The 144,179-nt window shown below is 42.9% G+C and overlaps 5 protein-coding genes and 1 pseudogene across 12 annotated transcripts in view; 3 read left to right on the forward strand and 3 right to left on the reverse strand.

Annotated features, from left to right (window-relative positions):
* Positions 1 to 1,162: 1,162 nt before the first annotated feature.
* LOC106604626 (protein transport protein Sec24B) lies at positions 1,163 to 36,720 on the reverse strand. 2 transcript variants are annotated; one of them, XM_014199448.3, is made up of 24 exons: positions 36,233 to 36,720; positions 34,850 to 35,512; positions 34,543 to 34,707; positions 25,071 to 25,184; positions 22,994 to 23,077; positions 22,648 to 22,775; positions 21,907 to 22,091; positions 21,524 to 21,626; positions 20,814 to 20,940; positions 20,599 to 20,708; positions 20,359 to 20,471; positions 15,223 to 15,341; positions 14,852 to 14,907; positions 14,431 to 14,637; positions 11,790 to 11,913; positions 11,494 to 11,652; positions 11,093 to 11,266; positions 10,749 to 10,859; positions 10,491 to 10,666; positions 7,899 to 8,036; positions 3,512 to 3,616; positions 3,119 to 3,211; positions 2,548 to 2,651; positions 1,163 to 2,072 (listed from the first exon to the last, which is right to left on the reverse strand). In XM_014199448.3, the coding sequence occupies exons 1-24, from the start codon at positions 36,324 to 36,326 to the stop codon at positions 1,958 to 1,960; spliced, it is 3,567 nt and encodes a 1,188-aa protein (XP_014054923.2). In that variant the 5' UTR covers positions 36,327 to 36,720; the 3' UTR covers positions 1,163 to 1,957. The 2 variants fall into 2 exon arrangements, with proteins under 2 accessions (XP_014054923.2, XP_014054924.2); XM_014199449.3 differs by lacking the exon at positions 25,071 to 25,184 and having other exon boundaries at positions 36,233 to 36,719.
* A 1,864-nt stretch (positions 36,721 to 38,584) lies between these two features.
* LOC106604603 (thiosulfate sulfurtransferase/rhodanese-like domain-containing protein 2) lies at positions 38,585 to 41,365 on the reverse strand (annotated as a pseudogene). Its single transcript, XR_014392251.1, has 8 exons — positions 41,052 to 41,365; positions 40,838 to 40,946; positions 40,610 to 40,730; positions 39,893 to 39,998; positions 39,656 to 39,771; positions 39,383 to 39,541; positions 39,130 to 39,268; positions 38,585 to 38,953 (listed from the first exon to the last, which is right to left on the reverse strand). The product of XR_014392251.1 is annotated as a thiosulfate sulfurtransferase/rhodanese-like domain-containing protein 2 (transcript).
* A 527-nt stretch (positions 41,366 to 41,892) lies between these two features.
* Positions 41,893 to 56,598, forward strand: nbp1a (Nuclear cap-binding protein subunit 1-A). Of its 3 annotated transcripts, XR_001328705.3 has the most exons (23): positions 41,894 to 42,089; positions 43,381 to 43,469; positions 43,605 to 43,705; positions 43,811 to 43,967; positions 44,087 to 44,194; positions 47,038 to 47,159; positions 47,399 to 47,468; positions 47,727 to 47,942; positions 48,063 to 48,160; positions 48,291 to 48,354; positions 48,442 to 48,552; positions 48,800 to 48,927; positions 49,029 to 49,103; positions 49,242 to 49,345; positions 49,650 to 49,772; positions 49,864 to 49,966; positions 50,157 to 50,250; positions 54,365 to 54,468; positions 54,644 to 54,761; positions 55,180 to 55,323; positions 55,513 to 55,626; positions 55,717 to 55,916; positions 56,535 to 56,598. XR_001328705.3 is itself a non-coding variant. In XM_014199423.3 (22 exons), exons 1-22 carry the CDS (start codon positions 42,056 to 42,058, stop codon positions 55,828 to 55,830), a joined length of 2,388 nt encoding a protein of 795 aa, XP_014054898.1. In that variant the 5' UTR covers positions 41,893 to 42,055; the 3' UTR covers positions 55,831 to 56,598. The 3 variants fall into 3 exon arrangements, 2 of the variants coding, with proteins under 2 accessions (XP_014054898.1, NP_001158814.1); XM_014199423.3 differs by having other exon boundaries at positions 41,893 to 42,089; positions 55,183 to 55,323; positions 55,717 to 56,598; NM_001165342.1 differs by having other exon boundaries at positions 41,913 to 42,089; positions 55,717 to 56,598.
* Positions 56,599 to 56,783: 185 nt separating this feature from the next.
* LOC106604627 (solute carrier family 49 member A3) lies at positions 56,784 to 66,632 on the reverse strand. 3 transcript variants are annotated; one of them, XR_001328707.3, is made up of 10 exons: positions 66,267 to 66,617; positions 60,947 to 61,105; positions 60,126 to 60,342; positions 59,582 to 59,658; positions 59,330 to 59,467; positions 58,987 to 59,103; positions 58,663 to 58,815; positions 58,340 to 58,497; positions 58,126 to 58,234; positions 56,784 to 57,552 (listed from the first exon to the last, which is right to left on the reverse strand). XR_001328707.3 is itself a non-coding variant. In XM_045718049.2 (10 exons), the coding sequence occupies exons 2-10, from the start codon at positions 61,058 to 61,060 to the stop codon at positions 57,326 to 57,328; spliced, it is 1,314 nt and encodes a 437-aa protein (XP_045574005.1). In that variant the 5' UTR covers positions 61,061 to 61,105; positions 66,530 to 66,632; the 3' UTR covers positions 56,784 to 57,325. The 3 variants fall into 3 exon arrangements, 2 of the variants coding, with proteins under 2 accessions (XP_045574005.1, XP_045574004.1); XM_045718049.2 differs by having other exon boundaries at positions 58,126 to 58,238; positions 66,530 to 66,632; XM_045718048.2 differs by having other exon boundaries at positions 58,126 to 58,238; positions 66,267 to 66,616.
* LOC106604628 (polycomb group RING finger protein 3) lies at positions 64,370 to 112,869 on the forward strand. 2 transcript variants are annotated; one of them, XM_014199454.3, is made up of 10 exons: positions 64,370 to 64,455; positions 87,925 to 88,028; positions 89,838 to 89,955; positions 90,467 to 90,563; positions 96,067 to 96,122; positions 96,477 to 96,584; positions 101,589 to 101,677; positions 104,173 to 104,310; positions 106,281 to 106,361; positions 107,687 to 112,869. In XM_014199454.3, exons 2-10 carry the CDS (start codon positions 88,014 to 88,016, stop codon positions 107,732 to 107,734), a joined length of 750 nt encoding a protein of 249 aa, XP_014054929.1. In that variant the 5' UTR covers positions 64,370 to 64,455; positions 87,925 to 88,013; the 3' UTR covers positions 107,735 to 112,869. The 2 variants fall into 2 exon arrangements, with proteins under 2 accessions (XP_014054929.1, XP_014054928.1); XM_014199453.3 differs by lacking the exon at positions 64,370 to 64,455 and adding an exon at positions 68,741 to 68,862.
* A 30,521-nt stretch (positions 112,870 to 143,390) lies between these two features.
* LOC106604796 (uncharacterized) overlaps positions 143,391 to 144,179 on the forward strand; it is a 4,758-nt gene continuing 3,969 nt past the window's right edge. The window contains exons 1-2 of the mRNA XM_014199840.3: positions 143,391 to 143,432; positions 143,676 to 143,743. Of these exons, the coding sequence (XP_014055315.3) occupies positions 143,695 to 143,743 (49 nt within the window). The 5' untranslated portion in view covers positions 143,391 to 143,432; positions 143,676 to 143,694. The remainder of the gene's footprint in view (positions 143,433 to 143,675; positions 143,744 to 144,179) is intronic.

Below are 144,179 nucleotides of genomic sequence, written 5' to 3' on the forward strand. Positions count from 1 at the left end.
CACTGTTATGGCTTGCTAATCCAGACTGTATCAAATGTTGTATCTAACCCAAAAATAGAAAGAAAGAGTACATGAAAATCTCTGAGTAGTCTACAACATATTCCCTACTTGACATAGTCCTTCTTGGCGGACATTTAAAGCATGATTGGATGGAATATTTGAGGTTCAAAGCAATTTCCCTTGTAAATAACAAGTTCACCATGTGGGAACCACAGATGTTTGCAAATGGAGCAGGGAGTCAGGACAGTTCATTTATTATCCATATATCTACAGAGTATTTTTAAATGAGTACATCTGAGGTATGCCCCCTTTTCAAGTTAGTCAACCTAATCTTAGGAAATGTGTTTACTAGAGGAGATATGGTGAGTAAAATGGCGGAATGTCTTCCAAAACATTGGTCTAATTTCAGAGAACAGAAAGTGATGTTAATGATGTTAATACAGTTTCCTTTTCAGGGATGAAGCTAAATGATTCCTCGAGTTTTATACTATTGACATTGAGACATGTTAGCAAGTTCCCAGCTATACTAAGTGCTTTTGTAAGTATACAGTGCAGATAGATACCAATGATTATAGTCATTAGTGGTTCATTGAGTATGTAAAATGTCTTGTATTCCTATCCTTTTTATTTAGGAAACAGTCTTTTCCTTTATAAAACAACTTCGATATGCCTTTCAGTTCTCTGTGATAGGAATCTTAAAGAAATCAGTAGAAAACGTAGATGTGTTTAGCCAAGATGAAAAGAAACGCAATGTTCCTGCCAATCACTTGACCATAGTCGTGTCCACTCGACCAAAGCAAAACCGTTTTGGTCACATGATACAACTATTAATATTCTCCACACACACCATGAATTAAATATATTTTAGCAGATGAACATCCTTTAGTCCAACGTTTCCCAAACTCGGTCCCGGGGACCCCAATTGGTACACATTTTGGTTTTTGCCCTAAAACTACAGCGGATTCAAATGATCAAAGCTTGATGTTTAGTTGATTATTTGAATCAGCTGTGTAGTGCTAGGGAAAAAAAGTAAACGTGCACCCCTTTGGATCCCGAGGACCAAGTCTGAGAAACCCTGTAGTGAAATACCAGAACAGACAACATCTGCAAAATATGTAAATGGCCTACTGTTATAAGAGGGAAAAAGAATCATCAAGCCAAATACTGTTTCATTTTATTTAATAAGCTCGTCATAAATTATCGCACATAAAATATTATTTTCAATAGTTACAAAGTGGACAGCAACTTCTGGTAGCGGCTCGAAAAACAAGAGGGGGGGGGAAGTTCAGGGGTTTCAGTTTAATCTTGACAACACAGGGTTTGAACAGCAGGGGGAGGGGGCAGGGTCTTCAAACACTTGACTAGCATCCTGTTAAGCAGAGGGTAGCCAATCACCCGACTAGCAGCAGCAAACACAATGGTGAAAGATGCGGCTCCAAACCACACAGTGAAAACAAAGAGGGGATGCTGTACTTGTGTGTTTGAAAATAAGAGAAAATGGGACAAGGATGGGGAGGATGTATGATAAACTATGAGACCACAACGTGCGGGGGCGTGTCGGAGAATAGTCAACTTAATGAGATGAAGTAGCAGCCTCTCCTTGCTTTCCCTTGGGGAGAGATGCTACGTGGAGCTACGAAAGCGGCTGAGAGACGATAGGGGGAAGGGTTCAAGCCATCGAGATAGTTGAAGCAGCAGCCTGTTCAGAGCGCACAACTTGCTCCGTGAGTCCAAAACGCCAATTCCTTCACTTCAACTCCGGAAGTCATCTTCACTTTGGTCCTTCCACCAGCCTCCCCCTCTCATAGGCCGTGGTTGACCTGAGAGCTAGGGGTTTGGTGGGGTTGGGGTGGTGGCATTGTCCATTGGTGGTCCTACTACCTCACTACAGTCAGTCCGAGGGAGATTTCGGTTTGTCATGTGCCACGTTTGTCATGTGCCATCTGCTCAATGTATTCTACTTGGACATCTGTTGCTGGATGTGGAGCAGGAACTCGTAGTAGGAGAGGGCCGACTCCGACCGGTCCTCTACCAAGTGCTGGAAAAAGCTGGTCTTCGCTGTAGCATCGTCCCTATAGGGAGAAGTAATGAAATGGATGAGCATGTGAAATAGGAATGAGAGCATAGTCTGAATAAATGTACAGTCTATTGAAATTCCTTTGATGCTCTAAAAGCTTCTTTGAATTTGTAAGACTTCCTTTCGCGAACAAAACAATTCTCAAAACGGCCTCTTTGCGTTCATAAGACTTCCTTTTGGTGTGAAGAACTGTCCTATGGTCCTTAGACATTGGTAGGAAACAGATCCTCACAGCAGCCTGTCATAGTGCAACAACGCACCGGCATGACGTTAGAATGAACTAAAACAACGCTCACTATAGGGGGCCTCCATCTTAGCCGTCCATCAACGACCCTCACAGTGGCTGCACGTTCACATACAGGACCTTTTTTACCACATGAGAAAACTGATGGTTTGCTACATGACATGGACCAAGGCGCTTCATTTGCAACGCACACACCGATTAATCAGACCAGGGGCACTTGACTTACTTCACGACGTGAAGAGTTGAGCTGAAGGTTCTCGAGTCCTGTAGCCAGGCGAGGAGTGCACGCAGTCGTTCAGACAGAGGGGTTTCCAGCTCAGGAATTTGGGTCTGGTATTCATAAAAGAGAAGCGGGAAAAAAAAGAGCCACATCATTGTTTTTACTACTGCTGCACCCTCAAGAAAGACAGACTCCAGAGACCTAGTGGTTGGTTTCAATGCCAGATCTTCACGTCTCGGTGTGTGTGTGTGTGTGTGTGTGTGTGTGTGTGTGTGTGTGTGTGTGTGTGGTTTATTGAAATAGGTACGTGTGGTTTGGAATGTGAAGTTTGTACGTGGTTGGTTGTTGCAACACCCCCGTTGTGTGATAGGCCACATTATTTGAGGTAGCCACGGCCATTCGTCAAAAAGTAGAACCAAACATAAACAAATGCTTGAATAGTTAATGACTCCTTAGCTGAACTAACTGAGTACAGTACTCACTCGTTGTGAAGCACCAGCTGGAGATAAAACACTGAGTTATACACAGCGGTAGATGTGTCACATTGTGTCTAATAAAAGGTCTGTGCCTCACTAACCATGTTAGGGGGTATAGAAGCATGGTTTGGGCATCCCAACACGTCCCGAATGAACATATCATTACAGCATTTCCCAATCCACAAGTAAAAGACCTGGAGAAGAGAACAAAGGCAGCCAATGTAGTGCACATTAGAACAGTAACAAGGATCTTTCTTCACAAATACAAGATTCTTTCCTCCAGTCCCTTCTCTTACGTAATCACTGATCTATGCATGATTGGATATGTGAAAGTGGAGTTACTACCAGTACTGCCTTCACCTATCCAACCTCATCAGATCGGTTATTATCATGGAAGAACGGATGGAGGAGTGCATTGCTAAAGTCATCAAACAGAGACGAGGTACATTTTACAGGGACTTTGGTCATATGAGTGAGAGCACAGCAGGACTTACGCTGCCACAGTCCATGAGGAACGCTCCTTCTCTGGTCAGCTTCTCAGCCGTGAGGTGCAGCAGATGAGGCTGGGGAACTATGCAGTTGTTCAGATGGAGCGCCCCCTGTGGACAGAAAGGGTAATGCAGTATCCGTAATTAGTATACTGGTGACCATCCCTGCTAAACAAAACCAATGTTCCCAGCTGTGAACCAGTCTAAGGCTGCAAATACATAACAAATCAGTATCAGTCCACCATTATAGAATCACTGTATCTAAGAACTGTTTTCACTCATTTGCTATATGCAGGATGGGAAATGAACACCTGCCACCCGCGGGTCGATTTTGGCACTGGCAGGTAAGAATGACTATTTCACCAGCCACGTTGGCCAGAACATTTGAGAAAAGTATTTTTTCAATGCAAAGCCCAAAATGTAGAAGTTGGTCGAATTGACCTGAAAAGGCTAATGAAGTGCGACTTTGTCCTTGTGCTTCTTGGCTAGTTACATAGATTTGTTCAGACGCTAGTTTGCTGTTCAATATTAGTTTGAGTTTGCTGCAACTGTCTGCTGCTAGCGGAGAGCAGAGATTCTCCTCTCTGACATACACGGAGTGTCTCCTTACCATGTTAACGGCCCGCCCCTTAGAGGTAACTGAAAAAAAAAAGTACACCTAATGACTAAAATATTTGCGGGTACATAGTGCTTGTTTGAGCATGAAACGCTCCAACAAAAACTTTTATTAATGAACTTAGGTGTTTTAATGATAAGAAACGACTATCAAAAAGGGGACCATCGCCCTCTCCCAGAAGTTTGGTTGCTTGTAAAACTTGTACATTTAGATAAGCAAAAGTGTGATTGCTCCGCACTCCAAAAGACGTCGCATAAGGCTTACTTCAAATGTTTTCTTCATTATTTTCACTGCAGCAGGTATAGTTTACGCAGATGTTTTGGCTTGGCAGCCTTCTTCAGTGTGTAGGTCTTGTGCTCAGTGTGCTCCTAAATTTCAACTTATGTGCTCCTTGTAAAAAAATGTCAGCGTAGAGGCCTGAACTCTAATAATAAATTAGCCGTATCACAGCATTTTTGTGGCAGGTTAGGCACTTTGTTGATTCTTGATGTTCAGTTGTAAAACTGTTCATACAATTGTAAAACTGTTCATACAATTGTATCTAAATTATTACACCACATTACAACATCCCTACCACATTACTTCTAATTAGTAATACATTTCTTGTTTTAGAAACATTACAAAGCACGCACATCCATTATTGTGATTTTTCGTGTAATAATGGCGTAAAATAAACTACCGGTCAAAAGTTTTAGAACACCTACTCATTCAAGGGTTTTTCTTTAGTTTTACAATATTGTAGAATAATAGTAAAGACATCAAAACTATGAAATAACACATATGGAATCATGTAGTAACCAAAAAAGTGTTAAACAAATCAGAATATAGTTTATATTTGAGATTCAAATAGCAACCCTTTGCCTTGACAGCTTTTCACCCTCTTGGCATTCTCTCAACCAGCTTCACCTGGAATGCTTTTCCAACAGTCTTGAAGGAGTTCCTACACATGCTGAGCACTTGTTGGCTGCTTTTCCTTCACTCTGCGGTCCGACTCATCCCAAACCATCTCAATTTGGTTGAGGTCAGGGGATTGTGGAGGCCAGGTCATCTGACGCAGCACTCCATCACTCTCCTTCTTGGTAAAATATCCCCTACACAGTGTGGACGTGTGTTAGGTCATTGCCCTGTTGAAAAACAAATGATAGTCCCACTAAGCCAAAACCAGATGGGATGGCGTATCGCTGCAGAATCCTGTGGTAGCCATGCTGGTTATGTATCCCTTGAATTCTAAATAAATCAGACAATGTCACCAGCAAAGTAACACCACCTCCTCCATGCTTTACGGTGGGAACCACACATGCGGAGATCATCCGTTCACCCACACCGCGTCTCACAAAGACACGGCGGTGGGAACCAAAAATCTCAGAATTGGACTCATCAGACCAAAATGTCTATTGTCCATTGCTCGTGATTCTTGGCACAAGCAAGTTTCTTCTTCTTATTATTGGTGTCCTTTAGTAGTGGTTTCTTTGCAGCAATTCGACCATGAAGGCCTGATTCACGCAGTCTTGAGATGTGTCTGTTACTTTAACTCATTAGCATTTATTTGGGATGCAATTTCTGAGGCTAGTAACTAATGATCGTATCCTCTGCAGCAGAGGCAACTCTGGGTTTTCCTTTCCTGTGGTGGTCCTCATGACAGCCAGTTGCATCATAGCGCCTGATGGTTTTTGCGACTGGACATGAAGAAACTTTCAAAGTTCTTGAAATGTTCCGTATCGACGGACCTTCATGTCTTAACCTCTTGGGGCTAGGTGGGACGCTAGCGTGCCACCTGTGGTGCACTCCATCAACAGCAGGTGCATTTCAAGAGCGGCAAATTTGAATCCAAATAAATGTCAAAATTCAAATTTTTCAAAAATACAACTATGTTACACCATTTGAAAGATAAACATCTCCTTAATCTAACCACGTTTTACGATTTCAAAAAGGTTTTACGGCGAAAGCATAAATTTAGAGTATGTTAGGACAGTACATTTACAAGAGTTGTGTGTAATGTTTTGTCAAGTCAAAGACAGGGTCACCAAAACCATAAAACCAGCTAAAATGATACACTAACCTTTTACAATCTCCATCAGATGACACTCCTAGGACATTATGTTAGACAATGCATGCATTTTTAGTTCTATCAAGTTCATATTTATATACAAAAACAGCGTTTTACTATGGCATTGATGTTGAGGAAATCGTTTCCCTCCAATAACCGGCAGTCAAGTCAGCGTCAGAAATTAAATAATTAAAATTAGAAAACATTGGTAAAATATTATATTGTCATTTAAAGAATTATAGATTTACATCTTTTGAACGCAATCAACTTGCCAGATTTAAAAATAACCTTACTGGGAAATCACACTTTGCAATAATCTGAGCACTGTGCCCAGAAAAATACGCGTTGCGATACAGACTAGACGTCATGTTGGGGAGATCTAAAATCGAAAATACTATGTAAATAATCCATTACCTTTGATTCTCTTCATCAGATGTCACTTCCAGGTATCACAGGTCCATAACGAATGTAGTTTTGTTCAAAAAAGCTCATCATTTATGTCCAAAAATCTCCGTCTCGTTAGCACATGATGTAAGCCAGCCGGACTTCTCGTCATGAACGAGGGGAAAAAATATATTTCCGTTCGTTCAAACATGTCAAACGTTGTATAGCATAAATCATTAGGGCCTTTTTTAACCAGAACATGAATAATATTCAAGGTGGACGAATGCATAGCCTTTTATAACGTATTGGAACGAGGGTACCCAACATGAAGTAGCGCGCCAGGTGTCTAATGGGACATCACCGTTCCATGGCTCTTGTTCGGTCAGATCTCCCTCCAGAAGACTCAAAACACTTTGTAAAGGCTGGTGACATCTAGTGGAAGCAATAGGAAGTGCCAAAATATTCCTAAACCCCTGTGTTTTTCAATGGGAGAGGTTTAAACTCAATACAACACATCAGGTATCCACTTCCTGTCAGAAAATGTCTCAGGGTTTTGCCTGCCAAATGAGTTCTGTTATACTCACAGACACCATTCAAACAGTTTTGGAAACTTTAGAGTGTTTTCTATCCATATATAATAAGTATATGCATATTCTAGTTACTGGGTAGGATTAGTAACCAGATTAAATTGGGTACATTTTTTTTATCCAGACGTGCAAATGCTGCCCCCTAGACCCAACAGGTTAAAGTAATGATAAGACTGTTGTTTCTCTTTGCTGATTTGAGCTGTTCTTGCTATAATATGGACTTGGGTATTTTACCAAATAGCCCTACACAACTGATTGGCTGAAACGCATTAAGTTAAGAAATTCCACAAATTAACAAGGCACACCTGTTAATTGAAATGCATTCCAGGTGACTACCTCATGAAGCTGGTTGAGAGAATGCCAAGAGTGTGCAGCTGTCATCAAGGCACAGGGTGGCTACTTTGAAGAATCTCAAACATAAAATATATTTTGATATGTTTAACACTTTTTTGGTTACTACATGATTCCATGTTATTTCATAGTTTTGATGTCTTCACTATTATTCTACAATGTAGAAAATAGTCAAAATAAAGAAAAACCCTTGAATGAGTAAGTGTTCTAAAACTTTTAACCGGTAGTGTATTTTGGCTGGTAAAAAAAATCTGAGTGGCTGGTAGGTTTTTACCCAATCTACCTGCCAAAGTTGCTGGTGGACAAAAAAAGTTAATTTCCCACCTGTGTAGATCATAACACCAGAGGTCAGTGGAGAGCTGATTTTGGATCAGTTGTTAAAAGCAGAGTGTCGGTGTGATCTCTCACCTGGTCTGACATGGTGTCCAGGCGGTAGAGGTCAGGGTGGACCGTGCGCATGATCTGCTGCAGCGGCTGGCTCTTGAACTCACACATGGCGAAGACACGCTCGTCTAGCTTGGTGCTGGTCCCTGTGCGCAGTGCTTTCTGTTCGGTGGAGAGGAAGAGGAAAGAGGAGGAGAAGAGGGAACAGACTCATGAGAAGGGGTGGCATTGACAGCTTCCTTCTAACTTAACTAGTGACTGAGATAAACAGTACATACAAAAGCTCCTCTGGCCAAAAGGGCTAGGTATGTGTAAAGGCCGGCTCAACCCAGAATCGTCCCAAAGCGCAATTTCAACTGTCCAAAAGTGAAGATGAAGCATCCCAAATTAAATTAGGGCCACTTGTAAAAAAATTAAAATGCATTTAAAAAAAATGATACAAAATAAATTAATATTCCAACATAGTGCTACTCTAGGACCTAGGTCATTCACAGTGATTTGAAAGACTAATATGCGGACTACTGAAATAGATCAACTCAGCCAAATTCGCATTCAAATACTTGCCTCTAAAAAAAAGCTAACATTTGAATAATATTCAAATCTATTTTGCATACATTTACATAATAACATCAACTGGAGTTTCCCCCCCAAAAAATTGTGACAGCCTTATCCTAAAATTGATTAAATAGTTTTTTCCCCCTCATCAATTTAAACACAATAATGAGAAAGCAAAAAAACAGGTTTAGAAATTTTTGCAAATGTATTACAAATAAAAAATGGAAATTACATTATAATAAGTATTTAGACCCTTTACTCAATACTTTGTTGAAGCCCCTTTGGCAGCGAATACAGCCTCAAGTCTTCTTGGGTACGACACAACAAGCTTGGCATACCTGTATTTGGGGCGTTTTACCTACTCTTCTCTGCAGATCCTCTCAAGATGTCAGGTTGGATGGGGAGCATCGCTGCACAGCTATTTTCAGGTCTCTATAGAGGTTGTTCGATCAGGTTCAAGTCCGAGCTCTGGCTGGGCCACTCAAGGACATTCAGAGACTTGTCCCAAACCACTCCTGCATTGTCTTGGCTGTGTGCTTAGGATCATTGTCTTGTTGGAAGGTGAACCTTCACCCCAGTGAGGTCCTGAGCGCTCTGGAGCAGGTATTCATCAAAGATCTCTCTGTACAGTACTTTGCTCCGTTCATCTTTCCCTCGATCCTGACTAGTCTCCCAGTCTCTTCCGCTGAAAAACATCACAGCATGCTGCTGCCAGCACCATGCTTCACCGTAGGGATGGTGGCAGGTTTCCTCCAGAAGTGATGCTTGGCATTCAGGCCTAAGAGTTCAATCTTGGATTCATCAGACCAGAGAATCTTGTTTCTCATGATCTGAGAGTCTTTAACTCCAAGAGGGCTGTCATGCATCTTCTACTGAGGAGTCGCTTCCATCTGCCCACTTTATCATAAAAGGCCGGATTGGGGGAGTGCTGCAAAGATGGTTGTCTTTCTGGAAGGTTCTCCCATCTCCAGAGGAATTCTGGAGCTCTGTCAGAGTGACCATCGGGTTCTTGGTCACCTCCCTAACCAAGACCCTTCTCCCCCGATCGCTCAGTTTGGCCAGCTCTAGGAAGAGTCTTGGTTGTTCCAAACTTCTTCCATTTAAGAATGATGGAGGCCTCGGTGTTCTTGAGGACCTTCAATGCTCCAGAAATGTTTTGGTACCCTTCTCCAGACCTGTGCCTCGACACCATCCTGTCTCGGAGCTCTACGGACAATTCCTTCCACCTCATGGCTTAGTTTTTGCACTGACATGCACTGTCAACTGTGGGACCTTTATAGACAGGTGTGTGCCTTTCCAAATCATGTCCAATCAATTGAATTTACCACAGGCTGACTTCAATCAAGTTGAAGAAACATAAAGGATAATCAAAGGAAACAGGATGCACCTGAGCTCAATTTTGAGTCTCATAGCGAAGGGTCTGAATACTTATGTACATAAGGTATGTTTTTTATTTTTAATGAATTGTACTGTAAATATAGGCTAAAACACCGGTCATGTTTGACAAATACAATGTAAGATAATTAACATTAATGGCTCAAGACTTGACTGTCGAAACGGTTCGTTCAGATCAAATGGTCAAAAGACAAAGGCCAGTGCCTGTTGCACACGGCACATCACCCACCTTGCAATCTGAGCGGAGGCAGTCCGCAATTTTTTAAATATTTAACCATACACTTAATAGTTTAAAATGTAATAACTTATTTTTTTCCCTAACTTATTTATTGAATAAATTATTTTAGGGTGTGACCAAATAATGGGCTGGTGCCACCAACTGAAAAAGTCAGTGGCACCAGGGGAGCCCTGTAATGTAAATAAACAATAGTTTACCAACATGTTAAGCTAAACGTTTTGATCTGTTGCATCAGCCTCATTGGTTAAATTATTTTGGGGGGTTTGTATGAATTTTGGATCTATCGTCCAGACAATTTTTTATTGTCCCCGGGACGACCTTAGATGCATGTGTGTGTGTGTGTTGGGGCATATGTACACAAACCTGAGACGTGTTTATGTGTACAGTCCTGTCTGCAGACTGTTTGTGTGTGTAGTGCACAGACTGACCTGTTTGAGTAGTGCCAGCACGTAGAGGGGGAAGAGACACAGGGCTGCAGGGGCGATGAGACCAGACTGCTGGATATTAGATACGGTGTTCTTGTATGCACTCAGAGAGTCCACCACCGCATTCACCAGGGCATCCCGGGCATCCGACAGGCTTGACGATATCGACCGGTCAATGGCTGTTCATAGAAATTGAAAAATCAGGTCCCATGAACAAATACTGTGTGTGTGTGTGAGAGAGAGATATACACACACACTCACCCATGTTGGCTAGGAGGCAGGTGATGGCCTGAACGTCAGCCCCGGCATATACATCACTAAGCTGGCTCACCACTGGCAGACACAGAGTATGGACCCTGATCCGCCTCTTCCCTAGGAGGACGTAGAGAGGGTCACAGAAAGAATTAGAGAAGGGCATACACTCAGTCTTTGTTAGATGATACTAAAATAACTGTCTAGAAACAAATGATGAATTTTGTTAAAAGTAAAAAAGTGGAATGACTTCCCCACGAGCATTTAAAATATTTGACTAAAATTATTTCCACAACGAATTAAAATGTGAGAAGGTTGAAGAGATTAAACTGTGTGCGCACGAATGTGTGTACCTTTGCTGGAGGTGTACAGCAGCGCAGACTGGAAGCAGGCCAGCGAGGTGTCGGCCAGGCTCTCCTCTATAGACATCTGCACGGCGAAGCCCGAGTCTGGGTTGATGTTGGCCAGGGACAGCAGGTCCGTCGAGCGCACAAAGAAGTTCCCGTGGAACGTGTGGATGGACAAGCCTGTCAACCAAGGAGAGAGGAGACCGACATACTTAGTAATGATAACCACTAAATAGATATGGAAATGGTCAATAAATGTATACTGTTCATTTTGGCGAGTGACAACATTAACTTTCAGAAAGAAAATAAAACCGCTAAAAGACCATACACAAAAAAGAAAATCTAGAAGTAGTTTACTGTTGCAAAATCGTAACAACTACATACTTGTCAACATCTTTGAGACCTACCTTTGGTGCATCGTATCCTCATAACGGCCTCAAAGCCGATCTTCCTGGTGAGGTAGCGCTCCAGATCCTTCTGGAACTTGTCCAGCTGGGCCGGGTTGTGAACGTGGTGCAACGAGGGGTAGTAGAAGATACTGCCCGCTGAGAACTTAGACATACAGGCTGGACCGAGGAGAGGGACAGAGGATGCTGTGGTCAGCCTGATGTTTAATGTTTACTCTAAGGACTGCTATATTCTATTTTATCATGAGATTTTGTAAGGTTTTTTTTCAGCTAAAGAATGAGCGGTCACGTCTTACCGAGTGAGGCCAGGTCAGAGTACTGGGAGCTGAGGAGGAACAGGTCCACTCCTATCTGTTGGCCAGAACAGTCCAGGGCCAGCTTCTTGTAGAAATCTGTGGCTGGGCCCAGGTGTTGCACCCCCTGTCACAACATAACATGCACAATAGACTTCTTAGACAACTGGAACCTTACATCACAGAACCATACTCAGGCATTTGGCTGTAACAGCAGAGGGCGCACCCCCCTATTCACATCGACGGGACAGCAGTGGAAAAGGTAGAAAGCTTCAAGTTCCTCGACGTACACATCACGGACAAACTGAAATGATCCACCTACGCAGACAGCGTGGTGAAGAAGGCGCAACGTCGCCTCCTCAACCTCAGGAGGCTGAAGAAATTTGGCTTGTCACCTAAAACCCTCAAACTTTACAGATGCACAATTCAGAGCATCCTGTCGGGCTGCATCACCGCCTGGTACGGCAACTGCACCTCCCTCAACCGCAAGTCTCTCCAGAAGCATCACCGGGGGCAACCTACCTGCCTTCCAGGACACCTACAGCACCTGATATCACAGGAAGGCCAAAAAGATCATCTAGGACAACCACCTGAGCCACTGCCTGTTCACCCGCTATCATCCAGAAGGCGAGGTCAGTACAGGTGCATCAAAGCTGGGACCGAGAGACTGAAAAACAGCTTCTATCTCAAGACCATCAGACTGTTAAACAGCCACCACTAACACAGAGAGGCTGCTGCCTACATACAGACTCGATTCATTGGCCACTTTAATAAATGGCTCACTAGTCACTTTAATAATGTTTACAAATCTTACATTACTCATCTCAAATGTATATACTGTATTTTATACCATCTATTGCATCTTGCCTATGCTGCTCGGTCATCCATATATTTATATGTACATATTCCTATTCCATCCCTTTAGATTTGTGTGTATTAGGTAGTTGTTGTGGAATTGTTAGACTACTTGTTAGATATTACTGCACGGTCGGAACTAGAAGCACAAGCATTTCGCTACACTCGCATTAACATCTGCTAACCATGTGTATGTGACCAATAAAATTTGATTTAATTTGATTTTGTTTGTACACTACAAGTCAAAAGTTTGCACACACCTACTGCTTCAAGGGTTTCTTTATTTTTACTATTTTCTACATTGTAGAATAATAGTGACGATAATGAATAACACATATGAAAAACAAATGATAGTGCCACTAAGCACAAACCAGATGGGATGGCGTATCGCTGCAGAATGCTGTGGTAGCCATGCTGGTTAAATATTTCTTGAATTCTAAATAAATCACAGACAGTGTCACCAGCAAAGCACCCCCACACCTCCTCTTCCATGCTTCACGGTGGGAACCACACATGCGGAGATCATCTGTTCACCTACTCGGCGTCTCACAAAGACACGGCGGTTGGAACCAAAAATCTCCAATTTGGACTCATCAGACCAAGGACAGATTACCACCAGTCTATTGTCCATTGCGCATGTTTCTTGGCCCAAGCAAGTCTCTCCCTCTTATTGATGTCCTTTAGAATTGGTTTCTTTGCAGCAATTCGGCCATGAAGGCCTGATTGATGCAGTCTCCTCTTTACAGTTGACGTTGAGATGTGTCTTACTTGAACTCAGTGAAGCATTTATTTGGGCTGCAATCTGAGGCTGATAACTCTAATGAACTTATCCTCTGAGGCAGAGGTCTTCCTTTCCTGTGGCAGTCCTCATGACAACCAGTTTCATCATAGCGCTAAATTCTTGGGATTGACTGACCTTCGTGTCTTAAAGTAATGATGGACTGTCGTTTCTCTTTGCTTATTTGAGCGTCCTTCACATAATTTGGACTTGGTCTTTTACCGAATAGGGCTAAGAGAAACGACAGTCCATCATTACTTTAAGACATGAAGGTCAGTCAATCCGGAAAATGTCAAGAAAGTTTTCAAGTGCAGTCGCAAAAACCATAAAGCGCTATGATGAAACTGGCTCATGAGGACCACCACAGGAAAGGAAAAACCACCGTCAGTGATTTATTAAGAATTTGAGGCACACTTAACCAGCATGGCTACCACAGCATTCTGCAGCGATACACCATCCAATCTGGTTTGCGCTTAGTGGAACTATAATTTGTTTTTCAACAGGACAATCACCCAACACACCAACAGGCTGTGTAAGGGCTATTTGACCAAGAAGGAGAGTGATGGAGTGCTGCATCAGATGACCCGGTCTCCACAATCACCTGACCTCAACCCAATTGAGATGGTCTGAGATGAGTTGGACCACAGAGTGAAGGAAAAGCAGCCAACAAGTGCTCAGAATATATGTGGGAACTCCTTCAAGGCTGTTACAAAAGCATTCCAGGTGAAGCTGGTTGAGGAATGCCAAGCGTGAGCAAACCTGTCATCAAGGCAAAGGGTGGCTACTTTGAAGAATCTCAAATATATTTTGATTTGTTGAATACTTTTTTGGTTAATATGTGATTCCATACATGTTATTTCATAGTTTTGATGTCTTCACTATTATTCTACAATGTAGAAAATAGTCAAAATAAAGAAAAACCCTTGAATGAGTAGTGTCCAAACTTTTGACTGGTACTATGTTTGTGTGTGTCATACCTGTGTGTGTGCGTGTGTGACTCAGCACTCATACCTTGGTGCTGGACCTCTGGTTGGGGTCCTCCCGGGACTGCAACAGGCCGGCGCCCAGCGTGGGTAGCTGGGTTTGGAACACGGAGACGCGCCCCCCCGTGGGGGACATGAGTTTGTAGGCAGCCTGCAGCGCCGGTCCCAGGGCACTGTGGGTCTCCCTGGTCTGGCTAAACATGCTGTGTAGGGAGGTCAACAGTACCCTCACCAGCTGGGGGGGGGGGGGGGGGGGGAAGAAGAGAGAAAGAGAGCAGTCAAAAAAGAGTCACACAAAAAAAGCCACACAATCAAAAAAACACTACCACACATGGTCAAAAAACACACAAAGACTCTCACCCTCACATGCCAGTCAAGAAAACAAGCCTGTGATGACACTGGTAAACACAAATAGTTGCAGACATTCTCAGTCAAATAAAAACATTTACCGCTCTGCTTTCCTTCAGGTTCACCAGCAGACTGTCGTGGGTTGGAATGAAGATATCTACAAAAACAGAACCAAGACGGAATCATTTAATGTATCACAGCTCCAATTCAATTTCCTTGGATATTTAATTTGGAGAAATACAAAAAAAAAAAAAAAAAAATTACATTATTATTTCAACCATTAGTAAATAAGTGACAGGTCAGTTTGAGGGAGGGGGGATGCAGTCAGTCTGCAGTCGTCAACACTACACTGTTGCCTTGCCAAGAGTTGTTTAGCAAGATAACAACATGTTGGCTAGAGCACAAACCGATTGACATTTCTAGGGAGTGGACCTGAAGACGGATGAGGGGAGCTGACTGAAAGAACACACACCGTCGATGTCGGAGACCACCAGCATCTGGGGCTGTGAGAGGCTCTCGTTGAGGTTGTAGAAGTGGATGGTGCTGTTGAAGGTGAGGAAGCCAACTCGGGTGCGCGTGTCCCCGGGCATCCTGAAACACAGACAGAACCCCCAGAGAGTCACCCTAGCCTCCAGCGTATAACAGAACTGGACAATGGAAATGGCAGAATCTCTCTCGGCTTTGACAATGCCTGTGTGTGTGTGTGTGTGTGTGTGTGTGTGTGTGTGTGTGTGTACTGGAATTCTGGTGAACTCATTTCCACGTCAAAAAGTGGGATTATGGATTTGGCATTATGGAGTTGACGTAACAGATCTTCCAGACATCGAAACCAGCAGGGAACAGTTGTCAGAGCTAGTTTTGTTAGGTTACGACAAAGAACAATTGAATTTCCTGGGAAAAACTGTAATGACAGTCCTGCTCAAGTATTCCATGTCTCTTTTCCTGGCGAGAAAAACTATATATACACACAGTTGAAGTCGGATGTTTACATACACCTTAGCCAAATACATTTAAACTCAGTTTCACAATTCCTGACATTTAATCCTAGTAAAAATGTCCTGTCTTAGGTCAGTTAGGATCACCACTTTATTTTAAGAATGTGAAATATCAGAATAATAGTAGAGAGAATTATTTCTTTCAGCTTTTATTTCTTTCATCACATTCCCAGTGGGTTAGAAGTTTACATACACTCAATTAGTATTTGGTAGGACTGCCTTTAAATTGGGTCAAACGTGTTGGGTAGCCTTCCACAAGCTTCCCACAATAAGTTGGGCGAATTTTGACCCATTCCTCCTGACAGAGCTGGTGTAACTGAGTCAGGTGTGTAGGCCTCCTTCCTCACACACGCTTTTTCAGTTCTGCCCACAAATTTTCTATAGGACTGAGGTCAGGGCTTTGTGATGGCCACTCCAATACCTTGACTTTGTTGTCCTTAAGCCATTTTGCCACAACTTTGGAAGAATGCTTGGGGTCATTGTCCATTTTGAAGACCCATTTGCGACCAAGCTTTAACTTCCTGACTGATGTCTTGAGATGTTGCTTCAATATATCCACATAATTTTCCGACCTCATGATGACATCTATTTTGTGAAGTGCACCAGTCCCTCCTGCAGCAAAGCACCCCCACAACATGATGGTGCCACCCCTGTGCTTTACGGTTGGGATGGTGTTCTTCGGCTTGCAAGCGTTCCCTTTTTCCTCCAAACATAACGATGGTCATTATGGCCTAACAGTTCTATTTTTGTTTCATCAGACTAAAGGACATTTCTCCAAAAAGTACAATCTTTGTCCCCACGTGCAGTTGCAAACCGTAGTCTGGCTTTTTTATGCCGGTTTTGGAGCAGTGGCTTCTTCCTTGCCGAGCGGCCTTTCAGGTTATGTTGATATAGGAGTCGTTTTACTGTGGATATAGATACTTTGTACCGGTTTCCTCCAGCATCTTTACAAGGTCCTTTGCTGTTGTTCTGGGATTGATTTGCACTTTACACACCAAAGTACGTTCATCTCTAGGAGACAGAACGCGTCTCCTTCCTGAGCGGTATGACGGCTGCGTGGTCCCATGGTGTTTATACTTGTGTACTATTGTTTGTACAGATGAACGTGGTACCTTCACGCTTTTGGAAATTGCTCCCAAAGATGAACCAGACTTGTGAAGGTCTACAATGTTTTTTTTCCTGAGGTCTTGGCTGATTTCTTTTGATTTTCCCATGATGTCAAGCAAAGAGGCACTGAGTTTGAAGGTAGGCCTTGAAAAACATCCACAGGTACACCTCCAACTGACTCAAATGATGTGAATTAGCCGATCAGAAGCTTCTAAAGCGATGACATCCTTTTCTGGAATTTTCCAAGCTGTTTAAAGGCACAGTCAACTTAGAATTAATACAACTTACTTACACTAAGTGAAATAATCTGTCTGTAAACAATTGTTGGAAAAATTACTTGTCATGCAAAGTAGATGTCCTAACCGACTTGCCAAAACTATAGTTTCTTAACAAGAAATTTATGGTGGTTAAAAAACGAGTTTTAATGACGCCAACCTAAGTGTATGTAAACTTCCAACTGTATGTATATGTCTTTCTTTACTTCATAGTTGAAGCGTATCAACTTCAAACAGGCTACTCCTTGTGGAACTGTAACAGATTATCCCTCTGGGTTGCCCAAATCCTATTGGTCCCCATATTTATTTTATTTTTAATTCACCTTTATTTAACCAGGTAGGCCAGTTGAGAACAAGTTCTCATTTACAACTGCGACCTGGCCAAGATAAAGCAAAGCAGTGCGACAAAAACAACAACAAGAGTAAAACAAACAAACGTACAGTCAATAACACAATAGAAAATATTGAAAATAAAAATTTAAAAATCGATGTATATTGTGTGCAAATGTTGAAGAGTAGGGAGGTAGGTAATAAATAGGCAAAATAATTACAGTTTAGCATTAACACTGGAGTGACAGATGATGATGTGCAAGTAGAGATACTGGGGTGCAAAAGAGCAACAGGGTAAGAAATAATATGGGGATGAGGTAGTTGGGTGTGCTATTTGCAGATTGGCTGTGTACAGGTAAGCTGCTCTGACAGCTGATGCTTAAAATTAGAGAGGGAGATATAAAAGTCTCCAGCTTCAGTGATTTTTGAAATTCATTCCAGTCATTGGCAGCAGAGAACTGGAAGGACAGGCGGCCAAAGAAAGTGTTGGCTTTGGGGGTGACCAGTGAAATATACCTGCTGGAGCGCATGCTACGGGTGGGAGTTGTTATGGTGACCAGTGAACTGAGATAAGGCGGGGCTTTACTTAGCAAAGACTTACAGATGACCTGGAGCCAGTGGGTTTGGCGACGAATATGTTGCAAGGGCCAGCCAACGAGAGCATACAGGTCGCAGTATATTGGGCTTTGGTGACAAAACGGATGGCACTGTGATAGACTACATCCAATTTGCTGAGAAGAGTGGAGGCTATTTTGTAAATGATATCGCCGAAGTCAAGGATCGGTAGGATAGTAAGTTTTACGAGGGTGTTTTTGGCAGCATGAGTAAAGGAGGCTTTGTTGCGAAATAGGAAGCCTATTCTAGATTTAATTTTGGATTGGAGATGCTTAATGTGAGTCTGGAAGGAGAGTTTACAGTCTAACCAGACACCTAGGCATTTGTAGTTGTCCATCAGAACCGTCCAGAGTAGTGATGCTAGTCGGGAGGGAGGGTGCGGGCAGCAATCGGTTGAAGAGCATGCACTTAGTTTTACTAGCATTTAAGAGCAGTTGGAGGCCACGGAAGGAGTGTTGTATGGCGTTGAAGCTTGTCTGGAGGTTTGTTAGCACAGTGTCCAAAGGTCCAGATGTATACAGAATGGTGTCATCTGCGTAGAGGTGGATCAGAAAACTACCAGCAGCAAGAGCGACATCATTGATATATACAGAGAAAAGAGTCAGCCCGAGAATTGAGCCCTGTGGCACCCCCATAGAGACTGCCAGAGGTCCAGACAACAGGCCCTCCGATTTGACTGCCTGAACTCTATCAGAGAAGTAGTTGGTGAACCAGGCGAGGCAGTCATTTGAGAAGGAAAGGCTATTGACTCTGCCGATAAGAATGCGGTGATTGACAGTCAAAAGCCTTGGCCAGGTCGATGAAGACGGCTGCACAGTACTGTCTTTTATCTATGGTGGTTATGATATCGTTTAGGACCTTGAGCGTGGCTGAGGTGCACCCAGATTGCATAGTGGAGAAGGTACGGTGGGATTCGAAATGGTTGGTGATCTGTTTGTTAACTTCGCTTTCGAAGATTTTAGAAAAGGCAGGGCAGGATGGATATAGGTCTATAACGGTTTGAGTCTAGAGTGTCTCCCCTTAGAAGAGGGGGATGACCGCGGCAGCTTTCCAATCTTTGGGGATCTCAGACGATACGAAAGAGGTTGAACAGGCTAGTAACAGGGGTTGTAACAATTTTGGCAGATACTTTCAGAAAGAGAGGGTCCAGATTGTCTAGCCCAGCTGATTTGTAGGGATCCAGATTTTGCAGCTCTTTCAGAACATCAGCTGTCTGGATTTGGATGAAGGAGAAGCGTGGGGGCTTGGGCAAGTTGCTGAAGGGGGTGCTGAGATGTTGGCCGGGGTAGGGGTAGCCAGGTGGAAAGCATGGCCAGCCATAGAAAAATACTTATTGAAATGATTGATTATCGTAGATTATTGGTGGTGACATTGTTTCCTATCCTCAGTTCAGTGGGCAGCTGGGAGGAGGTGCTCTTATTCTCCATGGACTTTACAGTGTCCCAAAACCTTTTGGAATTAGTGCTACAGGAAGCAAATTTCTGTTTGAAAAAGCTAGCCTTGGCTTTCCTAACTGACTGTGTACATTTTTTGAATGCGGCATGCTTATTTAAGATGGTGAGGAAAGCACTTTTGAAGAGCAACCAGGCATCCTGGGATGATGTCAATATCCTTCCAGGATACCCGGGCCAGGTCGATTAGAAAGGCCTGCTCGCTGAAGTGTTTAAGGGAGCGTTTGACAGTGATGAGGGGTGGTCGTTTCACTGCGGACCCATTACGCACGCAGGCAATGAGGCAGTGATCGCTGAGATCCTGGTTGAAGACAGCAGAGGTGTATTAAGAGGGCAAGTTGGTCATGATGATATCTAAGAGCATGCCCGTGGTTACAGATTTAGGGTTGTACCTGGTAGGTTCCTTGATCATTTGTGTGAGATTGAGGGCATCTAGCTTAGATTGTAGGATGGCCGGGGTGTTAAGCATGTCCCAGTTTAGGTCACCTAACAGTATGAACTCTGAAGATAGATGGGGGGCGATCAATTCACATATGGTGTCCAGGGCACAGCTGGGGGCTGAAGTATTTTATATGTATGCATGCTGATGGACTTAACTGCTAAAACAGAATGCACCAGAGAGATTCATTTCAATATTCCTCCAGTTCTTACGCACTTGCAAGCAGGCCAATGCAAGCACGCCTTTGTCAGAGGGCGTGGCCATATTTTACATTTTCCTTTTTTTTTCTCCCCCTCTCTCTTTGAAATGGAGCCTAAACTACAAAAAGATAGACTTATTTTGAGAACTAAAAGGTTGCCAAATACTATGTATGGACTCTATGGCAAAGCGACTCACTTGTCCAGGTTTTCCAGTAGGGTGTGACAGAAGACGTTCAGGTAGCCTCCCTCCACCGCGTTGTGAGACACATCCAGCACAAACAGGTACACTGCAGGCTGAGGGGGACGCAGCTGGGGAGAACACATGCTTTACTTAAAACATTCAACCAGTTAACATCTGCAGTCTGACGTGTGTCTGATGGAGACCTGCATGCAGGTGGACTGAGGGCAAACTGCTTCTGGATGGATGAATACTAACCATGTAATCTGAAGAGGCTATGAACTCCACAGTGGAGTTCTGTACCTCTGGCCTCTTGTGGGGCTCTCCATATGAGCGGGTCACTGGGTTATACATGAACTCATCAGGAACTGAGGAGGACAATATTTACATTCAGGTGATTTAGCAGATGTTATTGAACATCAGCATTTGGACATTGCTGCCCTTGTACACATATTGAATAGAGGGATCCGTACCATCGTTGACCCTGTAACAGAGATTGCATTTCCATCTCCTCTGGTCCAGGAAGGAGACGAAGGGGTTAATGTAGGTGCGACAGGAGCGACATCTCACTATGGTGTTGGACGTGATCACTGGGAGTTGCTATGGATAGAGAGAGATTCTGTGATGAAGATGACTTTTTGTTCATCTGTGGTTTGTTACAAAGTTATTTCTGAAAATTTGGTCTAAACTCTATATTTGATCTAACCTGCATCTGCAATTTGCATCTGTAAGAGTGGAATCCTTTCTGTAAACAACTCCTTATGTCAACCCCCGACTGGCTTTTTGTACTTTTACCACTTTGCACTTCGGCTGAACCTAAAACAACGTATTTTTGCACCTCCTCGTCCTCCATCTCAACCTGCATTGCCTCCTGCTGTTCTGTTTCTGTACTCAGTTTAACTTCCTATGACAGGGTTTTATTTAGGGGGCATTGTATAGATCAACACTGAAAATCAGTCAATATAAAAAGCCACTGACAAGTTTTGTTCTAGGATATTCACTCAATTCCACAACATTTGTTCTGTGCTATGTTCCAATGTAGCAAATTGCCCTTCCAAGTTCATAGCTCCATGAAATGTCAGTTCCTTACACCTATCCAATCCTCTCAGATCTACACCAGGAGTTAGGGGCCAGAGGATGTTTGTGGGCAGGTCCCTGGTTGTGTTCAGGTTGGGTGTCTTACTGTGAGGTCTCTGAAGGGGTGCAGGAGCAGGCCTAGGGGAAGCCGGGCTTTATTCAGCAGGGCCTGGGTCTGGGGGATGTTGGTCAGGGTACACCTGAACGTGCTGTGGAGGCGAGAGAGAAGAGCGTTTAGCACTGCCTTGCCAGGCATGAGCTAATATGTTTCATTGAGTTAGCGGAGACTATGGATGAACAATGCAGTGTGGAGATGGAGAAGTACGTTTGAAATCAACAATGTTTCCAATATGTGTTTTGCTTGATCCTATAAATAAGCTTGGGAGACCTGTCATTTAAAGTGTTTCAGTTTATGCTGCATATTGTCAGTGAGTTTTGTGCTGAGATAGCAGCATATTCTCAAACCCACAAACTTTCCCTCCCTCTTACTCCGGGCTGCAGTTGGCCTTCTTTAGGTCAGCGCTGAGGTTGGGTTCTGGGGCGTCCAGGGGCCGGTGGGGCAGCAAGTTCCTTTCCTGCAGCAGGTTGACCGGCCGCAGCGCCTCCACCTCCAGCTCTGGTACACCGCTCAGCCCCCCAAGGGCCGCAGACAGCTGGGACATGTTAGGGAAGGGCTGCACGGACAAATGGGATGCAGTTAGTCACACAGGAAAATGAGATAGGTAGATCGTAACCACAAGGGTCAGGTGTGGAACAGAGATGAACATGATAGAAAGGAACAGATGAGAAATGTATTGACCAGTGGTGTAAAAAGTACTCAATTGTCATACTTAAAGAAAAGTAAAAGACACCCGACTAGAAAATTACTGAAGTAAAAGTGACCCAGTAAAATACTACTTGAGTAAAAGTCTAAAAATATTTGGTCTTAAATATGAACCAGACGAAACACAAATTTCTTAAGATTGTTTAAAAAATATATATATTTAGGAATGCAGTGAAGAAAAAGTTGGCTAAAATATAAATAGTAAAGTAAAGTACAGATACTCCAAAACACTACTTAAGTAGTACGTTAAAGCATTTTTACTTAAATAATTTACACCACTGGTATTGACTTAGTAGGCTAACTCCTTTTCATGTATTTCATGAGGGACCATATTAGAATGAGGAATATATCGTATTTTTATCATTTTAGTCATACACAACCAGGTGGGTTGCACCAGAACATCTTACCTGTGGCAAATGCTGATAGCCAGTTTGGTTGTACCCGCCGTGTGAGGGGGAGGAGTCTGTCCTAGAGACCGGCCTCTGCTGATAGACTGGCTGTTTGGGCATGTCGGCAGACGGAGGATTGGAGAACTCTGGAAATAAAGAGAGAAACTTTCAAGTTGCATGTACCAATGGATAGCTGCCCGCTGAGCGCATTTGGGACTGTGGTTGAGTGGAGATATGTGGCGGAAGAAATGTTCAATTGGATGACGGATCTACCATCAAGCTGGGTTGGGTCAAATTTTTCAAATGCCTCCGCAATGCAGAGTACATGTAGCGTTGGATGTTAAGAGCTGATTATAGTATGTACCTGGGTAGCTGCCACCTTCCAGGGAGTCGTAGCTGTTGGGCACCGGCGACGCACTGCCGGTGGTGGTTGAAGAACTATCCCCGCCTGAGAAAGGAGGGAGGTGAAGAGCGAAACAGTTGTGAGGAGCTGTTGTCTTTCAACGGTTTAGTACAACTCTGCGGGGCCTTGGACATGCTGGCGGGAGAAGAATAACACATGAAAGCTGCTGAAATGGGAAAATAGGTGAAGCCACAGACAGGCAACCCAACTCAGTGGCCTTGTGGGTAGTGTGTCCGCACTGAGATTGGGAGTTGGATCCCCGGCCTAGTCATACCAAAAACGGTAAAAATGGGACTCAATGAGTCTTTGCATGGCACTCAGCATTAAGGAGATAGATTGTGGGTAAGGTCCTGTGATAGACTAGCCTCCTGTCAGGGGGTGTACTTGTACATCAAGTTTACTTACGCTACAGAAACAGGAGATAGGCTCCTACTCCTATGAGCCATTCCGGCTCGCACAAGCCAAGGCTACTTACTTATAGAGAAACAGACAGCAGTTACCATCATCTCCCTAGGCCGTGCACATAGAGCCTTTCCTTCCATCTCTTGAGTAATTGGGTAGAGAGGCTATGGGGCACTACGAGATGGTGCATTTAAGTCTCAGCCACACGCACATCGGAGTTGATTAATCAAATTGGGCCAAATGGAGGGCTGTGACAGTGAACCAAGATAGCACTGCCTGCACAGGCCAAGAGCTCATTGGATGAGCTCCAATTATCCCAGGCAGCTAAATCTGACTGCAACCCCACTGGATTAAGTGATCTGGATATTAGTGAAACTGGCTGGCTGGGGACACAAGGATGATATGACTGACATGCCCTTGTTCTCGTATGAATTCATGTCATAACACAAAACAGCAAAAAGGTAGGCATAAACAAATGTTGGCCAAGCAACAGAGAGAGACAGAATGATTGACCTGATCAAACAAGACAAACATCTGCGACTTGAAAATGACAATGAAAATGGTGGAATGATAGAGAGCGTTTGGAGTGTAAGATGGGGAGGAGGAGCACACCTTTAGCAGGAGGTGCTAGCGAAAGCTAGTGCTGACATGCCTAGGCCTCTACCCTTCTCCCGGCGGAGACCAGTGCCTGCTGGCCAGCAGCAACAAGGGACCTGCTATATTTAAAAAGCTGTTAACCTCTAGCCAATTACACAAAACCCAAGGGTGGGACCCACCAGCACCCCATGGACACTCATCAACACCTTCTCATTGAAACACTGCATGTACAGTGCATGCTGATAACCAAAATTGGAAATGTAGTATAATAACATCGTTATCAGCATAGCATAACTATGTTAGGTGCTAAGATTAGAGGTTCCAAACAAAGTGTAGGCTAGTGACTGGCCCAGATAGGGAGCTACAGAAAAGTATGTTTTTTTCCCATATCTAAATGCAAAATTAATAGTTTTTCAGGAGGATGCAATTCTGAAATTGCAATGGGTAGAAAAATGCACTTCTTAATTCAGAAACCAGTTGGATCAGTGCCTGTAATTGAAATGCAATCGTTCCTAAAAGGTTAGTGGGCAAGAGCTGAGAGGACATGATTGGACAGCACAAGAAGGAGTGCGTAGCCTGCATGTGAAGAAGACTAAACAGACCCTAAAACAACAAAGTTTCTCTCAAACACTACACCCTACTCACATGATTTAACTGATGAATCGAATTAAGCTTAATCAAGGCTTATCCTAACTTGATCAAGAAGAGGTTAACTGATCAGCTTCACCTTTCTGACTGACATGCTTCACTGTGGTTTCAGTTAATGAGCTCTCATCACTAACATCCAATATCTATTGGGAACACAGTGATAATACTGGGATAAGATGTGGCATAGCTGTTGAATGTGTGGAGGCCGTCAGGTGGGCAGTAGAGGGGGGCAGAGAAGCTGCTAGAGATGGGCGGAGGTGGCTTTGAGACATGAGTATGAATGCAAAGTGATTGGGGTTGAAAGGAAAGTAAGTGCTGCATGGGTTGATGTGAGGGTCAGGTTAGTTGATGGTTATTGGAGTTGGGTTGGGAATAAAAGCTATAAGCAGACCTGCTTCCTCATCCTCATCATCATCCTCATCGGAGCTGGATGACGAGGGGGCAACGTTGGCGGCGGCATTGGCAGAGCTAGCGCCACTATTGGCTACATATCCGTAGTGCATGCCTGTGGGGGGTGGGAGAGGGTACAAACAGAACAACCATCAACTATGTGGAGGTGAGGAGGGGGCGAGGACAGAACCAAAGGACTGAGTCCAGGAAATCTGTGTGGTGAGCACATTGGTGAGGATGGTTGCGATTCTCCTGCAAAAACGTCCCTACTCACAAACCAGGTTTTCATACAACCTCTTTATGCGAGTAAAGTACAAGTAAAAACAAGTGTCACGACAGGCCTGATGGAAACAGCAAATTTGGCAGTAAACTTTCCAAACGTCCACAAAACGGGATCTTTTTGTGTCAGTATAATTAATAATGCAAGAAATGGAAACGCTTATGAACAAATATTGATACAACCATCATATCAGATTTAAACCTTGAGTCACGCGATGACGTGGTAGTGGGAGGACAACACAACTCTGGAAAACCTGCAGTTTAATAGGCTACAGATAATAAAAAAATATGAACTTCACAGGGTGGTGAAAGTGCACCGTGACAGGCTTGATGTTCCTTTCCAATACATATCGAGGGTCTTATTCTGGTGACATAATGATCGATGCTTGGCTGCCGTTTGACAAATGGCTCTTTTGTCCAGAATAATCTCATCATGTAGGCTATACCAACACCATCTTCCAGCTGTTGGCTTGAGCACACAATACCAGAGTAGGCACGCTCACTATAGAATAAAAAAACAACAATGATTTCAAAGTTGAACTATACACAAAGACAACTTTTAACAAATTCAACTGAACATTTTACCAAAACTAATTTAGTGGAAGAATTGTGCAGAACTACTGTAAAATCTCCCTCAGGTTTTAATGCGACCATGTTTTCCAAAAACTCTGATAAATATCTGCTCCGAATTAAGATTCAAAACACATCTGCAGAAAGAATGGGGTGGTATTAAACTACAGTAACTGAAGATTTACGCCCGGTAACGGAATTACAGTAACAAAATTCCATCATGGATACCTGATCTGTACTATACAAAAATGTATAATTATGGATATGAATGTCATTCTCCTGAAGTTTCAGCACTGCGCAGCACGGCAGAGTACAGTGTAGTACAATACAGCAAAGCAGAATACAGTACGATATACTGTACTCTACTTTTCTTTACTGTATGTATTGCACTATCCAAACATACAGTACCAGTCAAAAGTTTGGACACACCTACTGATTCAAGGCTTTTTATAAATGTTTACTATTTTCTACATTGTAGAAAAATACTGATGAAATAACACATTGGGAATCATGTAGTAACCAAAAGTGTTAAACAAATCAAAATATATTTGATATTTGATATTCTTCAAAGTAGCCACCCTTTGCCTTGATGACAGCTTTGAACACTACTGGCATTCTCTCAACCAGCTTCATGAGGTAGTCAGTCACCTGGAATGCATTTCATTTAACAGGTGTGCCTTGTTAAAAGTTAATTTGTGGAATTTCTTTCCATCTTAATGCGTTTGAGCCAATCAGTTGTGTTGTGACAAGGTAGGGGTGGAATACAGAAGATAGCCCTATTTGGTAAAAGACCAAGTCCATATTATGGCAAGAACAGCTCAAATAAGCAAAGAGAAATGACAGTCCATCATTAATTTAAGCTATGAAGGTCCGGCAATATGGAATATTTCAAGAACTTTGAATGCTTCTTCAAGTGCAGTCGCAAAAACCATCAAGGGCTATGATGAAACTAGCTCTCATGAGGACCGCCACAGGAAAAAAGTCCCAGAGTCATCTCTGCTGTAGAGGATAAGTTAATTATTAGTTACCGGCCTCAGAAATTGCAGAACAGATAAATGCTTCACAGAGTTCAAGTAAGACACATCAACATCAACTGTTCAGCGGAGACTGCATGAATCAGGCCTTCGTGGTCTAATTGCTGCAAAGAAACCACTACTTAAGGACACCGATAAGAAGAGACTTGCTTGGGCCAAGAAACACGAGCAATGGACATTAGACCGGTGGAAATCTGTTCTTTGGTCTGATGAGTCCAAATCTGAGATTTTTGGTTCCAACCTCTGTGTCTTTGTGAGACTTAGAGTTGGTGAACGGATGATCTCTGCATGTGTGGTTCCCACCGTGAAGCATGGAGGAGGTGTGATGGTGCTTTGCTGGTGACACCGTGATTTATTTAGAATTCAAGGCACACTTAACCAGCATGGCTACCACAGCATTCTGCAGCGATACGCCATCCCATCTGGTTTGTGCTAAGTGGCACTATCATTTGTTTTTCCAACAGGACAATGACCCAAAACAACTCCAGGCTGTGTAAGGGCTGAGGGAGAGTGATGGTACCCCATCAGATGACCTGGCCTCCACAATCACCCGACCTCAACTCACTTTGAGGACAATACAGTGCCACTGACACGGCCCGCTACCAAAACATGCAGGCTCTCCTTCACCACGGCCAACGTGAGTAAAACATTTAAACGTGTTAACCCTCGCAAGACTGCCGGCACAGACAGCATATCTAGCCGCGTCCTCACAGCATGTGCAGACCAGATGGCTGGTGTGTTTATGGACATAATTCAATCAATCCCTTTCCCAGTCTGCTGTTCCCACATGCTTCAAGAGGGCCACCATTGTTCCTGTTCCCAACAAAGCTAAGGTAACTGAGCTAAATGACTATTGCAGTGTAGCACTCACCTCCGTCATCATGAAATGCTTTAAGAGACCCACTCCAATTTGCTTACCGCCCCAATAGGTCCACAAACGATGCAAACGCAATCACACTGCCCTAACCCAACCCTCCAAACTCGTCATTAAGCTCAACCCCGCCCTGTGCAACTGGGTCCTGGACTTTCTGACAGGCCGCCCCCAGGTGGTGAGGGTAGGAAACAACATCTCCACCCCGCTGATCCTCAACACTGGGGCCCCACAAGGGTGCGTTCTCAGCCCTCTCCTGTACTCCCTGTTCACCCATGACTGCATGGCCATGCACACCTCCAACTCAATCATCAAGTTTGCAGATGACACTACAGTGTTAGGCTTGATTACCAACAACGACGAGACGGCCTACAGGGAGGAGGTGAGGGCCTTCGGAGTGTGGTGTCAGGAAAATAACCTCACACTCAACGTCAACAAAACAAAGGAGATGATCGTGGACTTCAGGAAACAGCAGAGGGAGCACCCCCCTATCCACATCGACGAGACAGTGGAGAAGGTGGAAAGTTAAGTTCCTCAGCGTACACATCACAGACAAACTGAAATGGTCCACCCATGGTGAAGAAGGCGCAACAGCACCTCTTCAACCTCAGGAGGCTGAAGAAATTTGGCTTGTCACCAAAAACTTTTACAGATGCACAATCGAGAGCATCCTGTCGGGCTGTATCACCGCCTGGTACGGCAACTGCACCGCCCACAACCGTAAGGCTCTCCAGAAGGTAGTGAGGTCTGCACAACGCATCACCGGGGGCAAACTACCTGCCCTCCAGGACACCTACACCACCCAATGTCACAGGAAGGCCAAAAAGATCATCAAGGACAACAACCACCCGAGCCACTGACTGTTCAACCCGCTATCATCCAGAAGGCGAGGTCAGTACAGGTGCATCAAAGCTGGGACCGAGAGACTGAAAAACAGCTTCTATCTCAAGGCCATCAGACTGTTAAACAGCCATCACTAACATTGAGTGGCTGCTGCCAACAAACTGACTCAAATCTATAGCTACTTTAATAATTAAAAATTGGATGTAATAAATCCATCACTAGTCACTTTCAACAATGCCACTTTATATAATGTTTACATACCCTTCATTACTCATCTCATATGTATATACTAGAGGTCGACGGATTATGATTTTTCAACGCCGATACCGATTATTGGAGGACCAAAAAACCCCGATACCGATTAAATCGGATGATTTTTTAAAAAGTTATTTGTGATAATGACAATTACAACAATACTGAATGAACACTTATTTTAACTTAATATAATACATAAATACTATCAATTAAGCCTCAAATAAATAATGAAACATGTTCAATTTGGTTTAAATAATGCAAAAACAAAGTGTTGGAGAAGAAAGTAAAAGTGCAATATGTGCCCTGTAAAAAAGCTAACGTTTAAGTTCCTTGCTCAGAACATGAGAAGATATGAAAGCTGGTGGTTCCTTTTAACATGAGTCTTCAATATTCCCAGGTAAGAAGTTTTAGGTTGTAGTTATTATAGGAATTATAGGACTATTTCTCTCTATATGATTTGAATTTCATATACCTTTGACTATTGGATGTTCTTATAGGCACTTTAGTATTGCCAGTGTAACAGTATAGCTTCCGTCCCTCTCCTCGCTCCTACCTGGGCTCGAACCAGGAACACATCGACAACAGCCACCCTCGAAGCAGCGTTACCCATGCAGAGCAAGGGGAACAACTACTCTAAGTCTCAGAGCGAGTGACGTTTGAAACGCTATTAGCGCGCACCCGGCTCACTAGCTAGCCATTTCACATCGGTTACACCAGCCTAATCTTGGGAGTTGATAGGCTTGAAGTCATAAACAGCGCAATGCTTGAAGAATTGCTAAGGGCTGCTGGCAAAACGCACGAAAGTGCTGTTTGAATGAATGCTTACGAGCCTGCTGGTGCCTACCACCGCTCAGTCAGACTGCTCTATCAAATATCAAATCATAGACTTAATTATAATATAATAAACACACAGAAATACAAGCCTTAGGTCATTAATATGGTCGAATCCGGAAACTATCATCTCGAAAACAAAACTTAAATTTTTTCAGTGAAATACGGAACCGTTCCGTATTTTATCTAAACAGGTGGCATCCCTAAGTCTAAATATTCCTGTTACATTGCACAACCTTCAACGTTATGTCATAATTACGTAAAATTCTGGCAAATTAGTTTGCAACGAGCCAGGCGGCCCAAACTGTTGCATATACCCTGACTCTGCGTGCAATGAACGCAAGAGAACTGACACAATTTCACCTGGTTAATATTGCCTGCTAACCTGGATTTCTTTTAGCTAAATATGCAGGTTTAAAAATATATACTTGTGTATTGATTTTAAGAAAGACATTGATGTTTATGGTTAGGTACACGTTGGAGCAACGACAGTCCTTTTTCGCAAATGTGCACCGATTATATGCAACGCAGGACAGGCTAGATAAACGAGTAATATCATCAACCATGTGTAGTTAACTAGTGATTATGATTGATTGATTGTTTTTTAATAAGATAAGTTTAATGCTAGCTTGCAACTTACCTTGGCTTCTTACTGCATTCGCGTAACAGGCAGGCTCCTCGTGGAGTGCAATGTAAAGCAGGTGGTTAGAGCGTTGGACTAGTTAACCGTAAGGTTGCAAGATTGAATCCCCGAGCTGACAAGGTAAAAATCTGTCGTTCTGCCCCTGAACAAGGCAGTTAACCCACCGTTCCTAGGCCATCATTGAAAATAAGAATGTGTTCTTAACTGACTTGCCTAGTTAAAAAATATTTTAAAAAATATATTTTAAAAAATCTGCAAATCGGTGGCCAAAAATACCGATTGTTATGAAAACTTGAAATTGGCCCTAATTAATCGGCCATTCCGATTAATCGGTCGACCTCTAGTATATACTGTACTCTTTACCATCTACTGCATCTTGCCTATGCTGTTCGGCCATCGCTCATCCATATATTGATATGTACATATTCTTATTTATTCCTTTACACTTGTGTGTATAAGATAGTTGTTGTGAAATTGTTAAGATTACTTGTTAGCCATTACTGCACGGTCGGAACTAGAAGCACAAGAATTTCGCTACACTCGCATTAACATCTGCTAACCATGTGTATGTGACCAATAAAATTGTATTTTATTTGACCCAATTGAGACGGTTTGGGATGAGTTGGACCTAGGGCTGTTGCTGTCACCATATTACCGCCACACCGGCGGTCACGAGTCATGAAGGCAGTCAAATTCCACATGACTGTTTCGTCACTAATTAGGCTTTTCCAAGCTCTGATGCTGCTGCTGGTGGTCATTAGTAGCCTACCAAACTTGCTAACTGTCTGGCACTCAGCACTCTATTGTCACACTAATCACTGACGTCAATGCAAATATATTCGAAAATCTAATCAAACACTTAATAAGAGCACATGAGCTCATGATGCGCAACATTTCTATAGGCTATGCAATTGCGGGAGAAAACAGTGTGATGGCCACTAATAAAAAGACAAGGATCGCATCAGCATTCTATAGGCTAGGTCTACTATATTAAATTCTCAACTTCCCTAATATTAAGCACATTGCTTATATTTACAACAGCAGTATAGCCAACCTGGTTGGCATGAAAATAAACCACGGGGAAAAGCGTCTTCCATTCGCTATTGCTAAGCGTCTTCCATTCGCTATTGCTATTGCTAGTGCATAGATAAAATGTATTTTTCCCGCTGCCCAGGTGCATGATAATTGACACAGGTGCATGATAATGGTCCAATCTAAATCAAATTTGACACATTATTTAGTATATGTAAAGATTAAAATCAAGAATAGACTGATGGGTGACAATATTAGCCTATCACTTTTCAGTTGTGAATGAAATTATACCTTTATAATAAATTGCATTTGCGGTCACTTTTGATAACGGTGTTTTCCACTATTGGAACATTCGCATTTATAGCCTACTTCTATTTGCACATTGCTGCGCTTATAATGTGGAGAAATAGCCAAATAGTTTATCAACATTTTAAGCTAAACGTTCTGATCTGTTGCGTCAGCCATAATGCATAAAAAAAAGTTTGGGGATGCTTGTGGATGTATTAGTTTGGGATCTATCGCATCCCATAACTGTCCCAGACTATGTTTGGAATATTTATCTCTCGCACAGAATAGGTCGACTTTGTACTATGGGGGATAGTAGATTGACATAGGCTAGTGCTTTTGCTGTTCGTTAGGCCTACTCATCTTGTTGGCTGACGAAAAGTAAATGTGGACAGTTCTTCCAATATCTTCAATATGCACCTCGGAATTGGATAAGGACGTGCGATGTGTCTGTCTTCACTTGTAGCCTGTGAGAAAGACCTGATCACGTGACGGAGAGCCATGTGCATGAGAGGCGCTTCGGATTGCGCAGCACACTCAGGGAGAAGGGCACAACACAGCACTCCGGGCCGCAAAAGGCATGGATTGTTTTAGGGTGCATTACGGACACAAAGGGGATGCCGCTGTGAAATTCGAGGCATTATCAAGTGCTTGTCAAATTGTGAATGAGAGACTATTGGAGTGTGTACAGCCTGCGCAAAAAAACTAAAAAAATTGGAGCTCATGCCTTTCAAGCTATTTTTTTCACCATACAGCCTTACAATGTATTAAAATTCGAAACATACAGCCCAACGTTTGTAGAACAACTAAAGTTACATTAATAACTCTAAATTAAACATATAGGAGTACCTATTTCTTTGTTAAGCGCTCAACACAGAATAGCCGCATGTGCGCACTCCCTCAAATCGTTTGGAGAATATATTTATATTTTATTCAGCTTTGTTCAATTGTATTCTTCATGCTATAAAATAATGCCACGGAATTATAAGCAAATCTTGTCTGCTAAATGAATTAGTGTAGCGTACAGCCATTTGACATATCCACATCAGGACAACTGATGGTATGCTATTATTTTCTTCTGAAATGGACTACATTTTCTTCATATCATGCATCTTTAGACCGGTATAAAATAAATAATGGATTTATTGTGAAGGTGAAGGCTATATTACATGGATTTATTAGACATTTTAAAATGGCTTGTAGGCTGTGTGTGGAAGCCAGGAAATGCTAAACGTGTTTATGTTAATTAACGGTCTACTACCATGAGACCGACAGTTATTTGCTTAACAATCACCGGCTGACGAAATTTCGTGACCACCACAGCTCTAGTTGGACCGCAAAGTGAAGGAAAAGCAGCCAACAAGTGCTCAGCATTTGGGAACTCCTTCAAAAAGCATTCATCATTAAGCTGGTTGAGAGAATGCCAAGCGTGTGCACAGCTGTCATCAAGGCAAAGGGTGGCTACTTTGAAGAATCTCAAATATAAAAATATATTCTGACTTGTTTAACACTTTTTTTTTTTACTACATGATTCATAGTTTTGATGTCTTCACTATTATTCTATAATGTAGAAAATAGTAAAAATAAAAACCCTTGAATGAGTAGGTGTCCAAACTTTTGACTGGTACTGTACGTCTATGATAGGTTCAGATTTGGTACAGTACTGTCCGTCCGTGGACGTTAACATCAAAGCCAGGGTGGACTGACCAAATTGCAACTACTTTTCGACGTCCAGTGTCGGTCAGTCGATGCTCAGTGGGTGAGGATGCTGGTTAAAGTAAATGGAAAAAGAGTGTTCTCATGGCTAGGTGTCAGTAAGAGCTGACATTAACTGGAGAGCGAGAGATAGAGGGAGGGGTTGTCCAGACTCAAGACTGTTTTAACACTCTTGCTTTAACCACCAGACAACAAAAAGACAAAGAAAACAGTTATGAGCTGAACATAACAGTATGGCAGTGGAAGGGAGGCCAGTAGCAGGTGACCCAACTGTGGTTTGTGACTATTATGATTTCTCACTGTAGCCAATTCAATTGCAGTAATTCCGTTACTGATTTCTATGGTATCTTCGTTACCAATTTCGTAACAGAACTACGAGTTTTAATCACTTAATAATGCATAAACAATGGGTAAAATCACTATAACTAATTGGTAGGTCTAATATTACTTGTTACTTCTGTGAACTTTATCATCCCTCCTCATGGGGGACAAAATTGAAAATATCTTAAAATTTGTGGGTTTTTGGTAATGGAATTACATGGCACAAGGCAATATTTCTTAAACTTACAGATGGTAAACAATTTCTCCAAAACGAAATATAATTGCTGATATTAGTTAGCAGGGGTGTTTACATCAACAGTGTGTTTTGATGCTTTCTGATACCTTTTACATATTTTTATCCAGAAATCAAAGCTTTTGCTTATGCCCAATTTTTAAGATGGAAAATGGTTGAAAAATGAATCTATGCCTTCACTTCCGCAAAACATACTCTTAACTTTCATTTGACACCCAATTTGTTATGCACCTATTAACTTAACATGTTGGTGCTCATCGGTTATTTTCGATGGAAATTCCCCTCTTCAATTCACTTAGTTAGACTCGGCCTAGAAAAAAAGTTTGAAAGATGAAAAACAGATCCCTTCATCAATCATTTAATCAAGGTGAGGACGGAGAACCACACAAATGTAACGATGCAGGATCCAATAAAACTTGCATTAAAATGGCCGACATGGGCCTGCCATTGATAACGTCAATGCTGATGACCTATACAGATACTATAGAGAGATCTAGGCTAATTCAATAGGTTAAAAGCCTCTCTTCTCTCTCCATTTACCTTGCTGATGCCTTGGGGAGGAATGAACTGAAGTGGAGGGGATTCCTAAAGGTGGTATATCGCTGTCAGCACCCCCGGTGTTGTGTGCGACTCCTCCTCCATAGTGGTCATGTGTCATGGGTGCCTGGTGTCTTTGGTCATAGTGCTGGAGGACTGGGGCTTGGACTGGGGAGAAGAAACCAATTAAGGCAGAGGCAAATATATCAAATACACAAATTGACAAGAAAAGTGTATTGACAAGTGTCTCAAAACGTATTCTGTACGGACATTCTCAACAGTGCCGAGGAGTTGACTGTATCTGCATTACCCTGGCCGTTGACTGTGGCTGGTTGGCCGGGTGGAGCCATGCTATACCCAGGGGGAACTGCTGCAGTAGATGCTGGGTGACTGGTGTCATTTCCTGGGGCATACTGGTGGAGGGGAGCGCCCATCAGGTTGGGAACAGCTGCTGGGCCGGTGGGACCCTGGGAGGAACGCAATGTACCGTACTGGCTGCTTCCTGGAACAGAGGGGTACGAGACAATGGGATACAGGGGAGCACCTGGGCTGGTGGGGGGTGCCAAAACCAAGTTTGGCTGCTGGGGGTGGCGTTGCGCTTGGGAGGTAGGGTACTGCTGCTGTCCATAGTAGGCCCCAGGCTGTACGTAGGGGGCTGGTTGTTGGAATGAAGGTGCATGTTGGGGGTTTTGAGGGGCAGTGGAGGTGGGAAGGGTGGTGGGGGTGCCATAGGGCAGAGAGGGAGGGTGGGAGCCTTGGGCTGCTCCATATGCAGAGGGGGCTACAGTAGGTGCAGCAGTGGGCTGCAGCGGCTGCTGGTGGCAGTAAGCACTGTGATCATTGTTCGTGATGGGAGCTTTTTGGGGGGCAGGGGTACAGTGTCCTGGAATGGTAGGGTAGCCCTGCTGTTGAGGCCCGGCTCCATAGTACCCAGTCAAAGGATAGGTGGATGGGTAAGTCTGTCCTCCTGGACCTGGAGAGAATGAGAGTTGGTGTTAGAACAATGGGGTTTGGCGTAAATTAAACATTGATGCAGATTATTGACAAGGAGGATAGATGATTATCATAAATAGTGTGATCAACTATTATCAAAAGTATTACCTACATATATATTACTAGCTAACGTTACATAATAAATATTCTATAGAAATTATCAAACCTGTCAAAGTCATCTAAGCAGCAACCCAAGAGTAAAATACTTTAGATCTGACTGGCCAGCTGCCGGTGTAATGATGACGCCCTAACGTTACTAGCTAGTGACAGATTTAAAATGCCCAAGTAAGCTATCTAGCTACAGTAGCTAACTAGCCAAAGATTCCTCCCGCCATGGACCCCGTGATGGATCCTGGCTGCATTAGTGAAATAAACAAAGAATACTAAATCAATTTGTGAACATAACAAATATTACCACAAATAAACTTGGTTGTTCAAGATAGCTGGCTAGTATGGCAAACTTGAATGGATACTGGCTAACGTTAGCTAGGTAGAAATTCTCGATTTCTCTTTTAACAAACTGAATTATCGGTTTTAGTAATAACGTCATAATTTAAGCAACTGACGTTAGCTAGCTAAGCTAATTACCAAAGCAACAAATATCCTAGCAACAGCCTTTAACACAGTCACATTAGTTAGCTAGTTATTTCAACCACTGGCTAGTTGAACTAGCGGCCGTAATCTCCACGGCCTGTTTTACCATTCTGACAGGGTGGTGCTGCTCCACCATTCGGCGTTGAATTCAAGCTGTGACCGAGAGAGGTTTTCAGGCTCGTAAAACCCGGCGCAGACATCTCTTGGTTCCACTGTCCTTTATCAACAGAAAGGCACAGGGTGACAAAGACACATGAAAGGCTGTCACCAAGGGCAGTACTATTCCCATTAGCTAGGTGTTCGTCTGGCGTTTTTTTATGAACCCCTGCCGTAGCTACCCCCTACTCGGCTTGCTGTCTAGCTATGATGAGGTTCATCCCAATTGAGGCGATTTTGGGCGCGTTCGTAAATTGTCAGAGTGCGTAAATTCAGTGCGCTGTTAAATTGTCTGTTCGTATTTTCAGAGCGCACACTGGACGTTCTACGGAGAATTAGGATTGATCCGAGAGTTCTGACCTCACAGCGGCAATAAAGCACCCACGCTAGCTGGCTAAAGTTGTCTAGCTTGCTAGCTACTTACAGACACAAATGAGAGAACACCTCACTGACCATTTCAATCGCCCAAGCAGAGTTGGTTAAACTGTTTTCAAATCAAGGTTTTATTTGTCACATACACGTGTTTAGCAGATGTTATTGCGGGTGTAGCGAAATGCTTGTGTTTCTAGCTCTAACCGTGGAGTAATATCTAACACGTAATATCTAACAATTTCACATCAATACACACAAATATAAAGTAATGGAATTAAGAACATATAAATATTTAGATGAGCAATGTCAGAGCGGCATAGACTAAAATACAGTAGAATAGGATAGAATACAGTATATACATATGAGATAAGTAATGCAAAATATGTAAACATTATTAAAGTGACTAGTGTTCCATTATTAAAGTGGCTAGTGTTCCATTATTAAAGTGGCCAGTGATTTCCATTTTATGGATATAGGACAGCAGCCTCTAACGTGCTAGTGATGGCTATTTAACAGTCAGATGGCCTTGAGATATACTTTTTTTCAGTCTCTCTGTCCCAGCTTTACTGCTGACCTCACCTTCTGGATGATAGCGGGGTGAACAGGCAGTGGCTCGGGAAGGCCGCACCACCCTCTGGAGAGCCCTGCGATTGTGGGCTGTGGTACCAGGCGGTGAAACAGCATGACAGGATGCTCTCATTTGTGCATCTGTAAAAGTTTTAGGGTTTTAGGTGCCAAGCCACATTTCTTCAGCCTCCCGGGGTTGAAGAGGCGGTGTTGCGCCTTCTTCACCACACGGTCTGTGCGGGTGGACCATTTGAGCTTGTCAGTGATGTGTATGCAGAGGAACTTGAAGCTTTCTACCTTCTCCACTGCGGTCCCGTCGATGTGGATACGGGGGTGCTCCCTCTGCTGTTTCCTGAAGTCCACGATCATCGCCTTTGTTTTGTTGACTTTGAGAGGATATTTTCCTGGCATCACACTCCCAGGTTAAATAGAGCGTTAGTGACTGTAACTGTGCTGCTGGCAACCATTTTTGCCAACATTTACTGACACCGGTCATATTCAACAGGTGTTTCGCGTTCATAAATTCAGCAGTTATTCTGTGCTCTTGAACACTGAAATCAGAGTAGATAGCCAGAAGGAATTTACAAACGCACCCTGTGTGAAGCTGCTGTTTCTGTGACTAGCTACAGCTGGCATAACGGCGCCACCTTGTTAGTAGGCAGATGTGCAAGAGATATAGGGTGCTTTTGTAAATTCACTCTGGCTATCTACTCCTATTTCAGAGCGCTCTCGGCTGAGTGTACCAGAGCGCAGAATAACATGAATTTACGAACGCTCAACAGCCGTTGAATATGACGGGTGTCAATAAATCTTGGCAAAAAACCTTTAAATTGTTGCCAGCAGCACATTTACAGTCACCAACGCTCTAGAAAAAATGAAAAGTCTAACCAGCTCTGCTAGTGCGAGTGAAATGGTCAGAGTGAGGTGTTCTCTCATTTGTCTGGAAGTAGCTAGCAAGCTAGCCAACATTGGCCTGTTAGCTTGGGTGCTTGACTTTCAGATTAACCCTACTCCCTGGCCTGAGCATCCAGTGTACACTCTGAAAACTCAGAGCGAAACGCTCTGAATTTACAAACGCCCAGAGCGCACTCTGGTACTCCAGGTTGAATTTACAAACACACCCATAGATGAGATGGATCAGTGTTGAATAAACACGAGTATCTTTCTAGCTAAATCAGCACCTATTTTTTATGTTCTAAATATTGAATATGTAATCTCTAAATATAGGTTTTTATTGAACAATATACAAGGTCATGATATTGGGGACATGCATGAAGCCTTTTATCATGTCACATGTAATATGTTAGTGCATTTTTTTACTTCAGCCATTCAAGACCCATTCAAGGCAAGCTCATAAAATAACTGCGATGTTGAGGATTCCTTTAATTAAAATAGTAATTAGCCGTTTGTCACCACAACCACATTTGAGTCTGTTCAACCAGGATTGTCAAAATCATGAGGGTAAAGTTTCAGGTAAGGTCGCCGCTTAGCGCTGTTGAACGTTTTAAAACATCACAATGCATCCTGGGGGATCCTGGGCCACCCATCTGTGCACTCGCACTCCTCTCTGTGTGTAGGTGTGGCAGAGGGCTCTTCTCCCTGGCCCTTGGTCTGGCAGGTGGGGCAGCAGGCGGTGTGGCCCCCCTGTCTGCAGGCAGAGCAGGAAAGGACCAGCAGAAGTGGGTGGAGCACAGCTGGTACTGGTCCCATGGAGAGCCGCAGTATCTGCACTCTGCAGACAAAGAGGAGGAAGGGGAGAGGAATGTTGATGAATAGGTCTCTCGTTCTAACAGGAAGGAACTTTTTCTTTGGGTTGGCACATAAGCTCATAAACGAGACTACTTCTTACATAAAAAAAGCACTGTGATAATCGGAAAGTGCTAAGGGCAATTCACAGTTTATACAGACCAGAGATGATGTCACTGTTGGAGGAGATGGCATAGCGCCCGTCAAACACAAACAGTTTGCCGCAATAGAAGCCCTCAGGGAATTGTTCCACATACTCATGAACGCCACCTTTCAGTTGATAAACATCCTTACACACATCCTGGAAGTAGGAGAGAAACATACTTTTAAACATTTGTTTAGGTTGAGCTTTTGGGTTGGATGAAGCATGTTTGTCATGTTTCAATGAGACACTGTCACTGAAAGGTAAGCTTACTTTTGAGCGGAGATAGGCTGAGCCGCGCTCACAGCGAATGACGCCGGTACAGTACATCAGGACATTCTTGTCTCGAAAGAGGTCAAGGCCCTGGTCAACATAATCGGGGAAGTAACTGAATTTTCAGATGTTGGGGGCCAAACATTGGCTGAACTGCCCCTGAAAGCAAAAACAAATTTGGTACATTAAACTGCCATTATTATTACTCTATATGATAAATACAAATATACCTACAGAACACAGTTGACATATGCGGTCAAATCCAATACTTACAATTTTACTCTCATAGAAGTTCCGGCAGTTCAGCAGTATTGCATCATTGCAAGAGTCACCTTTAGACAAAAGAGCCTCCACTTCTTTCTGGAATTCTTCAGGTTCCAGGTGAGCACCTAAGTGGAAAAAACAGAGGCTTAACTCAGGGCCATATTCAACCATTACCAGTTACTGGTTCCATTACGTCAAATAACATATCCAACGCAGACATACGCGAGACACATGTTATAGGCCTACCTGCTAGTCTGTAGGAGAGGGCATCTGGGTCCACTCCCATTGGCACTATTTCCTTGTAGACTCCAACTCGAAGGTTAGAGAAACACTCTGCGCCCCCATCACTGGTCTAAGGAGACATTGAAAACAATTGTGAATGGATCACAGAGAAACATTTGTAAACCTTACCCCAAGCCTTTTTCTGTTATCAATGACTCCAGCCAAGCAGTACCGGAGCGCCAAGTCTGGGACCAAAAGGCTCTTGAACAGCTTCTACCCCCAAGGCATAAGACTGCGAAACAGTTAATCAAATGACTACCCGGACTATTAGCATTGACCCCCTTATTTTTATTTTTTGCACTGGCTCTATGCACACTCACTGGACTCTTCCGAAACATACTACACTGACACTCCAACACACACGCATATTGACGCCACACACACACTTTCACACTCTTCACATATGCTGCTGCTACCCTGTTTATTATCCATCCTGATTGCAGTCACTTTTACCCCTACCTACTTATTACCTTGTACCGCTGCACATTGACTTGGCACCAGTACTCCTTGTATATAGCCTCGTTATTGTTATTGTATTACTATTTCCTTTTTTGTAAAATGTTCTTACTTTTTAACTCTGCATTGTTGGGAAAGGGATCGCAAGTAAGCATTGCATGGTAAGGTCTACACATGTTTTATTCGGTGCATGTGACAAATAATTTTATTTGAAGTTGTTTTTACCTTAAAGTCTTCTTTTTCCATTATCTTGAAGATGGGATGGGAGCACATTGCCTTGATGTACAAGTCCGTCGCCACTTTTGTGCCTCCAGCTGTTCCATTTATCCCCTGTTGCCACCCTCACCTGCAGAAATGATATGATAACTAAATGGAGTACTAAATGGAGTACTGAATTATAAGGAAAGGAAAATCATCATATTTTTATATGCCAGGATTTTGTCATTCCATTACCTTGCCAGTTAACTGGAGTTTTTCACAAAGGGCCTTCTGCCAAGCACAGATGAGCGGTGGATCTGCCAGCGGACAGTAGCAGTAGAGCAGAATAACCTCACCTGGGCCACTTTACAGGTTACAAGAAATAGAGCATGAAAATGTATGTATTTCAGAGCATTATAAGATCCACTGTAATGATTCAACACTGAAAGAGCCCACGAGGAAGCCCTACTTGTGTAGTTGGTCACCGGTGATGTGACTGTCAGGTAGCCAGGAGAAGATGTCAACTGGCTCTTTCTCTGTTGATTGTTGTTGTGAAGCGGCTTCTTTTTCATTCTGGCTCAGTAAAATCTCAAATGTGGACTTGGTAAGCTTCTGAATGTCAGTGTCATGAGTCCTTGCCACATGTTTGTGGATAGAAGGAGGTTCCTTAAAGGTCTGGCCACAGCAAGTCCAAACTGTTGTTGGAGATTCTGCCTCAGGACATGAAGCTATTCTGGATGCCACGAATGTACCAAATGTCTGCAAGATAAGATATGTTTTCATTATGGCATACTAAGAAAATAAACGGAGTGGACATAGCTAGCTAATAAGATAGCTAACGTTACGTTTGTTACACTCACCCTCCTCTTACAGAATGAGTAGTACCTTCGTAAAGTTGCAGAAAGTTGGGGTTTCTCTTGTTTAAAACCATGGGGTGCAATGGTGTCAACATCTATGTTAATTAACTATCGCAAGCCATAACATCATCGGTTGTCATGTCAATGGTTTGCTAAAACAAGAACCTAACCAGCTAACGTTAGACTTCTAGACTCAAGTCAAGACTGCATTTTTTCCCGGTTTACTAGGAAACGTTATCCAGCCTACGTAGCTACACCAGTGGATAGCTAGCTACCCCATTTTACTTTAACTATGTCAGTAATTAAATCCTTTAACAAAGCAAAACAAATTTCCATAGAAACACAGTTTACCAACAAAAATGTAGCTGAAAAATAACAGTTGCTAGCTAGGCCACACCGGCGATGAGAAACAAGTGACAAAACACAAGAATGTCGGAAGACAAATGAAGTACACAACCAAGTACGTCCGGTCAACCTCCGTTCCGGATGGGCTTCACTTGAATCTGACCACTATTGAAAAACTCAAAAGCTTGATAACTAATCTCATTATCTCGAAAAATACTGTTACCATAATCAATAAGAAGCTGCATACTAATCCAACGGTGTCAATAATAAAATGTCAAGAAGACGGCACAGTGACGGAGATGATGGTAAGTGGTCGTTAGCTAGCTAATTCGAGGCCAGAGTACGTTAGTTAGCTTAACGTTCGCTGAAGCCAGCGTGAGTTGATGCTGCTCGCTCTGTAGTCAATGTGCAGCATGCTAAGTTAGCTAGCTACCTTGCGTACTAGTTAAATCACCATAGTCAGTTCAATTAACTAACGTGAGAAGTTATTTGACTATCGGTTCATACATCAATGTGAAACACCAAACCAAGTATTTTGCAAGTCACATTGGCAGTTTTCCAACACCCCATGATTAGCTAGCCTGATGGGTTAACATAGCCCTTGCTTTTAGCCGGTTTAGCTAGAAATTGTCGAGCTAGTTAGCAACCTAACTACCCGTCGTCCACCATCGTATGCAGCCCTATCCTACCAGCGGTTAAGCCAATAACCTAGAGGTCTCTGGTTCGAATCCCCGTGCTGATTAGGTGAAACATGTGCCCTTGAGCAACACACTTACACCTAATAGTTTCAGGGTCGCCGTCAATAATGGTTGATCCCTGGCCGAGGCTGTCTCAGGGAGAGTGGAATATGAACATTTTCAATTTGAAATGGGAGAAATGTTAGCACCCGCCTAGTTTTTTATTATAGATTTGTCCTTCAAATAATTGATATATTGTCTTGTTAACCACTGTGATAAAGTGATAATCAGCTGTTGAAACAATAAGAGGTTTCCCAGCCCCTGTTTCGGTACAAAGCTGAGGGATGGGGCTGGAGAAAAGTAACCACTCTAAAATTCATAGATATAGCTATGGATGGATGCAAGGACCATCCATGATATCAGCATGTATTTGTTTTTCATGTAGTTTGTTTACAAACATTGGAGTAAAACAAACTTGTATTTTGGGTTTTGATGGGGTATGCAGTTGAACTAAGCTCATGAGGCATTTATGTTATATTAGTCAAGAATCAATGGGTACATATCATTAATTTATACGTCCAAAAATGGATGTTGCAACTGCAGATGGCCCCTTCTAACTAAATGTTGTTTTTGGGGCACATTTCAGACCTTGGGTGTGCTTGCAACTAGTGATGTCAAAAAGTTGTCTTGCTATCATGCTTGTAGCCTCTGCCATTTACCTCACAATGGATCTGCAAAATAATGATTTGTGAAATTAACTAGTAGCCAGTTACACTACTGTAAGATAATGGTTTTAAAGAGAGAAGAATTTCACGTGTCAGTGAGTTAGCACAAAAGGTTCAATTGAAGGAAGGGTCCATCTCAGACTACCTGTTCCATCTCACCGTCATCCATCATGTATGTGTCCATCTCATTCTAGGTGGCCAGTCTCACAAAAGAAGGAGAACTTCTGAGCCCGTTGAGATTGAGGATCGCCTGGAATCACTGATATGTCGAGTGGGAGAAAAGGTAATAGGGCTTTGCAGTAAGTGTGGGTATGTTTTCTGGATGATGTGTGCATTTTGTCACTCACTATACTGTTGTCTGATTTGACCCCTGAAATCACCAGATATGCTGTTTTCCAATTTCTTAATTCATTTGCAGAGTACCTCTTCCCTGGAAAGCAACTTGGAAGGTCTCGCAGGTGTATTGGAAGCGGATCTCCCCAATTACAAAAACAAAATCCTGCGCATCTTGTGTGCTGTGTAAGCTATTCCAAGTTATTGTAATACATTTGAAATACTTTTAGTGCAGTCATAGGTACAGTACAGAACGGTTCCACATTCTAATTGTGTGTCTTGTTTTGACAGGGCTCGACTTCTACCCGAGAAGCTGACCGTGTACACAACACTAGTGGGCCTTCTCAATGCCAGGAACTACAACTTTGGCGGGGAGTTTGTGGAGGCCATGATCAGACAACTTAAAGAGACCTTGAAGGCCAACCTGTACACCGACGCTCTTTACCTGGTAAGTGTTTGGTGCCATAAAATAATTGGTCCACAGATTCACCAGGCAAATTTAGCAAGGGTCTCTCAAAAACAATTACAGATGCATTTCAATAATGTTTGACACACTCTTCTCTCCAGGTGCGCTTCCTCTGTGACCTGGTGAACTGCCACGTGATCGCTGCCCCATCCATGGTGGCCATGTTTGAGAACTTTGTTAGCGTCACTCAGGAGGAGGATGTTCCGCAGGTAACATGTTATTGATACATTTTAAAGCCATGAATTGTATGCAAGTTCACTCAATGGCCAGTTTATTTGGTACGGTCATCTACTACTGGGTGGTACCCCCTTTTACCTCTACAACAGCCCGGGCATGTAAATGTTGCTCAGTTGGTATCAAGGGACCTAACGTGTGCCAGGAAAACATTCCCCACACCACTGCCACCAGCCTGTACCGTTGACACTAGGCAGGATGGGGTCATGAACTCCTGCTGATTACGCCAAATCCTGACTCTGCCATCAGCATGACGCAACAGGAACCAGGATTCGTCGCACCAGGCAATGTCTTTCCACTGCTCAATTGTCCAGTGTTGGTGATTGTGTGCCCACAAATTGTGCGTTCCGAGATGCCTTTCTGAACACCACAGTTTTACTGCACCTGTTAGCGTGCACGATACTTGCCATTCTTCTTTGACCTCATCAACAAGCTTTTTTTGCCCACAGGACTGCCGCTGACTGGATGTTTTTTGTTTGTCGCACCGTTGGAGATACTGGAACCGGTGCACCTGGTACCGACGAGTATTCAGACCCCTTGACTTTTTTCACATTTTGTTACGTTACAGCTTTATTCTAAAATTGATTAAATTGTTTTTTTCCCCCCTCAATCTACACATAATACCCCATAATGACAAAGCAAAAACAAGTTTGTAGAAATTCTTGCTACTTAAGTAAATGTGATATATATATATATTTTAAGTATTCAGACCCTTTACTCAGTACTTTGTTGAAGCACCTTTGTCAGCGATTACAGCATCGTGTCTTCTTGGGTATAACGCTACAAGCTTGGCGTACCTGTATTTCTGCAGATCCTCTCAAGCTCTGTCAGGTTGGACGGGGAGCATTGCTGCACAGCTATTTTCAGGTCTTTCCAGAGATGTTAGATTGGGTTCAAGTCCGGGATCTGCCTGGGCCCTTCAAGGACTTTCAGAGACTTGTTGCGAAGCCACTCCTGCGTTGTGTGCTTAGGTCCTGAGCGTTCTGGAGCAGGTTTTTATCAAGGATCTCTCTATACCTTGCTCTGTTCATCTTTTCCTCGATCCTGACTAGTCTCCCAGTCCCTGCCGCTGAAAAACATCCCCACTGAATGATGCTGCCACTACCATGCTTCACCGTAGGGATGGTGCCAGGTTTCCTTCAGACGTGACGCTTGGCATTCAGGCTCAAGAGTTCAATCTTTTATTTAACTAAGCAAGTCAGTTAAGAACACATTCTTATTTACAATGACGGCCAACCAAAACGCAAAAGGCCTCCTGCGGGGATGTGGGTTGGGATAAAAATAAAAAAAATCACAAGAGACAACACAATTTCTACATAAAGAGAGACCAAAGGCAGCAACACATGACAACACAGCATGGTAGCAACAGAACATGACAACTACATGGTAGCAACACAACATGGCAGCTGCAGGCTCAGAAAACAGCAGAAAGGGCAAGAAGGTAGAGACAACAATACATCACGCAAAGCAGCCACAACTGTCAGTAAGAGTGTTCATGATTGAGTCTTTGAATGAAGAGAGAGAACTGAGGTGTGTAACCTTTTATTTAACTAGGCAATTCAGTTAATAACAAATTCTTATTTACAATGATGGCCTACCTAACAGTGAGTTAACTGCCTTGTTCAGAACGACAGATTTTTACCTTGTCAGCTAGGGGATTCGATCCAGCAACCTTTCGGTTACTGGCCCAACGCTCTAACCACTAGGCTACCTGCCACCCCAGAAGGCTACCTGCCGCCCCAATAAAAAAACGTATTGCTTTCATCAGACCAGAGAATCTTGTTTCTCATGGTCTGAGAGTCTTTAGGTGCATTTTGGCAAACTTCAAGCGGGCTGTCGTGCCTTTTTACTGAGGAGTCGCTTCTGTCTGCCAAACTCTACCATAAAGACCTGATTGGTGGAGTGCTGCAGAGATGGCTGTCGTTCTGGAAGGTTCTCCCATTACCACAGAGGAACTCTAGAGCTCTGTCAGAGTGACCATTGGGTTCTTGGTCACCTCCCTGACCAAGGCCCTTCTCCCTAGATTGCTCAGTTTGGCTAGGCCGCCAGCTCTAGGAAGAGTCTTGGTTATGCCAAACTTATTCCATTTAAGAATGATGGAGGCCACTGTGTTCTTGGGGACCTTCAATGCTGCAAAAATGTTTTGATACCCTTCCCCAGATCTGTGCTTCGACACAATCCTGTCTCAGAGCTCTACGAACAATTCCTTCGACCTCATGGCTTGGTCTTTGCTCTGACATGCACTGTCAGCTGTGGTACCTTATATAGACAGGTGTGTGCGCGCCTTTCCAAATCATGTCCAATCAATTGAATTTACCACAGGTGGACTCCAATCAAGTTGTAGAAACATCTCAAGGATGATCAATGGAAACAGGATGCACCTGAGATCAATTTCGAGTCTCATTACAAAGGGTCTGAATACTTATGTAAATAAGCTTTTTCAGTTTTTTATTTTTAATAAATTATAAAAATAAATAAAAATGAACCTGTTTTCCCTTTGTCATTATAGGGTGTTGGTGCAGATTGATGAGGAAAACATGAATTTAATCAATTTTAAAATAAGGCTGTAACATAACAAAATGTGGAAAAAGTCAAGGGGTCTGTAGGGACGCTCGTTATGCCCATTCTAACGTTCAATCGAACAGTAACTGGATGCCTGTCTGCTTTATATAGCAAGCCACGGCCACATGACTCGCTGTCTGTAGGAGCGAACCATTTCATGAACGTGTTGGTGTACCTAATAAACTGGCCACTGAGGGTGTGTATATACAGTTTAGTTTGACTATTGGTGCATTTTAACTGTTTTCTCTCTTCCCAGGTGCGTTCGGACTGGTTTGTCTATGCTGTACTCTCCAGTCTCCCCTGGGTTGGGAAGGAGCTTGATGAGAAGAAGGACGTAGAGATGGACCGGCTCCTCAACCAGATTGACGGTTATCTCAAGTACACTTTCTTTCTGTCTTCCACTATAGTTTGGTATTTACATGTCTTTACATTTGAGTCATTTAGCAGATGCTCTTATCTAGAGAGACTTCCAGTAGTGTCTTTCTGGCTCTTTTGTTGAGAAACTGTGCATGACGTAATGCAATTTAAATTCTTGAGTATTTTGAGGGTGATGCCTTTGTCAACTGCACTAAATAGTGATGAGACGATCGTGGTGACGCCTATCTACTGTTTTTCAGGAGACGACTGAAGACTCATGTCCCCATGCTTCAGGTTTGGACGGCAGAGAAGCCACACCCACAAGAGGAGGTAAGTTGTTTTTATTTATTGTGTTTTTATTTGTCTGGCCAAGTATTTATTCAGTGTTTTTTTTAAGATCCTATTCTGGATTTTCTGTTTCTTACCTTTGAACACTGCATTGTTGAGGAAGAGCTTCTAAGTAAGCATTTTGCTGTACCACTTACACCTGTTCTATCCTGTGCAAGCAGGCAAATACACTTTGATTTCAAGTAGGAGATACCAGTGTTGATAAGTGTTATATTCCATCACCACCTCTCTCTCCCTCAGTACCTGGACTGCCTGTACGCTCAGATCCAGAAGCTAAAGAAGGACCGCTGGCAGGAGCGCCACATCTTGCGGCCGTACATTGCCTTTGACAGCGTGCTGTGTGAGGCCCTGCAGCACAACCTGCCACCTTTCACCCCACCAGCCCACATGCCCGACTGCCAGTACCCCATGCCCCGCGTTATCTTTCGCATGTTCGACTACACCGATGCCCCCGAGGTACCCTGTACCATTCCCTCTCTCAGACCAGTCAAGAGTACAGAGAAAGAGGAACGTTTGGGAATGGGGTTGCCTTTTGGGTTGCTCTGAACTAGCCTTTCTTCCTCTCCCTGACCACAGGGCCCTGTCATGCCAGGCAGCCACTCTGTGGAGAGGTTTGTTATTGAGGATAACCTTCACAACATCATCAAGTCCCACTGGAAAGAGAGGAAGACCTGGTGAGCTGTTTTACATTCTAATGGACTTCTTAATGTGTCCTCTTGTTGTTCGAGTTAGTAATTTGTGATTGAGGAAATGTGAGAGAACATTTTTTTTATATATATATATATATTTTTATATATGTATCAGTGCTGCGCAGTTGCTGAGCTATCCAGGGAAAAACAAGATCCCACTCAACTATCACATTGTGGAGGTAAGTCCATTACTGCTTCATACCAAGGAGTTTTATCAATTGGAGAACAGGAACTTAGTTCACTTCCATTCCTCTGTCTTCTGCCAGGTGATCTTTGGAGAGCTCTTTCAGCTGCCCTGTCCCCCCCACATCGACGTCATGTACACCACGCTGCTCATTGAGCTCTGCAAGCTGCAGCCAGGCTCCCTGCCCCAAGTTGTATCCTTCACCCCGCTAGTGGGACACAATATTTGACTACTTCAGGAATGCATTTTTCTTCTCTGCCCAAAAATTGAGTACGGGGAAACTAAGGTACACAAAATACCACGGGGAAAATTCAGAAATACGTTTTTCAGAGATCCTACTTTTTTAAACCAATAATTCCTAATTGTTTTTTGTCAGGCTTGGATACTTGTTTTACATCACATAAATAGTGATAGTTAACCCCTTAACAGCCTCCTCCCAGTTGGCCCAAGCCACAGAGATGATGTACGTGAGGTTGGACACCATGAACACTATTTGCATAGACCGACTACTCAACTGGTTCTCCCACCATTTGAGCAACTTTCAGTTCCGATGGAGCTGGGACGACTGGTAAGATCAGCTGTCTTCCTCAACTGAATTATTTGATGTAGTTGGAATCACTCCTTATTATGGTTACGGCAATGCTCATCTGTTCACGTTCATCTCCAAAGGGTGGACTGTTTGGCCCTGGATGCAGACAAGCCCAAGCCCAAGTTTGTCAAGGAGGTTCTGGAGAAATGCATGAGGTATTTCATTCAGATCCACTACTTCTGTGTTGCACCCAGCTTGTTTTAGATCATATATAGTGATGGATATGTATAGAGATGGCTCTCCTTAGTCTGTCTCTAGAAAGTGACCATTGAACTTCTGCTCTTCACCTCCAGGCTCTCCTATCATCAGCGGATAGTGGACATCGTCCCTCCCACTTTCTCAGGACTCATCCCAGCCGACCCCATCTTCTTTTACAAATACCAAGATGAGGCCAACAGTAAGTACACCGCCTCTCCAAAGGTTTAATTTCTGTAAGATGCTGTCTGTTGGTTCAGCATAGCCTGGGGACTAAGATGACTCTAATGTGCTTGTCTTTGTGAGCCTGGTTTATTGAAAAGTATTGGTCTGCCATTTGGTTTTCTGTTGTATTATAGATGTTGCCTTTTGAGTGTCAACCTCAGAAGCCACAGGGGTACCACTGCACATTCGTGTTGTTATCCCAGTGAACTAAATACGGTGTGCACTGTCTTCCTTTTCTGTTGAACTCTTTGACGCATGACTACACCTCTGCCTTTGTCCAGGTGCGCTGCCAGGCTATGCGGTGGCCATAGCGGTGGGCAATGCCATCAAGAACCGGGCCTCCAATGAGGAGATCCTCACCGTGCTCAAAGACGTGCCGAACCCCAACCAGGAAGATGACGACGGTCAGTTAGCCCCCAAACCCACTCATCTTCCATGTTCCTATTGGGATATGTTCTACTCATTCTCACTCACTCCTCCTTTGTCTGTTTCCAGATGAGGGCGAGGGCTTCAACCCCTTGAAGATAGAGGTGTTCCTGCAGACCCTCCTCCATCTGGCTGCCAAGTCCTTCAGCCACTCCTTCAGTGCCCTGGCCAAGTGAGTGTGCCTGTTATTCCAACCCACACTTTCCATTCCTGTGCCCTCCTCTGCTGTGTGCCACAGAAAAGGGTGGCATTGTTCAGTCTTGAGGCTTAGTGTAGCATTGCTATGCTACTAGGCAGTTGAATGAACACACGTGCTTTGTCTGTGTGTACAACACCTAAAGTGTCCTGTTTCTGTCACCCAGGTTCCATGAGATCCTGAAGGCCCTGACGGACTGTGACGAGGGCAAGCTGCATATCCTCCGGGTGGTCTACGAGGTCTGGAAGAACCACCCACAGGTTAGAACCGGCCCATTCACCTACACTAGAGCACTCATTTCCCCAGAGTTAGAAGAAATTCGTTTATTTTTTACAACCAAATCTCATTTTAAAAAAAAATGTAAATGGCATGTTATTGAAGAGTCCAGACACCTTATTTGTCATTTCACGTTTTAGAGAAACTTACCCCAAACAGCAAATCGCTTCCTCATCCTCGTTGTGTAGTATGTGGGCCATGAGAAAACCTGAACAAAGGCTCCAAAAACACATTAAATACATACTTTTAGAAACGGCAAAGCTCTCAGTATAGTGATGCGAGTCTTTAGATGTTGTACACATGAAATTATGTCCTTCCGAACTTTATCCGCAACGCTATATTCCATTTTGTTGCGGCTCGAGCAACACCTCTCCGTCCGTTTTACAGGTAACTGCCAAAATAAAGGAAACACTTGAGTAAATGAGGGATACAAAGTATATTGAAAGCATGGGGTGCTTCCACACAGGAAGTTCCAAACACGTGTAGAAGGAGCATTGAAGCTGTTCTGGTGGCTCGTGGTGGCCCAACACCCTATTTTTTTTATTGCACCTTTATTTAACCAGGTAGGCCAGTTGAGAATAAGTTGTCATTTACAACTGCGACCTGACCAAGATAAAGAAAGCAGTGCAACAAAAACAACAACACAGAGTTACACATGGGATAAACAAACGTACAGTCAATAACACAATAGAAAAATCTGTATACAGTGTGTGCAAATGAAGTAAGGAGGTAAGGCAATAAATAGGCCAATAGTGGCGAAGTAATTGCAATTTTCACTGGAGTTATATATGTGCAGATGAGGATGTGCAAGTAGAAATACTTGTGTGCAAAAGAGCAGAAAACAAATATGTGGATGAGGTAGGTAGTTGGTTGGATGGGCTGTGTACAGCTGCAGCGATCGGTAAGCTGTTCTGACAGCTGACGCTTAAAGTTAGTGAGGGAGATATAAGTCTCCAACTTCAGTGATTTTTGCAATTTGTTCCAGTCATAGGCAGCAGAACTGAAAGGAAAGGCGGCCAAAGGAGGTGTTGGCTAGTGAAATATACCTGCTGGAGCGCGTGCTAGGGGTGGGTGTTGCTATGGTGACCAGTGAGCTGAGATAAGGCGGAGCTTTACCTAGCAAAGACTTATAGATGACCTGGAGCCAGTGGGTTTGGCTACGAATATGCAGCGAGGGCCAGCCAACGAGAGCATACAGGTCGCAGTGGTGGGTATTATATGGGGCTTTGGTGACAAAACGGATGGCACTGTGATAGACTACACCAGTTTGCTGAGTAGAGTGTTGGAGGCTATTTTGTAAATAACATCGCCGAAGTCAAGGATCGGTAGGATGGTATGTTTGGCAGCATGATTGAAGGAGGTTTTGTTGCGAAGTAGGAAGCCGATTCTAGATTTAACTTTGGATTGGAGATGCTTAAAGTGAGTCTGGAAGGAGAGTTTACAGTCTAGCCAGACACCTAGGTATTTATAGTTGTCCACATATTCTAAGTCAGAACCGTCCAGAGTGGTGATGCTAGTCGGGCGGGTGGGTGCGGCAGCGAACGGTTGAAAAGCATGCATTTAGTTTTACGAGCAGTTGGAGGCCATGCAAGGAGTTTTGTATGGCATTGAAGCTTGTTTGGAGGTTTGTTAACAGTGTCCAAAGAAGGGCCAGATGTATACAGAAAAGTGTCATCTGCGTAGAGGTGGATCAAAGAATCACTCGCAGCAAGAGCAACGTCATTTATATATACAGAGAAAAGAGTCGGCCCGAGAAATCGGCCCCATAGAGACTGCCAGAGGTCCGGACAACAGGCCCTCCGATTAAGACACCATGTTGGTGTTTCCTTTATTTTGGCAGTTACCTGTTGCAGCAGGCTCCACGGAAAATGGAACCGCTCAAGACGGCTCGAGGAGCGTAAAAGGGAATATAACATTTAGGATTAAGTTCAGAATGACACAATTTCATGTGTACAACATCTAAAGACCTGCATCACTATACTGAGAGCTTTGCCGTTTCTAAAATTGTGTTTTGGGGGAGGTTTAAGTGTTTTCAGGGCCCCCATACTAAACAACAAGGACGAGGGAGTGATTTGCTGTTTGGGGCAGTGGTGTAAATTAAATAAAAATTAAGTAGTGTTTTTGTGTATCTGTACTTTACTATTTATGTTTGACAACTTTTACTTCACTACATGCCTAAAGAAAATGATGTACTTTTTACTCCATACATTTTCCCTGACACCTAAAAGTACTTGCTACATTTTGAATGCTTAGCAGGACAGAAAATTGTCCAATTTGCACACTTATCAAGAGAACATCCATGGTCATCCCTACTACCTCTGATCTGGCGGACTCACTAAACACAAATGCTGTATTTTAAATGACTTTGGAGTGTGACCCTGGCTATCTGTAAATAAATAAAAAACAATACATTTTTGCCTTCTAGTTTGCTTAAAAACCTCTTAAGGATTGGACACTTTTTGTCAATTTTCGCCTAAAATGACATACCGTAATTTCCAGACTATTGAGCGCACCTGAATATAAGCCGCACCCACTGAATTTCAAAAATAATATTATTTTGAACATAAATAAGCCGCACATGTCTATAAGCCGAAGGTGCCTACCGGTACATTGAAACAAAATAACTTTACACGGGCTTTAACGAAACACGGCTTGTAACAAAAATAAATAGGCTTTAACGAAACACGGCTTGTAACAAAAATAATAGGCTTTAACGAAACACGGCTTGTAACAAAAATAAATAGGCTTTAACGAAACATGGCTTGTAACAAAAAATAAAAATTAGCAGTAAGTTTTAGTTGTCTTTTTGCACTGAGTCAATTCCTCACGCTGCTGTTTCCAACGTCTTATCATCGACTCATTAAGACCAAGCTCCCGTGCAGCAGCTCTATTTCCTTTTCCAACAGCCAGATCAATCACATTCAACTTGAAAGCTGCATCATATGCATTTCTCCGTGTCTTTGCCATGATGAGGGTGACAAAATGACTACCGTAATCAGAATGATGGGAAGTTTGAGAGCGCTCAATTTAATCTAAATAGTAAACAAAAAAGTTGTTTGACCTTAACCCATTCGGCAATTTCATTGGTCTAATGAAAGCTTCATGCCGCCAAAAAACTGAGCACGTCACAGAATGTGTTTTTGTTTGGAGAAAAAAAAATTGAAAGCGGGAAAAAATCCATATATTAGCCGCGTCATTGTTTAAGCCGCGAGGTTCAAAGCGTGGGAAAAAAGTTGCGACTTATAGTCCGGAAATTACGGTACCCAAATCTAACTGCCTGTAGCTCAGGACCTGAAGCAAGGATATGCATGTTCTTGATACCATTTGAAAGGAAACACTTTGAAGTTTGTGTAAATGTGATATTAATGTAGGAGAATAACACATTAGATCTGGTAAAAGATAATGCAAAGAAAAAAACATGCGTTATTTTTTTGTACCATCTTTGAAATGCAAGAGAAAGGCCATAATGTATTATTCCAGCCCAGGCACAAATTAGATTTTAGCCACTAGATGGCAGCAATGTATGTGCAAAGTTTTAGAATACAATTAACCATTGTATATCTGTTCCAAATGTTGTATCAAGACTGCCCAAATGGTTTATTAATACATTTTCAGGTTCATAATTGTGCACTCTCCTCAAACAATAGCATGGTATTCTTTCACTGTAATGCAGTTAGATTAACAAGAATTTAAGTTTTCTACCGATATCAGATATGTTTATGTCCTGGGATTTTTTGTTTGTTACTTATAACCTCATGCTAATCACATTAGCTTACGTTAGCTCAACCGTCCGGGGGGGGGGGGGGGGGGGGGGGGCTATATTAACTTTTGACATAAGTATATTTAAAACCAAATACTTTTACCCAAATAGTATTTTACTGGGTGACTTTTACTTGAGTCATTTGCTGGTTTGGGGTAAGTGTCTCAAACGTTAATGTCACAAAACATGCCATTTACATAAAAAATTGAGATTAGGTTGTAAAAAAACAAGTTCTCCTTTAATATAATGTTGTGAATTGTGCCCTGACCATAGGTTGTATGGAGAAAGGTGAGAGTCTTTGGTGTAACTCAGTGTGGTTGACCTGTCTGTCTGTGCAGATGGTTTCTGTGCTGGTGGACAAGTTGATCCGTACACAGATTGTGGATTGTGCAGCCGTAGCCAACTGGCTCTTCTCCCCTAGCATGGCTCATGAGTTTACCAGGTGGGCCTTAAACCCTCTGTGTGTGCACACGCACACGTTTGCTGTGTCTTCCCTGGCTGTAAATTAAATAATGTGAATATCGATCAAGTAGTTTTCTCAGTTATCCTAATACAGTTTAACTGTTTTGAAATGAATTAACTCATGGATAATCCATGCGTGGCCTTGTGGCGGGCAGGTTTTACGTCTGGGAGATTCTGCACTCCACCATCCGTAAGATGAACAAACACGTCCAGAAGATTCAGAAAGAGCTGGAGGAGGCCAAGGATAAGCTGGAGAGACAACAGCATAAGAAGGTAGGCAGCAGGTGGGTGTCTTAGCAACCACTGCTGTAAGCAGAGCTTCTTATAGACTCTTTAAACCCAATAATTAACCAACAATATGGCTCTGAATAGTGTACTGATTATGCCAGTAATTTTTTCTAAGGTTTGCACAAAGCAGAATGTTCCCTTCTTGATTATGTAGTGACCCTTTTTTAATGGTGCCCTAGTTTTGCTGTCTAAACCTGTGTCACACGTGATCTTATCAAACCAACTAAGTGAATTTGGCCTTGAATGGACACACTGTCCCTTTTCAAACATTTTTATCAGTTTAGTCTGTTTCCTGATAAGTCATCAGTACATGTCAGCATTATTACCATATTAAAGGAACTAGAGGAGCCTAACATACAAAAAACAAGCAAATAGGACTCTCGTGTCTCTCTCCATCTCTCAGCAGAAGGACAGTGGAGACGAGGAAGACATGGAGAAGAACAGTGAGGATGAGGACGGTCAGCTGGAGGAGCAGATCGAGCGTCTGCAGGAAAAGGTGGAGTCGGCCCAGAGTGAGCAGAAGAACCTCTTCCTGGTCATCTTCCAGGTATTGGTCTGGATGGACAATAAAGCTTTGTGAATTTGAATAGACTGTCAGCAACATGGTTGCCTGTATTGTTTTCAACTGTTCAGTCCTTTCAGTGATGACATTCTGTATGATTACAGACCAATTTCAACCTTAAGTTCTACCATTATTTTTTCTCTCACTTCTATTTCCTCTCTCCTGTCCCCGTAGCGCTTCATCATGATGCTGACGGAGCACCTGGTGCGCTGCGAGACAGGCAGTGTGGACTTCAGCACACCCTGGTACAAGAATTGCATCGAGAGGCTGCAGCAAATCTTCCTCATGGTAGCTACTACTCCTCCTTCAGTCAATTATTTTCCATGTAATTCAAGTTCAACTGATGTTCATTAAGTTCTTTGTTTTCCCCTTCTGCAGCACCATGTGACAATCCAGCAGTACATGGGGACACTGGAGAACCTGCTGTTCACCGCCGAGCTCGACCACCACATCCTAGCTGTGTACCAGCAGTTCTGTGCCCTGCAGCTCTGAGCCCGTACACACCATACTACACACATAGCCAGCTCTTGCATCAAGATTTCCTCGTTAGACCTTTTTTGTTATTTCGACTTTGTGTGGTGAGTGCCGTTCAAGGTATTAACTGTAAAATTACCATATTTTTTAAGTTCTTTCTTTTGGGTCCTTCTTTCGTTTTCTTTTTTTCCCCCTCCATTTTGTTGTTCATTGTTTACCACATATTAGTCATAGTCTTATAGAGTACCACAGTATGAGTCATAATACCCATAAAACCTGTCTACTTTGATGCTAGTTAGCATTTTCAAATCTGAATGTAAACAGAGCCATATGTATTGATAAGTCACCTTGTCCGAGAGATGTACATGGTTATCAAAAGGTCACGCCAGGGTCAGCCTACATGAAACACAGCCTTTATTTTAAGTGTTTCTAAAATTCCCTATGGGAAAAATGAATGGTGGAAAAACGTTTAGAACCATTTCCCTGTTTGACCGCTAGGTTTTATGGGTATTATGACACCTCCACTGTGGGGCTCTATTAAAGTGGATCTTTTAAAAACCTGAGGTTGCAAATGGGCAAAAAGCAGCAGGCGAGCGTGAATCCAGAGTGCTCTTTTTTAATGTATTTTATGTGAATGGAAATTGGGAAACAGTTAAAACTGTACTCTTCTGTTGGCCACTGTGTAACGTTTACATTTCCTGCCCTTATCCCTTTCCTCTTAGCCACCTCTTCAAGGAAGGAAAACAATGACTGACATGGAATTCAATAAAGTGGTTGATATAATAACTTATTTTTTTTTGTATATTTACAGTAGTTTAAAACGGCACTTAAAACACAATGTATAAAAGAGTGGAAAAGACGTGTCAATTTATGTATCTGGATTTTTTTAATGAACTAGTCTGTACCTTTTTGTTTACACCCCAAAAGCATACATGTCCACCAACATCAGTTTAATTCCATTGAAATTCTAGTCAATTCAGGTTTTGGATTTATTTTTCATGTGAAATATGTCCACTTTTACAGAGCAGAAATGACTTCAACTCTGCTCTGCCTCAGGACAAAGGTGCTATTCGGTGCGTACCTGTATTAAAAAGGAAAGCCCAGTTCACCACCACCATAAAATGGAATCATTCACTTCAGATGATTGCTGTTACATTCTAAATGCCTTCCTTACCATTGCCTTACAATAGTAATCAGACATTTATAGGGTATTTCTACTAGTCTCGGAAACTCAGACCTAGGAGCAAGAGCACTAGGTGTTGTGCGTCCCATTTCCATTTTGTCCTCTGTCCCAGCTGACGCCAGAACTTCTTCAGACGTGTAAGCTGGAGCATTGATACATTGTGAGAGGCAACCCGCCTGTCTAGATACTATATACGTACTATAAAGTTAGATTATCTATATTATTACATATAAAGGAATGTATTGGTAAGTTAATACTCTTAGCCTCCTGTGAGAGTTGGTGTGCTTCCGAAACGATGCCAGTGAGGTGGTCATCTCAACAGCAGTTCAGTTAACCACTGGCCTGTTCCTCCTTTTGGTCAGAGTCTTGTGTGTTGGAGTCTGGCGGGTTGTCAGAGTTTGGCTTGTTACAGTTTGGCATGCTGTCACAGGTTGTCAGATTTGGCTTTTTTCCACTAGCCTGTGCCTCAGCGTCCAGTCTCCTGTACTCCGTGTGGAAGAAGATAACAAAGCAGCAGGTAAAGGCACTGCACAGACCTGCCATCACCAGCATGGGCACTGTGGAGAGAAACACACAAAGAGTCAATGATGCGCTAAGCCCATTGCCACCAGCAACTAATCACAGTGTGTGTGTTCTAGAGAGAATCACACCGCTAGAGCCACAGGAAAGCCCCATATCAATGACATCAAGGCCTGGGAGGATTTCATTATGCCATAAATAGAATTGAGAGCAGCAACGTAACATCCATCGTCACTGTGTTTTGGCCTTAATGTCTAAAAAGTGGATCTGCTTCCTCATTTCTTTTTGGGAGGGGACGTAATAGCAAAATTCTATGTCACAAACTAGCTTGTGGGGGCACCTGTCCCCTCAATTTCAATGGGCATGATGCATCTGCTACTAACATTTTTAGCTGTGGCAAAGCATGTGTGGTTTAGAACACAGTTTCAGTTTCAGCCACAATTTTGGTCCACCGTGTGTGTTATTTGCATACAAATGCAAAGTCTAAACTGCTAACAAAACAACTAATAGCTGTAATTGCCTGCAGAATTTGAATGGTGGGCAACTAATTGTACCTCAATTAGCATACAATGAATTTATCCCACTGATACACATGGCAGTTCTTGACTTACCCCTCCAACTCAAGGCCGCATCTCCTCCTGCAGAACAGGTAGAGAAGGGCGAGTCGGCCATTGGTTTGGTCAACCCCTGAAGAAGCAGTATATAGATAACTGACTGGATCTGTCTGGGGGAAAAAACAAGCACATGCTTATTAACATAAGCCTGTATTTACTGTCTTGATCTTCAGTGTGTGTTGTCCTTGTATGAACCAGTATCAGACAGTACCCTGATATGAAGATGAGGCCAGCTGAGGTGGCCTCTCCAACCGGGTAGGAGCACTCCACTGACAACTCCATGGCAACCGGGTAAATGGAGAAGCCGAAAAAGCCAAAGAGCGAACAAACAGCGGCCAAGGCTATTCTCTGATTCCGCATCTGAGATACCTGGTAGGGGGAAACACACAGGGATGAGAAGGTGTTGTCTACACCATGCATACACAGAACTGCAAATATATCCTATTTTCTTCCACCTTAGAAGAAAACCGTTTCATCATCACAGCACTTCATGAAATACAAGACTGAGAACCCTGACCTTTGACCTGTACTCACCACTGAAAAGGCAATGCAGGCCAGCGCTGAAAGGCTCATGTTAACCTTGGTGGCCTCTATAAACTTCTTGGTTTTGTCGACGTACAGTCCCAGGAAACCAGCCCCGACAATACCGAACACAATGAAGAGACCCCCGCACAGTCCTGCAAAGTCCTAACACAACACACATTGAGGTTATGTTTCACATTGTTTCATTCCTTATTTTGGTGAAATGGTGAAAATATTGTTCAGAAAACAGAATCATGGGCCATTATCTTTCATTCATTCTTTTGCAATGAAAAAACAAATCTTGTTGGTAAATTGGGATCATAAGTGGGTGCTTACATTAGGGTACCCTCGGACACACATGATCTGCTCCAACAGTGTAGAGAAGCAGGTGAATACAGCGATCCCCGAGCCAAAGCACAGCAGGAGAATCATGTAAGCCTTGTTCCTCAGCAACTACAAAGGAACAGGAAGCAAACGGGGGTTTCAGATACTCCTTTCATACGATTGCAGTCATGGATCATTCAATGCAAGATGTAGGCCACTACCCCTCTTAGATGAAGTATGATTAAAACTGAATCTATGTATAATGAGGAGTGAATGTTGAAATGTTGAGGGGTAACCAAAGATATTATCAAGTAGTACAGTATTGTCATTTTGTGTGTGTATGATTACTATTCACCAGCTTGATACCCTCCAGGAAGGGCTCCGAGTTGGAGCTTTCTGCACTGGCTGAGGGGGGCGTTGGGGGGGCACTATCACGGATCCCAACTGTTGCTAGGAAACAGATGATGGCTGCTGGTACAGCATATATGAACAGCTGGGATATCAATGGATGAGGAAAAGGTTTGTAATAGATTATAGGCAATTTCAAGTCAAAGACAATTTATCTTCATAAGGTGCTAGCTAAACTTTGTCCTTTTTCTTAACTCACCAATGAAGGGATGTTGTTGGTTTTCCCCACAATCATAGGGGACAAGATGCTAGCAACAAGAATCCCAAGGGGATTTGCTGAAAGGAGAAAATGAAAAAAAGCCACCGAAGAATATATTAAAATAGGCTGGCATGGTATTGTCCTGTATTTGAAGCTAACACTACCAGACATCTGATATTCTCTTCCTACTTTCAGGAATCTTGGTTCCTGTAACTGAAAAATCTAAAAAAAAAATACTCAAGAGGAGCAACTGACAATACTAAACCAGTGGAGGCTGGTGGGATAAGCTATAGGAGGACCTGCTCATTGTAATGGCTGGAATGGAATTGAAGGAACAGAGTCATACATGTGGTTTCCATGTCTGATGTGTTTGATACCATTCCATTTCAGTCTTTACACTGAGCCCATCCTCCTACAGCTCCTCCCACCAGCCTCCACTGTACTAAACATACATGGAAAGTGGTAACTCAACCAATAATGTTGATTTGACACAGGTGATTTTAACAGAGTAACTTGTACAGGACAGCAACCATAGCTCACTCACACATGGAGGCTATCATATTGGCAGTGGCCCGCTGGTGCTCTGGGAACCAGAGCGCTGCCAGCTTGGTGGGGGTGAAAATGACCAGGGGCTGAGCCAGGGCACACAGGGTCTGGCCCCCCATCACCACGGGGAATTTGGCCGCACTGACAAGGCTCCCCAGGACGCCCACGAAACGCAGCACAGCTCCCAACATGTTGAGCCACGAACCCAGCACCAACTACAGGGGAAAACAGTCATGGGAGGGAACAGAATGCATGATTTAAGTTCACGTTGACTTTGTATATGTTTTTCCTCAATTGGAAGAAAGGACAAAACACAAATAAACTATACACTTGTGTGGATGTTCGTTTACGTTATCTTATGATACATTTCTCTTAACATTTATTTTACCGTTTGTTCTCCTATCATGTTTTATCTCCTCTGTGCAGGTACAAACTTGTACAACCGCTTAAAATCTAAGTGCCATCTGCACATTGGCGGCTTCCTCGATCACTGACAGCACACATGCTTACTTTCTTACTATCTGAGATTTTTCAAACATTTACACTTCACTGAATTTCCCACGTACACCTCTTTCATGGAGATCATGAATGCAACGATTATTCATTTCAAGTACTGGATATAGACTTCTCACAGTAGACAGATTCTGTATTCAGAAACTGACACGTGTGTGCACAGGCTTGTAAACAAAGACAAAGGCAGGTTTAACGGTCTGTTTTATTTATTTGACCTTAATTCATCCACAAAGTCCCATTGCGGTCAGGAGACCTCTTTTACAAGGGAGACTTGTATGGGGTCTACCTTGACCGACCTGTACATACTGTGATTCGGAGCCCTAAGGTGTCCAGCATCCATGTGGTCCCAAAGCTGAGAGGTATGGCCACCACCATATAGATGATGGACAGCCAGTTGATCTGGTCCAGGGTGACACCCATGAACTGGGCTGACTGGTCCGCCACTGGAGCAAAGGTCAGCCATAACTGAGGATACAAGCACAGGCACAAACACATTTGATTATATACAATAAATGGGTTATTACATTATCTAATCTACATCTTTATTTAGTGCTACTTCTACACACATATCTGTTCTTCATTTCCTCAAATGTACTATCTGCCCAAAGTTACAAGTAGAGAGCATGCTGTCGTGCTGCACCACAGCCTGGTACAGCAATCCATCGCCGCTGACCGCAAGGCTCTACAGAGGGTGGCGCTGTCATGACTGTCCTGTGAGGATCCAAATAGGTCAGCTCGGCAATGGATAATTTCAACCAGACCCTCTCTCACTCACAGAGGGGGGAGGAGGGAGCTGGTGGGGGGGGTTTGACACCTCACGCCCTGTTGTAAATTAAAGGAGAGGAGATCCAGAGAACATCCCTCTCCAAATTCACACAGGAATGTTCCTATGTCTACACAGACAGTTTTCCCACCGAAACTAACACGTTCTAAAGCGAATACTGGAACAATTTCTAACATAGAATGTGGGGAATGGTCAGAGGCGATCTAAAGAATAATAATGCCCTATGGGTTGTTATTTTGTGATGTCATTAAACATTTTATAAAGGAAATACTGTAACTTGAAAAGTATATACACTATATGTACTAAGTCTACCCCCTTAATGCTGTGTATGAAATATGTGGATAAAGGATTGGTAAATAAATTAACATTCAGACCAGAGAGGCGTGTAGCTGCAGCTCACGTCCAAAGTGGTTTGTACTCTGAAATCTCAACACGAGGTAGAGACGAGAAGCTCACCTCCCGGACAATCACTGGTACGGCTGACCAGCTGTCCTAAGTAAACTATCTAGAAAAATGAATTTAAGTGGGACCACAGTACTACTGTTCTCAAATCACCGTAGCACGCTACTCTCATCCCCCAATGAGAACCATCAACATGGCAGGCTAGCCTATCTTCAAATGAGCATCGTCGAGAGTGAACAACAGTAGAAGAGATGGGTCCAGACCCTTTTGGACAAATCAGAGCCACGAGCATGCCACGGAAAGGCACAACCAAACCCTTTCCAAGAAGGCTTGGTTCCGACATCGATACACGGCAAACGGAGACATTTACACATTATTTCTTACTCCAAATGGGCAGCGGTTCGTGTGCAAAGCATATGAATACTGCGAGAGTAGTTCTAAATGTACCAAAGTATTATGTCTCTGTCCCTTTCTGTCTCGCCGAGCACCATTGGGTGCACACTGATGCGTTCGCCTGAGCGTACAACCCTCTGTAGAGCCTTGCGGTCAGCGGCGGTGGAGTTGTGGTGCAGCCCGACAGTATGCTCTCCGCACTGTAACTTTGGGCAGATAGTACGTCACTGGGGCCAAGCTTCCTGCCATCCAGGACCGATATACTAGGTGGTGTCAGAGGAAGGCCCCAAAAAATTGTCCGACTCTAGTCACCCAAGTCATAGACTGTTCTCTCTGCTACCGCACGGCAAGCGGTACCGGAGCACCAAGTCTAGGTCCAAAAGGCTCCTTTTACCCCCAAGCCAAAAGACTGCTGAACAATTAATCAAATGGCCACCCGGCCTATTTACATTGACACCCCCCCTTCATTGACATACCTTTCAATATCTCACCTTGAGGTATGTCAATAATTTTGATCCCTACCTATTGGAGAGAAAAAGTATTACTTGTTTAACAAAATCTCTTTCTCTGACCAATAGTATAAAATAATTTCCCCATTTTTGGAGCATACAATATAGCTCAGTATATTTAATTATTTATACAGTCATTTTTATCCATCTTTATCAAGGGTGTCAATGATTTCGGACCCCACTGTATGTGATCATGTGATTAAAAGATACATCACTGAGCAGGAAGTAAATCACAACCTTGCCTGTGGAATGCCAAGTCACGTGAAAACAGAAGATATGACTCACAAGACATTAGCACATGACCCAGCTTATGCCGATCTAATCAAATCAGAGGCTACTATGAAGCGTTTACATAGGCCTATTTATATTGGCATTCACTGGTCAAAATGAACATAGAGAATTCCTATGCTAAGAAGTGAGACCAACCATCCCAGCCGAATGAACAGTTAAAGGCCTATACAACCACAGCAGGTTAACCATACAGTTTCCTTCAAAGATGAACCTTTTTTACTTTAAAAAGGACCAAATAAAACTCTCCTGAATTTCAACTTTAATAATTGAGATTTTCTGGGGCAAACCAAAGCATCCCATTGTGTGATTGTGTGACAGTACACAATACACAGTGCCTTGACAAGAGGCATAACCAATTGGATGGAAGTGAGCTGTTCGCAGACACTGCAACAACAAAGGGACTCCGTACAATTCTATTTTTTATTGACATTCAAGAAAATCTCATTTATACAGCCGAGATGAAGGAGGTCAGCTGGCATGGGCACACAATGCCACCACTGTCTGCTGCATATGTGAGCACAGCATTCCACTGTAGGTTTCCACCTTTGTCGTTAAATATAACCTCTATGAATGGATGTAGAATTCGAAGTGTCCTCAATGCAAATACTGTATACAGATGGTAGTACATACATGTATCGTGTAATTACAGTGTGGGTATTACTTACAACGGTTAAAGGATTATTTTAGATTTTAACTTCCAATGAGGAACATGTTCTGTAATGATGTGTGGAAACAACTCTGTTGACATGACAGATAATAAGATGGAATGTTGATTTGGGGGTGTATGGTGTGTATGGTTTTGGGGGGTATTTGCCCTAAGGCACACTTGCCCTAAGGCACACATCCCCTATTAAATCAATAGCCCCAGGGCTAAATCAATAGCCCCATTAGCTACATTCTCTGACATATTAGGGTGCACCAGACAGTATGTCAGATAGCTGTAGAAGTCTGAACCAAATGCATTTTGACTCAATGAGTTGTAGAAGTCTGAACCAAATGCATTTTGACTCAATGAGTGATATGCTGAAGGAGTTCTCATGTTGCATGAAATTTCATAGTGTTTACTGTATTTCATTGTGGCTATTGTATTTCATAGTGAAGGTGAACACACATTTTGGATGCGTGTGTCTGCAGCAGTATGTTTGGCGCAAGAATGTGGCTACTCTTTCGGGGATAACTATGCATCACATATCAAAAGTGGCAGTAAGGCATCACATAATATACCATATTATATCAGGATCACAAACGATAGAAAGTAACCTGTAGGTTACAATACATGTCACTAGCCAAGTTTTCTCAGGACATGTTCGCTGTCAACAGTTGAGAAACCCAACATGTCACGTGCTTTTCCAGGTGCTATAGAGATTGTTACATTGTTGGAACATTGTAGCAATCAGAGGCACAAACCTTGTTTCCATCCAACCTTTTCATGCAAGGTAAGTACATGTCTGATAAAAAATAATGTCCCGACAGGCCTAATGGAAACAGCAAATTTGTGAGTAAACTTTCAAATGTCGACAAAACAAAATACCCTAGACAAAATGGGAACTTTTTGTGTCAGTAAAATTAATTATGCAACAAATGGCGGTGGAAACGCATGTATGCACAAATATTGATATAATAACCATCATATTAAAGTAAAATTGGAGTCACGCGATGTCATGTGCGGTCCTCCCACTACGACTTGGGAAAGCATGCAGTCTTATTAGGCTAAATAAGTTACGATGAACTTCACAGGGTGGTGGTGAAAGTGCACAATGATGAGTTTGATGCTCCTTGTCATAGCAACGTTGGCCAGCAAAGCTAATGCGTAGAAACACATCATTGGGTCTAATGCCTCGATCACAGCGACAGCGTCATTGCATTTCGGTACACCAGACGTACATTCATTTGCCTTGCAGTTATTGGGCAAAATGTTATGCAGCATCATCTGGATATGTGTGCAACAAAAGTTCAACATTTACCTTCTGCTACCATTTCTCTCAAGCCGTCTACACATAGTTTGACACAGTTTGATAAATCCAACGTATGCACCACACAGAACGCACTTAAAATAATCCTTAGGTAAATGCAGTGTTCCATTGGAAATGAATGTTCTTCTGGTGTACAAAAATGCAATGACACTGTCGCTGTGATTGAGGCGTAACGGTTGTATCGCTCCAGCTGTTGACATTGACTCTGAACCGGTAATTATTATTTACTGCTGCTCCTTAATTATTTGTTTTTCTTATCTCTTACTTTTTTGTAGGTATTTTCTTAAAACTACATTGTTGGTTAAGGGCTTGTAAGTAAGCATTTCACTGCAAGGTATTCGAATACCTGTTGTATTCACCACATGTGACAAATACAATTAGATTTGATGTGCAGGCCGTCAAATCAAAGGCACTCCTTCAATATAAAGTTGTTTTTGACAAAAATTAAAACGTGTCAGTTTGTCACTTTCACAAGGTTGGAGTAATAACATGTTCAGCTACACAATACATTGTCTAGAACCTATGTTGTGCCTTTAGATTTCGAGAAAATTAACAACTAAGGAAGAACTGTTGACTTCTTTCATTAACTTTCCAAACCCCGGCCAGGTCTGTTTCGAAAGCGTTCCCGGAAGTCTCTCGATGTTGCGCCTCTCGGTTTAGAAACTCTGTGGAGCAAAGTATTTCAATTAAACGTATTTCAACTAAAAGTTTTAATGCCAAAATAATATGTATTTAAGTATTTATTTTTTATTGGGGAAAGTAACAAAGGTAGTTTTTAAAATAAATACTTTAAGGAAGATGTTTTAATATATTTTATTTTTATGTATAGCTCACATAATATGATTTAAAAGTATGTATTAATGTGTCTCTAATAGAATAAACGTGGCAAAATAAATGTAGACATTATTAAATGCATTTCTATAGCTTCCAAAATATGTTTAACGATTGGGAGGGAGTGACAAGCTGGGCACGGTGGCTTCAAAACAGCGCTCCTGACCATCAACTAGTGTATACATAAAGCATTGGTCTCACGGACTGCTTTTTATCAGCAACAAGTCAGTTTGGTGGCAACAACAATGGTGGGGAAATTTGCATATTTTTTTTATGCGGATTTGAGAATATTCGCATGAAAACCTGTTGCCAATTGGATGGAAACCTAGCTACAGAGATGTTACATTGCTACAAAAAGTTTTTTTTAAATCACATAATTCATTACTTGACAGATAACAGCCAACTTCATATGGGAGACAGCAAATGGCCAGTAGGCTACTTACCATAGAGTTTGAGCAATTTAGCAAGCACAGCACGAACAAAATGAACCATCTCCTCTTGTATACTTTGAATACAATACGTTTTTCGAGTATTGGATTGGGTTTACTCGGAACGACAACACACACCCGGAATTCATCCGGGAGATTATCTTCATTTTCCATGAGTATTATCCAGCCATGTACAATAGACTTTAAAAAAAAATGTTAGAAATCTCAAACGATCATATTGTTAAAGGGTCATGTTAATTTAAAATATACAAACATACATTGTCTTGTCCTTCCGAGAAAGAAACCCAACCGGCCGGTCTGAGACAGTCAACAAATCCGCCCCATATTTCGGTGAGGACAATAAAGAGACTGTGTAGTCAGTCAAGAATCCGCTCCCTTTTTCTTGCCCTACAAATTGAGTCCTAGTGCTAGACAAGTTCAATGCTCATTCGGTTTAGGAGCGATACGGGGATGTGCAAGTTTTTGTTCTAGCCCAGCACTAACACACCTAATTCTTAAATTATTATAAACTACGCAATTCATGTTCATGCTGAATTTGAGGAGTTACCATCAGATAAAGCATATGAGATCACATATGGATTATGTATGTCAATGTCAGTGGAGGCTGCTGAGGGGAGGACGGTTCATTATAATGTCTGGAACAGAGCAAATGCAATGGCATCAAACATATAGAAACCATGTGTTTGATACTATTCCACTCCATAGACAAACATTGGCAGTAGAATGGCCTTACTAAAGAGCTCAGTGACTTTCAACGTGGCACCGTCATAGAATGCCACCTTTCCAACAAGTCAGTTCATCACATTTTTGCCCTGCTAGAGCTGCCCCGGTCAACTTTAAGTGCTGTTATTGTGAAGTGGAAACATCTAGGAGCAACAACGGCTCAGCCACAAAGTGGTAGGCCACACAAGCTCAAAGAATGGGACCGCAGAGTGTTGACCTAGCGTGTAGCACCTAAAAATTATCTGTCCTCGGATGCAACACTCACACTCACTAGCACTCACTCACGAGTTCCAAATTGCCTCTGAAAGCAACGTCAGCACAATAACTGTTCGTTGGGAGCTTCATGAGAGGGGTCGCTATGGCTGAGCATGCTCAAAGCCTAGCATCGGTTGGAGTGGTTTAAAGCTCGCCGCCATTGGACTCTGGAGCAGTGGAAATGCATTCTCTGAGGTGATGAATCACACTTCATAATCTGGCAGTCCGACAGACGAATCTGGGTTTGGCGCATGGCAGGAGAATGCTACCTCCCCAATGCATAGTGCCAACTGTAATGTTTGGTGGAGGAGGAACAATGGTCTGGGGCTGTTTTTCATGGTTTGGGCCCCTTAGTTCCAGTGAAGGGAAATCTTAACGCTACAGCATACAATTACATTCTAGATGATTCTGTACTTCCAACTTTGTGGCAGTTTGCGGAAGTTGATTTCAGTTTGGGGAAGTTGATTTCCTGTTTCAGCATGACAATGCCCCCATGCACAAAGCGAGGTCCATACAGAAATTGTTTGTTGAGATCGGTGTGGAAGAACTTGACTGGCCTGCACAGAGCCCTGACCTCAACTCCATCGAACACATTTGGGTTGAATTGGAACGCCGACTGCGAGTCAGGCCTAATTGCCCATCATCAGTGCCCGACATCACTAATGCTCTTGTGGCTGAATGGAAGCAAGTCCCCTGCAGAAATGTTCCAACATCTAGTGGAAAGCATTGGAGGCTGTTATAGCAGCAAAGGGGAACCAACTCCACATTAATGACCATGATTTTGGAGTGAGATATTCGATGAGCAGGTGTCCACATACTTTTGGTCATGTAGTGTAAATCACGACATTCATCTGCATTTCCTGCTGCACAGCAACAACAGAGTGATCAAATGCTTTGTGAAAATCAATCCACTGAACACATCTCAAACATATTGGAAGTGTGATCTTGTAAGAAAGACCTCAGGGCCATTTATAAGCACCCTACTACACAGTAATAATAACAAATCCCAACGTCAAAAATATTGCTCTATTTGTCAGTATCATTCTACGTTAGTGTACATTTTAGCACATAAGCACTTTGACTTTTGAGATCCTACTGTAGCCTATAAGCAATGTGCTACATCTCAGGCATCAAATGTATGTTGACTGTAATGGCATTACAGAAATCTAACATTAGGCCTACAGCAAAGAAACTTATTCTGACAAGATTCTCCTCATGTCTTGCCCAAAAACCAACATTTATTTCATTGTGATTTTCATTGTGATTCCCCAATTTTATAAACCATTATATCGGAGTATTTTTTTTTTATGAGAGATTCCCTCAGAATTTTGCGGAATTCTAAAATATATCAAAATGTATCACAATAATTGCTTCTTCGAAATGATATGGGAGCTCGATACAATGTTACCTATTCGTCTACTCTCATTCAACCCTCCTCCCCCTCGACTAACCCTCCTCCCCCTCGACTAATCAGCGCATGCTCAGCAAAGCTCCAAGAGGTGTTTCGGCCTGTTTCGGGATTGGCCGGACATTTTCGCCTCTTTGTTTTACTGATAGTGGATTTAAATCGGATTCAACCCAATGTCCAGCGGACTGTACTGTTCCTAAACAGGTTAGTTCTTTTGACCTGAAGGATTTTAGGCGTATTAATGCATCTATTGGTGATTTATGACTACGATTTGTATTGTTCTTATTCATTTTTGTCTGTGTCTTTTCCGCTTGGTGGTATGGGCATGCTATACGTGTTGTTTAATGTGCCTATGTGGTAGTGTATGGCGGCGCCGGGCCCTGCAGTTAGACACCGGGATCCCTTTCAAGGAAAAGTGCATTAGAAGGGAGGGTGTGGATAGCAGTGAAGCACTCTTTTTGTTCAATACGACGGGAGCTCTCGTAGACGCTCACATGTCTCCCATAATATTTGTGTTGTTTGGAGCGACAAACCAATCTTTCCCATTGCCTGGAATGTTCTTGAAAAACCATGGTCCACCATTAACCCGTTCGGGCTTCGAAAGTTCGGTGTTAATGCACGAGGGTGTAGTTGTAGCCACCTGATTAAATCTAGACAAAAGAGTTAATGTTTTTTAGGGGCTATTTCGCCCCCATCTAACTGTATGGAACTGTGACATTGTGGGATTTTGGTGAATGGTCGAGCCAACAAGTCTCTCTCTCTTTTGGTAGCTAGATTGATGTCTTGTAATAACGGACAGCAATATGTCAATTGCTCTGAGGGACAAGCCACAATAGCCGTGTCTATAACAAGCTAAACTTAGGTGGGTTTTCCTGGCTTCAGCCTGTATAGGGATTCAATGTTTTTTTTACTGTTGTATAATAACACAAGGTAGGTCACAAAGGCAGGCAGGCAGGCACAAACATCCTCAACTTTCATTGTATAATTAACTGCTTAGCATATTACTAGCCAATATTCTCAATGTTACTTAACCTGTAAATCATAAATCTATCTCAACATGAACAGCTTCTTCATTCCTGGTTGACATAGGTTATGCAAATGTGGTAATCAGGGAAGAATTGCAGAGAGCCATTCATTGGCTTCAGTGAGGGAAAAAAGTATTTGATCCCCTGCTGATTTTGTACGTTTGCCCACTGACCAAGAAATGATCAGTCTATAATTTTAATGGTAGGTTTATTTGAACAGTGAGAGACAGAATAACAACCCAAAAATCCTGAAAAACGCATGTCAAAAATGTTATAAATTTATTTGCATTTTAATGAGGGAAATAAGTATTTGACCCCCTCTCAATCAGAAAGATTTCTGGCTCCCAGGTGTCTTTTATACAGAGATCAGCTCGTTACCTGTATAAAAGACAGCTGTCCACAGAAGCAATCAATCAATCAGATTCCAAACTCTCCACCATGGCCAAGACCAAAGAGCTCTCCAAGGATATCAGGGACAAGATTGTAGACCTACACCAGGCTGGAATGGGCTACAAGACCATCGCCAAGCAGCTTGGTGAGAAGGTGACAACAGTTGGTGCGATTATTCGCAAATGGAAGAAACAAAAGAACTGTCAATCTCCCTCAGCCTGGGGCTCCATGCAAGATCTCACCTCGTGGAGTTGCAATGATCATGAGAATGGTGAGGAATCAGCCCAGAACTACACGGGAGGATCTTGTCAATGATCTCAAGGCAGCTGGGATCATAGTCACCAAGAAAACAATTGGTAACACACTACGCCATGAAGGACTGAAATCCTGCAGCGCCCGCAAGGTCCCCCTGCTCAAGAAAGCACATATACATGCCCGTCTGAAGTTTGCCAATGAACATCTGAATTATTCAGAGGACAACTGGTGAAAGTGTTGTGGTCAGATGAGACCAAAATGGAGCTCTTTGGCATCAACTCAACTCACCGTGTTTGGAGGAGGAGGAATGCTGCCTATGACCCCAAGAACACCATCCCCACCGTCAAACATGGAGGTGGAAACATTATGCTTTGGGGGTGTTTTTCTGCTAAGGGGACAGGACAACTTCACCGCATCAAAGGGACGATGGACGGGGTCATGTACCGTCAAATCTTGGGTGAGAACCTCCTTCCCTCAGCCAGGGCATTGAAAATGGGTCGTGGATGGGTATTCCAGCATGACAATGACCCAAAACACACAGCCAAGGCAACAAAGGAGTGGCTCAAGAAGAAGAACATTAAGGTCCTGGAGTGGCCTAGCCAGTCTCCAGACCTTAATCCCATAGAAAATCTGTGGAGGGAGCTGAAGGTTCGAGTTGCCAAACGTCAGCCTCGAAACCTTAATGACTTGAAGATCTGCAAAAGGAGTGGGACAAAATCCCTCCTGAGATGTGTGCAAATCTGGTGGCCAACTACAAGAAACGTCTGACCTCTGTGATTGCCAACAAGGGTTTTGCCACCAAGTACTAAGTCATGTTTTGCAGAGGGGTCAAATACTTATTTCTCTCATTAAAATGCAAATCATTTTATAACATTTTTGACATGCGTTTTTCTGGATTATTTTGTTGTTATTCTGTCTCTCACTGTTCAAATTAACCTACCATTACAATTATAGACTGATCATTTCTTTGTCAGTGGGCAAACGTACAAAATCAGCAGGGGATCAAATACTTTTTTCCCTCACTGTATGTTGAGTGTTGTTGATCAGGATCTCTAGTCCACTCAATCAATGAGACAGTATCATTAGAGCAATAAAGAAAGCTGTATTTCCCTTCATTACAGCCTTTGTTGTGATCAGGCTTTTCTAACAAATCCACTCACACTTTACAAAGAAACACAGTAGCCATACAAAAATTCCACATGAAGGTGTTGATTGCCCCTCGACGGTGGTGTAAATACTGGCCATTAGGCTACAGCTTTGTGTTGTTCTCTCTGTCCATGATGCTATGGCTAGTATGTCCAGCAGTGTATAGAATAGTCCATGTGTAAAGTTGCTCTTATACCCGTGTAACGCTGTAATTAGCCTACTATTACATCAACCTCGTTGTTACATTGCAGTTATTACATTGTAATGAGGTTGAGGGGTTTTGGTCATTATACAAGGGTCTCCCACCTAAATACATTTTACGGAAATGCCAAATTCCAAATAATTTAGGGAATCCACCAACATTTTGGGATTAGGGTCCGTTCCATAAAGTTCCATTCCATACCACATTGTTTGTCAAGGTGTCTTAACTGTTAATGAGAATCCCAATCAGTGACCAGCAGAGCAAAACGACAGATGAACCATAAACCAGACATCACCCCCTTGAACCATATCTCACTACATCCCTTCTTGAAATTATGTCAGCAAGAAAAAAGTAACACACAGTATTCATTTTGGGAATAAAACCAGACCTGTGTTGGCCTGTCACTTTTTTTTTCTACACTCGTGAGGGGATTAGGATTACACCCGTAGAGGGGATTAGGATTACACCCGTAGAGGGAAGTAGGTCCTAACTGTAACAGTTTACTTCCCTGACTGTTGCTGTTGTGTGTCAACATTAGGGCCGGACGATACCAGTATCACGATACTTGTTAGTATCGTAGCAAGGAAACAAAACACAAAGCAGATTTAACTTCTTTATGAAAACAGCCCTAATGTTGGAAACAAACATCGTTATGTTTTCAGCCAGAGTCACATTTATTTATTTTCCAAATTAAAGCACACAATATTTTACATCCAGCAGGTTTTTAAAAGACTGAAGAGTTTAGTCTGCTTTGCGTTTTCATTTTGCAATGGAAAAAATATTGCGATACTGGTATTGTCACAGCCTTAGAAACATATCAAAAAACTAGTTCACACAACAGGTTATGTAAGTAAATTCAGTGGTTTGACACACATGTGGTTTGACATACAGTGCCTTTGGAAAGTATTCAGACCCCTTGATTTTTTTCCACATTTTGTTAGATTACAGCCTTATTCGAAAACTGGTTGAATTGTTTTTTTGCTCACCAATCTACACACAATACCCCATAATGACAAAGCAAAACATTTTAATTTAATTTTTTTTTGCTAATTTATTGGGGGAAAAATTGAAATACCAGCATTCAGACCCTTTACTCAGTACTTTGTTGAAGCACCTTTGACAGCGATTACAGCCTCGAGTCTTCTTGGATATGACGCTACAAGCTTGGCACACCTGTATTTGTGGAGTTTCTCCCATTCTTCTCTGCAGTTCCTCTCAAGCTCTGTCAGGTTGGATGGGGAGCGTTGCTGCACAGATATTTTCAGGTCTCTTCAGAGATGTTAGATTGGGTTCAAGTCTGGGCTCTGGCTGGGCCACTCAAGGACATTCAGAGACTTGTCACAAAACCACTCCTGCATTGTCTTGGCTGTGTGCTTAGGATCGTTGTCCTGTTGGAAGGTGAACCTTCTCCCCAGTCTGAAGTCCTGAGCGCTCTGGAGCAGGTTTTCATCAAGGATTTCTCAGTACTTTGCTCCGTTCATCTTTGCCTCAATCCTGACTAGTTTACCAGTCCCTGCTGCTGAAAAACATTCCCACTGCATGATGCTGCCACCAACATGCTTCACCGTAGGGATGGTGCCAGGTTTCCTCCAGAAGTGACGCTTGGCATTCAGGCCAAAGAGTTCAATCTTGGTTTCATCAGACCAGGGAATCTTGTTTCTCATGGTCTGAGAGTATTTAGGTGCCTTTCGGAAAACTCCAAGAGGGCTGTCATGTGCCTTTTACTGAGGAGTGGCTTCCGTCTGGCCACTCTACCAAACAGGCTTGATTGGTGGAGTGGTGTAGAGATGGTTGTCCTTCTGGAATGTTCTCCCATCTCCACAGAGAAACTCTGGAGCTCTGTCAGAGTGACCATTGGGTTCTTGGTCACCTCCCTGACCAAGGCCCTTCTTCCCGACTGCTCAGTTTGGCCTGGCGGCCAGCTCTAGGAAGAGTCTTGGTGGTTCTAAACTTCTTCCATTTAAGAATGATGGCCACTGTGTTCTTGGGGACCTTCATTGCTGTATAAATGTTTTGGTACCCTTCCCCAAATCTGTGCCTCGACACAATCCTGTCTTGGAGCTCTACGGACAATTCCTTCGAGGAACAACTACTGATTTTAGATCCACTGGCTGTTACTATGTTTGACAGAGGGGCCTATAGCCTGTTAGGCCATATTCCATGGCTTGGGGAAACACTATCATTCATGCATTTAGCTACATCTCTGAATTCTAGCTTACTGATGGGCACTGGACTGAATCCAGATACATTTGTCAATTCAGCCAATTTGAGATGGGTAATGTGAAGTCTGTGTGAAGCAATTCAAGTAACCCAATCCCAAATCAACCACTAGACCTTACGTCCTGTGGTCTTCTGGAATACATGTTCAGTGTGTCACTTTAACTTGTTACCACACTATTGCCATGTTATTCCCACTTTAGTCTGTGTTGCAATGTAAAGTTCTCCCTTAATTTCAGTAAAAGCAACAGACAAATACGATTTATTTGAGAAACATCTGTGACAAACGTGTGGGGCAACGGCTAGTCTACCAAATACAGACTCTGTCACGTCCTGACCAGTATAAGGGGTTATTTGTTATTGTAGTTTGGTCAGGACGTGGCAGGGGTGTGTTTGTTTAGAGTGTTTCGGGGTTTGTTGTGCTATGTTCTTATTTAAGAGGGGTGTTTGTTTAGAGTGTTTCGGGGTTTGTTGGGTTATGTTCCTGTTAGTCTATTTCTATGTTAGTTCTAGTATGTCTATTTCTATGTGGTGTTTGTTGGGTTGACCTTCAATTGGAAGCAGCTGCTCCTAGTTGCTTCTAATTGAAGGTCCTATTTAAGAGGGGTGTTTTTTCTATGGGATTTTGTGGGTAGTTGTTTTGTGTATAGCTGTATGCCTTACAGGACTGTTTGTTGTCGTTGTTTTTTGTATACGTGTGTTTTGTTTTCTTTCTTTCTGCCAAATAAAAAGATGACTATACAGACTCCCGCTGCATTTTGGTCCACTTCATACGACATTCGTGACAGACTCAATGACGATTCAACTGTGTGTTAGTTTTCAGACGGGCTAAAATGTTCAAATTGGATGTTTCGGCTGTGTTCATGAACCGAATAGGTTGTGACTTGCTTATATAGTGCCAGTTCCAATTTCTAATGGTGTAATGTGTGTATTGAAGGTTCCGTTTTAAGATGTGTTAGTTTACAACAGCCTTTTTGTGGAGGTGTTGAAGTCTAACGTTTAACATAGCTCTGTTTTTTTTTAACAATGGCAAGAGGACTGCACAAAGTCATTAGTGTTTACATACAACACATTTCTTTGTTTCCTGCTCTCGAGAAGGATATATAGAACCTTCAAATGGCTGCTTTCTACTCTCTCTCTCTCTCTCTCTCGCTCATTGTTCTAATTGCTTCAAACTCTTTCTCCACAGTCAAGCACCCTGTGTCATCACACTGGTCCTTGCACTACTTCACCCATTTAGGGTGAAGTGACCTAAAGGGAACTCTCAGGTGCCAGACTCTATACCAAGTTATTACTTTACTAGTGGGTCAGTGGTGTCATTCACCTGGGGGTCAGTAGAGAGGGCACTAATTAAAACGAAGGCCATGGCAGCCCGAAACACAACTGTTTTATACTAGAAGTCACAAAAATTACTTTTTTTTTAAAGCGAGTGAAAGTTGTTTTTATCAAATTATTTTTGGCTGCATCTCCAAATTGGAGATTGTTGATGCACTGTCCACCTACAATCAAGCCTATGCCAGTTCAAAAGACACAACACACCTTGAAATGAACTGATGAACAATCATTCATCCTGTTTTTGTCATGTGTTTCGAGAAAATGATTTATTTAGGCTACATTAATGCTGAAGGGCCATAGCCTTCCATTAGCGTAAATAACACCAGTTGGCCTCGTCAAGTGTATCTGAACATAGAGCCTTAACTGGAACACTAGCCATGGTTTAGTTTGTGTCATGCCAGCCAATCTTTGAAGTAACAATTGGTTTAGGATAGACTTCATAAGTGGAAATATACCCCCCCCCCATCCTCCCCTTTGCCATGCACTGTGTCACGGAATCTAGGGCATTCATACACGTTTTCAACATGCAGATTCCACAGCACATATAGTTTAAAAATACAAACTTTACTTCAGGTCAAAACTCAAAGGTTGACATTGTTTTCTCATTAACGCAAAAGTGAAAACAGAGAGCTGTGTTATAGACTGAAAATGTAGCCCTAGGTGTAAATTCTACTATACTGACAACTTCGACATCCTCTACAAGACACATTTAAACTAAAATTGCCTAGTGCAGGGATCATCAACTAGATTCAGCTGCAGGCCGATGTTTTTTTTTCTTGAGTGGAGGCAAATTGACCACAAGAAGCCCAAACAGATATAATATTGAACTAAAACATAATAATTTCAAACCTAGCTTACATTTTGTACAATCACGTGTCTCTCCATTATGCGTCGGAATACTTGCAGCTTTATTCCTGGTGTTTTTACAGTCTTTCATGTCCAACAATGAAAATTCCAACAAGGCCAAATAAAACCCCCGCGGGCCGTCAGTTGGGGAATCCTGCCCTAGTACCTCAGAAGACGGCCCTGGCTATCTAGCAATTTGATTCAAGGCAAACCCAACCACTAGACCAAAGTTATCTTATTTTTATATATTTATATACAGTGCTTTCAGAAAGTATTCAGACCCCTTGAGTTTTTCAACATTTTGTTACGTTACAGCCTTATTCTAGAATTGATTAAATAAAAACAGAAATACCTTATTTACCTAAGTATTCAGACCCTTTGCTATGAGACTCGAAATTGAGTTCAGGTGCATCCTGTTTCCATTGATCATCCTTGAGATGTTTTTACAACTTCATCAGAGTCCACCTGTGGTAAATTCAATTGATTGGACATGATTTGGAAAGGTGCACACACCTGTCTATATAAGGTACCACAGCTGACAGTGCATGTCAGAGCAAAAACCAAGCCATGAGGTTGAAGGATTTGTTCATAGAGCTCCAAGACAGGATTGTGTTGAGGCACAGATCTGGGGAAAGGTACCAAAACATTTCTGCTGCATTGAAGGTCTCCAAGAACACAGTGGCCTCCATCATTCTTAAATGGAAGAAGTTTGGAAAAACCAAGACTCTTCCTAGAGCTGGCCGTCCAGCCAAACTGAGCAATTGGGGGAGAAGGGCCTTGGTCAGGGAGGTGACCAAGAACCCGATGGTCACTCTGACAGCGCTCTAGAGTTCCTCTGTGGAGATGGGAGAACCTTCCAGAAGGACAAACATCTCTGCAGAACTCCCCCAATCAGGCCTTTATGGTAGAGTAGCCAGATGGAAGCGACTCCTCAGTAAAAGGCACATGACAGCCCGTTTGGAGTTTGCCAAAAGGCACCAAAAGATTCTTTGACCATGAGAAACAAGATTCTCTGGTCTGATGAAACCAAGATCAAGGGGTCTGAATACTTTCCGAAGGCATTGTGTGTGTATATTTTTATATATATATATATATATATATATATATAATTTGTTGTTGTATTTTACCCCCTTTTTCTCCCCAATTTCAATCTTGTCTGATCACTGCAACTCCCCTATGGGCTCAGGAGGCGAAGGTTGAGTAAGACGTCCTCTGAAACATGACTCGCCAGACCTCGCTTCTTAACACCTGCCCGCTTAACCCGTCAGCCGCACCAATGTGTCGGAGGAAACACCATTCAACTGACGACCAAGGTCAGCCTGCAGTGATTCGGCCCACCACCAGGTGTCGCTACAGCGCGATGAGCCAAGTAAAGCCCCCCCCAGCCAAACCCTCCCCTAACCCGGACGACGCTGGGCCAATTGTGCGCCACCCTATAGGACTCCCAATCACGGCCGGTTGTGATACAGCCTGGGATCTAACCCAGGTCTGTAGTGACGTCTTTAGAACTGCGATGCAGTGCCTTAGACTTCTGCGCCACTCGGGAGGCCCCCAAAGTTCTCTTAAACCAAGTTTTTAGCTGATGGTCTGTGCTACTGAGTTAATGAAAGAAAACAACATGGCTTGTTTGTTCCTTATCCCTTCCCCGTCTCCCTCCTGTTGCAGTAGTCTGATCAAATCAAATCAAATTTTATTGGTCACATACACATGGTTAGCAGATGTTAATGCGAGTGTAGCGAAGTGCTTGTGCTTCTAGTTCCGACCGTGCAGTAATATCTAACAAGTAATCTAACAATTTCACAACAACTACCTTATACACACAAGTGTAAAGGAATGAATAAGAATACATATAAATATATGGATGAGCGATGGCCGAACGGCATAGGCAAGATGCAGTAGATGGTATAGAGTACAGTATATACATATGAGATGAGTAATGAAGGGTATGTAAACATTATATAAAATGGCATTGTTTATAGTGACTAGTGATACATTTATTACATCCAATTTTTAATTATTAAAGTGGCTAGAGATTTGAGTCAGTATGTTGACAGCAGCCACTCAATGTTAGTGATGGCTGTTTAACAGTCTGATGGCCTTGAGATAGAAGCTGTTTTTCAGTCTCTCGGTCCCAGCTTTGATGCACCTGTACTGACCTCGCCTTCTGGATGATAGCGGGGTGAACAGGCAGTGGCTCGGGTGGTTGTTGTCCTTGATGATCTTTTTGGCCTTCCTGTGACATTGGGTGGTGTAGGTGTCCTGGAGGGCCGGTAGTTTGCCACCGGTGATGCGTTGTGCAGAGCTCACAACCCTCTGGAGAGCCTTACGGTTGTGGGCGGAGCAGTTGCCGTACCAGGCGGTGATACAGCCTGACAGGATGCTCTTGATTCTGCATCTGTAAAAGTTTGTGAGTGTTTTTGGGGACAAGCCAAATTTCTTCAGCCTCCTGAGGTTGTAGAGGTGCTGTTGCGCCTACTTCACCACGCTGTCTGTGTGGGTGGACCATTTCAGTTTGTCCGTGATGTGTACGCCGAGGAACTTAAAATGTTCCACTTTCTCCACTACTGTCCCGTCGATGTGGATAGGGGGGTGCTCCCTCTGCTGTTTCCTGAAGTCCACGATCCTTTCCTTTGTTTTGTTGATGTTGAGTGTGAGGTTATTTTCCTGACACCACACTCCGAGGGCCCTCACCTCCTCCCTTGTAGGCCGTCTCGCCGTTGTTGGTAATCAAGCCTACCACTGTAGTGTCGTCTGCAAACTTGATGATTGAGTTGGAAGCATGGCCACGCAGTCATGGGTGAACAGGGAGTACAGGAGAGGGCTGAGAACGCACCCTTGTGGGGCCCCAGTGTTGAGGATCAGCGGGGTGGAGATGTTGTTTCCTACCCTCACCACCTGGGAGCGGCCGTCAGAAAGTCCAGGACCCAGTAGCACAGGGTGGTGTCAAGCCCCAGGGTCTTTAGCTTAATGACGAGTTTGGAGGGTACTATGGTGTTAAATGCTGAGCTGTAATCGATGAACAGCATTCTTACATAGGTATTCCTCTAGTCCGGATGGGTTAGGGCAGTGTGCAGTGTGATTGCGATTGCGTCGTCTGTGGACCTATTGGGGCGGTAAGCAAATTGGAGTGGGTCTAGGGTGTCAGGTAGGGTGGAGGTGATATGATCATTGACTAGTCTCTCAAAGCACTTCATGATGACGGAAGTGAGTGCTACGTGGCGATAGTCATTTAGCTCAGTTACCTTAGCTTTCTTGGAATAGGAACAATGGTGGCCCTCTTGAAGCATGTGGGAACAGCAGACTGGGATAGGGATTTATTGAATATGTCCGTAAACACACCAGCCAGCTAGTCTGCGCATGCTCTGAGGACGCGGCTAGGGAAGCTGTCTGAGCTGGCAGCCTTGTGAGGGTTAACACGTTTAAATGTTTTACTCACTTCGGCTGCGGTGAAGGAGAGCCCGTAGGTTTTGGTAGTGGGCCGTGTCAGTGGCACTGTATTGTATTTAAAGTGAGCAAAGAAGTTGTTTAGTTTGTCTGGGAGCAAGACATCAGTGTCCGCGACGGAGCTGGTTTTCTTTTAGTAATCTGTGATTGACTGTAGACCCTGCCACATACGTCTCGTGTCTGAGTCGTTGAATTGCGACTCTACTTTGTCTCCATACTGACGCTTAGCTTGTTTGATTGCCTTGCGGAGGGAATAGCTACACTGTTTGTATTCGATCATGTTTCCGGTCGCCTTGCCATGATTAATAGCGGTGGTTTGCGCTTTCAGTTTTGCGCAAATGCTGCCATCAATCCACGGTTTCTGGTTGGGGAAGGTTTTAATAGTCACCGTAGGTACAACATCACAGATGTAGTTACTAATAAACTCGCTCACCGAATCAGCATATACATTACTGTTGTTGTCTGAGGCTATCCGGAACATATCCCAGTCCACGTGATTGAAGCAATCTTGAAGCGTGGAATCAGATTGGTCGGACCAGCGTTGAACAGACCTGAGCACAGGCGTTTCCTGTTTTAGTTTCTGTCTATAGGCTGGGAGCAACAAAATGAAGTCGTGGTCAGATTTGCCAAAAGAAGGGCGAGGGAGGGCTTTGTATGTGTCGCGGAAGTTAGAGTAGCAATGATCCAGAATTTTGCTAGCCCGGGTCGCGCATTCAATATGCTGATAAAATTTAGGGAGCCTTGTTTTCAGATTAGCCTTGTTAAAATCCCCAGCTACAATAAATGCAGCCTCAGGATATGTGGTTTCCAGTTTATATAGAGTCCAATGAAGTTCTTTCAGGGCCGTCGATGTGTCTGCTTGGGGGGGATATACACGGCTGTGATTATGATCGAAGAGAATTCTCTTGGTAGATAATGCGGTCGGCACTTGATTGTAAGGAATTCTAGGTCAGGTGAACAAAAGGACGAGTTCCTGTATGTTGTTATGATCACACCACGTCTCGTTAATCATAAGGCATACACCCCCACCCTTCTTACCAGAGAGATGTTTGTTTCTGTCGGCGCGATGCGTGAAGAAACCGGGTGGCTGTACCGACTGATAACGTACCCCGAGTGAGCAATATTTCCATGAAACTGAGAATATTACATTCTCTGATGTCTCTCTGGAAGGCAACCCTTGCTCGAATTTCGTCTACCTTGTTGTCAAGAGACTGGACATTGGCGAGTAGTATACTCGGGAGCGGTGAGCGATGTGCCCGTCTACGGAGCTTGACCAGAAGACCGCTCCGTCTGCCCGTTCTGCGGCGCTGTTGTTTTTGGTCGCTTCCTGGGATCCGATCCATTGTCCTGGGTGGTGGACCAAACAGAGGATCCGCTTCGGGAAAGTCGTATACCTGGTCGTAATGTTGGTAAGTTGACGTTGCTCTTATATCCAATAGTTCCTCACGGCCGTATGTAATAAGACTTAAGATTTCCTGGGGTAACAGTGTAAGAAATAATACATAAAAAACAAAATACTGCATAGTTTCCTAAGAACGTGAAGCAAGGCGACCATCTCTGTCGGCGCCATCATCATGATGATGATGATAGGGTTTCTTCTCCTTGATAATGTCTGTGTATCTCCTTGATTATGTCTGTGTTCTATGCGCTGCCCGAGATGGGGTCCATTTTTTCAAACTACAGCAATCACTGTCCATTGCCTTAACCCATACATAAATTGACCAGGGAATCAGCTAGGGCCTAAATGCACTACATAAAAGGCCTTCTGGCATCCCATCACATTAGTGCAGCTTGCTTCACTTTTGATCACTTGTATTGTCTGTCTGTCCCTACTGGCACCAACTCTCATTCACGAGTCAGTCAGGACTTTCAGAGTATTTAGAAGGGTAGAATAAACAGTGTGTGTGTGTGTGCGTGCGCGCTCGAATGCACGTGTGTGTGGTGTGTGTGTTTTTGAAGTGAATCCAATGCATCCTGGCTCCCTCTGTTGAAACAGGCCTCAGTGTCTGACTCTCAGGCTGGCACCCAGTCTACATTGGACCCAAACACTCCACTGCCCACAGGCTGCCAACAGGGGCTCTTTGTGATGCCAAAGTGTGTGCGTGTCTGTTTCTGTGTGTATGCCATCATCAGCATTGACACACAACCCATCAATGACTAGATGTGTGTGCACGTGTGTTTGTGTAGACGTACAGGCTTAGCTTTTTATTTATTTCTGAGAAATACATCTCTAGTATTTTGTGTGTGTGTGTGTGTGTGTGTGTGTGTGTGTGTGTGTGTGTGTGTGTGTGTGTGTGTGTGTGTGTGTGTGTGTCATTCCGCATGAGCATGGTCTGCACCAGGCAAGGCTTTATGGGGTTCCTATTAACTTAGATATGACACATGATCCACCCTGTCGGCTCTCCACAGGGTCAAGTCAGGGCACTTTGATTGAACTCTTCAAGTTCTTGTGCCCTGAAATGAACTCTCTCTAGGGTAAATCCATTAGAATTCAATAACTTTTTGACAGCACCCCTTTTGATTTTAAACGAAACCTTCCATACATATTTGTCCATTGTAGAAGTGGTCAGAAAGTTATTTTTTGGACCCGAAAGAACAAAACATTCACGAGATAGAGGTGCTCAAAGTTGACCCGTTTTGCATACCCCACCCTCTCATGAGACATCCATGTCATCACTGGAAGAGATAAACGGTAGAGATTGGTATCATTTGAAAGATGACAGAGTTGTCAAACTACTGTATCATTTCTGGGATTTAAAATAAAATAAAAAACAATCCATCCTTTTTTTAACCTTTTAACATCAATTATCTAAAAACGGTAGGGATGACCAGGGATGTTCTTTGTGTGTGAATTAGACCATTTTATTCTCCTGCTAAGCATTCAAAATATAATGAGTACTTATTGGTGTCAGGGAAAATGTATGGAGTAAAAAGTACTTAATTCTCTTTAGGAATGTAGTTAAGTAAAGTAAAAGTTTGTCAAAAATATACATAGTAAAGTACAGATACCCCCCAAAACAACTTAAGGTGTACTTTCAAGTATTTTTACTTAAGTACTTTACATCACTGCAGACATGACCATTTATGTTGACATTCGATGGGGGGTGGACCGGCGGTCATCTTTGTGGTAGTAATTAGAAGGTAACATTTCAATTAAATCTACATTTCAATGGTGTACCAGTCAAATTGCAGTGGTCTGAAGGGAAATGTATATTCTATTCATTCTATTTCTATGATTGACATGACACCCACCTGTATTCAAGAACATGTTGTCTCTAAACTGATGGTTGGCACAACACAAAAACCTCAAATGATGTGAAATAGGGTCTAAGCTACAGCACAGTTTACGTGTTTTTAGATAATTGTCATTAAAGATGTAAAACTGTCAATATTTATAAAAAATGTTTTAAGTGTTCAAGAAATAATACAATTGTTTGACCACACACTAAATGATATCAAACTCATCCGTTTATCTTTTCCAGTGATGACATGGATGTCTCATGGTAGGGTGGGGTATGCAAAACGGGTCAACTTGAGCACCTCTATCTCATGAATGTTTTGGCATTCAGGTCCAAAAAGTCACTTTCTGACCACTTCTTCCATGGGCAAACGTATATGAAAAGTTTAGTTTAAATCAAAAGTGATGCTGTCAAAAAGTTATTGATTTCAAATGGATTTCCCCTCCATCCACAACTGCTAGCCTATTTCTGTTAGCAGGCAGTGTGGTCTAGTCCTCTACGGCTAGGCTAACTCTATGTAAAACCGCTCACCCAGTTTCAAATTAGTTTTCTATTTGATTTATTTATTCTAAGAGACAACATTTGACTTTAGCAACACACTTGAATTTTCAGAGGATACAAAACAGCCTTCTGTTTGAAAATTCTATTGTAAATAGAAGGCTGATACGAGCTACAAGTTGCGGTGCACTGTGCAGTTATGGTTTTACTCAATACTGCAATATGTGGATGTTCTCATCTTATAGATCAGGAACATTTATGTGACTATAATGTCTATAATGTAGTAGGCCTATAATGTGTGCATTCTAAATGTCCAACAATGCAATACCTTTCCCTCACTATAACAGATCTGACATGCTGTAACTCGACTGATCCTAGTATTCCTATAAGTCAGCCGTCTTTCATGCTGCGGAACCTTTGAGGCTCTTTGACACCAGACACAGATCTACAAAAACAAAGATCCTCATGTTGTAGCCAAGCAAAACAAGATATAAATGCTCCTTTAAACTCCTGTCTCAGAATAAAGTAGACTGCTGTGACTTTTATCACAGTCTGTGTAAAGTACAGTGATGTTTTGTCATAAAATATTAATGTTCTCAGATTCATGATCTGGAGAGAAAAAACAAAAGAATCCATTATCTTACTATGACTATCTTGACGTTTTACTGTTATCCAACCAGATGGTTGGTCCTGTGTGGCTCAGTCATTAGAGCATGGCTCTTGCAACACCAAGAGTCATGGGTTCGATTCCCACTGCGGGCACCCATACGGAAAATGTATGCACACATGACAGTTGCTTTGGATAAAAGCATCTGCTAAATGGCTATTATTAGATGGTATATAGTGTTGTAACAGACTTTGACGCAATCCATTGCAGATAAAGGACAAAAACACAAAGGAATCACTCAGGATGTTCACGCTGTGTTTTAAAGACGTGCGGTTTTGCCTCAAGATCCAATGACGTGACTTCCTGAGAGGAACCGCTTACAGAGTTTGTTTGTTTTATGCATTAGCACCTTAGATACAGCGTAAACATTCTGAATCAACCTGCAGTGTTTTCTTCTGAATCTGCAATTGAAAAGCAGTGGCGTGCTTGAAACACCATAGCACATCCGCCATGAGTCATCTCTACCACACTCATTTCTGGATAAGGGATAAAGAGGACCCATTGAAGCATCAATCACATTGCCTGTGTATTGAGGACGACATTAGTTATAGGCCCAGTTCACTCAGAGCAGTTTGGACAAGCATTCACTCTAGATTGGCTAGATTGACTTGTCAATGGTGGGTCAATGTGATGTTCTCTGACATCCAGTGTCGTGTTGAACGACTGTGCCTCCATCAGGAACCTGCAGGTGTTACGGTTCAACCAAACCTTCAGCAACTTCATTTATACATGGGAAGTTCATAGGATCATGTCAATTTGGGTGTCAAATAAAAGCTAAGAGTCTATATTTTTTTTAGAAATTAAGGCATATATACATTTTTCAGTCATTTTCCATCCATTAGGAAAAAGCAAAGGCTTTTATTTCTTGTCAAACATATGGAAAAGGAGTCTTAGAAAACGTCGACCAGAATAAGTCTTAAAATCTATCAGAAATACATCAAAAGACAATAAAGACCCCTGTCAAATAATATCAACAAGAAAGAGAAATTGTTTACCTTCTGTAAGTTCAAGAATTGTTGCCTTGTAATTCTGTTACAAGTAAAGGTAGACCTACCAATTAGTTTGTGTTTTTAAAGATATCAAGTTTGTTTATGAATTATTAAGTGAATTACAGAAACATCTGGAATCGAATTACTGCAAAGAAATTGGCTACAATCATAGTAGTCACAAACCACTGTTGGGTCACCTGGTACTGTCCTCCCTTCCACTGCCATACTGTTATGTTCAGCTCATAACTGTTTTCTTTGTCTTTTTGTTGTCTGGTGGTCAAAGCAAGACTGTGAAAACTGTCTGGACAACTTCTCTCTCTCTCTCTCTCTCTCTCTCTCTCTCTCTCTCTCTCTCTCTCTCTCTCTCGTTAATGCCAGCTCTTACTGACACCTACCCTCTTTCCATTTACTGTAACCAGCAGCCTTACCCACTAAGCACCGACCGACAATGGACATCCGTGGATGTTGAAAAGTAGTTGAAATTTGGTCAGGCCGGACCAATCATAGACGTCGATGTTTCACAAGTTTGGACAGTACAGGACACTACACTTACAGTAGATCACAATAGAGTACAGGAAAGTAGAGTACATTATAGTACTGTATAGTTCAGTACAGTAGTGCACACTAGAGAAGAGTACAGTATAATGTACTGAACTCTACTGTGCTGTGTTGTCCAGTGCTGTACTGTGCTGTGCTCTACTGTGATGTCCAAACTTGTGAAACGTAGACATCTATGATTGGTTCAGATTGTTTCAAATGTGGTCTTTTTTGGGGGCGGAGTCCATTACAATAAATGCCAGTGTTTAGAATAATATCTAAATATGCAAAATAAGGATATTCCATATTACTACGTTTGTTTACCTATTCGGGATACATCACCATGAAGAGAATGACATTCATATCCAGAATTATGCATTTGTGTACAGTACAGATCAGGGACGTGATGTAATACCGTCACCGTAATTCCGTTACCGGGTGTAAATCCACTTCACCTACTTTTTTTTGCAAACTCAAGGTGTCATTCTTTCAGCAGATGTTTTTGAATCTTAATTGGGAGCAGATATTTAAGAGTTTCTGGAAAACGTGGTCACATAAAAAACTGAGGGAGATTTTACAGTAATTCTGTTACCAAACTTTGCATTTGCACAGTTCTTCCAGTAAATGTGTTTTTGTGAAAGTCCTTGTGCATAGAATGGTTAAACTGTGTTTGGCGTACGTTTGAAAGTGAAAAGTCTGAGTCAAAGCGTAATTCCGGTACCGTGGAATTTCCCTTATCATCTTATTCATTGATGAAGCACTCTCGTTCAGTTGTCTCTGTAAGAGGCTTGGACCGGAGTCGAACAGGTCTTGAGAAAAATGTCATTGAAAGCAAGTAGTAAATACAACCCAGTAGTAAACAAAACACAGGGTTACAACACTGGGTCATTTTGATACGGCAGGAGGTAAACACGTCCTGGGTCATTTTGATACGGCAGGAGGTAAACACGTCCTGGGTCATTTTGATACGGCAGGAGGTAAACACGTCCTGGGTCATTTTGATACGGCAGGAGGTAAACACGTCCTGGGTCATTTTGATACGGCAGGAGGTAAACACGTCCTGGGTCATTTTGATACGGCAGGAGGTAAACACGTCCTGGGTCATTTTGATACGGCAGGAGGTAAACACGTCCTGGGTCATTTTGATACGGCAGGAGGTAAACACGTCCTGTCAACGCACTTGCAATTGCTCTGCAACTGAATGCACTTGTTCAACCCTGACAGTCTGGCAACTGTTACAGCAACTGTGTTACATGGTTTGGTACGCAGCCCAGGTGATAGAGAACCCCTAATAGATGCTCAGCAGCCTTCCTTCACTCACCTCAATGGAGTAAGTGGACTAATGTCATGGTCTGGTGAGCAGACAAAAGCACACAGGCAGACTTGTATTGTCCCAGACTGAGTAAAAGAGAATTCACATTTAAGATCAATAGGCTAGAAAAAGCTGTGGGAGTCCATCTCATGCCAAGTCAAAGAGGTTTTTGGAGCTCACAACTCAAAGCGTTCTGGCTCAGAATGGGGAGTGAATCTCTAGGCCTCTGTCTAATAGAGTGGCGTTCTGGCTCAGAATGGGGAGTGAATCTCTAGGCCTCTGTCTAATAGAGTGGCGTTCTGGCTCAGAATGGGGAGTTAATCTCTAGGCCTCTGTCTAATAGAGTGGCGTTCTGGCTCAGAATGGGGAGTTAATCTCTAGGCCTCTGTCTAATAGAGTGGCGTTCTGGCTCAGAATGGGGAGTGAATCTCTAGGCCTCTGTCTAATAGAGTGGTGTTCTGGCTCAGAATGGGGAGTGAATCTCTAGGCCTTTGTCTAATAGAGTGGCGTTCTGGCTCAAAATGAGGAGTGAATCTCTAGGCCTTTGTCTAATAGAGTGACTAAGAACTGCTATACGTCAGTCCTCGTGTCATGTGGGGACACCACTTTTTCTCCTGGAAATATTAGGTCCAATATTTATTTTTAGGCTTTACTGGATCTGAAGTTACTTTAAATATGGTTCTTATTTTGTTAAATTAATTCAGGGACGTCTCCACTCCATACAATGGTCTCATTGTATAAATGTTGTTTCAATAGTCTGAGCACTTTCCCAGGTTCATTTCAGGTCTGTAGAGCAGTGTCCCAAGAAATGGTGGGTCATAGCCAACTCTAAAGTGGTTGCAGTTCAAGATAAGCCTGATATCAGGCAGATAAATTCTGTACTCCAATATTTGTCTGGTCTCAGTTTAGTTCATGATTGGGATAAGGCTAGAATGAGCCTCTCTAACTCCTGTCCTGGAGAGCTGCTGGGTGACTACATGCTTTTGTTCCAGTCCAGTGGTAACACATCGGTATTCCAACACTGCTCTCCAGGATAGGAGTTGGAGGACCCTGGGCTAGAAACACTGTTTTATCCCATGGTACAAGGGACTTTGGGGGAACCACCACTGCTGTAGAACACAAAGAATTCTAACCGTGTTGTTGTCTTTCTGTGTTCTCTCCTAGCCACATGAAAGGGCATCCATGATGCGGAGCTAACACCACCTCGTGTCTGCAGGAAGAGACGTGGCTGCCAAATCATCCCCAGTCAACACATGGCGGCATTAGGGGTAAGCCAAGACAATCACCCACCATGAATGGAGTTTCATGTCTCTGCCTCACTCTGCCGCTGTCTCTCTGACTGACTGCTTGTTTGCCTGCCTGCCTGCCTGCCTGCCTGCCTGTCTGTCTGTCTGTCTGTCTGTCTGTCTGTCTGTCTGTCTGTCTGTCTGTCTCGACAGTGCCTTCAGTAAGTGTTCACACCCCTTGACTTTTTCCACGTTTTGTTGTTACAGTCTGAATTTAAAATAGATTGAGATTTTCTGTCGCTGGCCTACAAACAATAACCCATAATATCAAAGTAGAATTTTGTTTTTAGACATTTTTACAAATAAATAAAAAATGAAAAGCTGAAATGTCTTTAGTCAATAAGTATTCAACTCCTTTGTTATGGCAAGTCTAAATAAGTTCAGGAGTAAAAATGTGCTTAACAAGTCACATAATATTACATGGACTCACTCTGTGTGCAATAATAGTGTTTAACATGATTTTTGAATGACTACCTCATCTCTGTACCCCACACATACAGTTAGTTGTCTGTAAGGTCCCTCAGTCGAGCACTGAATTTCAAACCCACATTCAACCACAAAGGACAGGGAGGATTTCCAGTGTCTCGCAAAGAAGGGCCCCTATTGGTATATGGGTAAAAATGTAAAAAGCAGATATTGAATATCCCTTTGAGCATGGTGAAGTTATTAATTACACTTTGGATGGTGTATCAATACACCCAGTTACAACAAAGATACAGCCGTACTTTCTAACTCAGTTGCCGGAGAGGAAGGAAACCGCTCAGGGATTTCACCATGAGTCCAATGTTGACCTTAAAACAGTTAGAGTTTAATGGCTGTGATAGGAGAATACAATGTTGTTGATCCAACCTCAGTTGTTACTCCACAATGCTAAGCTAAATGACAGAGTGAAAAGTTGGAAGCCTGTATAGAATTGAAATATTCCCAAAACATGCATCCTGTTTGCAATAAGACAGATGTGCAAAAGCATGGTGGTGGCTGCATCATGTTATGGGTTTGCTTATCATCGGCAAGGACTAGGGAGTTTTTTTTTGTATTAAACGAAAACCGAATAGAGCTAAGCACAGGCGAAAACCTGGTTAAGTCTGCTTTTCAACAGACACTAGGAGACAAATTCACCTTTCAACAGGACAATAACCTTAAACACAAGGCCAAATATACACTGGAGTTGCTTACCAAGACTACATTGATGTTCCTGAGTGGCCTAGTTCCAGTTTTGACTTAAATCGGCATGAAAGTCTATGGCAAGACTTGAAAATGGCTGTCTGGCAATGATCAACAACCATTCTGACAGAGCTTGAAGAATTAGAAAAAGAATAATGTGTAAATGTTGCACAATCCTGGTGTGGAAAGCTCTTAGAGACTTACCCAGAAAGACTCACAGCTGTAATCATTGTCAAAGGTGATGTTATTGACTCAGGGGTGTGAATACTTATGTAAATTAGATATTTTTGTATTTAGTTTTCAATACATTTGCAAAGCTTTCTGAAAACATGTTTTGACTTTGTCATTATGGGGTATTGTGTGTAGATGGGTGTGAACACACAATTTAGTCTGTAACACCACAAAATGGGGATTAAGTCAAGGGGTATGAATACTTTCTGAAGGCACTGTGTACAAAGCAGTACTCTGCATGACCTTGAAACAAATGAGTTGGACAGTTGACAGGTCTTTATCTTTTAGTCTTTTGTCAAAACTGAATTGGGAGGTACCCTTAGAATGTTCAAAATAAACAAAACAGAACAACTTGCGTTTGGACTCAGCATGTTTTTTTGTCCTTCTTCTCCCCAGAACCCTGAGACGCTAACCAGGAAGATCAAGTTGTGGGACATCAACGCCCACATCACTTGTCGCCTGTGTGAGGGGTACCTGATAGATGCCACTACTGTCACGGAGTGCTTACACACTTGTGAGTACCTGCCGATGGCACTCGAGCGTCTGCTAAATGACGTAAATGTAAATACACAGTCGTCAAATAGTAACACTGCTCTTGTATCTTTATGAGGGCTTCATGCAAGAATATACATTTTCGTTGTTACAATAAAGTGTAATTATCACAACAATCAAGCAAACCTCCCCCACAAAGTAGTTGTAGTAATGATAGAGATGTATTTGCATGAATGTCAGTGGCAACGCAAGTAATGTAGTAGGTCAGTCATACCCTAGAGGGAGCCATTGTACCACACGTGGAAAGTCTTAATTTACCAAATGTCAATGTAGAGTGTACAGTGGATAGCTTTAATCATAATCCTCTGGTGAAAATTACTTTCTCTCACCCCCCCCCCCCCCCCCCAGACATGCAGCAACGAGACTCACATTGCTCTCTCTCCAAAAAGCTTCACTTTTTTAGAACCTAAAAAGATAGGAGACACCCATAATGCTGATTATGGAAGGGGCGTGTCTCTCTGCGTGTCTTCCAGTCTGCAGAAGCTGTCTAGTGAAGTACCTTGAGGAGAACAACACCTGTCCCACGTGCAGGATTGTCATTCACCAGAGCCATCCACTGCAGTACATCGGGTGAGTGAGCAGCCTGGACATTAAACCACCTTCCCCTTACCCGCTCAGTGTTGGGTTTCATCAGTGTGCGGCACAGAGACCCACCACTAGGGGGCAGCAGCACTGTCCAATGAACAATGTAGTGTCAAAGGAGAGGGGAGTGGAGGAGGAACACACAACAACAGAATACATGCATATTTACACACACACACACACACACACACACACACACACACACACACACACACACACACACACACACACACACACACACACACACACACACTAAAGCGACTGTTGTCCAGTGTTGGGGCAGTAGGTTCTGATTAGAATTGTGGCCACTGGGATGTTCGCCAACTTAAATGTCTACCTGCTATCTAGTCATTAGGCATATGCCCCTATTTTAATGGAAAGGCCCATCTCGGAGTAGTTGTTTGTTTAAAATAAAAAGTTCATGAATGCCAAACATTTAAACAGGTGAAAGATACAGCAGTGCATAATTTTTTTTAAACACAAATCATGGAACAGGTTCAATCTAGGTGTGAGAGGCAGAGATCAAAACAACTGCTACTATTACTGGTGCTGAGAGGATGAAAACACAAGCAATCTAACCATATTTCATGCAAATACTTTTGGGCTTATGATGAACTGATACATTTTACATTTACGTCATTTAGCAGACGCTCTTATCCAGAGCGACTTACAAATTGGTGCATTCACCTTATGATATCCAGTGGAACAACCACTTTACAATAGCACACCTTTTAAAAAAAAAAAATTTTGTTGGGGGGGTAGAAGGATTACTTTATCCTATCCCAGGTATTCCTTAAAGAGGTGGGGTTTCAGGTGTCTCCGGAAGGTGGTGATTGACTCCGCTGTCCTGGCGTCGTGAGGGAGCTTGTTCCACCATTGGGGTGCCAGAGCAGCGAACTGTTTTGACTGGGCTGAGCGGGAACTGTGCTTCCGCAGAGGTAGGGGGGCCAGCAGGCCAGAGGTGGATGAACACAGTGCCCTTGTTTGGGTGTAGGGACTGATCAGAGCCTGAAGGTACGGAGGTGCCGTTCCCCTCACAGCTCCGTAGGCAAGCACCATGGTCTTGTAGCAGATGCGAGCTTAAACTGGAAGCCAGTGGAGTGTGCGGAGGAGCGGGGTGACGTGAGAGAACTTGGGAAGGTTGAACACCAGACGGGCTGCGGCGTTCTGGATGAGTTGTAGGGGTTTAATGGCACAGGCAGGGAGCCCAGCCAACAGCGAGTTGCAATAATCCAGACGGGAGATGACAAGTGCCTGGATTAGGACCTGCGTCGCTTCCTGTGTAAGGCAGGGTCGTACTCTGCGAATGTTGTAGAGCATTCGCCTTGATGTTAGTGGAGAACGACAGGGTGTTGTCCAGGGTCACGCCAAGGCTCTTAGCACTCTGGGAGGAGGACACAATGGAGTTGTCAACCGTGATGGCGAGATCATGGAACGGGCAGTCCTTCCCCGGGAGGAAGAGCAGCTCCGTCTTGCCAAGGTTCAGCTTGAGGTGGTGATCCGTCATCCACACTGATATGTCTGCCAGACATGCAGAGATGCGATTCGCCACCTGGTTATCAGAAGGGGGAAAGGAGAAGATTAATTGTGTGTCGTCTGCGTAGCAATGATAGGAGAGACCATGTGAGGATATGACAGAGCCAAGTGACTTGGTGTATAGTGAGAATAGGAGAGGGCCTAGAACTGAGCCCTGGAGGACACCAGTGGTGAGAGCACGTGGTGCAGAGACAGATTCTCGCCACGCCACCTGGTAGGAGCGACCTGTCAGGTAGGACGCAATCCAAGAGTGAGCCGCGCCGGAGATGCCCAACTCGGAGAGGGTGGAGAGGAGGATCTGATGGTTCACAGTATCAAACGCAGCAGATAGGTCTAGAAGGATGAGAGCAGAGGAGAGAGAGTTAGCTTTAGCAGTGCGGAGAGCCTCCGTGACACAGAGAAGAGCAGTCTCAGTTGAATGACCAGTCTTGAAACCTGACTGATTTGGATCAAGAAGGTCATTCTGAGAGAGATAGCAAGAGAGCTGGCTAAGGACGGCACGCTCAAGAGTTTTGGAGAGAAAAGAAAGAAGGGATACTGGTCTGTAGTTGTTGACATCGGAGGGATCGAGTGTAGGTTTTTTGAGAAGGGGTGCAACTCTCGCTCTCTTGAAGATGGAAGGGACGTAGCCAGCGGTCAAGGATGAGTTGATGACGAAGGTGAGGTAAGGGAGAAGGTCTCCAGAAATGGTCTGGAGAAGAGAGGACGGGATAGGGTCAAGCGGGCAGGTTGTTGGGCGGCCGGCCGTCACAAGTCACAAGATTTCATCTGGAGAGAGGGGGAGAAAGAGGTCAAAGCATAGGGTAGGGCAATGTGAGCAGGACCAGCGGTGTCGTTTGACTTAACAAACGAGGATCGGATGTCGTCAACCTTCTTTTCAAAATGGTTGACGAAGTCATCCGCAGAGAGTGAGGAGGGGGGGGAGGGGGAGGAGGATTCAGGAGGGAGGAGAAGGTGGCAAAGAGCTTCCTAGAGTTAGAGGCAGATGCTTGGAATTTAGAGTGGTAGAAAGTGGCTTTAGCAGCAGAAACAGAGGAAGAAAATGTAGAGAGGAGGGAGTGAAAAGATGCCAGGTCTGCAGGGAGGCTAGTTTTCCTCCATTTCCGCTCGGCTGCCCGGAGCCCTGATACAGTTGAGTTACGCTAATATATATATATGTGTGTGTGTGTGTGTGTGTGTGTGTGTGTGTGTGTGTGTGTGTGTGTGTGTGTGTGTGTGTGTGTGTGTGTGTGTGTGTGTGTGTGTGTGTGTGTGTGTGTGTATATGTATATGTGTGTGTATATATATATATATATATATATATATATATATAGTTTGGACACACCTTGTAGAATAATAGTGAAGATATCAAAACTATGAAATAACACACATAGAATCATGTAGTAACCAAAAAAGTGTTAACCTCTTACATCTAGACGTTCCGCTAGCGGAACACCTGCTCCAATATCCAATGATAGGCGTGGCGCGAATTACAAATTCCTCAAAAATACAAAAACTTCAATTTTTCAAACATATGACTATTTTACAGCATTTTAAAGACAAGACTCTCCTTTATCTAACCACACTGTCCGATTTCAAAAAGGCTTTACAGCGAAAGCAAAACATTAGATTATGTCAGCAGAGTACCCAGCCAGAAATAATCAGACACCCATTTTTCAAGCTAGCATATAATGTCACAAAAAACAAAACCACAGGTAAATGCAGCACTAACCTTTGATGATCTTCATCAGATGACAACCCTAGGACATTATGTTATACAATACATGCATGTTTTGTTCAATCAAGTTCATATTTATATCAAAAAACAGCTTTTTACATTAGCATGTGACGTTCAGAACTAGCATTCCCACCGAACACTTCCGGTGAATTTATTAAATTACTCACGATAAACGTTCACAAAAAACATAACAATTATTTTAAGAATTATAGATACAGAACTCCTTTGTGCAATCGATATGTCCGATTTTAAAATAGCTTTTTGGTGAAAGCACATTTTGCAATATTCTAAGTACATAGCCCAGGCATCACGGGCTCGCTATTTAGACACCCGGCAAGTTTAGCACTCACCATAATCATATTTACTATTATAAAAGTTTGATTACCTTTTGTTGTCTTCGTCAGAATGCACACCCAGGACTGCTACTTCAATAACAAATGTTGGTTTGGTCCAAAATAATCCATCGTTATATCCGAATAGCGGCGTTTTGTTCGTGCGTTCCAGACACTATCCGAAATAGTAAAGAAGTGTCGCGCGCATGGCGCAATTCGTGACAATAAAATTCTAAATATTCCATTACCGTACTTCGAAGCATGTCAACCGCTGTTTAAAATCAATTTTTACGACATTTTTCTCGTAGAAAAGCGATAATATTCCGACAGGGAATCTCCTTTTCGGCAAACAGAGGAAAAAATCCCAAAGGCGGGGGCGGTCGGGTCACGAGCATAAGCCCAGTGTCCCTTGATCGGCCACTTGAGAAAGGCAATAATGTGTTTCAGCCTGGGGCTGGAATCACGACATTCTGTTTTTTCCCGGGCTCTGAGCGCCTATGGACGACGTGGGAAGTGTCACGTTAGAGCAGAGATCCTTAGTAAATGATAGAGATGGAAAAGAAGTTCAATAAATGGTCAGACAGGCCACTTCCTGTAAAGGAATCTCTCAGATTTTGACCTGCCATTTGAGTTCTGTTATACTCACAGACACCATTCAAACAGTTTTAGAAAATTTAGGGTGTTTTCTATCCATATGTAATAAGTATATGCATATTCTAGTTACTGGGTAGGAGTGGTAACCAGATTAAATCGGGTATGTTTTTTATCCAGCCGTGTCAATACTGCCCCCTAGCCCTAACAGGTTAAGAAGGAAAGAAATTCCCCAAATTAACTTTTAACAAGGCACACCTGTTAATTGAAATGCATTCCAGGTGACTACCTCATGAAGCTGGTTGAGAGAATGCCAAGAGTGTGCAAAGCTGTCATCAAGGCGAAGGGTGGCTACTTTGAAGAATCTCAAATCTCAAATATATTTTGATTTGTTTAACACTTTTTTGGTTACTACATGATTCCATATGTGTTATTTCATAGTTTAGATGTCTTCACTATTATTCTACAATGTAGAAAATAGTAAAAATAAGGAAAACCCCTTGAATGAGTAGGTGTGTCCAAACTTCTTTTTTTTGAACAGTCAAAAGTTTGGACACACCTACTCATTCAAGGGTTTTTCCTTATTTTTACAATTTTCTACATTGTAGAATAATATATATAACATTCCTGATAAGTCATATTCTCCCAAAAATGAGGGGTATGTGTCATCATCGAGCATTAGGAAATCTTGCTCATTGCATATTTAAGCAAAAGCTAATTGAGGCTCCATCCACCCCCACGCCCCTGTGCATTCAAGGGCTCTGTCAAAAAGTTGTCGCACCTTGATGTGTTCGGGCGAGGCAAAGTTTGGCTACCACCGTGGTAAGGGGTCGGCTCTCGCCGGCCCCGGGGAGAGAATCAGCTAATTGTGGTCCTGAGCAGCAGATAGATGGAGTGACCTTCACTCCAGACGGCAGGAACACCACATATATTTCCAGGGTCCTCGTGACATCACAACACACCCCACTGGGTCCTGCTAGTCACAATGCTTTTCAGCTGTTGAAATAGAGTATGGTCACTGCTGTGCTGGGCAGTGGTTGAGGCGCTGTGTTTAGCTGTCACTCTTGCTGTTTAATGGTAGAGGGTGTTCACACATCAAGCATGTGCTGCTGACATTTAGGAGGTGTGTATGATCAGCATTTATGTATATCATCTTTTTACAAATCAAATGATCTTATCTGTCTCGTCAACGTCAGTTACAGTATAGTGAAAGCTTCCCGAACAAGACAGAGTAAGCAGGGTTTAACATATCTTAAACTGTGAGTATACATTGTTAGATTTCTAATTTCTAGATTTCATATCTCTTTTCCTCTAGCCATGACCGAACAATGCAAGACATTGTCTACAAGTTGGTGCCGGGGTTACAAGAGGGTAATTATCTCATATTGGTTTATCTTTTTCCTTGTCCCTTCACCAATAACATTAAACTTTCACTATTATTCTCTGCCCATACACATCTCTCAACCCTGTTTCCTTACAATCTGTTTGTACAGTGAGATTGAGGCGGAGTTACTGAATAACTAACATCCCAAAGCACATAGCCCTGGAATATCTATCAAGGATTTGACATGTGCCTTCATTGATGTATCTGTGGGACTGTAATGAGAAAAATACTGCTCCATATCAGACTTAAAGAATCCCTAGTGACAGGCACCTTCAGCCAAACCAAGGCCTTAATTCTCCCTTGTGTCTCTCTCTTTCATTCCCTACTCTCCCCTCCTGCAGCGGAGATAAAAAAACAAAGAGACTTCTATCAGAAGCTGGGAATGGAAGTGCCCGGGGACATCAAAGGAGAGCTGTGCAGCATGAAACATCTAGATCCTCAACGCAATGGTACGGCCCAGCTCGCCTTGCCGGAACCCAGGCACACACATCTCATCATATCCGCCCTCTATTTTCCTCCACTTAGTATCACCTTGTTCCTTGATTCAGCCCAACCCAATCAGTGTGAGAAAGTGGCGGTGGCTGTAATGCACGGCCGCATTCCATCCCAGCCCGACACTGAGGGTTTTTGTAAACGCGTGCCCAGAGGGTCGTCACAGAGCAGACCTAATCACTTACTTAATAACCTTTCTGATTTCTTGTAATTAACGCTCAAATGGAAGTTGAACTGCTCTCGTGCTACCCCCCGCTGTCGCTGTAGGTTGGGCTGAGCCATGGCTAACACACTTACATTGACAGAATCCTGGCAGAAATGAAACCCTTGTCTGCACTCACTGCCCAGCAAAACAGAGATAGTGCGGAGCTCGTGGGCTAATGACAGGCGGCAGCTCCTGCTCCCAGATTTCCTGAGAGCCAAACCCCGAAGCGGGGAGTGACATGAGCGTGCTAATGGATGCATCTATAATGGCACCTTCATTTCAAGGGCTCAAAAAGGCTTTCATTGTCATATTTATGTTCTGTCTATTTCTCTCGCTGTTGTGTTCTCTTTCTCTTGCTTGTTATCTCTCGTTTCCTTTCTTTCTTTCTCTCTCGCTTTCTCTCTCTCTTTTACATGCCGACTCTTTGAAACAATATCCTCCGTGAAGACAAATGTGTTTTTTAGATGGTCAACAAGTTATGTAAAAGATAATTCACTGAGAAAAATACATTCTCTGTGACATGTAGTACTCAGATTAGCCCACCAGTTTCTCTGTGACATGTAGTACTCAGATTAGCCCACTAGTTTCTCTGTGATTTGTAGTACTCAGATTAGCCCACCAGTTTCTCTGTGACATGTAGTACTCAGATTAGCCCACCAGTTTCTCTGTGACATGTAGTACTCAGATTAGCCCACCAGTTCCTCTGTGATATGTCGTACTCAGATTAGCCCACTAGTTTCTCTGTGACATGTAGTACTCAGATTAGCCCACCAGTTTCTCTGTGACATCTAGTACTCAGATTAGCCCACTAGTTTCTCTATGACTTGTAGTACTCAGATTAGCCCACCAGTTTCTCTGTGACTTGTAGTACTCAGATTAGCCCACCAGTTTCTCTGTGACATGTAGTACTCAGATTAGCCCACCAGTTTCTCTGTGACATGTCGTACTCAGATTAGCCCACCAGTTTCTCTGTCACATGTAGTACTCATATTAGCCCACCAGTTTCTCTGTGACATGTCGTACTCAGATTAGCCCACCAGTTTCTCTGTGACATGTCGTACTCAGATTAGCCCACCAGTTTCTCTGTCACATGTAGTACTCATATTAGCCCACCAGTTTCTCTGTGACATGTCGTACTCAGATTAGCCCACTAGTTTCTCTGTGACATGTCGTACTCAGATTAGCCCACTAGTTTCTCTGTGACATGTAGTACTCAGATTAGCCCACTAGTTTCTGTCACATGTAGTACTCATATTAGCCCACTAGTTTCTTGTCTTTAAAACTCAATAATATTAGTGTTTACAATCAGAGCACTGTCCAATCGCCTTATTCCTAGAATTATTCCCAAAATGGAAACAATGTCCACCTTATACTTAGTGTCATTGAGTTATTTTCAGATTGGCTGAAGGTGAATCGTATCCAATTTTCCCTCACTTGAACGGCAATCACTCTGTTTACACTTGAGATTATCTCAAGCCTTACCGCCAATCCCCTTTGGGATGGGCTGTGAAGAGCAAAGGGAGAACAATAGAAGATGGTCCCCAGTCCCATCGCCAATCAGAGAGAGGGAGAAAATGGCTGTCCACAAACAACTGAGCTCAGATAACGTCCCTCGATTTGCCTTCACGGAATTGACTCAATTGACCCCGATTGGGAGATTGTCATGGCCCTTTTCTACCAAGGTGTTTTCCATCACAGTGACCCAAATCGCTGGAGCCAACAATAATATGGTTTATTGAACAAGAGCTGGCCTCACCGCTCTAAGACTATGTTCCCCAGTTTAGCTACCCCGGTGTGTGGAGAAGACTCTTTTCTCTCCTCCTCTTGTCACGATTGTCGTAAGGAGTGGACCAAGACGCGGCGGGAAAATGTATACTCATCTTCTTTTTTTTATTTGAAGAAGGAAAAACAAAATAAACACGTATACAAAACAAACGACTCCAAACAGTCCCCTCAGGTGCAACAAACACTAAACCAGGAAATAACTACCCACAAACCCCCATAGAACAAACACCCCTATAAATAGGACCTTCAGAGGCAACGAGAAGCAGCTGCCGCCAATTGAAGGTCAACCCAATAAACACCACATAGAAATAGACCAACTAGAAATAACATAGAAATACACTAACATAGAACATAACCCAAACAACCCCGAAACAAACACCCCCTGCCACGCCCTGACCAAACTACAATAAAAAACAGCCCCTTTACTGGTCAGGACGTGACAGTACCCCCCCCCCCCCCCCCCCCAAAAGGTGCAGACCCCGGATGCACCTTAAACAACAAAAAATTAAAAATAAACCCCAACACAAAAATAATCCCCTAACTAAAGGGAGGGAAGGGAGGGTGGCCACCGTCACCGACGGTTCTTGTGCTACACCTCCCCAACCTCCTACTATGGAGGTGGCTCAGGCTCTGGCCTTACTCCCCAACCTAACCTGTCCACCCCCGCTAACTGCTTATTATTATTTACCCCTCCCGAAGTCTCTGGACTAAGGCGCATCGCTGAAGACCTCGGGCTGAGACCTCGGGCTGAGGGCGACCCTGGGGAGCCCCGGACTGGAGGGCGACCCTGGGGAGCCCCGGACTGGAGGGCGACCCTGGGAGCTCCGGACTGGAGGGCGACTCTAGACGGGGCACTGTCGCCGGAAGCTCTGGACGGGGCACTGTCGCCGGAAGCTCTGGATGGGGAACTGTCGCCGGAAGCTCTGGACGGGGAACTGTTGCTGGAAGCTCTGGATGGGGACTGCGCACTGAAGGCCTGATGCGTGGGGCTGGCTTTGGAGGCGCCAGACTAGGGACACGCACCACAGGGCTAGTGCGAGGAGCAGGAGCAGGACGAACTGGACTGGGCTGACGCACTGGAGGCCTGGTGCGTGGGGCTGATACTGGAGGTACCAGACTGGAGACACGCACCCCAAGGCTAGTGCGAGGAGCAGGAACAGGACGTACTGGACTGGGCTGACGCACTGGAGGCCTGATGCGTGGTGCGTGGTGCTGGCTTTGGAGGCACCAGACTGGAAACATGCATCTCAAGGCTAGTGCGAGGAGCGGGAACTGGATACACTGGGTCATGAGTAGGCACCAGCGGTCTGGAGCGCACCGTCTGCACAACCCTTCCTGGCTGGATGGTAACAGTAGCCCTGCACAAGCGGAGTGCTGGCACAGGGCGAACTGGGCTGTGCAGAGGCCTGATGGCTGCCGTGCGTAGAGCAGGCGTAGGGTAGCCTGGGCCTAGGAGGCGCATTGGTGGCCAGATGTGCTGTGCAGGCATACTCCTACCCGGCTGGATGCCCACTCTAGCACGGCACTTGCGAGGGGCTGGGATCGCTCGCACTGGACTGTGCGTGCGCATGGGCGAGATCGTGCGCATGGGCGAGATTGTGCGCACTTCCGCATACACCAGTGCTCTCATGATCCGTTGCTCCCCATAATAAGCACGGGGAGTTGGCTTAGGTCTATTACCTGACCTAGCCACTCTCCCCGTGTGCCCCCCCCAAATTTTTTTATTGGGGCTGCCTCTCGCACTTGCCAATCGGCGCGTATAACGCCTCGTAATGGCGCCTTTCCGCCTTGGCTGCCTCCAGCTCCTCCTTAGGGCGCTGGTACTCCCCAGCCTGGTGCCATGGTCCTGCCCCATCCAGGATCTCCTCCCATGTCCATGAATCCTTATATTCCTCCTGCTGCTCCTTCCTCCGCTGCTTGGTCCATTTGTGGTGGGTAGTTCTGTCACGATTGTCGTAAGGAGTGGACCAAGACGCGGCGGGAAAATGTATACTCATCTTCTTTCTTTATTTGAAGAAGGAAAAACAAAATAAACACGTATACAAAACAAACGACTCCAAACAGTCCCGTCAGGTGCAACAAACACTAAACCAGGAAATAACTACCCACAAACCCCCATAGAACAAACACCCTTATAAATAGGACCTTCAATCAGAGGCAACAAGAAGCAGCTACCTCCAATTGAAGGTCAACCCAATAAACACCACATAGAAATAGACCAACTAGAAATAACATAGAAATACACTAACATAGAACATAACCCAAACAACACCCTGCCACACCCTGACCAAACTACAATAAAAAACAGCCCCTTTACTGGTCAGGACGTGACACCTCTTGCCAGTGACCATCAGCCCTTACCCTCTAATAACCTTTCTCCAGCTCCAACTCTCCATCTCCTTCCATCTTTTTTAGGAGAGGGTCAAATGGTTCCCTGAGGCTGATTTAAACCAAAGAAAGGCCTGATGTTAGCCCCCCTCCCCTGGCACAATGGCAAATTAGTGAATGAATGAATCGTTTTGCCTTGATTAATAGGTGTCCTGTATTGGAGGGATATGCTTCGACGGTGGACAAGTCAAGTAAACTGCTTGACACTTTGGGCCACGTAATTGCCTAATAAATCTGCTTCTGCATGAACGGAGACTACAGTTGAATACAGGCCATTTAGTTAATTAGAAAGAAGCATGCCCTGTTTCCTGGCATCAAATGAGCATTGCTTATGTTTAGCCAACAAAGAGAGCAGGCATGAAAGTCAATTATGTCCAGTCCACTAGATTAAAGGTAACACAGATTCTGAGTGTCGGTCACTCGTAATTGTCTGTGGTAATTTTGTATAAAGCAATGGCTTTATGAAGTTACATTTGTTAATTTGTTGAATCATCCAAATTACGAATTTAGTAGAAACCAAAGAACTTTGGCTTAATAGTCCCTATGACCACTAACTGTTACTTACCTCATTGGTTGACAACAGGCGAGGTGAAAACAGAGGACACAGACAAAAAGGAAACGGCGGAGGAGAAACCGGAGGAGGATAACGATTATCACCGCAGCGACGAGCAGGTAGGTGCCCTTCCGCCACACGCCCCCTTCATTTCCTGCAGGACAGGAAGGAGTCATCTCCAAGCTCATCTTCCATTTCCTATGTCTGGGTGGCATGAAATTACGAGCCTCGTAACGTAAAGTGTAATCTAATCAACATTCCCCTGGGTAATAGGTTACCTGTTTTGTAATTATCAGTTCACAACATGCTAGGCCTATGGTTGTTTTGAGTTGTAAATCTACAAGTAGACAACCCAGCATGACACACATACAGCTAACCCATTCAAAATGGGGGACGGTTTTACATGAATTCCATCTTGATGTCATTTGTATTCAGGTAACTTCTCAGCCCTGTGGATGATATCAGTAATGCAGAGAGAGCTTTCGCCGTCGTATCCACAAACAGTAATTTCAATAAAGGAGCCGCCGCACACTCATCACGACTGTATAGCTTTAGGAGATTGGCTGTTTACCATTTAGCCATTGTCCCTACAGAGAAAGGAGCAACATGTCAGTTTTTGAAAATATGCCCGTCCACACCCAGCCAAGCGGCACGTCGTCTACGCTTGGCTGGGAGATTGCACCAGGGGTCAAAGGTCCCACTCTTTTGGTATTCAGCAGAGGAATGGAGTGTGGAAAGAATAGCTAATAGGGCAGCTGTAGCTAGGCTCTGTGGATAGAATACAGGGAGGGGTGAACTGTTGTCAAGTGTCAGGTGAGACACAGGAGAGATGGAGAGGGTGAAATGGAGACAGTTGAGGGGAGGATGTGAAAAAGAGATAAAAGAAAACAAATATTTGGAGGATAGATAGAAGGTCTATAAGTCACCGTGGATGAGAGAGTCTGCTATGAAGTTGTGGAGGAGAGGAAAAAGACGGCGTGAGCGAAAAAGAGAGGATGGAAGGAAGGAGGTGAAGAGAGGAATGAGAGACAGGAGATTAGGTTAATGGAGAGTGAAAGAGAGGACAGAGAGGAGGGAGGTCATACAGAAAGGGTTGATAACAGAAAAGAGAACAGAAGGAAAGAGGACTGAGAGGACGATAACTACATTTTCTTTTAAGTGAGGTTTTACAACAGCAACTCAACCCTAGTTGGTAGTAGTAATAACAGCAGGAGAGGGCCATGCATGGCTGGGTTTTGGACTTCTCCCGCCATGTCTGCTGGCTGACCTTCTAAAGGTTGACCTTGGGGTGCGAAGGGAAGCCAAGGCAGGCTAATGAGAGCAGCACAATACTGAAACTGAAAGGAAGAAGAACCACGAAAGAAAAATGAATCAGAGCAATGTCTGCTCACGGCCGAGGCACAAAAGATTGAATTTGCACATCCAGGATTTCCAGACAATGGAGAGAGTGTATTTGGTGTCAGTTCTTTTCAAGTGAAATGAGCTCCCAATAAAAAAAGATACAAGGTTATGTGATCAAAAAATCCTTTTTAGAAAAGTCATAATGACTGACACCATGCTATCTAACTCCAGGATGGTGATTTTGGGATGCTGAATATGGACATAACTATTGACTGAAATGTAAAATATTTAACAATCTCTAGTCATTGAATCTATCAAGTCATTTCATGTTTTCTCCTTAAACATTTGATGTCTGCTGTTCATTACACAGCTCAAAAGAAGAGAGAAAAGGTGTGCTCTGCTGCTCTAAAGACCTTCCTTTACTCAATACGCTAGGCTATTGCATCAGTCATATCTGTGAATTTGCTGCGAGTCATACCAGCTTGGCAGTTCCCTAATGATTCCACTAATGTAATGGCCCCGAAGACTGCAGCTGAACGTCCATTAACTCTGTCTCTCACTCTCTCAATGCGAAGCCTTTATTTGGATTATAACGTTTCCTTCATTGCTTGTTCCATTGAAAACCAGCCATTTACACTTTACAGCGATTTTTACACTTTACAGCAGTCTTTGCTTCCGATACGCTACATGGCTACTGAGTATTTATTTGCAAGTTGAGATGATTTTCATGTTAAAGCATAACTCTGGAGAGCCTTATTTTTTTCTGGATCTCTTGATGTTTAAGGAGGGAGAAAGATGGTGGCGTTAATACTCTGTTTCTATTACTCCATCCCTGGGTCCCAAGAAATCACCTGAAAATGGCATGAGAAAGCCACTTTACCAGGGAACTTTGTCTGTGCCTGTGTGGCAATCTGAGGAAGAGCCCTGTTGCTGGTAATGCAACATGACTCCTTCAGGTACAGCCTTGCCAAGCCACCTGCGGCTCATCTTCATTTTGCCATGCTCCAAAAGTGTGCCACTCTCCATCTCCTGGCGTACTGAGACAATGACATGGCACAGAGTCACCATGAACGATACCTATTCCATTTTGATGGCAAGTCTCATGTGGAATGGTATTTTAAACGTAGGATGGAAAGTGGTTGATGCATTGTATTTTCAGCACAGGATAGTTCAGATAAGTCATCTGGTCTGCCTTCATGACTGTACTGAGAAGCCTGAAAGGAAAATTCAAGTTCCACCTCAGTCATTTTGTAGTTTGTCTTCCCTCCCGCAGGTCAGCATCTGTTTGGAGTGCAACAGCAGCAAGCTCCGCGACCTGAAGCGCAAGTGGATCCGCTGCTCGGCGCAAGCCACAGTCCTTCACCTCAAGAAATTCATCGCCAAAAAGCTTAACCTGACATCGTTTAATGAGGTACGTCTAACACACTTTAGAGCAAGGGGGAGGGGATTGTTCCTGGTTTACCTGCTGATACTGATCTGGACTCTGTAACACCTGTTCAGTGATAAAGGACCTATTTTTAAGGAGGCCCCAAGATGTAGTTTTGACTAGCTGTCTCTTTAAGCCCTTCCCATGCACTTTAAACTGAAAGGTGATCACCTTTAACAAGGCATTCTTTGTCTTCTGAAGGCAGTGAATCTGTATGCACCATCACATACACTATCAAAGCCTCTCTGCTGTCATTATTTTTCACAAAGCGTTTACCATCCACCATATGTTCTGGGGAAAATAAGCTCTTGTAATATAATTTGCTTTCTGTCATGTCGTTGTGAGTTGCCTGTCATAACTGTATGGGGGAGATCCTGGGTGTTCAATTAGCCTTTTCTCTCTGGTATCTGTCTGTCATGAAGATGTGTGTGAGTGTGTGTGGGTGGTCTTCACTGCATACGCTTCCATCACCAACGTCCGTAGCGCAATACAGCTGTCAGCTGCTCTATTGTTGTCTATTGAATATTAAGAGTCATTGTTCATACAAAATCTATTTTCAACGGCAAACACACAGCGGAAGTGTGCGTCAACAGCCCCCGCTGTGTCAAAGCACAGCGCATCACTTTCCCATGGGTTATATTGGTATAGCTGTAAGATAATTGTGGCATCCATCTTGATATTTCAGCAGCCCACATGAGCTGAATGCGTTGCGTCATTCACACCATGTGTCTTATAATTTTTGAACTTGTTGCCATGCCATGTCTCCCAGCCCCCAAACACATCTTTAGATATTGTGTCCATTCTTTCATATTATGATAATATCAATAATTGAATCACTACTCGAATACATGCTGTCTATTATTTCTGTATGTCTTGATGTGGCAAGACTGTTTTAAACTGGCACCAAGGCAAAAACAGCAAGGAAAAAACATTGTTTCTCTGTTAGAAGGAACATCCAGCCGCCCAGGCTCTGTCGCAGCCGGCCGCGACCGGGAGACCCACGAGGCGGTGCACAATTGGCCCAGCGTCATCCGGGTTAGGGAGGGTTTTGCCGGCAGGGATGTCTTTGTCCCATCGCACACCAGCGACTCCTGTGGCGGGCCGGGCGCAGTGCACGCTGACATGGTTGTCGGTGCACGCTGACAGGTTTTCGGTGTTTCCTCCGACACATTGGTGTGGCTGGCTTCCAGGTTAAATGGGCATTGTGTCAAGAAGCAGTGCGGCTTGGTTTGGTTGTGTTTTGGAGGACGCATGGCTCTCGACCTTCGCCTTTCCCGAGTCCGTACGGGAGTTGCAGCGATGAGACAAGACTTTAACTACCAATTGGATACCTCGAAATTGGGGAGAAAAAGGGGGAAAAAACGAAAAAAAGAAGGAACAGCCAGCTACCAGTAGGTGCTGCTATGGCAGTGCTGCTTCACACTGGCTTCCTCTCCTCTCTCCCTTTCCCCTTAGCCCCTCAGCGTCTGTGTTAGGGAGAGTATTGATTGGCCGAATGCAGATGCGGCCAGCCGCCTCACAGAATATCAATCTTTAATCCATGGAGGAGGAGTGGATTGGCGAGGCGGCGTTTGATTCGTGTTGTCTACAAATACGCTTTTTGTACTTTTCCAAAAGCCCTCCATGCGCAAGGTGCTAAGGTCCCACCGTCAAATACACAGTGCCATCTTTCTTTCCTCTCCAAGAAACGGAGATGGTTTGACGCTGAGTGAAAGTGAGAGGAAAAAGGATAGCTGTGGTGTTTGGAGGGTTCATTTTAGAATTCCACGGCAATGGGAGACACAAGCCTGATTCAGAAGGACAACATATGAAATGTTATCAAAGCAGAGCATGTTTCTGGTCATGCGGTTGTTGTCACAGCGTTAAACACCCCTAGCTTAAGAGGTATTTATTCACTGCATTTCCATCCAGTAAAATGGTAATAAATGTGGCGTTCTTATATCTCCCATTCACAGCTGGACATTTTATGCAATGAGGAAATCTTGGGGAAGGACCACACTTTGAAATTTGTTGTCGTGACGAGATGGAGATTTAAGGTAATACTTTCTTATATAAGAGAATGGGGTAAAATAAGTCTCCTGACATTTTAATATTACTTTTCAGGTTCTGTTGAATGTATGTACTCTTGCATAGATCATCCACAGATATGCATGCTGAAAAGCTGTGCAGACAGGTAGTGATGGGACATTTGATACCGGAGCACCGGTGCTCCGATTCCGTTTTCAAAGCACTACTGATCCGGCACAATGTACCGATGCCCGTTTCAAAGTAACATTATCACATGATCAATGGCATCCGAAGCTTCGTTTGATCACGTGGTTTTTCAAACCGTGTGTTGCAAAATGTCACAGATTTTGCCGTGGTTCCAGTGCTATCTTCGATTCCAAGTTGCTTTAAAACAACGACCTCTACTGGACACCGTACTTAGTCCTACAATGTAGTTAGGATATTCTTCTTGTCGTGTCACCTGAAAATTAGCTCAGCATGTAGAGTCATGGCCTCGGGGACCAGAACACTCACAGATGACAGGGAATGGGGTCGAACCCCAACGAAGACATATTATTTAGACATTTTTTTATGTGACACCACACTTTTTGCACATTGTTGTTCAAACAATTTGTTTTATTTAGTGTAAAATAAGCTTCTGTCTATAGCATCTGAAATAATGCCATAGATTCACAATTTTTGACAGCATAAAAAGGGATTCATAGCAAAAAAGGGACGTATGATGGGTGGTGCGAACCTGTAATGGTAGCTGATTGTACACTCTCTTCTTCGGCTGTCCCCATAGGATAACCCTTCTTGGTTTCCAGTAGAACCCCAAAAGGGTTCTCCTATGGGGACAGCAGAAGATCAAAAAAATGTTTTTTCTAAAAGTGTAGGGTATTAACACCCACAACTAACCGCTGCACCACAGAGATTTGATTGATATTGTGGAAAAGACTTCCATATGAACGTCACATGCTGCTTTTTATTGCTGACCAGGTGATGTCACTAATGTGCATCGTGTTAATAGCTCCGAGTCATTAACCGTTTTCCGGCACAATTTGGTGAAAGCCCCAAAGACAGAGAAAGCCTCGCTTTACCCATCACTATATAAGTTAAGAAAACAGCTTGTTCTCCAAAAACTATTTTGAGACCCTTTCTCTCACGATTTGCTATGATGCCATAAAATCCCAAGATAAATGGAAATGTATGTTACGATCCAAGCTGGTCATTTTAAATCCAGATGACGTATAATAGAGGCTAAGATAAGGATAGAAACAAAGTAGTAGCCTATCCATTTGTTTAGAAGTACATTTTGCCAGCTGCATGGTTTTCAGTCAGTCTTTATCTGTCATTTGTTTTGTTTGTATTCCAGAAATCCCCCCTCCTGCTGCATTACAGGCCCAAAATGGATTTGCTGTAGTCGGACAGAACGGTTGTTTTGGCCCAGTGGCCCAGGACTGTGCTACGTACTATTTATGCAGAGACGATCAACCCCAACACCAACACACCAGAGCAAAAGTACACACAAGCCAGCAAACAAAGAACCCCAGCACAGATACTGCACCACTGGCGGGTTTGGATCAAAAACAACCTTTTTTTTGTCCACTATACGTCCTAGATATGTGAAAAATTAGAGAGAAAAAGCATATATTTATACTTTTGTACAGGTGAGAGACATGGAACCAAGACACTACTGGTGCTCTGTTTACACATGACCAAGATGTCGGGTGATCGTTCTACCGTCTTTTTTGTTTTCTACAGACTTCACTCCTCGGACCCTCATTAACTGATAAAAAGGGGAGGACGAGGATTTTTAACCATTCGTTTTCTTTTTCAGGTTAAAGTCAGATGCGTCTTGGGAGCACAGAAAGTATATAAAGTTACATGATAAGACTGTTTCTAAGCTGTTTATTGAGTTGTTGAATTGTCCTCTGATTTTTTTTAATTTGATTTTTAATTTGCTTCGGGGTTTGCTGAACGTTGATTGTGAATAGGCAAAAACAAGTGTGTAGTAATTTATGTTCTATATAACAATATTGTACATAAAATGTCATTATGAGAGAGATTGAAAGGAGTAGGAGAGAGACTTTAGACTGTTAGGAAGAGTTCCAGAAGTGCTATATTGTTGGGCTACTCGAATGTAGCATTGGAGGATACGTTAGAGTTTTAATGCAGAGAAGACTTCTTGTCAGTATATAGAAGGGCATCCGATAGTTGTCTGAGAGAGAAACAAAACAAATATATCAAATCTTCTGCCGTGTAAAAAAAGAAAAGGGTCTGAAATGACGTTGCATTGCCGTATGAGCAATATATGAATTTGAGACGTCTACAAAAGCAGCCAGCTTCTGATAGCATTAGCGTCCTACTCCTTAGTAGAATGTATTCCACTGGGTGATCTTTATGTACAGTGCAGTAACGCATCACTTCTTCTATCCCTATCTCATCGCTACCTTTAGTGCCAAAGGCTTGGAAAACCCCTTGACTTCCCCTTGTATTTCCACGTGGTGAGCTATATGAAAGTCGCTGAGATATCATCTATTTCACAGCAGTATGTGACCTGAGATAGAGAGCTGTTTGGAACAGATATTCAAATATAAAATTGAGATGTTATTAATATCACAAGAGCGTCGAGTTTCTTCATTATGTTAAAGAAGCACACTCAGATATTGAAGAGTAATACTCTTTTGAGCATATGAAATAAATTAGTTTTTTTGATATGATATTATCAAAATCTACTTTTTGACCTTTGGGAGGTGGCTCTAATTTTAGTGCTTATTTGAGTGTATCTAATGAGAGTTGGGGGAGAAAGTACTGCAGAGCTTAATGGCTTAACTGTATTACGGGAACAAAGGCACGGAGGGACCGGAACAGTCTTAATTCATAGTCATGGCCACCTTTTTCGTCAGTGCAACTGAAATATCCTTTCCTTGAACTGGACCCTAAAATAACATTTCAGACCTCACATAGCATTACCTCACTGCACTGTCAATAATTGTTCGTTTCCCTCCTTGTATTTATGCAAGGAAAGCTGTCGGTCTTGTACACAGTCCAAATAAGTTTCTACAGGTGCATACTATATAAAAAAATACTTTCATACAGGTCTCTACGAAAACCAGCTTAACCAAAATGTATTTGTATTTGGTTAACAGTCCCCCCATCAGTAAATGCATAAATATATTGATATAAGTATGTTTTTTTTAAAATCATTTCCATACTTTGACTATACACAGGTCACCTTGGTATTTGTTGTGATGTCTTATGGTGTGAAATATTTTCGGTATGCATATGGCAACACAATATGCATTAAGTTCTGTTTGACTCATTTTTTGTTGTTTTTATCACTACCTTCTGCCTTTGACCTTAGCTTACCCCATTCAAGAGCCAAATCATGTATTAATCATGTATTATTTGTCATTATTGACCCCTTGTCTCTAGTGTGAATGTCAAATGAATTTTGTGTTACAGGCCCCATACATGTACATTAGCTTTGTTTGAACAGCATATAAGCCAGTACGCCCTCAAAATAGCCATGGAATCATTACGTATTGCAAAAAAGCTATCAGAGAAAAATGATGTAGTAACTATTTCGCAGCAGTACCTATGGCTTCTTAAAGGAAAATTCCACCCCAATATTGTCGTTTGGTATTTGTTTCATTAGTCCATTGTTGATATAGTCCCAAAAATGTTTTGCTTGTCGGCACTCAAGTTTTCAAGATAAGTAACTTAAAAATGACATAAATCATCCCCGTTTGACGCATTTTGCATAGTTTTTGGGTTGAGATTTCCTTTTAAGAACGGGTATAATTGGAACAAAGGCATGTTACATGGTGTTGTTATGAGACTCAGATCTTCTTTTCTCAACTTGTTTTGTATGCATGTGAGTACTGTTCAGGAACCCTGTGATGTGATCTCTGGGACAGAATGGGGGCGGCGAGGGGGTCTTGTTTTGGGGGCTTTGCCACCGTGAAGGCTGGTGCTTGCGTTTCTTTTCTCTCTTCTTGGAGCTGAGTATGGTGCTAACGACTTTTCTCTAACTCAATCTTGTGCAGATCAGCTTCAGAGGGTTAAAAGGAGTGCTGTGGATTCCGAGTGCTGATAGTAGTTCAGTCACTCACTAGTCGGGCTTCGTGACGCCCTGCCTAGTGCCTACGTGCCGGAGCCCCGTCTTTTCTTGTCACAACTGTCTCTCTCGCTCTCTCTGTGCAGAGGAAAAAGGTGCTGGCTTTTTCTTGTTGATTTGTTTGTTTGCTTTTCCCCACGGTCCAGGCTTGCTCTGGAAACGGAACCGAGAGAATGGTCAATAAAGTTGTGGACCGTGAAGGAGTGTTATTGAAAATAAATAAAAGCTGGGGTAGCTATAAAACCAAATGATTCAGCTTCAGAGAGAGAGAGAGAGAGAGTGTATTTATTTTGGGGTATTTTCATGCGAGCCACAGTAACCTCAGATAAAAACATGGGGATCCCAGTCCTAGTTGTAGTCCTTCATTCTGCTCTATGTAATTGGTACAGAAAGCTCATTCCACTGTTGGTTTTCTTTATCACTCACTACACTTTTATGACTTCTAGCAGTTTTTAGGCATTGGTCGGGTGCATTCAGTGCCAAGAAAGTCGGCAGAGGAATTGTTGTTTGAATGTTTCCAAAGTTAACTCATACCCAGGAGACCTTAATAGTATGCCTGAGAGGTGTGTGGAGTAACGTGGGGGCAGGTTCCACCTCCGAAGCAGTGGATTGGATCGATCTTCACGCTTTTATCAGCCCAACATTGAGACATCAGTGCTGCTTCACTTGACAGCCAGGCTAAGAGGCTTACAGGCTTCCCCACAGTGTTCACTGCAGACCGGGGTTTGCATCCAGACTGAACCGTTGCCAGTGTGGAAACCACGGCCTCAACTCATAAACTCCTGTTTTCTAATTTGACCTCTTGTTATCTCCGAGTTATCCACACTGCGGTAGGGGCGAGCTATAAGCAACTGATAAATAGTCTAATTGCCTTAACTTGACTACCAGCGAATTGAGTTGTCATAATGCCACTTAAGAAGACCAGAACTAGACATGCTACTTGAGGAGGCTTTTAACCTAGGTTTTTTAAAGAGCAATTAAGTCTTAACAGAAGATGTATTTTTATTTTTAAGTGGCAGTCATTTTAGACCGGATACCCTGGATAGACGTCAAAGTATTCCAGGTGGTCTCAAAATGGCCGTGTTTGTTCCTGTAATAACAGTCTTCACTCTGAGTGTGATGGCTCTTTTTTACTCTGGCCCCCTGAGCTCTCCTGTAAAGCTCTGTAATCACCCAGGCGACCCGTACGTGTGACCGGGGTCACTCAGACGGCTAGTCTGGATGAAACACTCAAAAAATACAGATTGTCTGGCCAGGGTGGCACCGCACCACTGCACTAACTCAGAAAGGCAGCTTGGCTCTTGACGGTGCTATGCCTAAGTGGAGTGAATCACAGTCTCACGGGTGGTGCCAATTGAGGGGCAACTGTCTGGAATGGGCTTTCACTTCAACATGAGATTTCCATTTCAATTGTCCATTTCAAAGGTGTCAGATTATCACCTGCAACTAGGACCCTAGACTGAGAAAGAGGAACGGGATGTGGTCTGGATGTCAAAGTGAGTTAATTAGCCAGATAAATGTTGGTTCAATATAGACTAACTAGTTACAGTCATATTTTCCCTCAACGCGTAGGGAAGCTAGCCCACAGTTACCAACCTTCACAGTGGCAGGCCCTCATGAGCCATAAATGTGGTCGTCATTGATATAAATCTGTCCGAATTTTGTATTATTATTATTATTTATTTGTACTGTAAAGTTATGACTCTTACAGTAGCTTATTTGTTTTTGAAAAATGTCAAGAGATTTGATATCCTTCCCCGTGTTCATGATTTACCTTTTTGTTTGTTTAAAACATACAAGACTCATGCATAATATTGTACGGCTTAAATGATGAATTTGTAACTGTCCTCCCTCTTTTGTATTATTCTAAGTGATCACCTCTGTGCAATGCTCTCTGTAAACGACCAACACAAGCTGTGCTCCTTTTTGGGTCAAGGTCTGGTAAAAGAAAAACAAATGTAAATCTGGCAATGTGGTTATATACGCAATATATGTTTCTCAGATGGTTCCAGGCTTCAGCGTAAAAACTCAATTTAACTTTCTTTTGTTTTGCTTTCCAGTCAATTCCTCAGGTCACAAAAATGCCTTCCTGGTCTTGGGGGTGACCAGGAATCTCAGATTACACTAATGCACCCGGATATGAAATGGCTGGATTTAGTTTTGGTCTTGTTTCTCTTGTTTTGCCATTGTCTCTGTGACAGAAATTTCCACAGTTGTTTTTCTGGGTTAAACACAGGCACTTATTCAGGTGTCTTTTTTGCTTGTCCTCTTTTTTGAATTATGATTCTTTATTGCACATGTAATAAACTGGTTTCCATTGCTACATTAAAGGAGTTTTGGGTAGAGAACTGGGCTGGAATTTCTTACACACAATATTAAGGACGCTTTTTGTTGAAAACTAGTGTGTATTTCATCAATAAATGCCTTTAAAAGTGTCTGTAACGCCGTGGTGTCTTTCCTCTGTCTGATCTCTAAGAGATTGCTCACAGGGATGTCCATCCATCCAAATACCAATACTACGGTTTTAGAGATCTGTACTAAATGCTGACACCCATATCACTCACACCCAAGACTTGGAAATCCTAAAGTCTGCAGACATGTCTTTCCAGTGTGGACTTGGTTAATGATCCAATAACATTGTTAAGCCCCGTCTCATTTCACATCTGCCCATTTTATCTGAACATACTGGAACCGCTGGGATCTAATGAACCGTTGAAGAAAAACAAAGCACTTCATTGCAAATGGAAGTGTTAGTATTCTAAGGATGGCTTATGTGTTTCCCCGTTGGTAAGGGATGCTTTGGGGAGTTTTTCCTTACTTGACTGCTAATGACTACTTTAAAATAATTAAACGGAACAGAACAAATGTATACGAATATCTTACACAATATCCATTTCACCGTTATTATGTGAAGGAGATGCTGTCTTGCCTCATGCGCAATCATGTTAGAATGCTATCGTAAATACAGTATCTGTGTGCAGTTAGTATTCTCACATCTCTGTTGGCCCTGTCATATGGTCATGCAATTGTTTACCACCAACAGTAACTGGTTGCCATAAGCAACTTCCTCAATCAGCCTATCCTCATACCCTTCTTCACAACTTATGGAATGTATTGTGTATGACTCAATGTATAATATATACACTTATGTCCAAACCCAATATAAAAAATAGCACATCGGTAAAGGAAGCTTTCAGTTCTATATGGTGGTGACAGAAGAGATGTGCAAAACAATGTGCTGGATGTAAATCTGTGTTCAGTGTCAGTCCTGGTGAACTCTGGGTAAAAACACCAAGGGGAGTTGTGGATCATCTTCAGTGCCCCGGGCGTACGTCTCCCTGCAGGAATGGCTGTCAACACTCACACCAACCGGCAGCGACACTTCATACACCTCTGGACTGGCGGGAAGAAACACAGTTTATCAGAGTCTCATACACCTCTCATAAATTTTAGTAAACATATCTACTATTCCCTCCGAGACCATCTCGTGCTGCAGGTTATCACTGTATTTCTGTGTTTCTTACCTGAGGCTACGGCGATGGGTTCTGGTCTCCACTCTCACAGATTTCCAATACAATCGAATTCCAAGCTGTCAGTAGGTGTTTCTTTTGACATACAGAGGTTGACTGTAACTTGGGTTACATGTTTAACATGCTGTTCTCTGCAATTACTGTATCAAAATCAAATCAAATATTATTTGTCACATGCGCTGAATACAACAACGGGTGTAGACCTTACCGTGAAATGCTTACTTATAAGCCCTTAACCAACAATGCCGTTTTAAGAAAATAGAGTTAAGAAAATATTCACAAAATAAACCGAACTTTAAAAAAAATAAAGAAAATAAAAATAAAATGAGGCTATTTACAGAGGGTACCGGTACCGACTCAATGTGCGGGGGTACAGGCTAGTCGAGGTAATTTGTACATGTAGGTAGGGGTGAAGTGACTATGCATAGATAATAAACAGCGAGTAGCAGCAGTGGAAGAACAAGGGGGGGGGGGTCAATGCAAATAGGGTGGACATTTGATTAATTGTTCAGCAGACTTATTGCTTGGGGGTAGAAGCTGTTAAGGAGCATTTTGGACGTAGACTTGGTGCTCCGGTACCGCCATGCGGTAGCAGAGAGAACAGTCTATGACTTGGGTAACTGAAGTCTTTGACAATTTGGGCCTTCCTTCCTATGTCACCGCCTAGTATATAGATCCTGGATGGCAGGAAGCTTCTCTTCGCATTGGTGTGATTGCTACCTCTGAGGGTTCAAAGCTTGAGGTAGTCACCTCATACAAGTACTTGGAGTATGGCTAGACGGTGCACTGTCCTTCTCTCAGCACATATCAAAGCTGCAGGCTAAAGTTCAATCTAGACTTGGTTTCCTCTATCGTAATCGCGCCTCTTTCACCCCAGTTGCCAAACTAACCCTGATTCAGATGACCATCCTACCCATGCTAGATTACGGAGACATATTCTATAGATCGGCAGGTAAGGGTGCTCTCAAGCGGCAAGATGTTCTTTACCATTCGGCCATCAGATTTGCCACCAATGCTACTTATAGGACACATCACTGCACTCTATAATCCTCTGTAAACTGGTCATCTCTGTATACCAATCACAAGACCCACTGGTTGATGCTTATTTTTAAAACCCTCTTAGGCCTCACTCCCACCTATCTGAGTTATCTACTGCAGCCCTCATCCTCCACATATAACATCCATTCTGCCAGTCACATTGTGTTAATGGTCCCCAAAGCACACACATCCCTGGGTCGCTCCTCTTTTCAGTTCGCTGCAGCTAGCGATTGGAACGAGCTGCAACAAACACTCAAACTGGACAGTTTTATCTCAATCTTTTCATTCAAAGACTCAATCATGGACAGTCTTACTGACAGTTGTGGCTGCTTTGTGTGATGTATTGTTGTCTCTACCTTCTTACCCTTTGTGCTGTTGTCTGTGCCCAATAATGTTTGTACCATGTTTTGTGCTGCTACCATGTTGTGTTGCTACCATGCTGTGTCATGTGTTGCTGCCTTAATAGGTTGTTGTCTTCGGGCTGTCTTTATGTAGATTTGTGTTGTCTCTCTTGCTGTGATGTGTGTTTTGTCCTATATTTATATTGTATTTATTTTGTATTTTTAATCCCAGGCCCCCTTCCCCGCAGGAGGCCTTTTGCCTTTTGGTAGGCCGTCATTGTATATAAGAATTTGTTCTTAACTGACTTGCCTAGTTAAATAAAGGTTAAATAAAATGTAAATATAAAAGCTTGGCCACAGTAATGTACTTCGCAGTAATGTACTGGGCCGTACGCACTACCCTCTGTAGTTCCTTACGGTCGGATGCTGAGCAGCTGGCATACCAGGCGCTGATGCAACCGGTCAGGATGCTCTCGATGGTGCAGCTCTGGAACTTTTTGAGGATCTGGGGACCCATGCCAAAACTATTCAGTCTCCTGAGGGGGAAAAGGCATTGCCATGCCCTCTTCAAAACTTTCTTGGTGTGTTTGGATGATGATAGTTTGTTGGTGATATGAACACCAAGGAACTTGAAACTCTCAATCCGCTCCACTACAGCCCCGATGTGAATGGGGGTGTTCGGCCCTCCTTTTCCTGTAGTCCACGATCACTTTCTTTGCACCACACTGCCAGGTCTCTGACCTCCTCCCTATATGCTGTCTCATCATTGTCAGTGATCAGATCTACCACCATTGTGTTGTCAGCAAACTTAATGATGGTGTTGGATTTGAGCTTGGCCACGCAGTCGTGGGTGAACAGGGAGTGCAGGAGGGGACTAAGCACGCAACGCTGAGGGGATCCCATGTTGAGGATCAGAGTGGCAGAAGTGTTGTTACCTACCCTTACCACCTGGGGGCGGCCCGTCAGGAAGTATAGGATCCAGTTGCAGAGGGAGGTGTTTAGTCCCTGGGTCCTTAGCTTAGTGATGAGCTTTGTGGACACTATGGTGTTGAATGCTGAGCTGTAGTCAATGAACAGCATTCTCACATAGGTGTTCCTTTTGTCCAGGTGGGAAAGGGCAGTTTGAAGTGCAATTGAGCTTCCGTCATCTGTGGATCTGCTGGGTCATTATGCGAATTGGAGTGGGTCTAGGGTTTCCGGGATGATGGTGTTGATGGGAGCCATGACCAGCTTATCAAAGCACTTCATGGTTACCAACGTGAGTGCTACAGGACGGTAGTCATTTAGGCAGGTTACCTTCGCTCTCTTGGGCACAGGGACTATGGTGGTCTGATTGAAACATGTAGGTATTACAGACTCGGTCAGGGAGAGGTAGAAAATGTCCATGCATGCTCTGAGTCCACGTCCTGGTAATCCATCTGGCCCCACGACTTTGTGAATGTTGACCTGTTTAAAGGCCAATAGAACGGATGTTAGAAGTGTGTTATCCACTCGTCGACTAATTCTCACAAGGCACCCTCATCTGCGCCTCCTGTATTTTCTTATTTTCTTCATGCGAATGATGGGATTTGGGCCTTGTCCGGGAGCAAACTTATATCCTTCACGTCAGAATCATTAAACACAAAATCTTTGTCCAGTTCGAGGTGAGTAATCGCTGTTCGTTCATAAGAGAGTATAATGTACAAAATAAGTTAGAAACAATGTGAAAAAACACACAAAATAGCACAATTGGTTAGGAGCCCGTAAAACGTCAGCGATCCCCTCCTGCACAATTCTCTACTGTAATTACTGTTAAAAGCACATACAGTGCATTTGGAAAGTATTCAGATGCCTTGAATTTCTCCACATTGTTACATTACTGCCTTATTATAAAATGTATTAAATACATTTTTTCCTCATCAATCTAAACACACTACCCATAATGACAAAGTGAAAACAGGTTTTTAGAAATTTGTGCAAATTTATATATAAAAGATTTATAAAAATACGTATTTACATAAGTATTTAGACCCTTTGCTATGAGACTCGAAATTGAGCTTGGGTGCATCCTGTTTCCATTGATCATCCTTGAGATGTTTCTACCACTTGGATTGGAGTCCACCTGTGGTAAATTCAATTGATGATTGGACATGATTTGGCAAGGCACACACCTGTTTATATAAGGTCCCAAAGCTGACACTTGCATGTCAGAGCAAAAACCAAGCCATGAGGTCAAAGGAATTGTCCGTTGAGCTCGGAGACAGGGTTGTGTTGAGGCACAGATTTGGAGAAGGTTCCCAAAACATTTCTGCAGCATTGAAGGTCCCCAAGAACATAGTGGCCTCCATCCTTCTTCAATGGAAGAAGTTTGGAACCAACAAGACTCTTCCTAGAGCTGGCCACCCGGCCAAACTAAGCAATAGGGGGAGAAGGGCCTTGGTCAGGGAGGTGACCAAGAACCCGATGGTCACTCTGACAGAGCTCCAGAGTTCCTCTGTGGAGATGGGAGAAACTTTCAGAAGAACAACCATCTCTGCAGCACTCCCCCAATCAGGCTGTCACGGGTGTCGTAGGGTGTAGACCAAAATGCAGCGTGAAAATGTATACTCATCTTCTTTTTATTTGTGAAAAAGGAAAAACACAAACAACGTATACAAAAAACAAAACGAACTAGACAGTTTCGTCAGGCATACAGCAAAACAAGAAACAATCTCCCACAATTCCCAAAACAAACACACTCCTAAATATAGGACCTTCAATCAGAGGCAACGATAGACAGCTGCCTCCAATTGAAGGCCCAAATCCCCATACCTAAACATTGAAATACAATACCCTAGCACAGTATAGAACTAACAACATAGAACTAACCAAAAAACCCCGGACTAATAAATCAAATACCCCTCTACATGAACACATACTCAAACACACCCTGAACCACATAAAACAAATACCCCCTGCCACGTCCTGACCAAACTAATAAGAACAAAGAACCCCTTTACTGGTCAGGACGTGACACAGGCCTTTATGGTAGAGTAGCCAGACGGAAGCCACTCCTCAGGAAAAGGCACATGACAGCCCGCTTGGAGTTTTCAAAAAGGCACCTAAAGACTCTCAGACCATAAGAAACAAGATTCTCTGGTCTGATGAATCCCAGATTGAACTCTTTGGCTGAATGCCTAGCGTCACGTCTGGAGGAAACCTGGCACCATCCCTACGGTGAAGCATGGTGGTGGCAGCATTATACTGTGGGGATATTTTTCAGAGGCAGGAACTGGGAAACTAGTCAGGGTCGAGGGATATATGAATGGAGCAAAGTACAGCAAGATCCTTGATGAACACCTGCTCCAGAGCGCTTAAGACCTCAGACTGGGGCTAAGGTTCACCTTCCAACAGGACAACGACCCTAAGCACACAGCCAAGACAACACAGGAGTGGCTTCATGACAAGTCTCTGAATGCCTTTGAGTGGCCCAGCCAGAGCCTGGACTTGAACCTGATCGAACATCTCTGGAGAGACCTGAAAATAGCTGTGCAGCAATGCTCCCCATCCAACCTGACAGCTTCAGAGGATCTGCAGAGAAGAATGCGAAAAACTCCCCAAATACAGGTGTGCCAAGCTTGTAGTGTCATACCCAAGAAGACTCATGACTGTGATCTCTGCCAAAGGTGCTTCAACAAAGTGCTGAGTGAAGGGTCTGAATACTTATGTAAATGTGATATTTCAGTTATTTTTACTTTATAAATGTCCTAACCTTTCTAAAAAACAGTTTTTTGCTTTGTCTATATGGGGTGTTGTGTGTAGATTGATGAGGATTATCATTTTTTTTATAATAACAAAATGTGGAAAAAGTCTAGAGGTCTGAATACTTTCCGAATGTACTGTAACTATAGCTTACATACTGAACAAAAATATGTGGACACCAACTCATCGATCATCTCATTCAAAAATCATGGGAATTAATATGGAGTTGGTCCCCACTTTGCGGCTATAACAGCCTCCACTCTTCTAGGAAGGCTTTCCGCTAGATGTTGGAATATTGCTGCAGGGACTTGCATCCATTCAGCCACAAGAGCATTAGTGAAGTCAAGCAATGATGTTGGGCAATTAGGCCTGGCTCGTATTGGCATTCTAATTCATCCCAAAGGTGTTCAATGGAGTTAAGGTCAGGGCTCTGTGCAGGCCAGTCAAGTTCTTCTGCACCGATCTCAAAAAAACATTTATGTATGGACCTCGCTTTGTGCAAGGGGCATTGTCATGCTGAAACAGGAAAGGTCCTTCCCCAAATTGTTGCCACAAAGTTGGAAACACAGAATTGTCTAGAATATAATTGTATGCTGTAGTGTTAAGATTTCCCTTCACTAGAACTAAGGGGCCTAACCCGAACTAGATTTGTCCGTCGGATTGCCAGATGGTGAAGCGTGATTGATCACTCCAGAGAATGCGTTTCCACTGCTGCAGAGTCCAATGGCGGCGAGCTTTACACCACTCCAGCCGATGCTGGTCATTGCGCATGGTGATCTTAGGTTCGTGTGTGGCTGCTAAGCCGTGGAAACCCATTTAATGAAGCTCCCGATGAATAGTTATTGTGCTGACGTTGCTTCCAGAGGCAGTTTGAAACTTTGTAGTGTGTGTTGCAACCGAGGACAGACAATTTTTACGCTCTTCAGCACTCATCGGTCACTTTCTGTGAGCTTGTGTGGCCTACCACACGTTTCCACTTCACAATAACAGGACTTACAGTTGACCGGAGCAGCTCTAGCAGATGAGTATAGGATGCATGCTTTCATGCCATTATAGATAGTCACATAACTATTCAGATGACTTCCACACAGCACTAAATAGCATCATACTATAATGTGGACCAACATCTGCATTATAATTATTTAGTTCTAGTGTTTTGAAGTTACGATGGGCTGTATATGATAAATGAGCAACCACTAGGCATGCCTGAATCCATGAGCTTCATTTTCCTAAGGGAGGAGAACCATTCCATCTCACACCAACAACGTCGGCCATTTCCTTTGAACTCCATAATTTCCTCAGAGCTAGCCCTTTTTGGGTGTCAAGACATCAATGCAATGAATCAGCTTTTTTGTTTCTTCTATTGATTCTGTGACCTTAACAACTCTTTATCGATCCACCTGTCAGTGACCCTATCTTCTGACCTGTACTTCCACACTTTGGTTTTAAAGCAATTTAACACTGTTGCACCATTCTAGAAGACTGTGGCTACTTCTGCTGCCTGCAACAGTAGAGACGATGGCTCCAAAGCAATTTATTTGACAGCCCAGGACCGAATTGCACGAGAAGCCAAAGCTGCCAACCCAGACAATAAAATGCTCAATTTTGTCTACTGCGACAAGGATTTAGTGTACTTTATATAGTGATGTCAAAGAGCATCAACCATGATGGAGGCTATTTATATGACATCAGACAACATCAAATCCTCCGACTGTAGAGTTTTGATCAGAGAGTTGCCAGCATCTCTTTGATCTAAAGAATGGAAAAGGATAGTAATAGGAGTGTAAATGTTGCAGAACTATGTATTTGGATCTATGTATTTTGGTGTTGATGACGATGTAATGTTTGTTGTAATGTTGATGATCTGCCAGAGGTGTCTCCCGGTATGGAGATAGATTTGATGGTAATGTTGACAGATATCACAGATGACAGTCATTCTTCTGCATCTGTAATCACATCCGTCAATGTAAATTCGATCCAAGCTGACATGTGTCTGATTGTCCCTGTGACTGAATATCAAACCCTACCATCATTTTGGGCTCTAGCCAGTTTTATTGTTAGACTACATGTCTATTTAAGATGGAGGTGATCTCTATGATCCAGAACTGCAACACCACCTATATTTAACTTCAATGTGCTACATGTCAGTCCCCCTTATATCTTCAGCCATCCCTTCATTTAATTTCCAACTTTTTGGCTGCGCTCCAATAAGACTTTGGTACTCGCCGATCTCTAATGCAGACAGAGCAAAAAGGCCGGACATAGTCCTTAAATTGTCTATCTGTTTTGATAGAGAAAACGATAATGCGGAAAAGATCCTTGAGAATTATCTCAGGTGGTACTTTCAGCTGACCCATTTTTCTTTTCTGTTTAGAGCTTTGTGGCTGGTGGCATATCGATTTAAGATTTTGATCAAAAGGTTTTCTTGGAAAGCAATCAAGGCTATTTTCTCCTCTATTGTATGGGGGTTAGCAGTAGTAACAACCCAAGATGGAGTTCTGTGGAAAACCAAAAAACATGTACCTACCTCTATGGGGGTAATCTTTGTCTTGCTGTGATATCATACTGAATGCCTTGCTTTCTTAAATAAACAAGAGACTATAACGAGAAGCATTTATTTGCTTTCAAAGAAGTTAGCATCAACACCACATTAAAATAACCGAAGGCTCGAATGTAATAGAATTTATCCAACCAGGTGCGTAACAAAATGAGGCAGCCATCCATGGGAATTCCCAAAAGGATGAGGCTCAACGCCTCAGATTATTGCATGTACGTGCTGTGTCAATGGAGACATGTCTAGTATACCTTTCACTGGAAATGGACCACTCATGGTATCACTAATCAACATGGCTAATGTTCCTCTAATAACACAAAGATTGCCTTGCTATCTTTGTGTCCTTAGAGGAACAAGCTCACCATTTAATATCTGTTGCACCCGTTTAATATCTCTATTAGAAAATACTTCTGCAGGTTAAAACACAGTCGAGCGAGGTGACTGGCATTTTTCAGTTTGGCTGAAATGTCAGACCTAATTGTGGAAGCCCTCTGCATGCTTTAGCCCAATAAATGACATACGCTTATAAACCACTGTTGTAAAAAGTCACAAGCGAAAGGAATTTTTAAAAGCAATGATTACCCCTGAGCACTCAGGTACATTTCCACAGCGAGACCCATCTTTGCCTCATTGCCTCGTTGTGCTAGGGCTCCTGGGGGTTTATTATTTTGAAGGTATGCAGCTGCTCTTTCATAAGCAGTCTCTAGATAAACTCAGCAAAGGGGAAAAGGGCAGCATTCACACACAACAGAAATGGTAATTAGCAGACGTTTCATACAGCAGCCATGGGAGATGCGATTGGCTGCCATTCAGTGTTTATTTTGATGGTTGATATCTCACAGATAGCTATGGGAACCGATACCTTCTGATTTGGGTGTTTAGCAGGGCCGTAAGCAGGCCCTGCAAATGCTATTTGGAGAACAGCAAACACAAGCAAAAATGACCCGAGCCATTATAACCTTTCCTGCTGTAGGTTCATACACCTCAGTCCGTTTAGTTCCTTCTCCCAGTGAACCAGAGTCTGGCCCTTTTGGAGTGCCCATTGCTGTTCCATGTTGCTGAGGTGGAGAGTTTAAACGGAATCAATAAACCCAGCAACTTTGTGATGCACTTGCATACCATACCCTAAATACTCTGGATTTTTTCGAATCTATGTGTGTTTTCATTCACATGCTTTCAGAGCATAGGCATATGACAAATGAACTGTAAGATCTGTTTGAATAGAGTACTTTTAGCTTGCCAGTGTAGTTGCATAGCAACCATGGGAAATGTGTTGACCTGTTTACCCTCTTGGTATCACAAGGCTAACACTAACTAATGCCAACTCTCCCTATTCCGTGGCTAAGTATAACAAAACTGTGCCATGCAATGTACAGAAATGTGGACATATTCTAACCCAAGCATGCAGATTCTGTAGATTCTAATCACCAGTTGCATTGTATGTGGGAGGAATCGTAATTTAGACCATTTCCAACATGACAGTGAAGACAAGTCGACATGAAACTAAGTTTACCGTCTCAGAAAAACAGTGGAGCAACCTGACAAGCATTAGGCTACGTGTGATCCACACACCTTTGGAAGTGCTGCTTGTCTGGTGTGCAAATCCAGCTCAGCTCACATGCACAGCTCACAGGGTCTCCAGAACAACATCAAAGTTTCAGCGTTCTTCAACATAATAATGTTGATGCCTGTGTTTGTATGCCATGTGTCCGATGGCAGCCAGACAGGCTCCCCAGGTTTCAAAGTCGACAGAATAGACTTGGTGAACAGATAGGAACACGTTCCACCTTGCCATCCGCTTTACTGACTAGGTGTAAGTGTAACATATTACTGTAATTATGTTATCTTCTCATCTGGGAACACATCACTGCTATGTATCCATCACACAGTAATATACAAACATAGTCATACAGTGAAAATATTCCACAGTGAGGAAGGGAGTTTACGCTTGTCATTTCTTTTCTAGAAATGGTATGAATTAACAGTCCAATTAAATATTGACTGGATTTGTTTGAATGAAAGTGTTCATCTAAATATAAATTAAATTATGCATAATTTATTATCTTAATATGTTTGATAAACAGCCAGTAAGCTGGCCCCAGTAAATCCGTTGACAATCAGTGCTCCAATAACTGAGTTTAAGAGGAAGAAGTATCCATAAAATGTGCATTTATCAATAGATTTATAAGGCAGACTTGTTGCCACTGTCACTTCATCTTTTTACCCATAGGTTCATTTAAATGATGAACTCAATAATAATAACCATTAAAATATGCACTTAGCCTCCCTTCAAAGAAGGAAAATTAAAGTCTTTGATTTCTCAACAGCCTAAAGAAAGGGGAGTGCTTGCAAACCTCATAAGTATTTCAATATGTAGCTCATTTACATTTAAATAAAACCACCAGCGACACTCTTTGAAATTGATGTATGTTTGTTTATAGAATGCATATCGACTAAATTGGTAAAAGGACATTTATTGACCCGTGACTTGTACATGGACAGCGTGTAGTAACTCCTCTAAGGCAACAGTTGAAATGTACACAAGTGTTACCTGGAGGAAGATGGGGGATGGTCATGCTCGTTCAATTTCAGTCACGGGGAGGGTTTAGTTTTTTTCATTTAGTCCAGGGGAGGGTAATGTAATTTGTAATTGATTAAATGTTTTTGAATTAGTTGCTTATTATAGTATCTCGATGTGTGCCCAAGGCTGCCTTTGTTTCCTGATTCTCTGCTGGGCGCACAATATCAAGTGCGCCCAGTGTGGTCCCAGTCAAATGATCCATAGCCTATACTATAGGCCTAGGCTATACAAAGAGCACGCTTGGAGAAGCCTTGGGAAAAGTTATATTTCTAACAAAATGTACTTCCTTCCCGAGTTGCTCCCTAACCAATGGTTGTGTGCTGTGCACAGTGGCTCTTCAAGAGGCGAGTCAAAGGCTTCTAACAAAAATGCATTTTTATTAGTAAAAAAAAAAGAAGCAATATCTCTGCGCGCGCACTAGGCCTGCGGATGTAGTGTTCCGTTTGAGAGGGAGAGCGCGAAGATGAGAAGGAGGACCGGAGGTAAGCTTGCTACTGCTACAATTGATTTACATAAAAACAATATGTTTCGTTGCCCATAATGGAGCTATTTATCAGAGTTAGTGACCTCACAATAAGCCATATTGGAGCAATTTACATAACTTACATTACTATGAAGCGGCAGCCAAAAAAGATGGACAGCGCATGGGTGCTGAAAGTAGACTAATTCGAGAAGACCTAATTCATTTGAACAGTCTTCATTCATTTGAACTTTAGGCTACTAACAACAAGACGGCTTTGTGTTGGAGCCTATTTCTTCCTATTCAAGAAATATGAGATAGGCAGGCCTACATGTTTGACAGACAAAATGATAGTCTACTATCCATAGATTTGTCAGCCATTTCCTTCAGTCACCATGCACTCCTTAAATATCGCAGTGTCAGTGAAGGGCTTGGAGTGTGAAGTTAAAACCAGGGCTTGAATTGAGATGTATGTGCGGGTATTGTGGCTTTTGTTAAAGAACATGTCTAAAAATATAGGGCTACCCTTTGTTAGCTTAAGATTTTGATTATTTATGCTAGAAACAAGCTGTAAAATGCCGGGGAAAGACGTGACTCCAATGCCAACCCAATGCATATGGGATATCTTTGGTTTGCATCTATGACATTGAGGCTGAGCTACAACCTTCTATAGCTGAGGAGAGAAAAATGTACTTTGCTTGAGAAGTAGGCTAATATGGTATTCTGTCACTATCAATTGACGTTCAACATTTCAACAGGCTTTTAAACAACATACTAACTCTAAATCAGTCAGGAGCAAGCCAGCTAAGAAGGAACGGAAATTATTTATTTCGGATATATTACTATTATTTAAAGGCTATAGCCTGTCAGTTAAGGAATACATTGTAAAGTGTTTGTGACACGCTACAGGCAGGTACATTTCAACAACACATCAACAACAGCACTTCAACAACATGACTATACATTTCGCATTTAGGCTGTATACAATTTGTATTAAAAAATAAAATATGTCTTATTTGGCTGGACAGTGCCTTTCAATTCACTTCTAGAAACATGAGTTTGGCCAGTCTATGGTTTGAGGATCATGAGGTGAGCTATGCCTCGTTTGAAAATGAGAAATTTGGCCTCTCATATTCCCATGCTCTAATCACAGGCAAATAGAATAAATGAGAAAATCATAGTTTCCCAAATGAAAAAAAGTTACAAGTGCATATATGATGATATTCAGCCGCTGTGTTAAAACAAATGTATTTTTCTCTAAATCATTGATGATCAGATACTTCAGTTGTAACTGGTTCTGTTGCGCAAGTTTTGTTGTTGCAGTTGATAGATAAGTTTAGCACTGCTCCAAACATACAATCCTCTTGTTTAATAATAGTCTGTGTAGAAATCAAAACATCTCCGGTGCTACAGCAAGTGCTCATTCGTTGTCATGCTCTGTTGTGGTATTGAAAAATATTCAGCAAAAAAATACGCGTTTATACATTTTTTTTTTTTCTCGGACCGCAAATAAGATGATAGATTCATGCAGTGATTTTATATAATGGATATCTTTTCTCCCGTACCCTTGTCCATGGTGATCTGCGAATCCACAAACTTCTGGCTACTTTGGCATGTAATGCTTACAAAATGAAGAACAGTTTCTAAAACTGCATAGCTACGGCTGTGGTCAGTCCAAGTGAGTGAGTAAACGGTAGCCATGTGTATTATATTATTTTGGGTATAGGGGAGGGTCACTATTTTTTTTCAAGCGTTCAGGGAGGGTCTGGTAAAAATATATTTTACTGAAGGGAAGGCCATCCATTTTCATTTCAGAGAGGTAGGGTTTTCTCCAGGCATCCCTCATTATAAATAACGTACAGTCCCTAAATAGAAAGATATGCTAACATAACGCTGAATTAAGGTATTTCTAATGGTTTTCTTCACGACTACCCTTTTACATTAAGAACTAACACAGAGCGAGCTGAACAGAAGAGGAATATTGAGCTCCAGAAAGGTCATTATTTAATAAATCATCCTCTGAATCATTTCTCAGCAGAAAAAGCCATCAGCACGGAGCACTATTGGAATTTGCAGTTATCTTTTTCTTCTTCTCTACCAAATGTTGAATAGCTCATTATAGTTGCTTTACACTAGGTGTTTTACCTTTTGTTGAAAGACAAATTTGGACAAAAACAAAACCAGAGTTACAATGGCAAAATGCATGAACATTTTCATAAGTACATACAGTATTAGGGTAGTAAAATCAAAGTAGTGAAATAATGATTTGAGTAGAGCTCCAAGTCTCCAAATGAAAAGACTCCAATCCCACCCTGTTAGAATCACATACTTGCCATCATGGTACAAAAACAACACCATTCATTATCTCACAATATCAAGTGAGTAAGGGAGTTAGGCTACTGAAGTCTAGTGCATCTGGTATCTTCAATAAGTTGGTGACGTTGCATCACCTCTTTCCATAGCCAATCAGTGTCAAGAAAAACACTCCGCTTTTGCTACTTCAGGTTTGATCATCACAGTGCCTCGTATTCCAAACGAACCACACCCCACCTTCAGTGATTCTGGAGGTTCCATTACCTTGAAACACATTACCTTTACTGGAAGGGCTGCGGCTTTCAATGCTGTCCGTAGAGTTGCTTCATATGCATCCATACTTGGATGTATTCTCAGATTTCCTCTGTATACGTTCTTGCTGTGAGATATAAGGCGGTCTGCATCATGCTAATGCTTTGATCTGCGGGTTCTCCTCCTGCAGCCAAGGCATACTTCCAAGTTATAATGTGTGCACACGTGGATATCACTGATTTCAAATTGGAGAGAGGAAAAGCTAACGTCTTATGGCAAACTATAGGTTCACTTCTCAGCTAGAGCTGAAGTAGTACTCTTAACCAGTATAACACAGCCTATCTTGGAGTTAGACGGTGGAATTTACCGTACATCATGATGATTTGTCATGAGCTAACTAAGTGGAGTGTGGGTGGATTATTTCTTTGGTGTTTTTACACTGCAGGTGTGAGAGTGAAATATGGATTTAAGTGAGAATATGTAAAATTCCTCTCCTACAATTTTTTTGGGTGGCATCTTTAGATTTCCATTTCTTCACATGCATTGCATGTGCCCCAACTGGCTTCTTACGTATTTCTATAAAATGCACAAAATGTTACGAGTCCTATCTTCAAAATGGACTTTCTCATTCAGCATGTGAACAGCACTAGGATGACCTATTTTACATACTTAATCCTCTTCGTTCACTGGGCTGAGGATAAGTCCAATATTGACAAGTGGAATGACTAACCTGTCTTGCAATGTCATATTGATTGAGTGGCAGAATGCATGCTTTCGTCACCTGGTAGACAGAAGTCCCAAATGGGTAGATAAATTTAGAGAAAGGTTACTGCTGGAGATAAATGAGCTGTGAAAAATGACTATTGTCCAGTGATTTTCGGTAGAACTCATTGCCTTCTGTCCTTTTTTTTAGATGAGGAATACAACCTAGTTTGTATTCCACAGCTTCAGTATAGCTCATCACCTTTACCCTTTCACACAGACACCGTACTCCCCCGCCCACACGTGACAACACACTCTGAGACATGGTAATGGCGGTAGCCTCCAATTGATCTGGAATGAGGCTTTATAATTGCACTTCCTTTTCATGTGGGGTGTTTGGATTACTCCGCCTCCAGCAGACTCCCACGTGTGGAAGCCTCACTCACTCGGCTGTCAGTAAACTTTCCACATCAAAAGGCTCCCTCTCTGCTTCGTCCACATACGCCACCGGAGACCGAGACATAATTATTACTGTCATATTGTTGCATATTATTAATAATATTGGTGCAAAACGCCTCAGTGCCTTTGGCAAGTTGAAATGACTGTGCAAACAACCTCTAACTTTGAAGTAAGTCAGGATATAGATGTCGTTTTAAAATATGTCTATATCAGGTGCTATAATCATACACATCAAGTGCTATTTCTATATTTATATGTATATATTTGCATGAAAACATTTAATGGGATACATTTACTAAATTGTTTCTAGGGTTGTTGGTGGTTTGATCACATGCACATCTTACAGAGTGTGGCTTTCATTTAAAACAAACATGTCATGTTCACTATTCTTCCTACAAGGCAACACCTGTACCCACAGCTTTTCATGTCCAAGGTCCTGTACCCCCAGCTTTTAACAAGATCTTGGTTTCATAATCAACAACAGGTAAGCCCATCAGCAGCCCACCAACCCAATCAAGCCCAGGAATCAAAAACATTTGGCACAGAATTGGATCATGGTGGATCATGGCGGCTTTCGAAGACCCCCAGCCTAGACTGCTTTAGCGGCCAGATGGTACCATCAGCTGTGGCCTCCTCAGAACTGAATATTAATGCCCATGTCTCCACTCAGCTCCTTTTGTCGTCTAATACGTCCTTGGATTCCCATCAACCTGTGCCGGCTGGATCAAAGGGAGTATCGCCGTGACGATGCATGGTGCAGTGTCCACCCATGGCTTCAAAAGACCTGGGCTTCTCCTTTATTGGACTCTTCTTAACTGAATGGAACACCTTGGACTGGAACTACGGTTCAAGATGGCATCGGATGAGAAGGGATCTCGGCATGCCCCAACGTACTTTTCCTTGATCTCGGCTTGTTCTGTAGTTTATGTCGTTGTGGCCAATTAAAAGCCCACGTACAGTATGCCTGATATGGAAGCAAAGAAAACCTTGCCTTGAGTTTTTCATTTGACCTTTTTGCATGATAAATATCCAGCCCGACTGAAGTGTTTTGATACTGATCCCTTGTAATATACAGTTTCTGTGGTTGTTAACATTAAGTATGTATATTTATAATAACCGGTCCTTATGTGGATATCACAAAGTGCTTATATGTTGTTTATAAGGTATATATACCCAAGTGTTACTGAGCGTGAGAAAGCAGAAGAATTACATTATCTTAGAATTTGAATTAAGCACAGTATTGAAAAGGCAGGCTCTCTGGCTTTCTAATGAGGTATTTGGGAAGAAGGGATGAAAGCTTATTTGAGTTAGAGAGCGGAACTCTTCCCTGATGTCAGCCCCCTGGGTGGCACGGATGAATAGCATCACTTATGACAGCCACTATTCTGTCAATGGCTCCTCATTCATCCTGACTGCTCATGAAAATATCAAGTGCCGTATTAAACCACACTGATTGTAATTGGTATATGTTCCAGTCCAGATGAAGACACTTCAGTTACTACGAAGGCACTGCAGTTTGCAAGCTACACCAACTGTACACAGTCGATCAATTATTTACAAAAAATATTAAGTTGTTGTTAATATATGTAAATGATCATTTGTAAGGAATGTGATTAGTCATTCAAGCGACACTTCAGGATTTTGGCAATTAAGTCCTTTATCTACTTCCCAAGACTGGGATGAACTCGTGGATACCATTTTTATGTTTCTGCATGCAGTTTGAAGGAAGTTGCTGACTAGCAACTTCCTTCTGGTTAGCATTGGCTCACAAAACTACCTCTAACTTCCTTCATACTGGATGCAGATAAATATAAATGGGTATCCATAAGTTCATCTGACTATGGGTAAGTAGATAAAGAACCAAAACACTGAAGTACAGTGCATTCGGAAAGTTTTCAGACCCCTTCACTTTTCCAACATTTTGTTAAGTTACAGCCTTATTCTGAAATTGATTAAATACATTTTGTTCCACATCAATATACACACAATACCCCACAATATCCCATTGAAATGTTTGCTAATGTATAAGAAATACAAAACTGAAATACCTTATTCACATAAGCATTTAGACCCTTTGCTATGAGACTTGAAATTGAGCTCAGGTGCATCCTGTTTCCATTGATCATCCTTGAGATGTTTCTACAACCTGGATTGGAGTCCACCTGTGGTAAATTCAATTGATTGGACATGATTTGGAAAGGCACACACCTGTCTATATAAGGTCCCACAGTTGACAGTGCATGTCAGAGCAAAAACCAAGCTATGAGGTCGAAGGAATTGTCCGTAGAGCTCTGAGACAGGATTGTGTCGAGGCACAGATCTGGGGAAGGGTGCCAAAAAATGTGCGCAGCATTGAAGGTCCCCAAGAACACAGTGGCCTCCATCATACTTAAATGGAAGAAGTTTGGAACCAACCACCAAGACTCTTCCTAGAGCTGGCTGCCTGACCAAACTGAGCAATCAGGGAAGAAGGGCCTTGGTCAGGGAGGTAACCAAGAACCCGATGGTCACTCTGACAGACCTCTAGAGTTCCTCTGTGGAGATAGGAGAACCTGCCAGAAGGACAACCATCTTTGCAGGACTCCACCAATCAGGCTTTTATGGTAGAGTGGCCAGACGGAAGCCACTCCTCAGTAAAAGACATGACAGCTCGCTTGGAGTTTGCCAAAAGGAACCTAAAGGACTCTCAGACCATGAGAAACAAGATTCTCTGGTCTGATGAAACCAAGATTGAACTTGGCTGAATGCCAAGCGTCACATGTGGAGGAAACCAGGCACCGCTCATCATCTGACCAATACCATCCCTAAGGTGAAGCATGGTGGTGGCAGCAGCATCATGCTGTGGGGATGTTTTTCAGCGGCAGGGACTGGGAAACTAGTTAGGATTGAGGGAAATATGAATGGAGCGAAGTACAGAGAGATCCTTGATGAAAACCTGCACCAGAGCGCTAAGGACCTCAGACTGGGGCGAAGTTTCACCTTCCAACATGACAACAACCCTAAGCACACAGCCAAGACAACACAGGAGTGGTTTTGGGACAAGTCTCTGAATGTCCTTGAGTGTCCCTGCCAGAGCATGGACTTGAACCTGATCGAACATCTCTGGAGAGACCTGAAAATAGCTGTGCAGCGACACTCCCCATCCAACCTGACAGAGCTTGAGAAGATCTGCAGAAAAGAATGGGAGAAACTCTCCAAATACACGTTTGCCAAGCTTGTAGCGTCACACCCAAGAATATTCAAGACTGTAACCATTGTGTGTAGAATAAGGCTGTAATGTAACAAAATGTGGAAAAAGTGAAGGGGTCTGAATACTTTACGAAAGCACTTTATCCCTTTAAGGAAAGTAAGGTCAAAGGTGATTGAGTTATTCAGTCCTTCAGCATCTTCCACTGTCTTCCTCCACTTCTCCAGTGAATTGTTAGTATGGCGCTCCCTCACAGGTACATGTGAGGTGGTGTCCTGAACATCAATAGATCAACATCAAGGAGATAGAAATATTGAAAGCGATTAAAATGTTTTCAATTTACATATTCAGGCATAAAATATGCAAACTTATGCATGCTAAATTCACACCTGCAGGTACAATTCCATGCCCCAAATAATCAGTGAAATAGTCCGGATCTTACAGTTAAAAAAAGGATATATATATATATAATTTAGAATGTCATGCCAAATACATCAAAATACTTGATCCATTTTAGTGCTCTATAACATGGGAGTTATTTTTAAGAATTTGCAGATAGGTAATTACTGAGTCTTTCAGAACATTGTGTGCATGCTTTGCATCTGTTGTTATTTAGCTCAAATCAAGAACATGTAAAAACAAAGGTAAAGATGAATGAGTCTACTTCTAGAGAATACCAAATCACTACTACGTATGTTTGAAAGGCTTCACAACAGTCCATATGGATAATCATTTACAGTTAATTTCTTTGTGGACAAAGAAAAATAACAAACACTATGCATAAAACATAATATGTCACCCGATACTATACATTTATAATTTCAATAATTAGACACATCAACTTAAGTATTTTTCATAGTCTACATAACATTACTTCAGCACAGAAGTGAATGTAAAAAAGGTGTCTGAGTTAAAGAAGACATGACAGTCCTTCTGATTGTGTGCTGTCTACCCATATTACACAGTAGCTGGTAGCTGGGTGGCCCCTGCTCTGTGTCCAGACCTGAGGAGCAAGTATCAGGAGGGTTAATGACACCATGATATGAATAAATACAAGTGAACTCTGTTTGTCACAGGGGTACAGTATCTGTTGCAGCCCCATTTCCTGGAGTCCCCGCGCTGTAATTAGCACAGACTCTGGGTGATGATCTTATCGGTCTGGCTCTCGGGTGGTGTGTAATAAAGACATCCAGGGTCTGTCTTTGTCGGTCTTTCCCTTATCGTCGCCAGCCACTAATTAGGCCCCACAGGTAAAGGGGATTATGGGTATTAGAGTCACCCGGTAGTCTGAAAATACCCAGGATTTCAATCGAGCTCTGGCCTCGATGTGACCTTTAGAGACTGGTTGCTTTGGTTAGAGAGCAGCTGGATACGATACATATACCATTCCTGGGTACCGGTATACACACAGGGAGAATGTTATACATGGTGGTAAACCGACGGGTACATACCTCTCATTATCTCTTCTCACACTAGCTAATGAGTCTGACCTCTGTTGCTCAAAACAATGTGCAGACACACTCCATTGGTTTCACATTAGCACGGGCACAAGACGAGGTGTTCCCACGATGGGATGCTGAATGGAAAACAAACGGGTTCTGTAAATGTACAGTAGACAGAAGCTAACCCAGCTAACCCAGCTACAGGCAAAGCAGCTGTCACGCCCTGGCCATAGAGAGGGTTTTATTCTCTATTTTGGTTAGGCAAGGGTGTGACTAGGGTGGGTATTCTATGTCCTTTTTTCTATGTTTTTGTATTTCTTTGTTTTGGCCTGGTATGGCTCTCAATCAGGGACAGCTGTACATCGTTGTCGCTGATTGGGAGCCATACTTAGGTAGCCTGTTTTCCTTTGGGTTTTGTGGGTGGTTTATTTCTGTTTAGTTATCTTACCTGACAGAACTGTTTGGCTGTTGTCTTTGTTTATTTGTAAAGTGTTAAATTTTTCCATAAAATTACAAAGATGAGCACTAACCACGCTGCGCCTTGGTCTACTCCATTCAACAGTCGTTACAGAAGCAGCATGTTGATGCACTTTGACGTGTTTGGATACCCATAGATATCAACCTTGAAAGTAGCTTAAAGGTTGGTAGCTTTCCCTTCAGATCTTGAACAATGAATATTGATAATCTGAAAGACTGAGGTATAATCTCTCCACCTGTCATAAGCGTCGTTCAGGACAGACCAAGGCGCAGCGGGTATAGTGCTCATTCTTACTTTTTTATTTTCAGAGACCACTTAAACAAAGAAAAAAACTAACGACAGCAAACAGTTCCGTAAGGTTCACAGACTATAACAGAAAATAAACACCCACAAAACCCAAAGGAAAACAGGCTGCCTAAGTATGGCTTCCAATCAGAGACAACAAAAGACACCTGCCTCTGATTGGAAACCACACTCGGCCAAACCTGGAAAACGGAACATAGAAAATGAAAACTAGAACCAAAATCCCCTAGACCAAAAACCCCAAAACACACAAAACAAACAACCCCTGCCACGCCCTGACCATACTACAATGACAAAAGACCCCTTTACTGGTCAGGACGTGACACCACCTAATCAGATGACCAGCAACGGCAATACAAGAACCCGAAGCATGATTTGTTTTAAGTTTATTAAAATGAGCACATTATTCACGTTTTGTGTCTGAATTGACACGGCTTTGTGTTATCAAAGCGGGGCAATAAATCAGCTAGATACAACTTCACTGTGAGAGTCATTAATGTCTCTTTGGCATACGTTTCTTTAGGTATACTATCACCAGATCACATGGGTATAAGAGACTTTACTTTCTCCCTTTGGGCCCAGTTCCTAAAGTTACAAATTACCTAAAGGTTTGTGCAGCGAAGAAGACATTCTGGGCAACAATTTGGCACATTATATCCCCGCCTCACTCCCTGACATTATAATCAGCGGGAGACGATTGGACCCATGGGAGCAGTTTCCATATCATTTACTACACAGCAGTCTTAACAAAAAATGATATTCAGCTGTTTTTGGTTCATTTTGGTATTGGGCAAATGTCTTGCCCACGTCTAACCTGTTGGTTGTCAAGGATACGATCTACAGACTGGTGTCAAACAGTCACACAGTATATCCTGTTTATGTCTTGGGTGATACAGGATGGAGGAAACCCACTCGTTCTTATACCTTTTCCTATTTCCTCCTCCCACTCTCCTCTTGGCTGGGGTGAAAGAGTTTGTTTAATTAAAGTGCTAAGTCTTTGTTCAGTTTGTCTGTAGTTTCAAACTGAGATAGAGTATATCATGTATCTTTTAATGTGAAGAGCTTTGCTCTTTAAGATCACATGATGTTCTCGTACAGCATGTAATTTACTGTGTGTCTGAATCCTTACATTCTTTCCTGTTATTATACTATACCTAATCAAGAAGGGAACATTCTGCTTTGTGCAAACCTTGGGGGAAAAAATTACTGGCACAATCAGTACACTATTCAGAGCCATATTGTTGGTTAATTATTGGCTTTAAAGAGCCTATAAGAAGCTCTGCTTACAGCAGTGGTTGCTAAGACACCCACCTGCTGCCTACCTTCTTATGCTCTTTCTGAATCTTCTGGACGTGTTTGCTCATCTTACGGGATGGTGGAGTGCAGAATCTCCCACATGTAAAACCTGAGAGAACTCCTGATATCTCCAAGTATCATTTTCGTTTTAATCTGTTGTTCTCTATTACTGTCTTTTTGCTAGCTAGAGCCATCTACTTTAAGTGCTACCTGTCTTCCCTGTCGCCTACTTAGTGTCTGAACTGCTGACTGCTCATAACTTGCAGATAATTGTTGACACATCAACCCGGATTAAGGGGCAGGGCAATTTGTGACTAATGTTGTTTTCGTAATCAGTTGCTATATTGGAGGGGGAGTGGTATCTCCTCTCCTAGGCAATTAGCAATTAGTGTTAGTACTTCAGTCTCCCCTGTTTTGTCAGCGGCACTCTCGTCGCCGAAAAAAAGACGCTTCTGCCGAGTTGTTCTGAGGAGTTATTCGAGGAAGGAAATAGAGAAAAGCTCCTCTCTCTTTCTCTCGCTCTCTCATATCTTACCTAGTTATTTTCAGATCTCATTTAGCTCTATTGTAACTTTGGCAACTGCAGTGAGCTCCAAAAGTATTGGGACAGTAACACATTTGTTGTTGTTTTGGGTCTGTACTCCAGCACTTTGTATTTGAAATGATACAATGACTGAGGTTAAAGTGCAGACTGTCAGCTTTCATTTGAGGGTATTTTCATCCATATTGGGTGAACCGTCGGGTGAGCTGAATATGGATAATCCTGAATGAATTGTAATGGTGAGAGGCTAGCATGTCTTGGGGGGCATGATGCTTTCTCACTCATCACTATTCATTCAGGATTATCTGTAATCGTGGTAGCATCTACATTCATGTGGAAGTGTTTAGAAACATATTCTATTTCTATTTACAAAAGTGACTCCAAAATGACACAATACATTATTTCCCATTCATTTCTATTGGGCACCGAATAATCTGAAACAAAGCCAAAACAAACGGCAAATGCATCCAACACGTTTGTTGATGTAATCATTGTGTTCTATGAATATGGGACCAAATACTAAGCATTTCAAATCCAAAGTGCTGGAGTACAGAGTAAAAATAAGAGATGTCACTGTATGTGTGTGTTTTCTATACCTGTTGGCTCCTCTCCCTGTAGGCTTTACAGACGCTCCCCACTCCTTGGCTGCAACCAAGTGTACCCTGCCTAGACAACCCATGTGGAATTCCTGGTCTCTGGCAGCGTTTGGAACTTCCGATCTGCGGGCAAGAACGTTGAGTTCATCTCAGCCTATGCTGTCCTTCAGTCCCTAAACTTTTTGGCCCTGATGGAGACATGGATTCACCCCAGAGAACACTGCTACTCCAGCTGCTCCCTCTTCATCTGATTACGTTTTCTCTCATAGTCAGAGAGCATCTGGTCGTCACGGTGGTGGCACAGGGCTGAGAATTTCTCCTAAGTGGCGTTTTTCTCTCTTCTCCCTCACTCACCTGTCCATCTCCTCATTTGAATTCCATGCTGTCTTTGTCACTTGTCCACTCAAACGTAAACATTTTATCATCTATCGCCCACCAGGTGTCCTTGGAGAGTTCCTCAAAGAGCATGACACCTTGATTAGCTAATTTCCTGACGATGGCTCACTGCTCTTCGTACCTGGCGTCTTCAACCTCCTGACGTCTGCCATCGATTAACTTCTTTCCAACTTCCCCTTCTTGCCTCTTTTGACCTAACCCTTTCCCACTCCCCTCCCACTCACAAGGCAGGTAATATGCTTGATCTCATCTTTACTATAGGCTGTTTGCCTACTAATCTCACGGCCACTCCACTACCCAGATGATCATGCGATGTCACAATCTTCCCTCTCTCTCTCTCCCACTACTCTCTCCTCTTCTATCCTATCATCTCTCCCTAAATCCTTCTCCCACCTGTTTCCTGATTCTGCCTCTTCGACCCTAGTCTCCTCCCTGTCCACATCCTATGACTAGCACTGTCCCCTTTCCTCCCGGCTGGCTTGGCCCTCCCCCCTCTGCTCCGTGGCTGAAGTGACTCATTGTGAGTTTACAGAACAGGGCAGAAAATAAAGGAAAGCTCCTCGGGAAGTTATCATCCTTCCACTCCCTCCTCTCTACCTTATCTTCTGTATCCACTGCTAAAGTGACTTTCTTTCACTTTAAATGTCAAGCTTTTGACTCTAACCCCAGGAAACGATTTTCCACCTTCTGCTCCCTCCTTAATCCTCCAGCCCTTCACCCTCCCTCCTCTCTCTCTGCGGGCGACATTGTCAACCACTTAGATTTTTTTTTTTATGACAGGTTCAGCCTATTGAGTCCACTGGTCCCGCTCACACGGAACTACCCTATGCCTTTACCTCTTTATGCCCTCTCTCTTCAGATGAAATCCTGCAACTAGCGAGGTCCAGCCGCCCGACAACCTGCCTGCTCGACCCATTCCCTCCTACCTTCACTAGGGCATCTCTGGAGACCCTCTCCCATTCCTCACTTCCCTCATCAACTCATCCCTGACCACTTCTACAATGTTGATACCTGGTTAGCGTTGAGGATGACATCACCAGTGGCTGTAGCAACACACACAGACTCCTGGTCTGGTAAGTCCTGGATACCAACAACTGTCCCACTGCCATCCTCTGGAAGGTAGCGCTCAGCTGTCAATGACACCTCATTCATCACCTGAACATGATGGGGAGAAGAATAGTTGAATTCACTGTGTTAGTGATGGGCTGGTACAAAAAACCTTTACCCGGTGGGTCTCCAGGACCATGATTGAAGAACACTGCTATGTGTAAAGTACCTGGCCAGCTCGTGGGTCCAACTCGGTATTCTGAAACAATGAGCTCTTTACCTGTGTCCGTCCGAACAGAGAAACATTGCGGCGTGCCCGGGCCCTGCAGCTCCGAGCAACGAAGGCTCTTCAGCAACCTCAAGTTTCGCATCACACCCTATTTAGCTAGCTACCTAAACACAGATGCCGACAAGGTGTATTGGGTTGTCACTAGTTGCCATAGCCACAAAGACATAAACCCTGCCTAGTACTACATTTTATCTTCTTATCTGATTGTTAACCTAACCTTAACTAGGGATGTGGCAGTCACAAAATTTTGTCAGACGGTTATTGTCATGCAAAAGCCTGATGGTCTCACGGTAATTGACCGTCAATTAACATAAACACGTTTAGCATTTCCAGGCCTTCATGCATACAAGCCTCTGATGTGCGCCTTTGAAACATCTACATTTGCAAAAGTCTAATAATTGAATATACACCATCACAATGAATCCCTTATTTATTTTAGGCAGGTCTAAAGAAACATTATGATATGAAAAGAATGTATTTCAGAAGAGCAGAATATGAGTTGGCCTGCTGTATGTTACCTGGCTATGCGCCCTGCCGTAGGCTTGTTCATTTAGCAGACAAGATGCACTTAAGTTCCATGCCATTATTTTAAATTATATGATTTTATCATAAAAAGAATATACAGGAACTTTGAAAAGTATTCAGACCCCTTGACTTTTTCCACATTTTGTTATGTTACAGCTTTATTATAAAATGGATTACATCGTTTTTTCCCCCCTTATCAATCTACACACAATATCCCATAATGATAAAGCAAAAATGAAGTATTCAGACCCTTTACTCAGTACTTTGTTAAAGCACCTTTGGCAGTGATTACAGCCTTGATTCTTCTTGGGTATGATGCTCCAAGCTTGGCAAGGACATTCAGAGACTTGTCCTGAAGCCACTCCTGTCTTGGCTGTGTGCTTAGGGTCATTGTCCTGTTGGATGGTGAACCTTCACCCCAGTCTGAGGTCCTGAGCGCCCTGGAGCTTAGCTGAATAAAATCGAAAGGATATCTTTCCCATTCCAGAGCGAGCGCGCGCATATGAAGGGGCTGTGTTGCGCGTAAAGTGATAATTTAAAACCGGTTCTATCTGCTAGATTTAGAGTTATTTGGCCACTTTAGTTGCGAATAATACAAACATTAGAATGACTTAGAAATCAAAAGATACAGTATATGGGCTGCATTATGTGACTATAGGCTAATGATGATTTGAGAAAGTTGCATAAAAAGCTTGCACTCTATTCCTTGTTTCAGGCTGCACACGCTGTTCTCTCATCAAGTGATCATATTTTCACCCATGAGAATATTCATTTAATCTCGTCTTTACTAATATCTCAAATTTGTTTTAGATTTAGAATGGCACATTATCAAATGGGCAGGAACAGGGGCAAGAGAAAAAATACATCTGTATGCACTGGAATAGCAAATGGAGGCCACTTTCCCCTGGTTCATTTCACTCATGTTGGGTAGGCTATACGGGTTATTTTGCTGCGGTACAGGTGATATTCCGCCCAAACTCTGTATGCCATGGACTCACCAACCCTGTTGCTACAGCCACGCAGTGCTTCATTTGGGAAATCTGTTCGGGAACATGGATAGTAACATGTTTTCACAAGGAAACATATTTCATTAATCTGTTGACAGACCCTGTCTCTGCGCACTGGAGAAAGGAATGAAGAAGAGATGGGGAGGAGATGGAATGCACAGTGGTGAGATATTGTGTAAATAAAGGTAATGTGTCAGCCTATTAATTATGATAATCAAATTCATTATAATTGTAGGCGAACTCCAAATTTGTTTTAATTTAGGCTAGACCAATTATGTACCAAAGATATCTTAAATCAGTATTTAAAAAAAAAAGTTATTCTGCCGAGTGTAATAAGCTGTAGGCTATGTATTGTATAACGGCGCAATCATTATTTTGATTCAGTGTTTTTTTTTTTGGGGGGGGGGGGGGGGGGCATTGGCTCATATATAGGCTTATGCATATGTTTCAGCTCTAATACTGTATGCCTATGGGTAGTTTGAATTGAATCAACACCTTAGAAAACGCTGTCCATTTCGTTGTTAGGCTGCGAAAGAACATGCACAATGACCATATTTTACACTGTTTCAACCTGTTGAACTTTCTTGAAATGGATCAATTACTGTGAGGTGAGTTTTAAAAGTACATACTGTTTTTAAGTGTTTGATGTGATTTTTTTTCTCCCGATTGCATTTACATTGATGTCAGAGTGGTTAGGGGGACTGTGGAGTCCTGAGTACCAGGCCATTAGCAACTTGACAATCATTAGCCAGTTGGGTACAGCTAACACATATTCAGAGTGCATAAGAGGAGATTACCGTGACTCAACAGTCACAGTCCATATTGACTCATGACTGCCTGTGTGGTGGTAATGGGGTCACTGCAACAGCCCTAATCTTTACGCTAACCTTAACCCCACTGCTAACCTTATGCCGAACCAACATTTTTGTTTTCAGGAATTTTTACTATATTGCCAATTTTGACTGTGTGGCTGTGCTATCTACTGGAAAATGGAGTATTGGTTAGCATCTGTACTAGCAAGCTAGCTGATATGGTAAGGTAGCAAGGTATGTGTGTGGAGTAACAAATCCAAACAGTATGACTTGGGTGACTGGAGTCTCTGACAATTTTATGGGCTGACACCGCCTAGTATATAGGTCCTGGATGTCAGGAAGCTTGGTCCCAGTGATGTACTGGGCTGTACGCACTACCTTCTGTTGCGCCTTACGGTCAGAGGCAGAGCAGTTGCCATACCAGGTGGTGATACAACCGGTCAGGATGCTCTCGATAGTGCAGCTGTAGAACTTTGAGGCCCTGGGGACCCATGCCAAATCTTTTCAGTGTCTTGAGGGGGAAAAGGTTTTGTCGTGCTCTCTTCACGACTGTCTTGGTGTACTTGCACCATGAGAGTTCGTTGTCTTGCTCACATTGAGATAGAGGTTGCTGTCCTCTGACCTCGTCCCTATAGGCTGTCTCATCGTTGTCGGTGATCACGCCTACCACTGTTGTGTTCGTCAGCAAACTTAATGGTGTTGGAGTCGTGCTTGGCAACGCAGTCGTGGGTGAACAGGGAGTACAGGAGGGGACTAAGCACACACCCCTGAGGGAACCCAGTGTTGAGGATCAGTGTGGCAGATGTGTTGTTGCCCACCCTTACCACCCGGGGAGGTCTGTCAGGAAGTCCAGGATTCAGTTGCAGAGGGAGGTGTTTAGTCCCAGAGTCCGTAGCTTAGTGATGAGCTTTATGGGTACTATGGTGTTGAACGCTGAGCTGTAGTCAATGAACAGCATTCTCACATAGGTGTTCCTTTTGTCCAGGTGGGAAAGGGCAGTGTCGAGTGCGAGTGAGATTGCGTCATCTGTGGATTTGTTGGTGCAGTATGGGATTTGGAGTGGGTCTAGGGTTTCCGGCATGATGGTGTTGATGTGAGCCATGACCAGCTTTTCAAAGCACTTGATGGCTACCGACATGAGTTCTACGGGGCGAGTCATGTTATTCAATATAAAATGTATAATTTTTTCCTCAATAAAAGGTACATGTGACACAAGTAACTACCTTTGCGTAACTTCAATAATATTTCCAAAAGCTTTGATACTGCATCAACTACACATACTGAATCCCATGTAGAGTGTTCAAACAGCCTGGCATGTGTACCAACACAGAATGTAGAAGTTGAAGGTAATGCTAACTGGCAAAAGGTAGGTCCCATTTGTCAGCAGACAGCTCCCCTCTGTCCTGAGAAACGCTAAGGGACCTAGCCTGCTAAATTATTGTTTTCATATGCTATGGGGTTAGCATATTTTAAAAGAGTACTTCATGGGGAAGAAAAGATGAGACATTGGTTTGTGAGGCAATTACAACAAAATGTGATATATTTTCTCGGGTGTGATAAGATAACAGACTGGTCACTGAATATAATACAATTCTCTTAATGTTTTCTCCTTTTGACAGGGAACGTAGCAAGTCTACTGGAAGTATACAGTACATAGTTTATAGCTTTCTCATGTAAAAAATGCACCCAGCCACCCCATTACATGTTGCTGGAAGAAGTAGGAGTCCCTCGGGTGTTGATTTACATGTATTAATGATCTGGGCTGGTGATAACATCTCTCTCTGCCAAATCTCATTGGCTTGCTTTTCAACATTGTTAAATTGAGATGCAGACTGAGATGCAGACTGAGATGCAGACTGTGCTTACTGAGTGAAAGGTCATAACATTATGATAATCTTACTCAATTCACAGCTAATCATAATGCTATGTCCTTTGCAGATTGTCAAACTTTCTAATTAAAGCTGCTTGCTAATAGTGGCTGCAAGCAAGCTGTTCCATACTCATTGCATTCCACTGGTGTTGAAATAGCATTAGAGTAAATCGAATACTTTCATCAGAGCCAATATCATTGGAAGTGCAGCACAGAGGATAGTTCAACTCATTGTATACATGTTCAGCTAAATCCTCCGTTTAATGAGTGTTCCCTGAGGCTCTAATGCTCCACAGACGCAAGCAAACAAATGTATTAAGTGCGTTTCTGATACACTGTTGGTATTTCAGACAAATGGAGAATAAATTACTATCTTATTTTTGATCTGCAGAAAACACATTTGCATCACATTTCTGCTGTTTAGCGTGATAAAGAATGTGCATTGTTATGGACATTGGCACATCATTTATTCCGAAGTTTAATAGCTGAGTTGATATGGTTTTTACTCTTTCCTACAACAATCACTTAGCAAAAGAGTCGTTATTCAAAGCTAATGTCTAGCAGTGGGATGAAAACAGAAAGGATTGTCAACAGTATTTATATTGTAAACTTGTCTAAGAGGCTATACGCCTCTTAAAAATGTGCAATTAATTTGATACCAACAGAGACAGAGGAGACTGAAATAAAAGGCTGTTTAGTTGTTTACTGGAGTATTTTCTTGAAGCTGTTGTGGAAGTTGTTCGAGAGAGAAAATGAGGAAGACTCAGTAAGTTGGACATTTCAAAAAGGCCGCTCCCTCGATTAAAGCGATTTAGTCAATCATGCTCACAAAACTCACACTGTGGACATGGGGAAAGAGATTGGCTGTAGTGTATAAGTTTTGTCTAAACAACATTGAATGTTTATAAACCATCATCACCACCACCATCATCATCATCACCATGATCATCCTCATCGTCATGTTGCAACCATACAGCATGAGAAATGTTTTTAAAATTGTTCAAATCATTTCCTTTTGATAACACCATATTACGCCATATGATACTCTGCAACCCCTCGCATTGGAACTAGTGAAAGCGATCACCAATTTCATCAAAATTTCACCAGAATTACAAGAAGTCACTCAAGAGACATGCCCTTTGGTTGCGCAAGCATAATGACTTGTGTTAATTCTAGTATAAAAAATGTGAGTTGTTGGGGAGAAGACAGTAACTTGACTCCTGATCACACAGTCAGGCTCCAGCATCTTGTTATTGAAGGTAAGAGACTAATGTTGTTGCTTTTGTGGTTTGGTGCTTCCTGTCTGATATGATAGGGAGGATTAGAGCATGGTCCTGGAAGGCTGTTCAGACAACACAACTGAACACTACCTACAGAATCTACCTGTGATTTAGTAAAGTAATCTACACTCTCCTACGTGTCAGTCTTGGATATTTACTTTACATCTGTTATTGTATACACTGTATGATAAGTTGTGTTTTTTAAAATCTTTTACAATCTAGTTTTCAAGAGACTGTCACCATGGCGACGATGTTGACCGTCCTTATCCTACTCAGCATTGCCTTTGCATGTGAGAGAGACACCTTCACACTACTAATTCACCCCTACTGTTAGTTGTTCTGCACCCCTCACCATTTCTATCCCTGTTGAGATTTGGAGTGTAGAGATATGTAGAGTTGTGTTTTGTAGTGTCTGTTGACCATTTTACCGTTCTAAATATTCCATTGTAAAGACTTTTTTATTCTAAAAGTTTCATTCTAAGGATTATTTTTCAATTTGAAAGATTCCATTCTCCTCCTTAACCCAATGCAGGATACATGCTGTAAACAGGTCAATGGAATTCAACCAAAACAGTGAAAATGCCATGGAAACGCCTCCCACGCATCCGCGTGAGGGATAGATCCAGAATCTCCTCATTGCCGCCCATCAAAATTAACCTACATTTACAGTGCATTCAGAAAGTGTTCAGAGCCCATTACTTTTTTCACATTTTGTTAAGTTACAGC

Source organism: Salmo salar, chromosome 05 (assembly GCF_965601325.2).
Source record: "Salmo salar chromosome 05, fSalSal1, whole genome shotgun sequence".
NCBI classification, from domain to species: Eukaryota; Metazoa; Chordata; class Actinopteri; order Salmoniformes; family Salmonidae; genus Salmo; species Salmo salar.

Bases quoted from the DNA above. Each gene is read 5' to 3' on its own strand.
- LOC106604627 (XM_045718048.2), bottom strand. From the start codon at position 66,425: ATGGAAAATGAAGATAATCTCCCGGATGAATTCCGGGTGTGTGTTGTC. The intron at 60,343-60,946 runs GTATGTACAGGT...TTTCCCCTGTAG, and splicing joins CCTTAGGGCTCCGAATCACA to TTGGTGCTGGGTTCGTGGCT. The intron at 58,816-58,986 runs GTAAGCACCCAC...GTGTTGTGTTAG, and splicing joins GTGTCCGAGGGTACCCTAAT to GACTTTGCAGGACTGTGCGG.
- LOC106604626 (XM_014199448.3), bottom strand. From the start codon at position 36,326: ATGTCTGCGCCGGGTTTTACGAGCCTGAAAACCTCTCTCGGTCACAGC. The intron at 14,638-14,851 runs GTAAATGTTTTT...CCCCCCCCCCAG, and splicing joins ACCTGAAGGAAAGCAGAGCG to CTGGTGAGGGTACTGTTGAC. The intron at 10,667-10,748 runs GTGAGTGTGTGT...TTCTATGAACAG, and splicing joins CTGCCTCCTAGCCAACATGG to CCATTGACCGGTCGATATCG.
- nbp1a (NM_001165342.1), top strand. From the start codon at position 42,056: ATGTCAAGAAGACGGCACAGTGACGGAGATGATG. The intron at 47,160-47,398 runs GTACACTTTCTT...ACTGTTTTTCAG, and splicing joins CAGATTGACGGTTATCTCAA to GAGACGACTGAAGACTCATG. The intron at 55,627-55,716 runs GTAGCTACTACT...CCCCTTCTGCAG, and splicing joins TGCAGCAAATCTTCCTCATG to CACCATGTGACAATCCAGCA.
- LOC106604628 (XM_014199454.3), top strand. The intron at 90,564-96,066 runs GTGAGTGAGCAG...CTTTTCCTCTAG, and splicing joins CATCCACTGCAGTACATCGG to CCATGACCGAACAATGCAAG. The intron at 96,585-101,588 runs GTACGGCCCAGC...GGTTGACAACAG, and splicing joins TCTAGATCCTCAACGCAATG to GCGAGGTGAAAACAGAGGAC.